A 144,179-nucleotide genomic window follows, 5' to 3' on the forward strand; every position below is an offset into this window, starting at 1 on the left:
ACCGTCTCTACTGTCATTGCTACTGATCAAATCCTCAGCAGTGTTGATAGCAGCACTTGATGTGGCGAATGGTGCCAACAGAAAAGTTACAACAAACAACTGAGAATCATATTCTAAAGTTTAGTAGGAGAATCAGGCAATAATGGACACAGCGTTTAAGAGAACCCTGCCTTAAAGGATAACCAAAGCACTGAGATATTGCAATGCATATGTAACACCGAGTTTTCACTCTTTATTTTCCTTCCTTCCTTCCTTCCTTCCTTCCTTCCTTCCTTCCTTCCTTCCTTCCTTCCTTCCTTCCTTCCTTTCTTTCTCTTTCTCTCTCTTTTTCTTTCCCTCCCTTCCTCCCTCCCTCCCTCCCTCCCTCCCTTCCTTCCTTCCTTCCTCATTTCTTCTTACTTTCTGGGTGCTTAGGACTTTCCCTGTCTCTGTGTTAAAGAATAACTCCTGTCACTAGTGGGGGAATTGTAATTGGTACTGAGGATCAAACAGGGTTTGGCCAATTACCTAAGACCAGCACACTCTACTATCCCCTGACTCCATTTATATTCTTTACGTACATTTTTCCTAACACTTCATCAGTGCTTTGCTATACTTCAAAGCCCTAAAGTTACTGGGGTACATTCAATAAAGACATTCACTTACCCCTTTGTCCTCTTGCCCATATGTGCTGCCCAATCGCATCTGTTGCTGCATCTCCCCTCTAGAGATGTGTACTGGTGCCTTCTCTAATTCTAGAGAAATCTGCATTCTCACCTGAACATGTTACTCTCTCTCTCTCTTTCTCTCTCTGTGTTTCTCACTCTTTCCTTTTACTTTCCCTCCTTCCTTAAAAACTTCAAATAAAAATATGCTTTTGTTTTACTGCTATCTACTCTGAAATTCCTTTCTACAGATAAGACAAGGCACCTCTCAGTCCTGGGTAAGACATAGGGCTGGCTTTGTTTTTCTGCAAAGAGCAAATTCTCGCTCCAGCCTGAGTCCACAGCTCCCCAAGAGATCGGGTGGTGGGATCAATTCCTATGTAAAGATGACCAAGTGGACATCAGGTGTGGCTTGACGGCCACTTCCCGGGACTGGCAGGACTCAAGGTCCGTGCAGTGCAGGGGTTCATCTCAGACTTTATCAGTTCTAGCCTTTCCAGCTAGTGCCTGGGTGGCAGAGGCAGATCTGAGAAAGTGGCAGTCTCTCTTCTCCGTGCTTCACATTGTGAGGACGAAATTGACGCCATGGCAGGCTGCAGCTAACATTAAGTTTTGACTAGGCCTAAGTTTCTTTCCCAGAAACTGAATGTGCAATTTCTGGCAAACTCTCAGTTGAGTAACCTGCCCAAAGAAGGAACTGCTAGATCATCTGACTGGTAATGAGGGGTCAACATTTCCCCCCTTTTTTTAGAACAACCACAAACTGACTAACTCTTATCAAATGGTACTGGAAACTATTGACTAATCGCTGGCCCCTGTTGCTTGGTCACTGATATCATAGTACTCGCTCAATCTTAAAACCTATATAAACTACTTGTGACTGAGAGTCAGGGTCCTTGTCAAGACTCCACTACCTTGGACGAGACTTAGGCCCTAGCTGGAGCTAGCATTAAAGTTCCTTTGCTTTTGCATTATTGTGTGTGGACTTGTTCTCTCTGCATCTGGGGATCTGAAATTCGGGCACAACATCATAAGTTACCCTTGGGAGTTCACAAACTTCAGACATGCACAAAAATATTTGAGGGCTCAATGTTTTCCCTGGATCCCAGTCCTAAAAACTCATTCCTGTCCTGGACTCTCAAAGCATGTTGTTGGACCAGTTAGCCTCTTTAGCAAGAAAGTCTAACTGAGTTAGTATGGGAGAAAAGTCATGACTTTACTCAAAGCCCCACACTTGTCTTCAACTAGGGAGCCACCCAGAAAATGTTAATAAAAATCAAGCAATTATGTTAGAGGTAGGGGTTAGAGGGGGTAGCGCCAGGGTGGTGTATTCAGTGAGTCCTTTCTGGAAGTGATTAAACAAAGTCTGTTTACATCTAACATGACTGCTTTTTCTGCCAGCCTCAATAGCAGTGTTATGAGTATTCAGGAATCACTCTGGGTGATGCTTGGCGACCAGTCAGGATGGATGATTCCATGTCTCAGTGCAAGGGTTTGAGGATATGGTGATGCTCAAGCCCTGGAGTACCTGGGACTACCCAGGCACCTGAGTTATATATGAGGGGCCATCAAAACCGTCCTCTGCAGTACCCAATGTTCTCCTGGGCTGTCCTGGAAGGTGCTGAGATTGAACTATAACCCCTCATGTGTCAAACCTTCACACAGACCCCGATGCTACATTCCTGGCCCTGGGCTATTTTTTTCTTTAAAGGAAACCTCCAAAATCTCTAATGATCAAAAAGATCGGGTCACATACAAGGACACAATGAAAGTAGCAGGGCTGGTATAATATCTAGGAAAACCTGAATCTCTCACTTGGACGTATATTACAATAAACAGAGAAATTGGAAAAGCAGTAACATCTCTAAGCATTGACATTCTGTCTGTTTCTATTTACCAAGTTCTGGAAAAGATGCAATGTTCTCCTGGTTCTGCGCTGACTCAGCGATTCAGGTCAAATCCTTTGTGCTGAGCATTCTGTAACTAAAATTCACTTAGTGAGAAGTTCTGGGCCATTTTTTAGACCACTGATCTTACTCTATCAACTTCGGTGCTACCGTTTTTTATATTATTAAAACACAACCGCTTGATTATTCAGTAAAATCATTTACAATTTCTCTGCCTTTAGCTGTGGTAAATCTGACAGCCCTCGATTCTGGGTGACAAGATGATTTTTAAAAATATAAATAAATATATATTACTAGTTATTATTTTACATTTATTGACCTAAATTTATTTTGCCTTGATAAAAGACTATTTCTTTATCATTTTTAAGTTTAGTCCACTCATAAGATAATTTGTACTATTTGTATAATAAAATTATATATATTTTGAAAAAGGAAATGATATCAAATTACCATTTTTACCATATTAGTGGCTGAAACAATTCAGAAAACAGTATAAATTTATAAAAGTCATTCTAATTCAACTATACTATTAAATACATTTGATATCTTAATTATACATATATTAAAATTCTTTTTTTTAACTGAATTTTGGTATCGATTTTTTTGGCTTCTTCATGGATATTAATGATGAACAAATACTAACATAAACTTTTTTTTTTTTACTTTTTAGTCATACCTGGTGATGCACAAGAGTTACTCCTCCTGGCTCTGCACTCAGGAATTACTCCTGGTGGTTCTCAGGTGACAATATGGAATGCTGAGAATCGAACCCGGGTTGGCCGTGTGCAAGGCAAATGCCCTACCCACTGTGCTATTACTTCCAGCCCCAACACAAACTTTTAATCGTTTAGAATTTATTAGGAAACAAATTAAGAACAAATTGTAATATAATTTTCTTAACTTCTAATAATTTCCAGAACTAAGTGGACATATCCCTGTTAAATATTTCTTTTTTTTTCTTTTTTAGTGAAACACAATGAGGTACAGTAGTAGACTTACAAATTTGTATGCTTTGGTTTCAGTTATACAATGATCTAGTACCCATCCCTCCACCAGTGCCCATTCTCCACCACCAATGATCCCAGCATCCCTCCCACCATCACTCCCATCCCCCCATCCCACTCTGCCTCTGTGGCAGGACATTACCTTTTGTTCTCTCTCCTTTTGGGTGCTGAGGTTTGCAAAAGAAGCATTGAGTGGCAATCATGTTCGGTCTATAGTCTACTTTCAGCATGCATTTGCCATCTTGGGAGGATCCTCCCAACACCCTTTATTTGGTGCTCCCTTCTCTATCTTAGCTGTCTTTTCCCCTAGCATATGCAACTGGCCCCCAAGCCATGGAGTAAACCTTCTGTTACTTATCTTGGCTATTCTTGGGTATTAGTCTCCTATTTTGTTACTTTATGTTTCCCACATGAATGCAATCTTTCTATCTCTGTCCCTCTCTTTCTGCTTCATTTCTCTCAGCAAGATACTTTCCATGTATTACCACTTGTATGTAAATTTTAGTCCAGTAAAAAAAAAAATGGACTAGAGCCATTACTGATTGGATTCCACGAGACATCAAAAGATCACGTGGACGCCCACCTATAAGATGGTCAGACTTCTTCGTCAAGACCCTAAATGATCGGTTTGAGGCTCTACATGTTCCTAAAACGAACAGATACCATTGGGCTACGCTAGCACGCAACCAGGATGAATGGAGACGTTACTGGCACCCACTCGAATAAATCGATGAATAACGGGGATTAAGTGATTAAGTGATTAATGATGTAAATTTTATGACTTCATCTTTTCTAACAGCTGCATAGTACTCCATTGCATAGATGTATCAAAGTTTCTTTAATAATCAGTCATCTGTTCTTGGACACTCAGGCTTTTTCTAGATTCTGGCTATTGTAAACAGTGCTGCAATGAACAAATAAGTGCAGATCACTTAGACTATACTTTTTTGTCTCTCTGGGATATATTCCCCGGAGTGGTTTTGCTGGGTCAAAAGGAAGCTCAATTTCTAATTTTTTGAGAATCGTTCATACCGTTTTCCAAAAGGGCTGAACCAGTCAGCATTCCCACCAGCAGTGAAAGAGGGTCTCTTTCTCGCCACATCTGTGCTAACACCGGTTGCTTTTGTTCTTTTGGATGTGGGCCAGTCTCTGTGGTGTGAGACAGTATCTCATTGCTGTTTTGATCTGCATCTCCCTGGTGATTAATGATGTAGAGCATTTTTTCATGTGCCTTTTGGTCATTCGGATTTCTTCTTTGAGAAAGTTTCTGTTCATTTTGTTGCCCCCTTTTTTATGGGGTTGGATGTTTTCTTCTTGTGGAGTTCAACCAGTACCTTGTATATCCTTGATATCAACCCCTTGTTGGATGTGTCTTCAGCAAATATCCTTTCCCATTCTGTAGACTGTCTTTGTATTTTGGTTACTGTTTTTTTTTTGATTTTGGGTCACACCTGAGGATGCAGAGGGGTCACTTCTGGCTCTGCACTTAGGAGTTACTCCTGGCAGTGCTCAGGGAACCATATGGGGTGCTGGAAATCAAACCCACGTCGGCTGTGTGCAAGGCAAACGCCCTACCCGCTGTGCTATCCCTCCAGTCCCTACTATTTCTTTTGAGGTGCAGAAACTTCTTTGATTAAGATAGTCCCATTTGTCTATCTCTGTTTTCACTTGCTTGGCCAGTGACTCCTTCTTTCTTTGAAGTAGCTTTGGAGAGGTTATTTCTTGCTTCCAGAAGTGTCTATCAAGACACACCTCTGCCATAAGCACCATCATAAGCACCATTCTGAGAGAGGTGGAGGCAATTCTCCTGGTTCACAGCCCCATTCAGTGGCCACCAGCTTGAGAAGGAACCTTGTTTAAATATAGAGATTTCCCTAGCTTCTATACTCGACAGATTGGGGATGTCTGGTCAACTCTCAAATCCCTTTTTTTCTTGATGTGCTACAAGTACCCTCAGGGTGGGCCTGCTTCCGTAGCATTTCATTAGGTTTTTCCTCTTTCTTTCCAATTCAGTGTGACACAAGATAAGACCACTGAATTAAAAATATTCTCCTTCTGACATGCTGAGATGTCGTGAGTACTGGTTTTCTTTTACACGATACACCAGCAAAGGAAGTTTGGTTGCTGAGAAAAGAATGAAAGCAGTTGCACAGGGAAGGGAGACCAGTGAGAAACAGCTACCATCTAGGTTCCATTTTTTTGGGGGGCCATACCCAGTGGGGCTCAGGGCTTACTCCTGGCTCTGTGCTCATGGATCACTTCTGGTGGGTCTTGGGGAAACATATTGATGTAGGTGGACCCGAAGTTTGGCTCACATTAGTCAGGAGGAGAAACAGTCACTTTCTACGGATCTGCCTCTACCACCTGGGATGCAGGGTTACTGTGATCTTGTCTCACTCTCAGAAAAGAATTTCAGAAGTAGACAAGCAGTGAAGTAAAACAGATTTTATTTGCAGGGCTTTTGAATTGAAGGAGAGAATGTGGGAGAGAGTGCAGAGTAAGAAAGACAGAGAAATGCGCTCAAGAGAAAACTCCTACACACATCCCAGTGTTAGATAGGAAAGCATAAAAGTACACATCTCAAGAGGGGAGATGCCAGTGACACATGGGCTCTGCCATGTGGGCAGAAGCTGCGCACAGGCTCGGGCAGCATCTGCCTCCCTGTTAAATGTTTCTATTTGTTTGTTTTATTCGACAATATCATTCTTTGTGCTCAATGTCATTTTTCATGTCATATTCAACTAAAGATTCTAAAATACAGATAAAAGAAGAACAATGTTAAATTTGTCATTACATCATTGGTTTGGTTTACTTTAAGTAGACTATACACCAAACATGTTTACCACTCAATGCCTCTCTTGCAAATCACAGGACCCAAAAGGAGTGAGAGAACAAAAGGGAATGCCCTGCCACAGAGGCAGGATGGGATGTGGGGGATATGGGTGGGAGGGATGCTGGCACCCATGGTAGTGAAGGATGGGCACTGATGGAGTGATGGGTACTTGATCATTGTATAACTAAAACCCAAGCACAAAAATTTTTAAGTCTATAAATGTACCTCATGGTGTTTCACTAATAAAAAATAAATAAATAAATAAATAAATCTATATTAGGAAGCATCTTCAAAAATCATGTCACATATTTTAGGGGCTGGAGCAATAGCACAGCATAGGGCATTTGCCTTGCACATGGCCGACCCGTGTTCAATTCCCAGCATCCCATATGGTTCCTCGAATAGTGCCAGGAGTAATTCCTGGGTGCATGATCCAGGAGTAACCCCTGTGCATCGCCGGGTGTGACCCAAAAAGCAAAAAAACAAAAAAAAATCATGTCACATATTTTAATTTACTATAACTTAAAATCAACCAGAAATGTAAAACAACATTAATATTTTATATAGTATAACACAATGAAATATAGTTTCTGTCCATCCAAAACAGTAGATTTCCTTTAATTTCTACTATATATCAATTCTAATAACTCCCAGAATGACAACCAACTGGGAGCTCTTTGGCTCTATTGTGGCAACATGGGAAGATGCCATCAATGACAACATTGACAACGAATACGATCGACTGGTTAAGCACCTCCATAATTGTGCAAGGAACGCCAATAGAAAGATAACCACAAAAAACTGCCTGTCTTCGAAACTCTTGAGCTTATTCGCCATTGTGGCTTGGCGCAAGCCTCAGGCAACAGCAAGTGAATGTCCAAGTTTGCAAAGTAGTGCAGAGAAGTGATCAAGGATGACCTCAAAGAGAGAAGAGCAGCAGTGCTGGTAGATGTGGCAGAAGCCAGGAAAAGCATTCGTAAAGCCCAACTGTCCTTCACCAACTGCAAGATCAAGATGATTACCCTCCGATATCCTGTTGGATCTATCACTTCTTCCAGAAGGGCAATGGAGAAGATTATTCATGACTTCTACTCAGATCTCTTTAATAGCCACATCCACCTGCCCACATAACAATTTTGACAGGATGGATATGTTATTCCCAAAGTTCTCCCTTCCGAAATCCGACACGCCATCTCATCGGTAAAGAAACAAAGAGCACCTGGCCCAGACAAGGTTAGACCTGAACACCTGAACAGCCTACCATCAGTACTCATCAATACACTGGCTCGGCTCTTCACACGCTACCTGTCTGAATGCAAGGTTCTGTCCCAGTGGAAAACCAGATGGACTGTGCTACTGTACAAGAAGGGAGACATCCACAACATTGGCAACTATCGCCCAATCTGCCTATTGTCTGTCATGTACAAGCTGTTCACTCGAGTCATTCTGAATAGGATTGGCAGAACACTAGATGAAGGACAACCATGCGAGCAAGTCGCATGAATTCAGCACCATTGACCATATCCACATGATAACCAAGCTCATTGAGGTTTCTCAGGAGTTCAAGATGCCGCTCTATCTAACGTTCATTAATTTAAAGAAGGCTTTGATTCTTTTGAGACGGAAGCAGTCATTGAAGCCCTAGCAAATCAGAGCTTTCAAACTCAATACATCAGGATCCTCCATGAGCTGTATTATGGATTCACTACCAGGATCTCACCATTCGACAAAGAAGTGATCATCCAAGTCAAGAGAGGGGTTCAGCAGGGTGATACTATTTCACCAAAACTCTTCAGTGCCATCCTCGAGAACATCATGGAACAACTGGAATAGGAAGGAATGGGAGTGAAGGTAAATGGTCGGCAAATACACCACCTCCGCTTTGCTGATGACATTGTTCTAATAACACCAAACATCAGCCAAGTGGCTCAAATGCTGGCGGACTTCAACCGTGAATGTGGAAAGGTCGGATTACAGATGAATCTCACAAAGACAATGTTCATGAGAATAAGTCTTTTTCCTGATGTTACATTTGCTCTCAATGGAACGACCATCTCCAAATGCAACGGTTATGTGTACTTAGGTTGAGAAGTCAACATGACGAATGACCTGGCACCTGAGTTGCACAGGAGGAAGAGAGCAGCTTGGAACGCCTTTAAGAGCATGAAAAATTAACTAAGAGGACAAAGAAGTTCCAGCTCCGAGCACATCTCTTCGATTCCACTTTTCTTCCTGCATTAACATATGCCTTGTCCCTATGAAAACAGGATGAGAAAGCTATTAGGGTCTCTCAAAGAGGAATCGAAAGAGCTATGATTGGAGTATCACACTTCACTCAAATAAGAGAAAGAATCTGGAGTTCTGACCTCCATCAGTGCTCAAGAATCAGGGACGCTGTCTCGTTTGCCAAGGTATCAAAAGCAGATGGGCTGGACACGTAATGAGATTTGGAGATGACCACTGGACTAGTGCCATTACCGACTGGATTCCACCAGACGTCAAAATATTGGGTGGCCACCCACCTACGAGATGGTCAAACTTTTCGTCAAGACCCTGAACCATTGGTTTGAGGCTCTTCTTGTTCCTAGAATGAGCAGATGCCACTGGGCTATGCTAGCACACAACAGGGATGAATGGAGACATTACTGGTGCCCGCTTGAGCAAATCGATGAGTAATGGGATATCAAGTGATCAAGTGATAAATTCTAATCAAATTGTGACATGTACCTCTGGGAATCAGTCTTCCAGTGAATGCTCTAATCATTCATGCATAACACATTCTTCCTGAAAATATCCTCTCTCTCTCTCTCTCTCTCTCTCCCTGTGAAAATCATTTCTTTTAACTCTGCAAGTTACTTTGAAGACATGAATCCATCACCTTCCAACCTCCTAGCTGAGTATTGAATAACCCCATTTTTCATCCCACTGCCATATATCTGAACCATTGCTCATCAAGAAACACTGAGGCTGAATCTTTATAATAAATACAAGTTCACTGAAACAGATATCATTCAATATTTGAGTACAGAAATGACTGAATGTTGCTCCTATCTAATCTGTTCTGCAGCTACCAGACACGGGACTGTGGTGATTATCTCTAACACATATGGCCACAGATGTTCATAGGTCACACATGCAGCATAACCCACACAAAGCCACCCACATGAACCATAGATTTATAGCCATATGGCAAATTTATTAGGAAGGGCAATGATTAAGTAGATGCTGAAGGAAACATCTATGTGTACTAGCAAACAGGTTGCAGAAATAGGAAGAAGATTCTTATGTCTAGGAAGAAGATGCTAGAGCTCTGTCTTTGAGGGAAGTTTGAAAGAAAAGTGGAAGCAAGATTTAAATACTACTGATACCTAAAGATGTCTACTTCACATATCCCAAGTCACTGACTGCCAGAAATAACAAGGCCAGTCCTTCTCTGTTTTTCTCTGAACATGAAAGGTTATCCTAGCAGCAACCCAGTTCTCAGAGAAGAGGGAACCTGTGGCTTTTCCACCCGCCACATGACTTCAAGAGGTTAATGGAATGTGCCAGGGAGAACTGCAACACGTCTCTTAACTTTTTGGAGTTGCATTTTTCTTATTTCAGATGAAAACAGCACTATATTTAAAAGGGTAGAAAGGCCTTTTGCTGATGCAGTCTTTCAAACTCAACTTTAAATTTTTCCACAAATTAAATTCACTTTTTTTTTTTTGCTTTTTGGGTCACACCCAGCATTGCACAGGGGTTACTCCTGGACTATGCACTCAGGAATTACTCCTAGACATAAGTGGTGCTCAGGGGACCATATGGAATGCTGGGAATTGAATTCGGGTTGGCCTCATGCAAGGCAAACACACTAACCACAGTGCTGTTGCTCCAGCCCCTTAAATTCACTTTCTAACCACCTCGTTTTCAAGCATTATTCTCATGGATGAATTTTACCACTGACACCTGTTTTGCATTTTATATTTAACTGGAATTAAATTGTCTCAAAAGTGAAAGAAAAAGAAAAACTGGTTGTTTCTTTTTTATGGCAGCAATATAATAGACTAAATGCCACTTGTCTAAAATGCTCTCTGGTTCTGTTGTCCCACTAAATACATTGAAGGTAAAACCACAACAGTTCTTTAACAGGGAAAATAAGAATTGTGCACTTTGTATTATTTGACATGGACATGACATTATGTGCTCAGAATAAGTTTGCGAACTGAATATTCTAAAAGAGGTTTATTTTAATGATTAAGTTTTCCTTCAAAGTATATCTTTGTTGTTTGAATAATGTAACTGCTAATATTGGAAACCACAGTTTTTTTTCAGTAAAGAAAACTCAGCTATTGTACAAGTACAGAGAAGCAGACTCCATTAACCTTTCTGTGTTTGGAAATCAGACTGATTTATTGTGCAATTTCAATTAGCTTGTCAAATAAATGTACTGGTGCTACATTTTTTTCCTTTGGTTTAGTTTAGGGAAACAAATTGTGCCAAGATCTAAATGAGCATATTTTCCCCCCTCTTGGAGAATTATCAGGCATTACATACATACACAATGTTGAAAACTATATTTTTAAAAAACCAAGTACAGGGTGAATAATGTACATGGCTAATGGTTTTTAAACTCAATGTATCTTTGCTGTAATAAGGGGTTTCATCAATGCACTTATTGTTGAATATAGATGGTGACTCGTGTTTGTATTAAATAAAAAAATGATTGATTTTTGATTCACCTACCTCAATAATGTATTTTATGGTTAGATCTAAAATTTTCAACCCTCCAAAACTAGAGAAATATAAAAGTGAAATTATTAATATATACAAGTACAGTAATAGGATAATTATTAATTTTACAAGGGGAGGACCATCAGTAGATTCTTTGATTTTTCAAATGATCACAAGATATTAAATGGCCATTTAAGCAGGTTTCTTGTTATATAGAGACATGTTTTTATCTTCTCTATTGATTAATAGCACTGTAGCACTGTCCTCCCATTGTTCATCGATTTGCTCGAGCGGTCACCAGCAACATCTCCATTGTGAAACTTGCTGTTACTGTTTTTGGCATATTGAATACGCCATGGGGAACTTGCCAGGTTCTGTTATGTTGGAAGCATACTCTCGATAGCTTGCTGGGCTCTCTGAGAGGAATTGGAGGAATCGAACCCAGGTTGGCTGCATGTAAAGCAAACGCCCTACCCGCTGTACTATTGCTCCAGGCCCTACTGATTAATATAAAACAAAAATATATATAGATTATTCATGTTTATTTTTAATAAGTTTGAAGCTTATCTAGCTAATACTTTCAGTTACCTATTTGACTATTTGAATTATATAATTTATTTAGGGCGATCGCCTTACAAGCGGCCAACATGGCTGACGCGAGTTCGATTCCTCCGCCCCTCTCGGAGAGCCCGGCAAGCTACCGAGAGTATTCGATATGCCAGACACAGTAACAAAAAGTCTCCAATGGAGACGTTACTGGGCCCGCTCGAGCAAATCGATGATCAACGGAAGGGCCTTTACCTTTTACCTTACCTTATTAGAATGTAAGAAAGAAATTCTAAGTTAAATAAATTTAAGTAAGAAAAATGAAAATTATTTACTATTTTTCAAGATACATTTCATAAAGCTACATCTTTTCGAACATGTTTCACATATCATAAAAAATAATGTGATTGAGCATTAATGCTTAGAATGTATGGGAAAGTGGATATTTTAATAGACAAAAATTCAATTTAGAGTTTAAAAACTAACATCTTTACATTTCTGTTACAAATTCATACTTCCAAAATTTTATGAAGTAGGGCACTTCATCAAAAAGACTCAGAGATAATTCTGAGCATATTAATAATTTGCTTTATAGCTTTATTGTTTGGGCATTACATTCCAATCTATTACCTTTGACACAATGAAATTCTTGTGTACAGTCTCATCTAGTAATTTGAACTAGCATTATAGAAAATCTATCCTATTCACTTCCTAATTCTATAGAACAAAAAATTTTAGAACTGAATTGTATTCGTAATATATGCTATAAAAATGGTATAGAAATTATTAGCATAAAGTTTATGCATTGATAACAGTATATTCATAGTTTAACATTTTCAAAATTTTGTAGCATTTTTAAAAGATAACAAATACAGAGGTCCATACATAATTATACATATGTGTGTATATATTTGCAAAAGATTTGCCACTGTGCCATAGAATTATGTTTAATAGTGTAATATAGATTTGTAAATTTTCTTGTGAATAAAGTTCCACAGAAAAAAATTTTAAGGAATAACATTATTTGATTTCACTTCTGAAAACAGTTATAACACATATTGCATTCTTAATTTAGTAATTTATTATTGCAAGAAAGGTTTATAATTGCAAAAATAATGTCACGACTTTCATTGTCCACAAAGCACAGCCTTAAGAGACAGCTAAAAAGCTATCATTTTTATAGGGTGTACTTCTTGAAGTAATTGCATTGTAGCAAATCTTTGTTCATCGATTTGCTTGAGAGGGCACAGGTAACATCTCCATTATGAGACTGTTTTTGGCATATTGAATACACCACTGGGAGCTTGCTGGCTCTGCCATAGGGGTGTGATACTCTCAGTAGCTTGCCAGGCTCTCTGAGAGGAATGGAGGAATTGAACCCGGGTCAGCCGCATGCAAGGCAAACACCCTACCTGCTGTGCTATCGCTCCAGCCCAAGTAAAAAAAACTGAATTAGAGAAAATGTAATAGTATTATTGTTTGAGAAACCTGATCAATAAAGTCTGATTTTATGAACACTGAGGATAATCCAAGAAATTTAAAAAATAAACTATATATGGTTGACTTTACATAAATATAAATAAAAGGGTAAATATTTTATAGTTTAACTAAAAGCTTCCATAGATCAAATATAATGCATTAACACTCCCATATGTTTATATCTTGAATGACAGGTATCTTAGAGTAGTATTTTTAGTCAAACACCAGGCAAAAGAAAAATTCAAGAGATTTATATCAGCTGAGAGGAGGGTAAGAGGTCAGAATTTATTTTCATGAAGCCAATTGAAACTCATATGCTGTGATAAAACAAGAGAGACATGAAGCATAAAGAGATTTAATATTGAATACTCTCTAGTATTGGAATTTTATATCAGTACAGGCCCAGTTGGATATGAATCACAGAGTGCAGCTCCCAGGTTTCCAAAGCACTGCATAGGAGAACTTTTTTCCAAAATGTAATCAGTATTTTATACATATATATGTGTAAATATCATATATATACACATACATATATATATTATGGAGCAAATAGTCTTCTTTAACTTAACCTAGATGAAGATATCAAAAAGCATTAATTCTCTATTTCCCATCCAGTGTAAAATAGAATTTCAACCCTTCTTTTCTTCCCCCTCCCCTTGGCAGAAAAGACCAAGCACCTGAAACGTGTTTACTAAATCACTGTATCACTGTCATCCCCTTGTTCGTTGATTTATTTGAGTGGGTGCCAGTAACATCTTCATTTGTCCAAGCTCTGATATTTTAGCAGTCTCTTCTTACACATCTTTCCCAATGATTGGAGGCTCTTTCAGGGTCAGTGTAATGAGACCTGTTATAATTACTGGTTTTGGCATACCAAATATACCATGGGGAGCTGGCTAGGCTCTGCTCGTGCGGGCAAGATACTCTTGGTAGCTTGCCAGGCTCTCCTAGAGATGTATATTTTATATATATATATATATATATATATATATATTACATATATGTAGGAAGTGTATTACAATGTATTGTGCATTTTCAAAGCATCCACATTGTCTGGAAAGCAGCCTGGAGCATGGCAGTGGTTGAGTAGTGGAAGTTGGCTGCTGGCTGCAGGGGTTGCATTCCTTAGGGCAGGGAGGGCACTCACCCGACTCCGTCTGGGGCGCCCAGAGTGAAAACAGTGAAGTCCAGTGGCATGGCTATGGGAGCCTCATTTTATACTCTGGGAGGAGCAGCCATGTTTTTTTTTTCACTAAATATTAAAATAAAATCCATGTTTAGAGCTATAGAAAAAAGTTAGGTCATAGAAAAAAGTTAGGGTTGGGGCTTTGGGAGGAGGAGAATGAGGTTCTTGCCTTGCACACAGCCCAGCCAGGTTCAATCCCTGTCACTGTTGATGGTCCCTGATCCTGCCAGCACTGATTGCTGAGCACAGAGTCAGCATGCATCACCACCAGGTGTGATCCTCTTCCCAAAACCAAAGAAACAAAAAGGGGTTGTCAAGCATGGGATTCTGGTTTCCCCATCCGCAAGGCAGACTGAAACATGAACTCAAATAATGCAAAAGCAGTAGGAGTTTTATTCCAGTATACGGGGGTCAACTATCTCACCCACAGAATGGTCACTTGATAGCGATCCCTACTTCAGGCAGCAAGCAGTTTATAGAGGGTTTGAATACTTAAGCAGTACATACCTTATTGTTTCAGAAGGAAATCTTACTTAGCTATCAAACAAAGGTGTTTTGGCAAATGTCTAGGGTAACAGTAGTCAGGCAATAGTTAAACAGTATTTTCTACTAGCAGTTTATGGTTACATATGCTACTCATTCTTTTTAGGGTTAACAAAAGGCAATTTCCGGAGCACTGTGAGAATTGATTAATTGAGCCCACTTGCTGAGCCCAGGAACTTTCCTAGGTGGGTTCATGTTGGCTAGTTACTCATTGTTTTATTGCTAGGAATCCAAATCTGTTTCAGTTCCAGGAACTGAACCTGAAGCATACTTGATTTTTCTCATTTCTGCCATCTGTCATGGCGTCAGTTTCACCCTTACAGGGTCTGAATTGGAAATGACCATAAAATTATCAGTAAGTCATTTCAATCCTATACACAAAAACAAAAATCTTTTTTTCTTTCTTTCAAGTGTCTTTGTAATTCCAGGAACAAACTACAATTTTTTTTACTATAACTAATAAAACCCTCAGCTTCCTCCTCTGTCTACTAAAAGTTATACTAAATGTCTTAAATTTAAAATATGAGCAATCTTTTTTGCTATGTAAACTTTAAACAGAAGGGAAGCCTATATTCTGACAAATGAAGTATGACCCGTGCATGAAGTGTAGCTGCCTTATTTATTTTAATAAATTTGATCCTTCATATTATTTTTGAACTGTCAATAATGGCTCTATGATAGATACTAAATAATAAGAAGTTCATGGAATCAGCTTTATGATAGCTTGTGTTAAAACCCATTTAATAGAAACAAGACTTAGATCATTTGCACCCACTTAGAAGCTCAAATGAAAAGATAGTGTGAATTTATTTTTTATCTCTATATGCAAAAGTTTCTGGGCCACTTGCTCTGAAGGACTTGAATGAAAGGAATTCTGTGCTAGGATAAGCTCCGGGCAATAAAACATGTGTCTTGTATGTGCTAGATTGTAGGTTTGATTCTTAGTACTACATTCCTCCATTCAGAGAGTTTCAATTTATAGAACTTTGAAATTTTTTTATTAATAGATTTTTAATTTGCTATTGTACTACATGTTTTTGTGAAACTCTGACTCCAAAAATAGGCCTTTATAAATGATACCATTTTCCAATATTTAGATTCTACTTATATGCATACAAGATTTCCTCTTTGTCATTAAGCAGAAATCAAAGATTTTTAAAACTCGACTTGCATTATCAAGGAGATGCATGGGAAGACGGTATTTAAATTAGGATATAATGACATTTTTTGCTGTTATAAACAGTGAAGATTGAAGAACATATTTTTGAAAGTAATCGCATAAGAGCAAAAAACACAATGAGAATTTAAACCAAGTTATGAAGGAGCCAGGTGGGATTATGTCATGATTCCATTTCAGGTGATTAAATGGTTTAACACTTTCGATACTAGACCTCTAAGCATTTTCTGCTGGTCTGAAGAAGTGAGACTTAATAGAGACTTACTTTTATAACATTTTTCAAAGTTTTAGAGCTCATTCTAAAATTTGAATTAAATATATTATATACTTCCTTCTTATAGAAAGCTAAAGCATCAAGAATCATGAACCATTTCTAGTTCTGAGCAATAGTGATTACTCTATTGGAAATTTTTGACACTATTATATTCTGTCTCTTTTTCTCTGACTTATTCTTCACAACTCATACACGTACCTGACGAGGTATTCCATATCTGTGTTGTTTTTGTTTTTACTACTTAAGTATTTTTATTATTTTTGTCAAAGGCAGTGATACCACTAATTAATAAATTTAGAAAGTCAGCTCTAGAATTATGTATATGACCAGAAAATTATATTCAAACCTCAAAAACATAATGAAGGAAAAATAATGTGCAGAAACAAAGTGTCATATTGTTATTACCTCAATCAAAACTGTTGTTCCTCAGAAAATCCTGGAACCTTTCCTTCCCTCAAGGCCCTGCCTGAAAATTATGATTTGTCTGAGCTGCTGGTCTCATATATGCCACTTCAGTGCTCAAAAATCCAAATCAAATCTATGCCAGTAATTCAGATGCTTTTGCAATGAGCCAAACTTCTATTTGGATGGCTTTATTTCTGATTCACCTTTTTCACTTCAAAAGCAGAGTTTCATATCATACAAAGTTGGTTATTTGGTCTATCACAATTTTTTCAGAAAAGGAAATAAAAATTATTCAACACTTTCTTGGAAATCTACCTCCGTTAAGAGAACAAAAACAACAAATGATCCATGCTCCATTGGGCCAGAGCAATAGTACAGTGGGTACGGCTTTTACCTTTCATGTGGCGGACCTGGGTTCAATCTCTGGTGTCCCATACAGTCTCCCAAGCATCGCCAGGAGTAATTCCTGAGTGTAAAGCCAGGAGTAATCCTTGAGCGTCTCTGGGTGTTACCCAAAAAGAAAAATTAAAAAAAAAAAATGACCCAATTACACTGAAGTCTACTACTACCCCTCTGGATTTTTCTAGCCCTCACGTCTCCAATTGAGGTCTCACCAACTTTGGGAAATACTCAATTGTTTCATTATGCAGCTTTGGCTTTAAAAAGAAAAGATGCATTGCATTTTGCACATTTTGATATTTCTTAGTATAATTTTGTTAAGCTAATACAATTTTGTATTGTGAAATGTATTTAGCTAAAGTATATAAAACTATCCTGATGTTTCATTAGTAAAATTCATTACAAATTATAGAAAACTCTACCTTTCATTTTCATTAATTTTTAAATTGGTTTGTTTGGGGGACAGACCCAGCTATGCTCAGGACTTACTGCTGACTCTGAGCTCAAGGATAAATCCTGGTAGTTCCTGGGGGATTATATGGAGTGCCAAATGATCAAACACTGGTTGGACTCCTGAAAAGCAAAGCATATAATACCTGCTGTACTATCTCTCTGGCCTCGTTTATTTTGAGGGAACAACCATAGTTTTTTCAATAATAGATTCTGTGTCTCCAGATTCTTTTCTATGAAACACCATAACTTACAAATGAAGAGAGTATTTATTTTGCATTAACATATAGCTTCCCTAAAATTGATGATATTAAGACCACCTCAACGATTGTGTCAACCTGTGATCTAAGTAGTATAACATATTATAGTGAGGAATTGGGACAGATGTTGTTAGATAACAAAACAGATGCTAAATGATTCTCTTTTTACAAGGCATTTATATAAGAGAAACAAAATTAAATGTCAAAATGATAGAACTACTCTGAGTTCAGAGATATGAACCTCCCCAAACTCATTAAACTGGAAACAAGAGCCAGAACAGGTGTTTTTGTAAGTGGAAACTTATATGTGGTAAAAACATATTTTTACTAATATGTTTATGATAGTCTTGGATTTGCCATTTGCCCATTTTCATCTTCAAAAAATTCAACAGAGATATGTTGATAAGGGCTATTTTATCATGTCTATCAATGTGTGAATTCAAATGAATACAATTTTAACATCACACAACTTAAATGGAACAAAAGATGTGCCTTTGCATTAAGCAATCAGAAAAAAAATAGCTGTCAAAAGAAGAAAGAAATGCACTGTCGCTTGAAACATTTTACAACTTCCTGAAATTAGTCAAATATATAATTTTAACTATGAGATTTGAACAACAGCTTTAGAGGAAACTGTATACATGCAAATTTATGCCTCTGATATGAGAATAATATATAAATTACTACTATGGATGATGATAAACAAATAGCTGAATCTGGTTTGTTATCTAGTTCGTTTTTTTTTTTGGAAATTCTCATAACTATAGTTAGCAATAGATTAACTTTTCCCCATATATGCAGTATGAGACAGATGACAGATGAAAATGAGTTCTTTGTATGAATAGACATGGAAAACTAATAATTAATGATATGTGATCACAGCTATGTTTTAGCTCTTGAAGTGATATATTCTCTCATTTATTTTCTTTGATTTGGTCTGGAGGTCATACCTTATCTTGCTCAGGGTTTACTCCTGGATTTGAGCTAAGGGATCATTCCTAGCAGTGCTCAGGAGACCAAATGTGGTGCTGAGGATTAAACCTGGGTCAGCAGCATTAAAGGCAATCAACTTATCCACTGTACTCTTTGGCCTTTAACAAGCTTCCTAAACAGAGATTAAGTAAATAGCTAAAAGATGCTGCTTAATTACACTCTTAAATGCAGGATGTAAAATTAGAATGACTTTGACTTAGGTCAATTGTTTCTAAGTTAGTCATTAAAAACATAAACATTTACTGAATTAATCATAAACCTATATTTATTTCATTTACTGTATCAATAATGTGCCTGAATTTGTCTTCATTTAAATTGAATAATGATTTTAAATAAGTAAGGCTTTAAAATAAATAATTTTATATTGCCTATTTTAAGTATTTGAGTAAATGGTAAGGAAACTTACTTGATTTAAAAGTCTATATCTATGTTCCCAAAAGAATCATTAACTTTGGACTAAAATTTGCATTAATGACAATCTGGTAAAAGTTGTTGCCAAATCAAAATGTTATTAAAATGTATATCTCACTTGTTATCATTTACCACAAATGCATACTGATTACAGAGAGGGTATTATTATTTAAAAAAATACTTCCTGTCAGTAGGCTATTTGGAGCCCTCATTAGACAAGAATTTGAATATAGATGAACTAAGTATATTTTCTATTTTTTAAATGATACTTGTGATTGCCAGATTGGAGATAGACACTATTCTAATAATATAACTGAATTAATTAATTTCCTAAATATTTATTAAATTCTGACACTGTATATGTCATTGCTATGGAGCTAGAAAAACACTGGAAAATGAAGTTACATTCCTAGATGCCGATAATTTAGTAGAGAGTGGGAATTGCCTTGTGGCTGATGGGTGTGCATCCTTAGGACATTTATGCTATAAATCTCATGTAAAATTAAAGTAAAATGAACAAATATAAAACAAATCTGTTCAGGAATGCACACTATGATGCTTCTTCAACTGTATTGTAAATTGCTTCTTCATAAAAATTGTTCATTTTTTTCTTATGATTTCTTTCGCACAGAGAAATTATTAACAGATTTTTTTTAAAACGATGCTATTTGCAGGTGTTTAACAGGGAGGACATGGCACTAAATACAGTCTCTATGAAGCTATGCACTTTGATATACATAGGTATATGAATGTATATAACTATATAAATTAGGCCTAAATACTAGTATAAGGATGGAAGGAAATGAACCACTAGAGCAGTAGGAGAGCCAGCAATGTGCTTTTCTAGCATGTGGCTGACCAGGGTTCAATATCTGGTACACCATGTTGCTTCTCCGAGCCCTCCAAAAGTGATCCCTGAGCATAGTGCCAGTTGTAAGTCTTGAGCACTTCTGACAGTGGCTTAAAAAAAATGAAAATGGAAAATATGGTTCTACCCAGTTAGGAAAGCAGCAAACTAAAAATCTTGAGGCAAGGATGCATTAAGTTAAAAGGTTTTAGACAGTGTAAATTTGATTTAGTAGACACAGGAGGAAGCTGAATATTTTTGTAAGAGTTTTATTAGTTGAATAGGAAATTTGTAGCGGACTGGAGCAATAGCGCAGCTAGTAGAGCATTTACCTTGCACGCGGCCGACCCAGGTTCGATTCCCAGGATCCCATATGGTCCCCGGAGCACCGCCAGGAGTAATTCCTGAGTGGATAAGCCAGGAGTAACCCCTGTGCATTGACAGGTGTGACTGAAAAATAAAAGAAAAAAGAATGAAAAAATTTTAGTTCATTCTTGGAATTACAGAAAATCTTCAAATTAAAAGAAATGTTGCTTTTGTTTTTGACTAAAATTATTTACTGATAATTTTATGGTATTTTCATTTCATATCATTTGATTTCTGCCATTAATTTGACTGTTGAGAATGCAGTTTCTGTAAAAGAGCCTACTACATTATTATGAGACACAGTGATTAGCAGAGCAGTAAAATAAAAATAAAAAAAGAAAAATTATTTCCTTTTGAGGACTTTTCTCAGCTGCTTTTAGTTTTGGTGTACGAAAACTTTTAGGGCTTATGGCAAACTCTTGTCTAAAGACTTAGCTGAGAGAGCTATTAATTGTGACATGGAACAGAAGCCTCATACTCAATTCAATATGGCAGGTAACCCATAAAATGACTGTGAGGAACAGGCCCAAAATGACCACCAGAATTAATCTAGTTTAGCTTAACAGGAACCCACATTACAAAATAACTGTTTTTTCTGCCCCTGAGCAAGGAATTCAGATACAGGTGCCCTGAGTTGCAAGTCACGAGAAGAGTGTGGGGGGACGGGGGGTCCAGACCAGATAACCAGATGTCTCTCACAAGACCCATGTCACAGGACCCAGGACTGCCCTAAAAACCAGGACTTTCCTAAACAATGACGCAAATGCTGATCTTTAAACTATAGGCTAAGGAGTGATGTGCTTTAAAATGGATTGGTCAGCAAAGTGTGGGTTGTTACAAATCTATTGTCTATGAAATGCACGGGCTCTGCTGTAACGGCCAAGGAGAGCCTATATAAGATCTCCTTTGAAGAAGCTTGGGGTCTTTACCCAACCTGCCGGACCTGCATGTCTGTGTAGGCGATTGGACCCTGAGTAGCCAGTCTTAAAATAAACCCTGCTTGCTGTTTGCAGTCTCTGGAGTCTCTGTGTGGTTAGAGAGAGATCTCGATCCACGCCCTAACAATAACAATAGAATTCACGATCACGATCACGACCATCCTGTTATTCGTCGATTGCCTTGACCAGGCCCCAGTAACATCTCCTTCGTCCTAGCCCTGAGATTTTTCAAAAAATGCCATATTCAAGGCTCTTTCAGAGTTCAGAGAATGAGACCCTTCATTGTTACTGGTATTTGGCATATTGGGTATGCCACGGGGAGTTTGCCAGACTCTGCCATGTGGGCAGGTTACATTCGGTAGCTTGCCAGTTTGTCCAAAGTAGGAATGAGATGATAAGATGTCGCTTCTGGGAGCTGGGTTTTATTGTCTCTGGGTCTTGGTCATTGGTTGATGGGATTACACGGCGCCAGGGGGCCAGTTGGTGGGTGTGACGCCCGCCTACTGGAATTTGGAGGATCTGGGTGGAGGATGCTCAGACCCGATTCAAGTAGGCTTGGAGATCTCAGCCCCGGGACCCGCGTGCCCTTGTTCCCCTGCCGGTACCTTCATGTGTGTGGAGAGTGGTCTCAGCACGGTGGTGGCTGGTTCTGGAGGAACAATAGAATTAAAAACTGTAAAAGGGACTTTAGTGATTTTATAACCCTGATAGTTATATTTATTTTTTTTATTTGTTTTGTAAAAGGGATCTTTATTTATTTATTTATTTATTTATTTATTTGCTTTTTCGGCCACACCCAGTGATGCGCAGTGGTTACTCCTGGTTCTTGCACTAAGGGGTTACTCCTGGCCGTGCTGGGGGACCTTATGGGATGCTGGGAATTGAACCTGTGTCTGGCCGACTCAGCTGACCCAGGATCAATTCCTCTGCCCCTCTCAGAGAGCCCGGCAAGCTACCAAGAGTATCTCACCCTCACGGCAAAGCCTGACAAGTTCCCCATGATGTATTTGATATGCCAAACAGTAACAACAAGCCTCACAATGGGGCTTTACATTACAGGGCATTACAGGGCCTGCTCGAGCAAACTGATGAACAACAGGGTGACAGTGACAGTGACAGTGATTTTTTACCCCAAGCACATTTATATTTCAGGTTACAAAGTAGACTATGGGAAAGATAGATTCAGACTCATGGGTTTATTTGAATTGTTTTGCTTTGTTTGGGAGTCACACCTAGCAGTGTTCAGGGCATACCCCTAGCTCAACACTTTGAGACTGCTCCCAGCAGTTTTTGACTGAATGGGGCACAGGGAATTGAACCTGAGTTTGACTGCATACAGAGCAGGTACCCTACTTGCTGTAGTATCATTTTCCCAGTCCTAATGGTTTTATGTATTAAGCAGTAGATATTAATGTTTGTTCCTAAAATCTAACTCTTAAAAGCCTCTCACACTTTCCTGACATGACAATGAAGCATGCTGCTTTCTAATCTAATCCACAAATTAATTGTATCTTTGGCAGTCTATACTAATAAATGATAAGAACCACCCATTGTAACTCTTAAAATTGTTCTAACATCAAAGTTATACTGTCACTGTCCTCCCATTGTTCATCAATTTGCTCAAGCGGGCCCAGTAACTTCTCCATTGTAACACTTTTTACTGTGTTTGGCATATCAAATACAATACGGGGAGCTTCTGCTGTGTAGGCGGCATATGTGTGAAGTAGCTTGCCAGGCTCTCTGAGAGAGGCAGAGGAATCGAACCTGGGTCAGCCAGGTTGGCCATATGCAAGGCAAACAGCCTACCTGCTGTGCTATCACTCCAACCTGAAGTTATACTAAAGGTAGAAAATACAGTCAAAATGAAATAAATTAAACTCAGTATCCATAGTGACTCCCTAAAGCAGAACTTTAAGTAAATAAATCAATAGTAGCACTCAAAATAAGGAGTTTTAAAAGCAAATGGGCTTTCTGATTCACCTCGTTAGGGTCAAAGCATTGCCATTTACCCACACAAATTTGTTGGAATACACTTGCAGAGTAAGATTCAGAGTGGCTTTATAACACAAGTCAGAGCACAGAAGCACCCATTTGCATGATTAAGTGTGTGTATATATATACATATGCAAATATGTAAAAATAAACAATATAAGTTATTTTGCCTTTTGTATGCCAAGAAACTTTTCAGAATTGTGAAATCACTTGGATATAAACAGTGCATTTAGAGTTGATAATATAATATTGGGGTCAAGGCTCATGTCTGCAGGTGACTGACCCCAGTTTGATCCCCAGAACCATCTAGTCTGTCTAGCTTTGCTGGGTACAGCCCATGAGGCACCTCTACCACTAAGTGTGGACCTGAATCTTCCAAATACCTCTGGGCTGCCTCAGGAACTCCTCAGCACATCATGTAGAACCAATGTAAAACCAATTTAGTTTTTCAAGAATTGCTAGGAAGACTCCTTGGGTCTCTGAAATGAGAAAAACCTCTGCCTTTGCCTCCCAAATAAAATTCTTTTTAAGGCAAATTATAGTTATAGTAATGTTACCTGACACCATGGTAGTAATACTAAGATTGCAGAAAAGGATCTCAGATCTTTTGGTTTTAAATCATAAATAAAGAATTCTCTACATAAGCTAAAAATTCATAATTTGGTAATGCCACATTGTTGGAATACAAGGAGCTTAGGTTTATCAGGTTACACCCATCACAGTGCTCCCGAGTCACTTCCATTCCTTTGTTTGTCTGTAACCACTTCTTTGTGCTCTCTTCCCCAAACAATTTGTAAGGTTCGATCCTTCTAGGACACTGAATTTGTACTGTAAGTTAATATTGCCTTTCTCCTCTCCTTATGTCTTTTGAATAGTTTACTTTAATGCAATGTCCTTTTTGTATAGATACAGGAAGACAATTAATATTATGCTTTATAACTTAGGATTTAATTGGCTTTGAATAGTATTCACTCCTGGACATCTGCTTTCAGAACTTAAGCCTCAGTTGCCCTCACTTCCAAGCACCCTAAAGACAGGGTCCCAACGAGGGACTGGATGGAACCAGGGAAAGCTGGTAAGTTACGTGCTACCCTGGCATCAAGATAGGCCAGGCCAAGGTGCCACGACTCTTAACTATAGGTTAAGAGTTTGATCATAGGCAAATGCTGTCATGATACAAAAGTAATGATGAGACTAGGACCCTGCTAGGAATAGGAAAGACTATCTGGCCTGAGCACTATAGTCTGAGGTCGAGATGGCCCTAGGAGAGCAATTCTATAAGCTTAAGGTATTTCTTACTGTATCCATACAAAATGATTTATATTATGTATGCTTATATGTTTGTTGGACAAGGAGAGGAGGAACACACCCAGGGGATTCTGTTCTAGGGTGATTGATCTGCTAATGAGAATCTGCCCTAGGATTGGCTTTCCCATGTGTCCTGACTAGTTTGGATGAGGCTAAACATTTCTAATATTTCTACCCTTCAAACTGCCTTCAGTAAATAATTTCAGTATATTGTAAGAGGTGGTTTTCCTTTTCTCACAGATCTCAGGTGCTAGCCAGTCCTGATCTTTTTGAGACATAGATTCCAGGCTCAAGGCAGGCTAGTCTTTGGGATGCAAATTTTCCTGGATATAGTTGTCTGGAGAAATTCATTTTTATCAATCATTTGGTACCCATATTCCTCAAATATTCAGGCTATGTGGCAGGCCACATACTTTATTTGGATTACAGATTTCCTTATACTGAAGTGAAGGAAGGAGATATTTTACTCATTGGCACTGTTACACAAACTCTTAAAACTGTGCACTGCCTGCACAAATAAGAAGTTTCTCATACCCTTCTAAGGAGTACAACCGGGCCTCAGACATGATATTTATACTCTCTGACCTCCCATAACCATTCTGGTCTTTAAAAAAACCTGACATCCACACCAGCATCCTGAGCCCCAGAATGCATAACTATCATTAGCCCCAATCTACTCACCTACTCACTCACTCACTCACTCACTCACTCACTCACTCACTCACTCAGGTTTAAACACAAATATGCCTGGATATTTCTGGAATTCTGACATGGTCATTAAAAATCATCAGTCCTGTTGTAGGAGCAGTTATTCAATACTGCAAATAAAAAGGTTCACTGGGCAACTGTTAAAAACCTTCAGAAGAAATCATGAAGGACTGACTGAGAAAGAGAGAAAAAATGATAGTTATATTTCTGAATTTCTGGCTACATTGCAAGAACTTCTAAAGGTTTTGCTTTGTGAACATCATGTCATGACTTTCTAACAAGAGTACTATCACACAGACATTGATACTACTTATTTTTTTTGTAGGTAAATAAAAGGAGAGCATAGGAAATTGAATTATACTAGTTTCCTAAGTAGGAAATGAGTCAAGTTGTTCCAACTATATAGATTATGAAGTCTGAACAAACACACAAATGTGAACATTCAAGATGCATGAAAATAGTAAGATGTCAAAATTACTATTTAATATACAAGCAGATAATGATATAAAGACAGTAATCAACATTTTTAAGAGCATCTATTCCCACCATTAATGTCCACAAAATAAAATTACATTACTAGTTGATATAGAAAATAACTCCTCTCTCCTTTGTGAGACACATCCATCTTTCAGATATTAAATCTGTGGATTACTAAAAATCCTAATTTTTTTAATTCAATGAAATTATAAACTCTTTAAAATTAATATACAGATTAAAACATTCATAGTTTGAAGATCATAATTGAGAATGTGATTATTTTACCCCAAAATCAATATTTTTTATAAATTTGACAAAAGGCATAGTCTACTTGAATATTACTAATGCTTAGTTCTAAGCCATATTACTAATGCTTAAAATTATAAATTATGCAGGCAGTTACTATCACTTTTGGAGACATCTTTTACTTTTTAAGCAATAAATACTCATATCAAATAGTGAATGTACTTTTCATGAATTATCTTTTTAAACAAACATATGCCTTACTAAATATTCAAATTTTATTTAAAAATAGAATTATCTAAAGGAAACAAGTGGACTATGAGAGAAAAAGGAGTCCATTAAGTAATCACTATAACATAACAAATATCCAAACATTCTCTTGAATATAGGCTCTCTCAAATCTAAGCAAATCTGATGTGATCCAACATATATTTATCTTTGCTGACATTATGTATGTTTCACTATAATTTTCTTGTCTGGTGTACATGATGATAGTACTTTTGGAATAAAACTTTGAAGGCTTAATTATGGGTAACTACAGAAATACAAACTAAATGCATTAAAATATCATTTTTAAAAGGTGGGACAATCTCTATGGTTGTGAAAACCTTATCTATGTACAATTTTAATTCCTGCCTCCAACTTGCTTTTATAACCATTATCTTTTCACTCATTTGTTGATTCTTGCATTTGTTTCTCTCTTTTTGAGTGTCATTTATGTTTCTGAAATGTGCTTGATGCTGACAATATAGTGTAATGAAAGGGACCATGTCACAGACTTCATTAACATGGAAGGTCCAGGAGCCACTGGATATTATTTTCTCTATTTAAAAATGAACAACTTTGACAAGTATTAGAAGCTCTTTAAATCAATATGTGACATGTTTTAATAACTGTCTATATGCATTTACTCTATCATATAATAATATTAAATACATCTCTGTACAGAGAAAATTCAATCATTATTATCCTCCCAAACTCGGTAGGGGATATATTTTGATAGAATTGGGGGAAATATCCAAAGAACCTTGATACAGAGAAACATTCTCTGGGAATGTAGATATGGCAAGTCATTGATATTAAAGGAGTAAACAATAAACCAACCTCCACAAGGAGTGTGAGAATCCATCGGTGGGATGCAATTTATCTTCTTCGGGCTTCTGACTAGACTGAGTGATACAAAGAAAGCTGCAAAGGACAGTGGCCCAGATGGACAGTAATTGAGTGTCACTTACTGTAAACTGGTTGGAACTATTGCCTTGCATGCCCTTAACCTGGGCTGTGATTCTCCGTATTCATATGGTTCCCCGGGAACTGCCAGAAATGATTCCTGAGGGTAATGCCAATAAAAAAACCAAGAATCACCATGTGTCTTTCCCCAACCACATCCCCAGTCAAATGAAGTGTTTATGAGCTAACCAGAATTATCACTTCAAAGTAATGAGAGAAAGCACTGTAACACTGTCCTCCTGTTGTTCATTGATTTGCTCCAGTGGGCCCAGTAATGTCTCCAGTGTGAGACTTTGTTGTTACTATGTTTGGCTTATTGAATACATCACGTGTAGCTTGGCAGGCTTTGCTGTGCGGGGGAGATACTCTAGGTAGCTTGGCAGCAGAGAGGAGCAGAGGAAACAAACTCAGGTCGGCTGGGCTGTCCGCGTGCAAGGCAAACTGCTGTTCTATCGCTCCAGCCCATGAGAGAAAAATATAAAATAAATTAAAAATGATGCACTTGATGGGGCTGGAGAGATAGCACAGCAGGTAGGGTGTTTGCCTTGCACACGGCTGACTGGGGTTTGACTCCCAGCATCCCATATGGTCTCCTAATCACCTCCAGGAGTGACCCCTGTGCATCGCTGGGTGTGACCCAAAAAGAAAAAAAAGATGATGCACATGAGTCCTTTTTTTTAAAAGGAATAAATTGGAACCTGCATTGTGTCAAACAGACTCCATATCATCTCTAACCATTTACATAGACTGAATTATTCAGCATGAAATTTACCTATGCAGGAAATACCAAAAACACAGGGCAGCTGTTTTGACAGATGATCTAATATGAACAAGAATCCCTAAACTTATTTGGCCTAACGTCCCTTTTGAGAGAAGGACTCATTCAGAAGTCTTGGAACATGGAACTTCTTTAAGCGACAAGACATTCCAACCTCAGTTACACCCATGTCTGCTACTCCTGAGTTCCTGGATGATTCCAGCATTTCCAGAGAGAGCAGCAGCACCTGCTTAGAAAAAAACATTCTGCCTGTACTTGCTCCCTACTATCCAGAATAGAAAAAAAAAATTAAGTGCCAGTCCAAAAGTTTGATAGTAGCAAAGCAACCCTATGTTTTCCATGGTGGCAAAGAACTTTGGTAAGGACGGGAAGCAGCAACAGTTCCGGAGGGACAGAAGTTCCTGTGAAAGTCAGCACTCCCAGAGTGCTACAGAATAAAAGCACTGTTTCCATTATGGAACTATGAAGGTAACTGTGACTGAGAAGAGTACAGAGACTGATGGAGAGACACTATTTTTAGCAAGGGATCGGAACAATAGTACAGCGGGTGAGGGTTTGCCCTGTGCGCAGCCTACTGTTGTTGTATGCATGGCATCTCATGTAGTTCCCAAGGACCACTAGGAGTGACCCCTGAATGTCGAGGCAGGAATAAGGGGCGGCACCAAAACCAAACAAACACTGCACTGTCCTCCCATTGTTGTTCATCAGTTTGCTCAAGCAGGCACCAGTAACTTCTCCATTGTGAGACTTGTTGTTACTGTTTTTGGCATATCGAATACACCACAGGGAGCTTTCCAGTAGGCGGGATACTCTCGGTAGCTTTCCTGGCTCTTGGAGAGGGACGGAGGAATCAACCCAAGTTGGCCATGCATAAGGCAAATTCCCTACCCACTGTGCTACCTACCACTCCAGCCATTGTGAACTACTGTGTAACTTTTTTAAAAATTTAATTTAAAAAATAGTATAGTATCAAAATACTTTATTTTGATTTTCATGGGGAGGGGAATGGAGCCAACCGTGTACAGGACTTACTTCTGGCTCTGCCCTCATGGGTCACTCCAGAAAGGTTTGAGGGACCAAAAGCTGTGCTGTCAAAAATAATTCCTGAAAATAATGATTAGCAACTTGCTTTAAATGTGCAAAACTAAACATTTGAATCTAAGAGTGCATATTTGCGTTATAAAACTATTTTTAAGATGCAAACTTTGATTATTACAAAGTTCAAAATGGCCACTTTTGACAAGAGAGTGATAATTGTAATTAAGTGGTCACGATAAAATCTGCGTAGGATAAAAGGTGAACTAAAAAAGTCTAGTCAAGGATTTCAGGGATAGAGGTATAAAATGGGAAGATTAACTATTAGAGTGATATAACTATGCGTTTCCGCAGAAAGTGAAATTAGCAGGGCCTTTGACCATGGATGGTTTAGTGGTCAATCAACTGCCTCCAATTAGTAATTTTTGTGTATAACTTTTAAAGAAATAAAAATGAGTGGCCAGAGAATATGTAGAGGGTTTAAGGCACTAGTCTTGTGTATAGCCAACCCCAGTTTGGTCCCCAGTATTGTATACAATTTCTTGAGAACTGCTAGGAGTGAACCTTAAGCATAACACCAGGAGTAGGTTCAGGGTGTAATCTAAGATCACCCTCTAACCTCCAATGAAAATAAATTTTTTCTATAGGTCAGTTTTCATTCTATTCCTCAAGTGTCAAGTATAGATTCCCTATACTCAACTAAACTAAAAAAAAAGTTTATAAACAAAAATTTACAAAATAATGTAGCACTGTAGAACTGTCCTCCCATTGTTCATCAATTTGCTTGAGCGGGCACCAGTAACTTCTTCATTGTGAGACTTGTTGTTACTGTTTTTGGCATATCAAATACACCACAGGGAGCTTGCCAGGTTTTGCCATGTGGGCAAGATACTTTCGATAGCTTGCCCAGCTTTCCGAGCAAGGCGGAAGAATCAAACCCAGGTCGGCCATGTGCAAAGCAAATGCCCTACCCACTGTGCTATTGCTCCAGCCCTACAAAATAATAATTAAAAAACTAAATCTCTACCAAACCCTGAAATCATTAAAAGTTAAAATAATTTTAATTACTTTTCATTAAAGACAGCTGGAATGATAGCACAGAGAGTAGAACACTTGCCTTGCATGTAGCTGACCTGGGTTCGATTCCTCCATCCCTCTTGGAGAGCCTGACAAGCTACCAAGAGTATCCCACCTGCACAGCAGGACCTGGAAAGTTCCCTGTGGCATATTTGATATGCCAAAAACAGTAACAAGTCTTACAATGGAGACATTACTGGTGCCTGCTCGAGCAAAATGATGAACAACAGCAGGACAGTGCTACAGTGCTACTTTTTATTAAAAGCACAGTGATACACAAAATTGTGCATTATATGGTTGTTTCAAGCATTTAGAGTTCCATAGCCACCAGTGTGACCTTACCGACACCAATAGACTGTTTCTCAACCCCAATCTGCCCTCTTAGACACGTAACACATCTGCTTTGTATTCTTTTTTCCAACCAACTTTAAAAATGACAAATAGAATGACAAGAAAACACAGCCACTTTATAATTTCTATATGATTTTGAGCTATGTAAATAGGAAAATTAATACCATTTAATACAATAAAATATAATACCAATTCTCATTTATATATAAAAATTTCAACTCTGTAATCTAAAGTATATTATATGAAACTTTATTTCATATTTGGCTCTCATTACGGTAATAATCATGTCTCACATGTTGGGTGAAAATAAAAATGATTTTTAAGTGCTTTTGAGGAGGGATGTTGTGCCATATCCTGAGGTATGAGGGGGTGTGCTACTGGTTCTGGTTATCTATTCGTGTAGGTAGCACTGTAGCACTGTCCTCCCATTGTTCGTTGATTTGTTCGAGCAGGCCCAGTTACGTCTCTATTGGGAGACTTGTTGTTACTGTGTTTGGCATATCGAATATGCCATGGGTAGCTTTCCAGGCTTTGCCGTGCGGGCAAGATACTCTCGGAAGCTTGCTGGGATCTCTGAGAAGGGGCAGTGGAATTGATCCTGGGTCAGTCGAGTCAGCTGCGTGCAAGGCAAACACCCTACCCACTGTGCTATCTCTCCAGCCTGTGTAGGTGATAAATGAACATCTCAATAAGAAAATATGGAAGATTTTGAGTATGGCAGATTCAATTTATGGGGTAAAAGTGATTCTACTGATACCTTATCTGCCTAATTATAATTATATAAGTCACTTTCCTGAGAAGCTTGGCCAATCTTCCATTTTGACATATATTGCATATCCATTCACCACATTCATGCAATTCTCTTCACTAGTAACAAGGATGGGAGTTTCATTGCCTAGCAATGTTTCATATGAAATAAATTCATTGTTTTCTGGTTCTTTCAATATGACACTGCCTCGTATTTGAAAGGAGGCTTCATACATTCTTTTATCATCTGAGAGTCTGGAATTTCTCTTTAAAGAGAGATGGGGAAAGAGAAAATAAAGATAGGTTTATTTAGTTTCTGAAAGTTTAGTAATGTTGAACTTAAAATTGTTCTTTTAAGTTATATGGATGCTATAGTTATTTAACTGTGTGGTAGAGACCAAGTTAAATATGAACACTGTGAGTGTGCATCAAGGTATGCATGTGCGTGTATGTGTGTATGTGTGTGTGTTCGTGTGTAAATATGCATGTGCAAGTGTGTGAATGTGTGTGTGTTTATCTAGAAAAAGAAACAAGAGTGAAGAGTTAAAACTGAGTGGTCAACATCTTAATCTAATCAACACATGAGTCAAATAGTCAACATATTTAAGTCAAATGATAAAATCATATCATTTTAAAAATTATAAAATGGGATAGTTCAAGTATGAAAGAGAGAGCAATATTTAGAGAGATTCAATTGTAGTTGGTATATTTGAAGAAGACAGGTGAAGCAATAAGTTTGGCTTGAAATAAATGACCCAGAGCAATGTGCCTCAACCTTTCCACGGTCTCTCCTTACAACTTCCTTTACTTCCTTTGCGCCCTACTGGTTGGTCCCTACTCTTGTGCCACACCCTCGTCTTAGAATACCTGGGTTGGGCATAAATGGAAATTTATGGTCCTTTTTTGAGAAATAAAGTCCATAGTAACTTGCAAAAAAACCTAGGATTTAATGTAGATGCAGATATTGCGACTCTTTGAAGGCCATTATAAATTATAAAACATCACTTTTAAAAGAAAATTAAAGATCATTAAATAGTCCTGAGTACTGATGTGGCATGATCAAATATTTTTGCTGCTTAGGTTAGTGAGGTTCAGCCCATATGAAACTTAAATTTGAGCTTTCTTTTCTCTCCCCCCCTTTTCAAAGTAATAAAGCTAATGTTGATAGACTGTCTTCATCTGTCATATATTTCAGAGTTTTCACAGTGGAAGGAAACTATTTGCCTAAGCACATGCTCTTCTTAGGGTATAATATTGGCATAATTTTGGCTCATTTAGAGATAACCATGAAAGGTCTTTTTATGCTTCAGTCTTCTAATGGAGTTTCCTGTCTCTATTATACCTCCTTTACACCTTGCTTTCTTCCTCTGACCACTTTGGCAGTATTCTAATCCTGACATAGATGTTAATGAGAGTAATGCTTCTGAATTTTCACCCTACACAAGGAATTCCAGCTTAAAATCTTCTTTGTAAAACATTCAACTGACATTGTAAGTGTCTAACAAGATTTCTAAGTTGTTTATATTGAAAAGAAAATACATAGAAGTAGAGAAACTTGTTATATATCATTCCCTCTCAGTCTTGCACAAATTTTGATATCTTGGATCTGACTGAAAGTAGACTAAGTGATAAAATATGCAAAAATCTAGATAATTTTAATTAATTTCAAATATCTATATCAGAGCAAGATAAGTATTAATTATAGCTCTGAAATTTTAAAGAAAGGGACATAAGGAATAAAAATTTGTTTAATGAGCTACAAAAGACTACAGAAAAAGCAGATTTTGACATAGTTTATGTCATTTTAATTTAACCTGCGATTTATATATTCAGCCACAAAAATACTAGAAGTAATTGTATATATGATCTGAGATCTGGGTCTAGTTCTATAATAGTGATATATGTTTAGAATGATCTAGGTTTTATTGTGTAATATATAATGCATCACATGTTATATTTTAATATCAGAGGTGATTGATATTGCAAAACAGTATAGTTGAGAAAGTAGAAAGCCAAACACTCAGTCCTGAATTTTTCCAATCAAAAGAGGTAAAAGGAGGGAAATAATATTGAGACATTAAAATAAGTTGCCTTTGGAAGAAGAGTGAGTCTAATGAATTAAATGAATAAAGTGCATGGTTGAGATAAAACTGATGACTTCTGTTAAGGTCAGTTGAGAAGATAATAATGAAGAGGACAAATAATTGACCATTAGCTATTAGTAAGTGATGATCACTCGGCAACATTATCAGGAATAATTTTGGTAAGGAGATATTGATAAAAAACCTGTACAGTCTGGTAAGAAGAAAACCAAGGAAAATAAATAATGAACAGTAAGTAATTGAGAAATAAAGTCAAACAAGTGAGTTTGCAAGATGGCAATAGAATGATAGGCTGCATTTGATAAAGAGAACAGAGGATTCATTGGTGCTGTAGCTACACAGAAATGATTCCTGGGCACAGAGGCCTTGGGACATAAGAAGAAAAATCTAAGTTATGAGTGGAAGAAAAGAAGTCAAGGAATAATAGATGATAGCACAGAATACATGGAGACAGGGATGAGAAAATAGATAATGGAATAATAGAGGCTTATAGAAATGCTTGAATTATTAAATAATAAACAATGCTACTTGCTGTGAATAAATATAAGAAGATTCAGTATATTGGTAGCTTGAATAGAAAGCATAGAGAAATAAATATAAATGCTGTAAGGTAGTTATTTTTACATTCTACAGGCTTGCAAATTATATTCATCTTTGTGGGTTACTATCTTTTCTACAAGATAATTCATATCAATAAAACTGGTAGATATAGATGATCTTCTTATGTAATCACTTGATAAGAAAATTGATTGTTTATCATCATAATTTAGAAAGGATAAAAAGATCTTTCACTTCCCCTACAAGCTTTCTTTTTAATCTTATTTTATGCCTGAGGAAAAGTATTGCATTGATTTCCCCAAGAAAATTGCTTACACAGAAGTATGATGACAACTCTTCTGGCATTCCTTAGATCAATGATAACTAATAAACAGTGCCTGTGTCTCTTTGAATTATTTGTTTACAAGCCACAGACACATATCAGGCTATCTTTACTGAAATAAAGTAATTTATTGGAAAGCTATGGGATAGTCCGTAGAATCAAAGCAAAAGCTACAGTAAGCAATTCTTGAACAAGACTGAAATAAGAGAAACACTATAGGATTTAGAAATCAATAGTCTCTTTATAAAGCAAAGACAGAATGGATTAACCTAAATGAATGACTCTACTCACTCATATCTTTTATAGAAATCATGAAGAAAGTGAAGCACTTGTTCATTCTTCCCCTTCTGCTCAAGGCCATGACAATTCAGCAATGTGTTAGTTCAAAGGATGTGAGGGTTCAAAACAATGATGTAAGTAAATGACTACATTAAAAAATGGAATTCAGCTATACCCATTTTTATGTATACCTATTACATGTTATGATAAAGTTATTGAGGGCAGATTAATATATCCTCTGAAATTTAATGTTCTAAATGTTTTCTTTATGTCAGAAAGCAAGGAATAATCACACTGAAAAATTAATCATCGGAATGTTTGAGAACGGGAATTGTGATTTGGATCAATAAGGGGTAGCCTTGGTTGTGCTCCATCAAAGTTGGATATAGAAGGGATTAAAGTGTCTTTTAGGAGAATGATCTACATCCAGAGATTCTGGGTAGGATTTTGTGTTCTGTTTTGTTTTGATTGTTTTATTTAAGATTTTGGATTAGTTGACAGGATTCTTTGCGTAAAATACTGTAACAATGCAATAGACTCTTGTAGCAATGGTAGATAAATGTGTTTAATTTAAAGTAGGTTCTATAATCTATGTAGTCTGCTTTTCTCATGCTCTTTTCTCAGAGGCAATGTATTAATCTTAGGTAAATGACAATTCACTCAAATTTAATATAAGTGGTTTTCACTGTTCTGGGGCCACATCAGAAAGTACTCAGTGATACTTCTGACTCTGTGCCCAGGAATATCTCCTGGTAGGGCCAGTAGACTATATGGAGTGCTAGAATCAAACCAGTTGGTCATGTGCTAGGCAAGGACTCTACTTACTGTACTATTTCTCTAGGACCAATTCACTCAATTTTAAAAACAGTTTATCCAAATGGGATATTTTGTTTACTTCATCTCTCTAATCAATTTCTACATATTGAAATTTATTGGATCAATTTTATTATATAACTTTAGAGTCTACAGACTAGTCCAAATTCCTGAATACAAGTTTAAGAACTGTTTTACTGACAATAAATTTAGAAAATTTATTCATTTGCTAGTATTTATGGCACATCGATGAATAGGTTGAAGTACTTGTGAGAATATATGATGCTATTATTTTCTCATTTCAGTAATAGTAACATTTGTTATTTGTTACCAACTGAATCACATCTTTCAAACCTTACAGTACAATATTATTGCTAAATAATAGCAACCTAAATTTATTTTAAATTAGGTTGTGTTTAATTTTAGTCTCATTAACCATATCAAGATCACTAAGGCAATATCATTCATATGTTTTATATAATTGGCAATCACAAACTTAGTATACCATAGTTTTTTAAGTTTACTCATTTAACAAATGTATTAAACTGTGTACCAGGAAAGAATAAAATAAAAAATGGTAGAGAATAGATGCAACAAAACTAACAAGACAAATGTTAAGAAAACAAACAAAAAGAACAAATGAATAAAGACAACCGTTTCATTTGTTGAAAGAAGAGATTGACCAAAAATGATCAGTGGTATTAGTTTTTGTAATTTAGATATCTTGTAAAAGGCAAATGTTTCTCGAAAAAAAAACTATGCATTTACAGACTAAAAAAAAAAAAACCTAAACATTCTCTCAGTCTCATCCCAATTAATTATTTAAGTGTTATGGAACATTTTCACTTCTAATTTGTTTCATTTAAGTTTTATAGAGCAATTTTACTCTATATGGTTTTCTTTGAGTTGTATGTTTTGGGGTCTACTATGCTTAGTATTTTTAGTGTAATATTTTATCATGTCATTTATTAATAGAAGTATGAAACTCTATTGTATGTTGAGTTTGTTGTCAACAAACTCAACATACACTTAATGTTCATTATAAAAAGGACATAACTTAAAAGTAGCTAAAGCAATTTGTTGTATGTTTAAGTATGTTGTCTACGTACACACTTGTTTCCATATATCTCAGTTTTCTGGATGTTCTTTTCTCTTGTTTTATCTCATTAAATTTTCTCTTTTTACTCCTTGTTCTTTTGTTTTCCTCCACCCTCATCACTGTTTCTTTCACCTTTTATTTTAAAAAAAGCTCTGATGTGAGAGAAAGACATCTTTTCAACTCATTCTTCATCTAAGTTGTGACATGTGCCTTCAAACGACACTAGATTGTTGCAGTGAAATAATCTGCCGAGAAGATGAAAAATCACATTTTCTACTGCCACTGCTTATGATTATGGCATGGGCAAAATCATTTTTTGGGAGCTGGTGTATAAAGTAAACTATACACAGACAAGGTCATTTTTATTTTGATATCATAGCACAGACCAGGGAAGACTTAACTCTTTAGGTGTTCCTTGTAAATGTACTTCTTTTAGGGTTCCAGCCACTCCTCTTTGATGAATGATGGCAAAGGTAAATTTACTTCTTCCATTTAAAAGTTACTGCCTCAGGGTCAATAATTTAAGCTCTCCCACTGGACTATTTATAGGTTCAAAATGATCAAACATTTTCTTGCTGAAAATCAATTGTGTGTGTGTCCCATTAGCCTCATGTTTTATTTATATAAGAACTACTAGCTGTATAGTTGGATTATTTTTCAGTAAAATGATGTTGCTACATACAAGAAGTAGACTGCCATATATGATCAAAATGATTGACTCAATGATTCATTCTTTGACATATGATTTTGTTGATTCTTTGAAATTGTTGAAATTTGTATAAAATTAGGTAACACATAAGATCAGCAGTAGAGTTATCAGAATCCCTGAAGAGAAGAGTTTTGAAAGTGAAGTAGATATTTTTCTAAAAGAAAATAATTTCTTTTTTTTCTCCTCCAAAGGAAAAAAAAATTCTAATTTACTTCTACCCAATGTTGTCAGTTGCTTTTTAAAACCATGTTTTTGGTTTATTTTTTAAGAAAGCATCATATTTTATTAAAACATTTGTACCACTGTAGCACTGTCCTTCCATTGTTCACCTATTTGCTGTAGTGGATACCAGTAAGGTCTCCATTGTGAGACTTGTTATTATTTTTGGCATATCGAATACACCACAGGGAGCTTGTCAGGCTTTGCCATGTAGACAGGATACTCTGAATAGTTTGCCGGGCTCTCCGAGAGGGACGGAGGAAGTGAACACCGGTAGGCCGCATGCTAGGCAAATGCCCTACCCATGTTGCTATCGCTTAAGCCCATTAAAACATTTAATCTAAAAAATTAAATATGATAATCAAATTATACAGTTGAGGTGAATACTCATAAAGTGCCTTACTTTACTCTGTTTCTCTCTTGAGACATACTATCTGAGTAAGATTGTTTACATGTTTCTGGTACTAAAAATCTGGGAATGAATTGTTTAGTGCACAATAATTTGATCTCAACTTATCTATTATTAGTATAGTCATTGTTAATGATCCTTTTCTTTCTATCTCCTTCTATTACTATTGGTATAATGTTTGACTGAACAAAGTTCTCAGTTCTGTGAAAGTTTATACAGTTTTCAGGTTCTACTTTCTTAAAAAATAAATTAACTTTCCTTAAAAATCATACTATATCACTCCCCACAGTACTGGTGTGCCCAAGGTTTTTGACCCTTGCTTCTTCCAATAAAGATCATTCTTTAAAAATAAGTATTGCAATGCTTTGTATCTACATAAGCAGATAACTTTGTAGCATAATATTTTTAAGTCTTTGGAAATACAATATTGTTCTAATTAATATCTTACCTGTATAAGAAATTGCTTTAGCTACTTTTAAGTTATGTCCTTTTTATAATAAACATTAGACCCAAAAATGTAAAAAAAAATAGTACTTTCTTAAAAAAATAGAAAAAAATACAAAAATTATAGTGCCATTCAAAAGGAGTTCAAAGTTATGCTTTCCATAAATTTATCTTATTGACTCATATGATCCTCACTCATATTTATTAATTTATTATTTACCCACTGCTAAATGTTTTAAGCATGTTCTCATTGAATATTTATGAGAACTCAGAAATTATTATCATGTCATTAATACTTTTGAATGTGTCCAGAATCCTTCCCATCTTCCAACTTCTATCAATATAGGTTACTTGTATTCAAATCTTTCTTTAGTGTTCTCACTGTTTTTTGTTTATGGCCCTTTTCAGCATATTGCCAGTTAATGGAGAGCTTATTTTATTAAACGTATTTTATCAAAGTCCTCATCCAATTTTTCCAATAGCTTATTATTTTACCAAGGAAATTAGTTATCTCAATCAAATACAAAATCCCAAATGTGAAATAACTTCTGTATTTCTTTCTGAGTGCATCAATTCTACTTCCCTTAAAACCTTTTTGTAAAGAAGAATGGGGAGATTTATTATAGCAAACAGGGTACTTGCATTGCATAAGACTGAGCCCGGGTTAATTCTGAGTATCCTCTATGGATCCCTGTGAACTTCCATGAGTGATCCCTGGGTAGAGTCAGAATTTAGCCCTGTGTACCTCCTGGTGTGGACACAAAATAAATACAACTTGCTATAGGCTATAAATATCCTTATTGAAATTTTTGGTGAGTCCTCAAAGGGTCTCTGGCCATTATTACATTCATTAGGATTCTACCACTATTGTATCCATTGCCTCAGACACTTCTTAAGATATTCTTTTAATTTACTATCTTGTCTTGTGGCCTGAAAAAAAAAATGAAATAAACAAATAAAGCAAAATAACAAAACATGCCTATCTTGACAACCTCATGAAAATGTCAATATTGTAGTTCTATGTATTTTCAAATGTGATTTTGTTCTTATTTTTGTCAGTAACATATGGATTTAAAAGTTTTCATTTTAATGAATACCTTTCCCAAAAGTACCTAACTCAGTAAAAGCAGGGAGTTTGCTTTGTATGTAAAATAATGTTTAGTTTGACTTAGGTGCTCTTATGTTAATCAGATAAAATGAACATAGAAATAATACTATTCCAAGATGTGTGTATAAGTTTGGACATAGAAATACTATTTTTAGTTCTCAAATAAATAACTTACTTTAGTGCTTTTCTGTGCATGCTCTAAATAATTTACAAAAGCATGTATATACGAACATGGACATATATACATAACACACACATATTTACATATTTATGAGCTGGAGAGATAGTGACAGAAAACATAAATGATTTTTGGGAGTACCCTGTATCAATTTTTAGAAAAAGATTATCCTAGATATTTATTAAGATTGCCAAGAAACAAACAATAACCACAGTGTATTTTGGGGACCTATAATAAAATTTTTTATATTATCTTTGTTACTGCCGAGAGTATCTGGCCACAACGGCAAAGCCTGGCAAGCTACCCGTGACGTGTTTGATATGCCAAACACAGTAACAATTGTCACAATGGAGATGTTACTGGGCCCGCTCGAGCAAATCGATAAACAATGGGAGGACAGTGACAGATCTTTGTTATTTAGGACAATTTTATGAATCTTTATGTGTCATACACTCACTTTTATATAGAAAATAATACTAATAGCATTCAACAGAATTGGTTGATAAAAGTAAAATTACCAAAGTCTGACAGATAGATAATTAACATGTATCAAATATTTTAATAAATATGGATTTATTTAAATTTCTAGAACTTTGAGTAAATTGATCTATTTTTTAAAAATAGCTTTTTGTTGTAATTTTTGTTGTTTTATTAAAAATCTAATCTGTAATTATTACTGACCATGTGTTAGCTTCTTTTAGTCACTTAAATAATAAATAATGAGATAGTATAAAATAGTAGTTTCTTACAAAATGAGAACAACAAATGTTGAAATATACATATTCATTAAACTTCACCTCATATTATTTTTATATCTTTACAGGGCTGAAGCGATAGCACAGTGGTAGGGCTTTTGCCTTGCATCTACCGACCTGGGTTCGATTCTTCTGTCTCTCTCAGAGAGCTCGACAAGCTACTGAGAGTATCCCACCCATATGGCGAACCTGGCAAGCTCCCCGTGGCATATTCGATATGCCAAAAACAGTAACAAGTCTCACAATGGAGACATTACTGATGCCCACTTGAGCAAATCGATGAACAACGGGAGGACACTGCTACAGTGCTACCAAGGTTGTACCATAAAACATGAATGCCACTTTGTTTTCAGTATTTTTTAAAAATTAACAAACATTGTCTATTTTAGTCTTTAAACAAATTCTATAATTCCGTAAAATCAGGAATTAAATATTTTCCAAGTTTTATAGGAATCAATCTTATTTTCTGTAAGACAGTTGAACTACTATTTTCTTCATAAATATATGCATTTATATTTCTATCTATAGATAGAATAACTATCACTATCTTTCTGTTATCACTATGACCTCATTGTCATTATTAAATAAATCAGAAAAAATATTACAAATATTTTCTTACATGACTCTGGAGATTGTGAACTTCCTAATGTGAAGTTAGAAAACTGCAGAAACAGGAAAACTTCATGCTTTCGTTACAGGCTAAATTTGAAGGACTATAATCTATGTAGGTCAATATTATAAATTACAGTTCAAGACACATTCTTGGGTTGAATACACCTTTATCATAGTTGCTCTTTTGGTCTATGCATTTTATTCTTCAATTTACTATAGATTTTCTTCAATTAGTAAATGTCCACATATATTAAAATGAGATGTTCACAGCACATATTCTACACATTTGAATGTCAAGTATATTTATAAACACCTCCAGACAAATCTGAATGTTCATTCAATTGTAAAAAAACTTCATTGCTAAAGAAACAGGAGAAACAAAATTGACTTCTCAAACCAAATATATTTCACTTTGGGCAAGAGTACTGAAGGCCCGGCTAATTCATAAAGTTAATTATAAAAATATCTCCCGTTTTGGCACTTTAGATGTTGTGATGTTGAACTTGCTTTATAACTTCGCAACAGTCAAATCAGTTTTTATAATAGAAAGTAGAGTCTCCTGCCGCCACACCTAACTGTCTTCACCAGGGCCCTTAGGAGGGGGGCGAGTTGAGTTTCACTCCCCGCCCCGAGCAGAGCCCTGGAAGCTGAAGACCTCTAGAACCCACCACCGGAACCCAGCCACAGACATGCTCAAGACCACTCTCCACATGCACGAAGGAAACAGCAGAGAAACCCAGGTATACGGGACCTGGGACTGAGATCTCCAAGCCTGCTCGGATCAGGACTGGGCCTCCTCAACCCAGATCCCTCATTTTCCAGTAGCTAGGCAGTCACACCCAGAAACTGCCTCCTGCGCCATGTAATCCCATGAAGGGCCAAGTTCCAGAGACTATTAAACAAAGCTCTGGGAAGTGCGAGGCCTCACTCGTGGCTGCACGACCTCTTATAGTCTAGTTCTCGCTCTCAGAGAACCTGGCAAGCTACCGAGAGTATCCTGCCCAAACAGCAGAGCCTGGCAAGCTCCCTGTGGTGAATTCAATATGCCAAAAACATTAACAATAATGGGGTTCATTCCCCTGACCCTGAAAGAGCCTCCATGTGGCACCATTGGGAAGGACAAGTAAAGAGACACTGCTAAAATCTCAGGGCTAGGATGAATGAAGATGTTCCTGGCTACCACTCAAGCAAATTGAAGAACTACAGGATGAGAGTGATACAGTGATAATAGAAAATTAAATGGTTAAAAGTAGTAAATATTTTCACTAGTGCCCTAAACTTATTCATAATATTTGGGATGGAGGTTCACCCCTGAAGGAGATGAGAGCTTACTCCTGGTTCTGTGCTCATGGATACTCCTTGGGGCTCAGCTCAGGGGACACAAGGTGCCAGGAATCAAACCAAGGTTGGCCACTTGCAATGCAAGTACCCTGCCCACTGTACTACCATTCTACCCTAGATTCATAGTAATTCATAACATTCCTTTCATTTTGTGAGAAACCATTGCCTTTGTGTGAGTGAGATATGTGCAAGTCTTTTTGTATTTAATGGAAGACAATCCAGAATAGAATAACTTCCCTCCCATATGTTCTGACAATGTAACTGATTCTTGCAGTAAAAATCTAAAGGTCTGTATTTCTTCTTTTGAAACTAACAGGTAGGATTTTCATTGCAGTATATCCCATATAGTATGAATATGAGCTAATTTATATAAGGGATACTGACATGTTTGAAGAACATATTGTTAATGTAATCATCTAAGGATATGATGAGGTCAGGATTCGAAGATAGCTTATGGGAATCTCTAATTACTACTGGCATGAATCACCAAACATGTGAGAGAATAAAGCTGCTCGTGATTCCTCACAAATTCCAGAACTTGAGGCCTCTTTGATATCACTTGCGATAGTATTAAGCAGATGGGAGATTTTCCTGAATTACAGATAGATGTAACTGTAATCATAGTAAGATGATTATTTAAAATGAGACATTTGAGTAATTTGGTATTCACTTGCAAATAAACAGAGCCAATTATGAACTCTGATTATGATCAGAGTTTTGTACCCAAACCAAAACCTAATACTTGCAAAATTAACTTTGACCCTTGAGATTCTCGTTAATGAAGGCTGGATGCATTTTTAGACTAGTATTAATGAGCTGAAATAGCTTGGAGAAGTCTGTAGGTTTAAATTTAAAGGATATTAAAAGAGAATGGTGCAAGAAACAAGAATGAAGTACACCCGGGTCATATAATACCAGCAATTTTGGCGACATGCTTGTCTAGATTAATGGGCAAAATAAAAACATATCCAATTAACTTAACTGTCTTCTTATGTAGATCTCAGTTCAAATTGCTGAAGGTGCCACCTGGCATTTTTTCTCTGCTTTTAAAGAAAATATAAGAGAAAAGATATGAGTTTAAGAATGAATTGATAAATATTTCAGCAGTCAGAGGCTGTAGAATTCTGAACTGAAAATGCATCTTGTTGCCCGTTTTTCCAGATGGCAAATAATTATCTATTTAAAAACTACCTTCCAGGCAGATTAAATTCCTGGTAGAGTCACAAAATATTATAATAGGACCTTGAAATAGCTATGAAGAATCCCCATACAGTCTTTCAGGCAGGCATAAATCCTTCTAAAGATCAAAAGAGTGGCTCACAGGTCTTTCTACTAAACAAAGAATTTTCTGAAAGTCTTGAGAACTTTATCTCATATCAGTACCCTAAGTATGCCAACATGATAGGATTTTGATCTTAATATGTGTGAATGTGATTCTTATAACTGTGAGATGATTTATAAATTGACATATGGGAAGATTATGAAAGGACTCATTTTTTAGAACAACATGGATAGAATCTTAGGTATCTAATATATTATAAGTAATAGACATGATACATTGTAGGGAGAAGGGCAAATATCTGATAACCTCACTCATATGTCAGGTACAAGCAGAAAAACCAGGGACCAGGCAGAAAAAAAATGAAAACAGACGTTTTGGCTCTAACCATAAAACTGAGATTTATCAGAGGAGAAACGTGGAGTTAAAAGTGTGATAGGGGTTCAGTGGATTGTTGTAGTACTTTAGTGTTGGATGTTATGTGTTTATATTGTGCATATCCTTTTTATACATGCATCTAATATACTTCATTTTAATATATAATATAAAAATATATAATATAGTTAATGCTCTACAAATAGGCTGGCGTGATAGCACAGGACATTTGCCTTGCATGTGGCCGACCAGGGTTCGATTCCTCTGCCTCTCTCGGGGGACTGGAAAGCTACCAAGAATATCTCAACCACATGGCAAAAACCTGGCAAGCTACCCGTGGTGCATTCCATATGTCAAAAACAGTAACAAGTCACAATCGAGATGTAACTGGTGCCCGTTCAAGCAAATAGACAAACAACAGGAGGACAGTGCTACAGTGCTACAGTGCTCTACAAATATATCTTATATATCATATATCTTATGCACACATACACCCAAATATGGGCTGGAGCGATAGCACAATGGGTAGAGTGCTTGCCTTGCACACGGCCGACCTGAGTTCTATTCCTCCACCCCTCTTGGAGAGCCCAGCAAGCTACCAAGAGTATCTTGTCCACACGGCAAAGTCTGGCAAGCTCCCCATGCCTTATTCCACATGCCAAAAACAGTAACAACAAATCTCACAATTTATTGTGAGACATTACTGGTACCTGCTCCAGCAAATTGATGAACAATGGGAGGACAGTGCAACAGTGCTACAGTGATACATTTTAAAAGAAAATTAAGAGAAATAGTGCCAGAATACAGCTGATAGGGTGCTTGTCTTGCATACAGCTGACCCTGATTGAATTCTCAGCATCACACACAGTCTCCCAAGTCCTGAAATGAGCAACTACTGAGTGCAGAGCTGGAAGTAAGCCCTGAGCATTGCTGGATGTGGCCCCCAAACAAACAAACAACAAACAAGTGGGAAAAAAATCAAAATAGTATGAAGACATTTACATTAGCTTTTACTGATGAGAAATGGAAGTGATGAAATAATATTTTGATCCTAAAATTTATATATACACAAATAAATGGTATAGAAACACAGACATGCATGCACTACTTCTTGTTGAAATAGAAGGATAATTCAAATTGAGAGAAAGAAGGTTAGAAGGAGCAACTCTGGGAAACTATAACAAAGTCTAACTCAAAATTATAATGTATGCTCAAATTTATTCAGGATTAATATAGAAAAGTAATTTCTGTATACTTCCCAGTGTTCCAAATTTAAACTGAGAATATTTGTAACAATTTTCCAGCTTCCCAGTTGCATGTCAAGCATGTAGCAGAGTAGAGAAATACCATTTCTCTTCAGTTTACACATTGTGAGGAACACTAAACAATAATGGCCACCATAATATCTCCCATGTGCATGGTCTGATTACAGAATGGTATTAATGCTCTTTTTATAAAGAATAAAAGGTAAATTATGAACCAATATGTCCTTTAAGACTTTGCACCACACAGAGGCCCAGCTCTGGGCAACAAAGCTGAACGGCTCCAATTCCAACAGGTACAGCCCGCCCCCAAGGGCCTGGGTTCCTCTCTGGGCACGCGCAGCTAGAAACAGCCCCTAGACAGCCGGTTTTCAACCCCTGATCTGCGTGGGACGGGCACAGAGGCCCAGCTCTGGGCAACAAAGCTGAACGGCTCCAATTCCAACAGGTACAGCCCGCCCCCAAGGGCCTGGGTTCCTCTCTGGGCACGCGCAGCTAGAAACAGCCCCTAGACAGCCGGTTTTCAACCCCTGATCTGCGTGGGACAGGCACAGAGGCCCAGCTCTGGGCAACAAAGCTGAACGGCTCCAATTCCAACAGGTACAGCCCGCCCCCAAGGGCCTGGGTTCCTCTCTGGGCACGCGCAGCTAGAAACAGCCCCTAGACAGCCGGTTTTCAACCCCTGAACTGCGTGGGACGGGCACAGAGGCCCAGCTCTGGGCAACAAAGCTGAACGGCTCCAATTCCAAACAGGAGACATCCCCAACTCCTCGCACAGTGCCAGGGACTCTTTCCGGAGCCGCGGCCGCTAACGCGGCCGCGAAATATTTTCCCACTGCATATGCCATAGGAACCATAAGCTAACTTCTTAGATGGAAACTTCTCTAGTTTAGCTCAGCCACTAGAAACACAGTAGCCAATAACTCATAAGCCTATCTTAACTCACACTGCATATCAAGCAGAATAGTAACACTGAACGTGAAGGACTAAACCACACCTCTCACAATGGTAAAGCAACGCAAAAGCCCACCAAACATTCATATTGAAGAGTCTAGCCCAGATGACACCAACAGTACTGTAGTGTTAGACAACCTCTCTGACAAGGAATTCAGAAGGGAGCTACTTAGGATGCTTAGGGAATTAAAAGAAACAATGGAAACCAATGCCAATAGACGACAAGAGGATCTGAAGGCAGAAATGAGGAAAATGCAATCAGAAATGTCAGACCTGAAAAATCTCGTAGGCGAATTGAAAAGCTCAGTGGAAGGCCTCAGCAGCAGAGTAAGAGAGGCTGAGAACAGAATCAGTGAGCTCGAAGATGAAGTTCAGAGACTCTCCAGAAAAGAGCAGAAAATGGAAAAGAGACTCACAATTCGGGAGCAGATGGCAAGAGAAGATCGTGATGAAGCCAAGAGGGGTAACATAAGAATTATTGGAGTCCCAGAGGGACAGGAAGAAGACCTCGATGAAGAAGAAACTGTCAAAGACATCATTGCTACAACATTTCCAGAGCTGAAGAAAACTTGTGACCACATTCAGGAGGCCCGAAGGGTACCAGCTAGAAGAAATCCGAATAAAAATACCCCAAGACACATTCTGATCAAAATGACCAAAACCTTAGACAGAGACAAAATTCTGAAAGCAGCAAGATCGAAGAAAGAAATCTCTTACAAAGGAGCATCCTTAAAATTCACAGCTGATTTTTCTGATGAAACCCTCATGGCCCGAAAACAGTGGTGGGACATAGTAAAAAAAACTCAATGAAATAAATGCCTCCCCCAAAATACTTTTCCCAGCAAGACTCTCATTCATAATAGAAGGAACAACACACAGTTTCACAGACAAACAACAGCTCAGGAACTTCATAGACTCAAAACCATGGTTACAAGAACAACTAAATGGGCTACTTTAAGGCAAGAAAGGCCCCTCAAATACACCCAATTTTAACAGAACAATGGGACAAAATCCCATAACAATAATCTCTCTCAATGTCAATGGGCTAAACGCACCAATTAAAAGACATAGAGTGGCAGGATGGATTAGAAAATTGAACCCAACATTCTGCTGCCTGCAAGAAACGCATCTCAATAGTCAAAGCAAACACAGACTCAGAGTCAAAGGCTGGAAAACAATCCTACAGACAAACAGCTCCCATAAAAAAGCTGGGGTAGCCATCCTTATATCAGACCACATCGATTTCAGAGTGAGGAAGGTCATAAGAGACAGTGAAGGCCATTTCTTATTGATCAGAGGATCTGTACAACAGGAAGAACTTACAATAATAAATGTATATGCACCTAATGAGAGACCAGCAAAGTACTTAAAACAACTACTCATAGATTTGGAAAAAGACATCAATAGCAACACAATACTAGTGGGAGACTTCAACACTGCTTTGTCACCTCTTGATAGATCAACCAGACTCAAGCTTAGCAAGGACATACTTCATTTGAGGGAAACAATGGAAGAAAAGGAATTAGTAGATATATACAGGACACTTCATCCACAAAAAGCTGAATACACATTCTTCTCAAGCATACATGGAACATTCTCCAAGATAGACCACATGCTGAGCCACAAAACATGCCTCCATAAAATTAAGAAGGTAGAGATTGTATCAACAATCTTCTCAGACCATAATGCGCTGAAATTAGAAGTAAATCACACACAAAAACAGAAAACTAAATCAAACACCTGGAAATTAAACAGTGCACTATTGAACAACGAGTGGATTAGACAGGAAATCAAAGAGGAAATCAAAAGATTCCTAGAAACGAATGAAAATGAGAACACGAGTTACCAAAACTTATGGGACACAGCAAAGGCTGTGTTAAGAGGAAAGTTTATAGCTCTACAAGCATTCCTCAGGAAGGAGGAGCGAGCACACATAAGTAACCTAACCTCACAGCTTAAGAGCTTGGAGAAGGACCAAAAAAAGGAGCACAACCCGAACAGGAGAAAGGAAATAATAAAACTCAGAGCAGAGATTAACGAGATGGAAACCCAAAAAACAATCCGAAAGATCAATGAAACCAAAAGCTGGTTCTTCGAGAAAATTAACAAGATCGATAAGCCTCTAGCAAAACTCACAAAGAAAGGGAGAGAGAAAACCCTAATAAACCGAATCAGAAATGAAAAGGGGGTCATTACAACAGAAACCACAGAAATTCAGAGGATCCTCAGGGAGTACTTTGAGAAGCTTTATGCCACGGAACATCAAAACCTCGAGGAAATGGATAAATTCCTAGAATCCTACAGACTCCCAAGGCTGGACCAAGAAGACCTGGAATACCTGAACAGACCTATCACCATCAAGGAAATTGAAATGGTAATAAAAAGTCTCCCCAAGCACAAAAGTCCTGGCCCGGATGGATTCACTAGTGAATTCTTCCAAATCTTTAAAGAGGACTTACTCCCAATGCTCTTTAAGGTTTTCCACGAAATTGAAATATCAAAAACACTTCCAAACAGTTTCTACGAAGCAAATATCACACTGATACCAAAAGCAGACAGAGATACCACAAAGAAAGAGAATTACAGGCCGATATCCCTGATGAACACAGATGCAAAGATCCTCAACAAACTACTAGCAAATAGAATCCAACTACTCATTAAAAAGATCATACACCATGACCAAGTAGGATTCATCCCAGGGATGCAAGGATGGTTTAACATTCGGAAATCAATCAACATAATCCACCATATCAACAAAAGAAAAGATAAAAAGCATATGATCATATCAATAGATGCAGAGAAAGCATTTGATAAGATCCAGCACCCCTTAATGATGAAAACCCTAGCCAAAATGGGTATAGAGGGGACCTTCCTCAACATAATTAAAGCCATCTACCACAAGCCTACAGCAAGCATCATCCTCAATGGGGAAAAACTGAGAGCCTTCCCTCTAAGATCAGGGACGAGACAGGGATGCCCACTCTCTCCACTGCTGTTCAATATAGTACTGGAAGTACTTGCAATAGCGATTAGGCAGGAAAAAGATATTAAGGGCATTCAGGTAGGAAAGGAAGAAATCAAGCTCTCACTATTCGCAGATGATATGATACTCTACTTAGAGAACCCAATAACTTCCACCAAAAAACTCCTAGAAACAATAGACTCGTATAGTAAAGTTGCAAGTTATAAAATCAATACCCAAAAGTCCATGGCTTTCCTATACGCAAACAGTGAGAGAGAAGAAAGCAACATGAAAAAAACAATCCCATTCACAATTGTGCCCCAGAAAATCAAGTACCTAGGAATCAGCTTAACTAAGGAAGTAAAGGACCTGTACAAAGAAAACTACAAAACGCTACTTCAGGAAATAAAAGATGACATGAGGAAATGGAAAGATATCCCCTGCTCATGGGTCGGGAGACTTAACATTGTCAAAATGGCAATACTACCGAAAGCATTGTATAAATTCAATGAAATCCCTATAAGGATACCCATGACATTCTTCAAAGAAATGGAGCAAACACTCTTGAAATTTATATGGAACAATAAGCCCCCACGAATAGCTAAAGCAATTCTTGGGAAAAAGAAAATGGGAGGAATCAACCTCCCGAACTTCAAACTGTACTACAAAGCAGTAATAATTAAAACAGCATGGTACTGGAACAAAGGCAGAACTGCAGACCAATGGAACAGGGTTGAATACACTGACATCTCTCCTAAATCATATGCTCATCTAATCTTTGATAAAGGTGCAAGTAATGTGAAGTGGAGTAAGGAAAGCCTCTTTAATAAATTGTGTTGGCATCACTGGACGGCTACATGCAAAAAAATAGGCTCAGAACTCTGCCTAACACCATGTACAAAAGTAAGATCAAAATGGATTAAAGACCTCAACATCAGACCAGAAACCATAAGGTACATTGAAGATAAAGTTGGCAAAACCCTCCATGACATTGAAGCTAATGGTATCTTCAAAGATGCCACGCCACTGGCCGAGCAAGTGAAAACAGAGATAGATAAATGGGACTATCTTAAACTAAGAAGCTTCTGCACCTCCAAAGAAACAGTGACCAAAATACAAAGACAGTCTACAGAATGGGAAAGGATATTCACCGAATACACATCTGACAAGGGGTTGATATCCAGGATATACAAAATACTGGTTAAACTCCACAAGAAGAAAACATCCAACCCCATCCAAAAATGGGGCAATGAAATGAACAGAAACTTTCTCAAAGAAGAAATCCGAATGGCAAAAAAGCACATGAGAAAATGCTCTACATCATTAATCATCAGGGAGATGCAGATCAAAACCACAATGAGATACCATCTCACACCTCAGAGACTGGCCCACATTCAAAAGAACAAAAGCAACCGATGCTGGCGTGGATGTGGCGAGAAAGGGACACTCCTTCACTGTTGGTGGGAATGTCCACTGGTTCAGCCCTTCTGGAAAACAGTATGGACGATTCTCAAAAAATTAGAAATTGAGCTCCCATTTGACCCAGCAATACCACTCCTGGGAATATATCCCAGAGAGGCAAAAATGTATAGTCGAAGTGACATCTGCACTTGTTTGTTCATTGCAGCACTCTTTACAATAGCCAGAAACTGGAAGAAACCTGAATGCCCAAGAACAGATGACTGGTTAAAGAAACTTTGGTACATCTACACAATGGAGTACTATGTAGCTCTTAGAAAAGATGAAGTCATGAAATTTACATACAAGTGGTACAATATGGAAAGTATCATGCTAAGCGAAATGAGTCAGAAAGAGAGGGATAGACATAGAAAGATTGCATTCATCTGGGGGATATAAAGTAACAAAGTATGAGATTAATACCCAAGAATAGCTGAGATCAGCACCAGGAGGATTACTCCATAACTTAGAGGCCAGCCGGGTATCCTAGAGGAAAGGGCTGTTCAGATAGAGAAGGGAGCACCAAATAAAGGATGTTTGGAGGATCCTCCCAGGAGGGGAGATGCATGTCGAAAGTAGACTATGGACTGAACATGTTTGCCACTCAATGCCTCTTTTGCAGACCACAATACCCAAAAGGAGAGAGAGAACACAGGGGATTGCCCTGCCACAGAGACAGGGGGGATGGGGGGATGGGGGTGGGAGGGATATTATCCATGGTGGTGGAAAATGGGCACTGGTGGAGGGATGGGTATCTGATCATTGTATAATTGAAACCAAAGCACAAAAAATTGTAAATCTACAACTTTAAAAAAAATAAAATAAAATAAAGGGAAAAAAAACAACAACAAAAAAAAAAGACTTTGCACCATGACTAATGTCAAACCCAACATGACTTTTTTTCACGGTAGGTCATAAAAGTGAACAATGTTTACTATACTTTGGACACTTGCATTTTAGCAAGCACCAATAAATAAAGAATTAAAAGTTATGAACTGTCACACTGTGCTAGCATTTTCTCTCTCTTTTTATACACTCACACATATATATACACACACATATATATGTAGGGTGTTTGCCTTGCACTCAGCCAACATGGCCGACTGGAGTTCGATTCCTCCACCCCTCTTGGAGAGCCCAGCAAGCTACTGAGAGTATCTCGCCTGCATGGCAGAGCCTGGCAAGCTACCGTGATGTATTTGATATGTCAAACACAGTAACAACAAAGTCTCCAATGGAGACGTTACTGGGCCTGCTTGAGCAAATCGATGAACAACAGGAGGACAGTGACAGTGGCAATGACATATATATGTATGTATATATATATATATATATATATATATATATATAAATCTCATGTATGTCAATAGCTTTGTCTTAACATGTGTTGAGTTCCAGCCAGAGGGAAAACATGAAAAAGAAACTGCAGTGTGAATTGCGTCCAGAATCTCTTAGCAAGATTGTTTGAAAGACAATTAATTTAGTATAATAAATTTAAGGATATTCTTTTACACGGAAATGAATAAATAAGAATTCCAAGTTGCAAACAAAACACTGCACATGAGTTAATATTTACCCAAAAATGAAGGTGGAAAAATACAACTGCTTATAAGAAGTATTAAGTGATGAAACTTTCACGGTCATGTTTATCCTTAAGTATAGCTTTTTTTATGGTAATATAAAATATTTGTACAGGTGATTAAAAGCCACCATTGTAGAAAATGCTGCTGGGGAACAATGATTTGCATTATCATATGTGTTCTTATAGTTTATGTGAATTAATATTAATTAATAGGAATAGAAATAAGATATTTAAGATCAAACTAATAAACTGTTAAGAGACCTGTGATGTTATTCAAGAGATAGAGCACCTGAATAACCTCCATGAGGCTGATAATTCATGGCTAAGGGTAACATATAGTCATGAAGTTGCTGAGCTATATCTGACCCTAACCTGTAAGCACTAATGGGAATATCCCCACCCACACACAGAAGAGAAAATGACAAAACTGAGCAAGCAATTGACTTTTTAAATGGCTGTGACGTATATTATATATTAAACACATAGTATCCATCCCTATTTAAAATGGAACATGTAATTCTAGCAAAACAATTTCAGATTCATTAGGAATGATCCTGAAAAACTTAGAAAATCTGTAAATAAACAGAGAACATTAAACATTGATTCTGGAGAACCTTAAAAAATAAAATACGAATATCACATATTGTACTTTGTGTTAGTCAATTCTGTCTTTCAAATGGGAAAGCAAAACTTCAAAATCAACTTAAAAGAATTTAATATCTGTCTCCCAGAGACTCAGAAACAAATCTCGAAACCCAGTGGCTTTTGGCAGAAATGTGTCCGGATCCTGCAGTAAGTTACTGCCCCTGTTCCACCCCAGGGGGGAAAGGGTGTTGTCCGTCTGCCGGGTCCCCCTAGGCGGCTCGGTGGCCATCACCTCCAGAGGCCATTGGACAGTCAGGTTTGGACCCGCAGTGATGAGACATTTGGGGCCTCATGGGATGGGCATAGAGCCGATCCTGTCCTCCCCACCCCAAAGAGACCCCAAGTCATCTCCCACGAATGGCCTCTCTGGCTCCTGATCAAGCTGCTTAATGGCCATGATCCCAAAGACTCAGAAACAAATCTTGAAACCCAGTGGCTTTTGGCAGAAATGTGTCCAGACCCTGCAGTAGGTTACTGTCGCCATTCTATCCCAGGGGGGGAAGGGTGCTGTCCCTCCACCGACTCCCCCTAAGTGGCTCGGTGGCCAACATCCTCCAGAGGCCACTGGACAGTCAGGTCTGGGCCCTCAGTGATAAGAAACGTGGGGCTCGTGGGATGGGGGTGGAGCCGACCCTTTCCTTCTCATCCCAACGAGACTCTGAGTCGCCACCCATGAATGGCCTTTCTGGCTCCTGATCAAGCTGCTTAATAGCCATGATCCCAGAAATTCAGGAGCAAATCTCAGAACCCAGCAGGTTTTGGCATAAATCCTTCCAGATTTAAGTGTTAAAATTTTGGAATTTCAAAATCACGTGGCCACTACTAAAGCCCCGCAGCATCATATATTATTCATGACCAGCAATAGAAAACAAATTGTCTACAGTTGCCTTTTCAGCAGATCTGAGTGTTAGGGTAAAATCTCAAATAATAATGGTGGCTCTGGTGTCAAAATATTGAATGTGATCAAAGTAGAGAGAGAGAGTAATGTGGAAATCATCTGCCCCACAGGTAGGGTTAGTGTGTAAGACGGGGGTAGACTGGGATTGTTGGGGTGGAGAATGGGAACTGGTGAAGGTACGGGTGTTTCATTGTATGACCGAGACCTAGACCCGAAAGCTTTGTAACTGCTCTCACAGTGATTCAATAAATAAAATTACAAAAAATGAAAAAAAAAGTAAGGTGGAGTTCATACCCAATTCAATCAGCTAATCAGCGGCTGAATAAATAGCAGTACTCCTACATTAAAAAAAAGTTAATGTCCGTATTGGATGTTGTCAATTTATATTGTTCCCTAAATTGCCTTTATAGAAAATTTACATCATTTCAGAATCTAAATTCTAGTACACTTCAGTACTTCGAACTAATATTGCATTATTTCTGTGTCTGTGCTCCTTACTTGATCTCACAAAGTAATAAAGATTTGATTATCTGCCAATACTAACAGAACCTACAGAGAAACTCTAGCCCAGGGCTCTCCCCAAATTCCATATATCTGGCTGGCTGTTTGCATGTTCATATGGATGTTAAATATCAGTACAAGTCCAAATATCAACAATTGATACTCTTCTCATAAAAAAAACATCAAAGCCATATCACACTAACCTCTGTTGTTTTTCCCTCATATCAAATGCTGACATAATACGCTAATTTATAAATTTCTCAGAAGAAAATCATTGAAGTGATCAATTCTTTTTTCTTTCATTTTTCACATGTCATTTTGACTCAGGCAGATAGATAGGGAAAGGCCCTTATCCAACATGGCAATGTAATTCCTGCAAATAAATGAAATCAACAAGTCCTAAGGCAATTAGGATGCACCTTGTGGACACAGGAATTAAGTAAGACCTGAAAAGACCGTTAGCTGAGTCAGCACAGAGCAGAGAAGGCTGGATCACACTCACCAATAGCCCCCACACAGAAGCTACAGCTGGAACAAAGGTCAAGAAAGAAATTTCAATGAAGATGATTAAGTATTCCCAAGTGTACTCCCTTGGCAATCCCTCTAGCAACAGACTCTTAGATCAAATGCCCCACAGGGGGCAGCTTGGGGAAAATCCTATAAAAGAAATCTTAAACAAAAAAAAGTGCATTTTTTAATAATTGCATTATTTCTGTGTCTGTGCTAAGCACCTTATGTCCATGTGTTGTACTCAAGAGCATGTGGTTCCTGAGTACATGTGCCACCTCCTCTCTGAGATGTGCGTTTTCATCCTTTCATCTAATGCTGGGACCTGTGCTGGGACCCTCTTTGGTCTATCTTGGGTGTAATACTCTTGTTCTCTCTCTCTCTATCACCCCCCATCAGATGTTAGATGTGGAAATTCAACTAGAAGGATATTAGGAATAGCAATATGGTTTGTTTTGCTGGTAGTTTCCTAAGGAGGACTGGATACTACCTCCTCCTCCTCCTCTAATTTCTTTGCTTCCTGAGAAATACTAATGAGATGACTTGTCAAAGCAGATAATGAAACATCTAGATATATTGGAAAAAAACATCTCATGAATGTGAGTCTTTAGACAAAGTTACAAAGTGTTTTAGACTATCTAGCTCTAGAAAGCTAAGTGAAAGAGAATTCAAATATAATAGTAAGGGGAATATTATTCTGAGATTGTGTGGGGATAATCAAATCCACTCATAATTTAATTTTAACAGTCTCAAATGAACTCAATCATTATGTTTTTTTTTGAATCAAATAACATATATTTAAAACATTTTCAGTTTCATTGTATGTTATCACTTGTGGCTCCCTTGGCAATTGTAATTTATTTAATCATTGATTTTTATTGGATTTTTGTCTACTGGATCAGTTTGTTATTTGTCACTGTCACTGTCCTCCCTTTATTCATCGAATTTTTCAAGCGGGCCCAGTAATGTCTCCATTTTGAGACTCGTTGTTACTGTGTTTGGCATATGGAATACATCACGGGTAGCTTGCCAGGCTTTGTTGTGCAGGCAAGATGCTCTCAGTAGCTCGCTGGGCTTTTCTAGAGGGGCAGAGGAATCGAACCCGGTTCGGCAGGGCTGGCTGTGCCCAAGGCAAACACCCTACCACTGTGCTATCACTCCAGCCCATTTATTATTTGATCAAAACTAATTAGTTGCAAGATTATTACTTACCATATCATAAATGTTCAGAAACTCAAAATTTTTAAAACTATATTAATATGTGTTTGCTTTAATAAATTAGAATATTGTTCTATTGGTTAAACATTAATGACCTATAAAAGACTTCAGGAACAGATATTTCTTTGATGATAAATTTTCATTGAAACACTTTCCTTAATTATAAATATTCCTTTGATTGGCTTATCTAAAGACAAAGGGAGTGAATGATATGATAAAGTAATGAACATGTGTTATGTGCATAACAAATTACTTTTACAGAATAAAAAGTAAAATAGTCAACAGTTTAACATTCTATTAAAAGACCGTGTTTTTCCTCATAGCATACTTCATTCAGACACCTCATACAGAAGAAATAATATTGAACAATGGTTTGTTTTATAAATTATTAAATTAGAGAGGCATACTAAACAATTTATATTATAAATCTGAATATTTTAAAGCACTTAGTTCTAATTATGCAATTACTAAAATTTTTAAATCTATAATCAGACAATGCTTTTGATGCTCATACTGAATTGATATTCAGATGTCTGACTTTAATTTTTTTATTTGTTTCAAACACTTCTATTTGTATTGCCACATTCTAAAATATTAATAAAAAGCATTCATGTTATCTCAAAGATTTTTTTAGAAAAGAATAATGATAATGAAAAGTCATGTCACTAGTCATCACATTGTGTGTTCTAGAGAACTTTCAAGTCTGGTGCTTACACTTCAATTTTGCCTATTATTGTTAAGGATTAGAAAGTTAAAGTCATTCTAATTAAAATTAGAAAGTTAAAGTTAAAGAAAAATGTTAGAAAGTATCAGGATTAATTATTCATTAGTGAAAATGATATTTAGTCTTACAAACACACTTGATGTGTATGTTAACTTGTAAATAGTAGGTCTTGGTGATGGGATCCAGGTGGAAATTGATTAAATATGGGCTGGAGCGATAACACACTCTCTGGCCCACAGAGGTGGCCCTAGGGATTGATCCGTTGGTGCAAGGAGGGACCAACCAAATGGACACAAGACACAAGAGACAGAGTGCAGTTTAGAAACCGAGAGAAAAAGGGATAGAACTTTATTGAGGGCTACAGGCTGTTTATATAGGGTCTGGGTAGCCCAGTCAGGAACAGAAGCAATATAACCATACATGGTAAGGTCAGCAACAAGAGCTTTACCGAGCATTCAAGGTAAACATTTGTATATCAAAGGGTCCTAAGCTTTACATAGCATCCAAGGTAAACATTTGTACATGAAAGGGTCTTATGGCAGTAGATGCATCCTGAGCTTTACATTTGTATATCAAAGGGTCTTATAGTACTAGATGCATCCTGGAGGTCACTATAGATAAGGCCAGATAAGATAACTGTCAGCCTGATGTATGTGGCTATAGATCAGGCATCTGCTGAGGTCAGGAAGCCCTGGGAGACTGTCACAATGTCTGTCCCAATCAGTTCCTAACATGGGAACCACGGCCAGGATCTATGAGAGGGCTCTTGGCTTCCCACAGCACAGCAGTAGGGCGGCCGTCCCGGCAGAGCCAGGTTCAATTCCTCCACCCCTCTTGGAGAGCCTGGCAAGCTCTCAAGAGTATCTTGCCTGCATGGCAAAGTCTAGCAAGCTCCCCATGACGTATTCCATATGCCAAACACAGTAACAACAAGTCTCAAAATGAAGACGTTACTGGGCCCTCTTGAGCAACTCAATGAACAACGGGAGGACAGTGCTACAGTGCTACATACTACTGATTATCATATTCTATTGTTAATATATTTCATTTTATCCTATTAGCATCAGTAGTAGGGTGGGGCTCCTGATTAGAATCCCTTTGTCACCTGTGGTGGTGGGAGCAAGCAGAGAAGCTCTGTCTCTGGGTCCGCCGAGCCTGGAGTCCAAGGTCTCAGAGAGTTCCGCTTATCTTGTTCTGTGGGTCTTCAGTTGTGCATGAGTCTCGGCCAGAGCTGCCATGCGGGTCCGGAAAGCATCCTGGAGTGTGGCAACAGCTGGGTAGTAGAAGTAGTGTCAGGTCTCCCAAAGAAGAACAGAAAAAGCTATGCTTGGAATATCACGTTTCACTCAAATGAGAGAAAGAATCCGGAGTTCTGACATCCGTCGACGATCAAGAATCAGGGACGCTGTCTCATTTGCCAAGGTGTCGAAAATCAGATGGGCTGGTCACGTAATGAGATTTAAAGACGACCGCTGGACTAAAGTTGTTACCGACTGGATTCCACGGGATGTCAAAAGACCGCGTGGCCGCCCACCTACCAGATGGTCAGACTTCTTCGTCAAGATCATGAACGATCGGTTTGAGGCCCTTCATGTTCCCGGAGCGAACAGATGCCATTGGGCTACACTAGCACGCGACAGGGACAAATGGAGACATTACTGGCGCCCGCTCGAGCAAATCGACGACTAACGGGAAGTTAAGTGATTAAGTGATAAGCATCAGTAGTATACAAGCAGAAGGACCTTAATATGACACTTGAGTTTAAGTTCTGCTGCTCATACTTTGGGAAATATTTGAGATAAAGTTTCAATGAGGAAATAATTGAGAATATCTTTAAAAGTTTGCTACATTATTGCCACATTATCACAAGTCGCTGAAACAAATTTTTAATTGGAGTGTTAGGAAAATATAATTAAAAGAAAAGGCTTCCCTGAAATGAGAAAGTTTACCACAAAGGCCGAAGTGAGGAAAAACTATTTTACTATCAAAATTAAACAAATGATGAGTTATACAGCATAGGGGTTGCATTAATAGAGTGAATAAAAGAGGAAAAAGAATAAACGTTATGCAGATCCAAGTATATTTAACATGGTCCAAACTTACTGTCAGAGTGAACTAGTTTTACTAGTTTAAATTTTCAAACACTCAGAGTTTGCATTAAAATCCGTATTTGTGCATAGTAACCATCTATGAAAGCAAATTGACTTCATTAAAAGATTGGAAAAAATTAAGTTAATTTATTTTTATGATGGAAGGTAGTTTTGCAAGTTGGAATAAAACACCTGAAGAAGTTAGGCTCTTTCTCTGAGGAGATAGGTACTCTAATTTCTTTGACGATTACATCTCAAAAACTGGTTCCTGTGTACATGAGAAGGGTATATCTAGATTGTGAAGTAAACAATAGAGTCAATTGACTTTTTTTTAATATACTATTTTTTATTATTTGGGATATTTGTTTTTTGTCATTACTATTTTTGGTTGGCAGTCCACACCTGGCAGTGCTTAGGACTTACTCTTGGCTGTGTACTCAGGGATCACTCATGGTGGTGCTCTGGGGACCATATGTGAAGCTGGAACTGAATCCAGCTTAGCTATATTCAAGATATAAATGCCTTACTTACTATTACTTACTACAATATTGTTCCAGCCTTATAATTCACTTTTTAAAGGATTTGCCGACATTTGAAAAATTTATTATAAACTTTTTAAAGTGAATGATTAGTAGTAGGCCATTCTCCTATTTACAATGATAATTTTTTCTTTCACTCTTATAATTTGATTTTACACTTGTAGAAACAATGAGACAAAGTCATTTTGAGTTCATGAAAGTTTAAAATCCTATTAATTAATAAAACTTTATAGTCTTGTAACATTAGATTAGAGCACTGCAACTATTAACAATGTAAGTAAAGTAAAGTAAAGGCCCTCCCGTTGATCATCGATTTGCTCGAGCGGGCCCAGTAACGTCTCCATTGGAGACTTTGTTGTTACTGTGTTTGGCATATCGAATAAGTCACGGGGAGCTTGCCAGGCCCTGCTGTGCGGGCGAGATACTCTCGGTAGTTTGCCGGGCTCTCCGAGAGGGGCGGAGGAATCGATCTCGGGTTGGCCATGTTGACTGCATGTAAGGAAAAAGCCCTACCGCTGTGCTATCACTCCAGCCCTATTAACAATGAAATTTGTATTTTGATCCTCGATATGCCTGTTTCTATTTTTACTCAAGATCTCACTCTTTCACCTTCTAAAAGTAATTTTCAGAAATGATTCAGCAGTATTACATGCTGAATGGTTGTTTTTGATACAGTAGCTTTATTATATTAATTGCATTCACCTATTTAAACACATTTAATATTTTACTCTGACTTTAGTTTTGATGAGAGTTTTGAAAAAATGGAAATTCACGAATTGATAGCTGATTTTCGAGGAGAAGGGCACAGCTGATAGATAGTTCTCAGGGTTTCCTCTGGGATCACTCAAACCAGTGCTCTGGAAACCATACAAAATGCTGGGAATTAAACCCAGATCTGCCATACAAGACAAGAGCCTTGCCCTTTGTACTGTCTTTCTTTCCCTTTTCCCATTTATTTATTTATTTATTTATTTATTTTTGTATTCAATATGTCAAATAACATTTCATTGTTTAGATGTAGCACAATTGTTTCTATGAAACTAATGAAGAAAAACTTAATTTCTTTCAGGTTTGACAATTTTAAATAAAGTTTCTATAAATGTTTCTGCAAGGTTTGTCAAAAGACCTAAATTTTTAAATAATTTAACTGAATATGAAGACCATAGTATTTGGTTCTTTCAGCAAGAAAATGCTTAATCTAACAAGAATACACTATTTTTCCATATTGGCTGTACAATTTTGCATTCCAATCTGCAATGAATGAATATCTTGATTCTTCACATGTTCTCATGTCCTAGATTTGGATTTTAGCCATTCTAATGGATGCAAGTTGAAGTTGTGTTTCTCAACTAAGACTCAACACTGGTTATTTTAAAGAAAAATAAGGATTTGAAAGTGACATTTGGGAAATTTTGCTAATCAGTTGATTAATCATGGGATAGTTAACTCAGAAAATTTGGAGAAAGAGAGAAGACATTGGTATTACAGTCTATGATTGGATTTTATGTGGTTTAAGGAGAGTCAGGTCCTTGATGAGACTAAATTTGGTCATATAAATACTTTTAGCAAGGAATTAGGAAATTCAATTCTTGAGTTGTTTCATTATAAATGGGAAAATGGTAGCATAATAGTTTAGGGAAAGCTAAGAAGGTGAGTTTAAAAATTAAAAAAGTGTTTGTATTTTCTTTGTTTAAGCTTCTTATTTACCGTTGTCAGTTACAATCATTGAATAGATTCTGAATAACTTAAAGTGTTGAGTACATAAATAGCCACGTGAATAACTAGAGAACATTACAAATTATGCCAAGCATTTCAATAATAATTAAATATATTATTTTCCTAGCATAAATATTTCCAACTTGAAAATAATGGTTGTTCCCAAAATGACCTAATTGTTCTACTATAGAATTCTAATTACAAAGAGTATCTGAGGACATTTTTGTTAGCAATTTCTTTGAAATTAAAATGTGTAATGGCCCTATTTTTTCCATAGAGGTAAATTAAAAGTTCCCTAAGATTATATCATTTTTCTTTTTTTCTTTTGACATTCTAAAGTTTTGTGAAACAAATTTGTGTAGAAGTGACTACTTATTTGATATATGAGGGTAGTTAAGAATGTCAATATTAGTAGATAAGGGACAAACATGATTGATTCTCACTCTCTGTATTGCAAATCATAATACCCAGTAAGTAGAGAGAGAAAGAAGGAGATTGTCTGCCATAGAGGCAGGGGTAGGGGTGGGAGGGTGGGTGGGGAGGGATACGGGGGACACTGGTGTTGGAAAATGTACACTGGTGGAGGGACAGGTGTTTGATCATTGTATGACTGAAACTCACACATGAAAGTTTTGTAATAGTAGCTCATGATTGAATAAGAAAATAAGTAAATAAATAAACAATAAACAAAAGCATTTAACACCCCCCAAAAAACATATATTTTCTCATGTCTTATGTACTCTATTGTATTTTGCTCTTATTTTTTAATTTAAATTTAATTATCTTTAGATTTTATTCTTTTTTTAGTTTACTGGCTATATTTTATTTGCTCTCTCCATTGATTGTATTTTTTTATTATTTTGTATTTTTAGATGTAGCATCTTAATTTATTATGAAAAAAATTGTCAATATTGTGTGCCTCATTTCCTTAATATTAAAAAAAAGTTAATTGTGGAATAAATTATATCATGAGAACTAAATACTCTTAACTATAAGCAGTTCATTAAAAGATCTCCCTAACTTATCACTAACAATGGAAAAGGTACTGTAATTTGAAATATAGCCTGTAATTGACAAGTACTGATCATATGATCACTCTCAATTGGGTAAGGCTCAATATAATTCCTGGGCAGCATGCTGACCAAATTATTGCAAATACATATCTCTATTGCTTAATTATGGGTTTCTTTTTATTTTATGTACTGTTTCTGACTGGTTTAACTATGTTGGAAGAAACTATTCTGGTCCAGTGAGTCTGAATTGCTGGTCCTTCAAAATAATTTAAATTTGGATAATGTTTAGTCTGATTTTTAAAACATAAGTATAGAAAACTATGATAAATATTTAGTCTATTCTCATTCTGGTTTGCTGTTGAAGCAGTTAATCATATGAACAAAAGTCATCAATAGATAGAATGTGTTCTGCAATAGACAAAATGTTTCTAGAGAATGCTGAGTGCATATCCCCATAAAAAGAGTGTATCATTATGAAACTCATAATTGAGCCTGAGTACAAGTACACTAATATACTGAAATCATATATTAACATTCATTTCGAAAGCCTTGCATTTTAGAAAAAATCAAAACTCAAGCAGAAAAAATAACAATGATTTCCATAATGAGAAAAGAACATTTATTTTTATAAATATCATTTAATATTTACCTAAGCAGGTAAATAGGTTGCAATGAAAATGTTTGTGCCATTATTTATTTCTGAAAGCATTATTGTTCACAAATCAGATGAAATCAGTTCTGAATGTTAAATCAGCTGCAATATTTGAGAGTTAAGGTTTTCTTTGCCTATGAATAATAATGGTGACTTGGCCGTGTATCATGGTTTATTACTTCTTAATTACAATATTATATGGTAGAGTAAGCTTATAAACTTATTTTTAAAACCTGGTAATATTGATACTACATTTTGGTCAGGTAGCAGACCTTTTGTTTTTCAAGGTAGAAGCTGCTCTGATGGGAGCCGTTGTATAAAATCCATTCTCAAATAAGTGTGGTCAAGAGTCTCAAAGGAGCAACCAAAAGCAACCTGTGAGTCGAAGAGAGTGGATTAAACACTGTTCCATATGGACATCAGCCAAGGCCCAGTGGTGTGTGCATATTACAGGAACGGAGAGCTCGTTGCTATAGATATGTCCATGTCTTGTCTAAGATATTTTCCAAATGTGAAAACTATTGATATGTACAGCTATTTATTTTAAAGATAATAAAGTGTATTTTAAATTCAGTCAAATGATGATTTAAATTCAGTTAAACAGAGATTTAAAGCTTATCTGTTCTACACACACTGAAATGGATTCAGCAAATGCCACTGCTAATAACAGTGACGGCATATATGTGTGCTAAAATTTAGGGTTATACTGGCATTGCATGGTTCTAAGCCAGAATTTCTACTATCAGTAGGTTACCAAGGCCTGCTCTGTGTTTCTTTGATATTTATTTTAGCCATGTCTATTGTTCTCTATGCCAATTCTTTGATGAAAATTCCCATTTCCCAAGCTATCAAGTAAAATACTTCCCCTTTAAAAGTCAGATATATTTTCACAAGTAACATACAAGAAAATAGTTAACACTTTGATGTCATCATTGCTTTTTAAATTTCTCATGTTTCATAATTCTGTGTGTGTCAAATACAAACACTCGTACTGTTAAAATTTTTTTTAAATGATATCTATTTTTATACCAACTATATGGTGTTATTTCCCACATCATGATAGGATGACTTCATAGATAGATACATGGACACATACACAGATACATATAAATATACATAATTCTATTAATCTTGGTAACCATTCCACAATGTATATTCATATGAATATGTATAAATATTATTATAGTGTATATTTTACATATGTTTTCACTATTATGTATTTATTTGCTATTATGTATTACATATGTATTTGCTGAGACCACTCTCCACATGTCTGGACAAGCCTCATGCATGAAGGAACTGGCAGAGGAACCCAGGCATGCGGGTCCCGGGGATGAGATCTCCACGACTGCTCGGATTGGGACTGGGCCCTCTCCACCCAGATCCCCCATCTTCCAGAAGGTAGGTGTCACACCCACCACCTGCTGCCAGCTCCAGGTTGGTCCCATCAATGGCCAAGATGCAGAGACTATAAAACCCAGCTCCTGGAAGCACGTGGCCACAAATCAGCTGCACAACATCTTATTATCTCATTTTTCCTTTGAAGAACCAGCTGGCTATGGAAAGTATCCTGCCTGCACAGCAGAGTCTGGCAAACTTCCCGTGTTGTACTCAATATGCCAAATACCAGTAACAATGATGAGTCTCATTCTCCTAACCCTGAAAGAGCCTTGAATATGGCTCTTTTAAAATCTCAGGGCTAGGAAGAAGGAGACATTACTGGTGCCTGCTTGAGGCAATCGACGACCAACAGGATGATCATGATTATGATCATGATTTGCTATTATCAGTCAATAAAGTTAAATATTTAAAAATGCTTAAAGCATTATAAGATAGTGTTAAATGAATTAAAGTGGAGAAAGTTATTCTTAAAATCTAACGAATATGTAACAGGTAAATAAATTATCTGGTATTACATGTCAAATTAACCTGCACCATTGCAATAGAATATTTGTCAGCCTTGAATTATTTGATGAATGTGAAATGAGAAGAAAATTAGCCGTGATAAAAAAAATAAAATAGCAGGCCATTCTAGTTTAATCCCAATGTTACATAAACTCCCCAGCCTCTGAAATTTAATTTTTACCAATTATGTATGAAAAGTAAATATATATTACATAAAAATTAATATTTTCACTATTTCACTTACCATGTGTATGAATACATTAGAGGATCATTTTGTTTTAAAAGGAAAGCTTTCATATAGAAAGCTGGTATTTTGAAAATTTTTCTTAATTTTCAATATCAGAAAAATATTCTAATTTTTTTGTTTCTTTGGGGTTTACTATAACATTTATCCTGTAATGAATATTTTAATGACTCAAGACTCTAGTTTGGTCTTGGCTTGTAGAACCAAATTTCAAGTACATATTTAGTAACAGAAGCTTTTGGTGCCTAAATTCTTGCCCCCTCTCGTATATCCCTAGTTTTTCTTATACATTTGGCATTTCTCTTTCTGAAATTTTATTGATATTTTTCTATAAAAAAGCAACTTTTCCAATAACTGCAATGTCCCTTGTAGATGGGGTAAGTTAAGTGAACCGTATATGCATTACTACAAAAAGCAGAACAAGGATTAGCTGATTAGTAACCAGTCAGAGCTACTATTCTCTTTGCCCAACTTCAAGAAGTTAGACTTCTTTTTTGACAGTTCAGGGGCTGGAGCGATAGCACAGCGGTAGGGCATTTGCCTTGCATGCAGCCAACATGGCCGACCCGAGTTCAATTCCTCCGCCCCTCGGGAGAGCCTGGCAAGCTACCGAGAGTATCTCGCCCAGACGGCAGAGCCTGGCAAGCCACCCGTGATGTATTCGATATGCCAAACACAGTAACAACAAAATCTCCAGTGGAGACGTTACTGTGTTAACTCAGGGAAAGCAAAACCCTGTTCATACCATAGTTTCTAAATGTCCCTTCCAGGTGCCTGTTGAGTTCATAAGATGTAAAGTGTGTCTATTCTGCAGAAAGATGTCAAGACTGAACGAATAGTACCACTGAAGGCTGTGCTTATTCAATTCAACTTTTTAAGGTTCAACATCAGTCTTCTTGTTTATTTCTCTCTCCATTAATCTTGTGCCTTTTCTTTCTTTTCACTGATGGAGTTTCTTTTCCATTTTCCAGCATTTTTTAAACTATAAACACAGGATATTCTGATGCCCCAATATCAGCTTCTGAAAATGCTCTGTATTCCCTTGAAATTTCTTTCTAACTTTTTACGTTGTTACTTAACATATTATTTCATTCAATTGCTCTTAAGAGAAATCTTTATTCTCTCATTCTCATAGGAACAACACTGGGTTCAGAATTCCTCTGTTTCTGAGTTCCAAACTATTTCCCCTAAGTTATTGGAAATTTCACTTTTCTTTGATAATTGTGCAATCTTGGTAGTCTTTGTTTCATAGTTGTTCAATGTGTAATCATAATAATATGTATATCATCTTTAATCATTTAATACCATCTGATGTAAACTACAGACTATCTTATCAACATATCAAATGGCATCATATTCTAGATAAAAAAATATCATTATTCAGATGAGAGCAATAATACAGCAGGCAGGGCACTGATGTTGGATATGGATTAGAAGCCCAGAACTCCGTAGGGTTGCCTGAACCTACCAGTCTACCCCACACACACACCCCAAATAGAGCCAGAATACAGAAGGGGTTTGATGGCCCAGGAAAACTCAGATACAGGCTGAAAACTAAGGAAAGCTGAAACGTCAGGGAACCATTGAGGTACAGTCCAAAAGAGACCCAGCAGCAAATTAGGGAGATCATGCTCTAGACCGGTCATTGTGAGAGAAAAGAGTGATGTTGTCCACGGGTAAAAGAGAAATCTGGACATTTGGGGAGGGACTGAGGCCCATCACTTAAACTGTACAATAAACTCTAACCTAAAAATAAATGCATGCTCTTTCATTTGGGGCAACCCAGAGGGAGGCGGATAAATTTCCTTCCCTGCCTCAACTGAACCAGCCCCAGCAGCCTAACAACCCCAGAACTCAACCTCTGCCATACACATGGCCACTACCTAGATGCTCAGACGAACCTCACCCAATCACCCATGATTGAATCTATTTCTGAACATCTCATACTTAAAGCACCAATATACCAAGATTAGCACACCACATTTCACATTTCATAGGGTTTAAAGCAGAAGGTAACCAATCTTCTTAGGGGGAAGTATATTGAAGGAATACACACATATATACATATGCACACATATATACATATATATGCATATGCACATAAGACTCAACCTTTAACAACATGTTAGTCATCTCTTATAGGAGGGCTTAATGGCTTTGAGGGAGGGGATACAGCAATCTTCACACACATTTCTCTTAGAAACCTTTTTTGGATCATTTTTAGTAGATCATTAATTACAAGCAATATAAAATAAATAATTTGATTCTGCTCTAGGGTGCAGCATTTTGGTTTCAGGATAGAAACATTTGAAATATGGTGGTGGGAAGGTGTAATGGTGGTGGGAGTGGTGTTTGAATATTAAATGTAATCAAATAATGTGAAACATAGAATTATATATAACCCTTAATTGAAAATATTTTGCACTGGATGTATTTAATAAATGAATATATTTCTAACATATTTGCCTCAAAATGAACCTCATGTGTTCTTCAATAATTATACAATTTTAAAATTATTATATTTGGTTACTTAAAACCCTTTAGAAAGTAAAGTAAAATGGGCTGTGTGATCTTAGTAAGTTAATACATTTTACATTTTAACATTTTCACTATTTCTGGGTTGCATCAATGTAAACAAATGTGTGAATATACAATGTTAGGGTTAGAATGACTAAATATGAAAGAAGGACTTTATTGGCATGAAAGAAGTGCATGTTGAAAAGGATATCCACAGCAAAAGTTTCCAAGACAGGGAGTAATGTTTTGGTTTTGTACCAAGAAGAGCAAAGTTGACATTAGAAATGATAAACATTCTACTAGTTTTTGTGACATCTATGTATATTCATGAGAGGAAAGGTACACATACACAGTTGAGATATAAGCTGAAATTTTTTATTCTTTCATAAAAATGCTGTTGGTTAAACAAACACACCCAGATGTACGTTATTAAAGGGTATGCATGTGTCTAGCATGTCTTGGGAAATCTCTAGTAATTAAAATTTAATTGGATGAAAAACATGCCACTGTGATTGGAAATATTTGTGTTTAGCTAAGTACTAGAATCTAGGGTAAGACTGAAAAGATGATAGGATCATAATCAGACCATTATAGTGGAATATTGAGAACCTTTTGAGAATAAATGTAAGAAACCAAATACTGTTTCTAAAGAATATATTCCATAACCTACCCATAATTCCCAGACATTTTATATAACATTTTGTTTTGTTGTTGATATCAAAGTTAATTATTTTACTTAATCTGGAGTCAGGACATCTGTTATGCCACTTAGTTCTATTGATTGTAATATAAATTTCACAGCCTGAGTTATCTAAGTAATTGTTTGAGAGCATCATAATTAACAGAATATAAGAAATAAACAGCTTTCCCTCTTAACATTATTTCCAGAAGCTCTGGACAGACTGCTGTTTGACCTTCTTAAGTGAGCAGCTTGCTTTCAACACCCACAACCCATGTACATACATGATCACTTGGCTGTCAATACTTGTAACCATCTGTTATCATGGCAACATGCCTGCTCTCAAAATGGTATTCCAGTTTAGACCACAGCTGCCAACAAAATAAATTGGCAGCCTAAATTTCTGAAAATGTTTCCTCTTGTTCTCCAGAAAGTGAGACCACATTAACAGCCACATGGCTTCTTACCTCCATGCCACCTGTTCATTATTGTAGGCCAAAAATATCCAGGAAAAGGGGCCAATGGTGAAAACCTGATAAGGTGATGGGGCAACAAAGCGATATTTTAGATGCACTGTACTGTTTTTGAAAAAGTGAATGGATGTATTAAAAAAGTATTACAAATCTGGGTATACAATACTGTGTTCAAAGATCATTTTAAGGACAGTGATTTAAAAAATACAAGGTATTCAGCCTAAGATTATCTTTGTTTCATTTAGTGAGTGATTGCTAAAATCTGCATAAAATCACTAGACTTACGGAAATGCTGCTGCGTTTGTGTTTATACATTGATTCTGAATTGTGCCTCTATATCTATGTCCACCATATTTCTGTGGCAGAGTTTTGAAGAATATAGAAAAATATGAAATATGATTGACACAGAAGCAGCTAGATTGAAGTTCAGTGATTCTGTTTATTTAGCTTTATGAAAGATATTAGGTAATCTATTACCTCCAACACTTTCTTTAATTTCTTTTTGTTGTTTGTTTTAACCTGGAGGTACTGATGCTTACTCATAGCTCTATGCTCAGGAATCACTCTCTGGGGTGCTCAGGGGACCATACACATTGCCAGAAATAGAACCAGGATCCGATTCCTGGAAGATAAACATTTTAACCACTGTACTATTTCTCAGACCTGTCTCTCAATTTATCCTCTTCATTCTAGTAAAGGTCAAAATAGTAAGGGGTGGGGTAGGGGGGATGGTGTTGGGGGTGGGAGGGCTAATGGGATCATTGGTGGTGGAGAATGGGCACTGGTGGGTGGAGGGATGGTACTTGATCATTGTATAACTGAAACCCAAGCATGAAAGTTTGTAAGTCTACAACTGTACCTCATGGTGTTTCACTAATAGAAAAGAAAAGAAAAGAAAAGAAAAGAAAAGAAAAGAAAAGAAATTAAGGATATTGAGAAATGAACAAATGAACAAATGAACAAAATGCAGTCTCTGAAGGTAGTTACTTCATTCTCGGGTAAAAATTGTCAGTTTTAATTTTAACTGTAGTTAATGACAATATTGCTTTACTTATGATGTAAATAACATTCTTAATCATAAGCACTGCTTATTCTATCACCAGATTTACAAATGTGTCTTCATTTTCCATTTGTGGAATTTTATTTTTTAATAGTGATTATAATGAAATATTTCCTCTTTATCCTTTCTATGAGCTTGGTTTATCAGTTTACACATATGTGATAACATCTGCCTTGTTAAACAGAATAAATCTAATTTGACTTTGTCTAGGCTCATGTCTGACATTTACTTCCTCTCATAGAGAAACTTCATACAACTGTGGGGTCTCATGATGTCACTACTTTAGCACCTTGTTTCTTTCTCTTACTATTTCAATAATGATTTAAAGAGTTTGGTACAAAGGAAAGTTCCTTCTCACTCTTATTAGTTCTCTTCATTTTACAAATTAAATGCATGATCATCAGATGTACTAGTAGGAAAAGAGACCAAAGTTAATTAGATACATATATAACTCTATATAAATAATTTCTAGAATAAATAGGGCAGAGTGAGTATTTTGATTCTGAGCTAATAAATTGTCAAGGGTTTTGTGGTTTAAGACAATATTAGGCTGATCCACACCACAGGAGAAGGTGATTCATTTAACAAAATGCATGTCCTAGATGTTTTCCCTGTAACACTATTTTTTTTTTCTGCCGAAAAGTCATTTCTGTGTCAGGACTAATAATGCAGTGGGTAGACACTTTTCCTGCACATGGCTGACCTGCATTTTGATCTCCAGCTGAGCTGAGCCCCCCTAGTAGTGATCCCTGAATGGAAGAGCCAGAAGCAAAACCTGTGACCACGCCCCATCCCCCACCCCCCAAGTAAAAGAAAAGAAAATTTGTTTGGGGAGTTGATTCAAACATCTTCACTACTCTAGGTGCTTTAAACAATGCTACCAATTCCTCATGAAAGCAGGACCTTCCTTCACTTAGATCTATACGCCAAGGAGACACAGGATGGGAAAAAATCTTTTCTCGATATCTGGGGGAAGGACTATTTTTCAGTTTGTTCATGGTATCTGAACAAAACTGCTCATTAACATTTGCTGACATTTCAAAGTGCTCTTCCTCTTTTCATCTTCCTTAACCTCCCACCAACACTAAAACGGCCAAGAAATGTTTGGCTTGCTGGTCTTCCGAAGCCAGGAAACCAAGCAGTCTGACCTCAGTTCATAACCCAGCAGACACATATGCTTCTCACTGGCTATCCCCAGCCACCTGCCAATAAATATGTCTCATAAATGGTTTTATAAATAGTCAAATGGCTCTTGGCAGAAAAACGTTTCCCCGCCCTCTTTTGGCCCTGCCTACACAATCAGTCCTCTGATAAACTTCCTTAGTGATCAAGACCGTTTGTTCTCTGCTGCAAGCACTGAAATCGCATGTCTTAAGCAAGCCCATGATTCTGTAGCTCACAATATATATTTGTTTCCTGGGTTGATGGTATTATAAACATTTCCCCTCCTCTGAGTGCTAGATGAGTATGTTTATCTGTGATTGCTATTTTCCAGAACTGCCAGGAATGACGCCTATGTAGCTAATAGCACTGGGAGATGCGGTTCTGGGAGATCACCATATGGAAACTAACACTGTCCTCCCATTGTTCATCGATTTGCTCAAGAGGGCCTAGTAATGTCTCCATTGTGAGACTTGTTGTTACTGTGTTTGGCATATTGAATAAGTCACAGGTAGTTTGCCAGGCTTTGTCATGCAGCTGAGATACTCTCAGTAGCTTGCTGGGCTCTCTGAGAAGGAAGGAGGAATCGAACTGGACTCCAGCGGGCTGGCTGTGCACAAGGCAAATGCCCTACCACTGTGCTATCGCTCCAGCCCAACCATATGGAAATTTTCACTTATTTGGGTAGAGGTGGTGTTTGGGGTGGTGTTTGGGGCATACGAGGATTTCTGGAAGTATTGGGAATGACATAATGGTACTCAGGAGGTTACCAACGATAAAACTGACAGTATAAATGGAGTTCACACTGTGTAAGGAATCAAAGTCAGGGCCTTGTAGAAAAAAGCTATATATTCTCACCCTCTCTCAGCAAACCATCTCTCAGTCTCTCAGTTCTTCCCTTGCTTAATTCATACTTTATTTTCAGTTCTTTCTCTCCCTTAACTCAAAATTTATTTCTTTTAATTAAAACTTACTATCATTCCAGTCCTGGAGTGATAACAGAGTGGGTAGGGCATTTGCCTTGTACACGGCAAACCCGGGTTCCTCCGTCCCTCTCAGAGAGCCTGGCAAGCTACTGAGAGCACCCAACCCCCATGCAAGTCTGGCAAGCTCCCTGTGGCATATTCAATATGCCAAAAACAGTAACAAGTCTCACAATGGAGCCTTACTGGTGCCTGCTGGAGCAAATCAATGAACAATGGGAGGATAGTGCTACAGTGCTACAGTGCTAAAACTTACTATGTATTTCCTCTACAAGATACATTCTTTAGAGATTTTTATAGAGATTATGGGAGATTTGGTTTTATCCTCAGTCTAGGAGCACGTTATAAGCCAATTTAGGGTTTCAGTAAATACTTTAAAATAATATTAATATATTTTTATTCTAAGCAGAGTAATAAAGCTCAATTGAAGAAACTACAGGGAGAGTTTTTTTTAATGAATCAAAATGCAAATCGTTAAATAATCTACCATTCACTTAATAAAATATTAAATATGCAACTGAAAGTTCTTTCTGGGCCATTTCAGGTGATATACTTCAAACATTAAATTATAATTATGACAAAATATTTTGTATGAGCACACTGTCACATTATATGACTTTTTTATTATTTTTTCATCATCAGTTTTTTTTAAATTTTTTTATTAGTGAAACACCATGAGGTACAGTTATAGATTTACAATTTTTTTTGCTTGGGTTTCAGTTATACAATAATCAAGTACCCATCCCTGCACCAGCGCCCATCCTCCACCACCACGGGTCCCAGCATCCCTCCTGCCCCCCATCCCTCCCATCCTACCCTGCCTCTATGGCAGGGCATTCCACCTTGTTCTCTCTCTATTCTTTTGGGTCCTGTGTTTTGCAAGAAAGGCATTAGTCACCCATTTTGTTGCTTTATATTCCCAAGATGAATGCAATCTTTCTGTGTCTATCCCGCTCTTTTTGACTCATTTCGCTTAACATGATACTTTTCATGTAGTACCACTTGGATGTAAATGTCATGACTTCATCCTTTCTAACAGCGACATAGTACTCCATTGTGTAAATGTGCCAACGTTTCTTTAACCAGTCATCTGTTCTTGGGCACTCAGGTTTTTTGCAGATTCTGGCTATTGTAAAGAGTGCTGCAATGAACAAACAAGTGCAGATGTCACTTCGACTATACTTTTTTGCCTCTCTGGGATATATTCCCAGGAGTTGTATTGCTGGGTCAAATGGGAGATCAAATTCTAATTTTCTGAGAATCGTCCATACTGTTTTCCAAAAGGGTTGGACCAGTTGGCATTCCCACCAGCAGTGAAGGAGGGTCCCTTTCTCGCCACATCCGCGCCAGTACCAGTTGCTTTTGTTCTTGTGGATGTGGGCCAGTCTCTGTGGTGTGAAATGGTATCTCATTGTTGTTTTGATCTGCATCTCTCTGATGATTAGTGATATAGAGCATTTTCTCATGTGCATTTTTGCCATTCGGATTTCTTCTTTGGGAAAGTTTCTGTTCATTTCCTCGCCCCATTTTTTGATAGGGTTGGGTGCTTTCTTCTTGTGGAGTTCAACCAGTATCTTGTATATCCTTGATAGCAACTCCTTGTCGGATATGTATTTGGCGAATATCCTTTCCCATTCTGTAAAGCATCTTTGTATTTTGGTCATTGTTTCTTTTGAGGTGCAGAAGCTTCTTAGTTTAAGATAGTTCCATTTGTCTATCTCTGTTTTCACTTGCTTGGCCGGTGGCATGACATCTCTGAAGATACCATTAGCTTCAGTATCATGGAGGGTTTTTCCAACTTTGTCTTCAATGAACTTTATGTATTCTGGTCTGATGTTGAGGTCAAAATCCATTTTGATCTTACTTTTGTGCATGGTGCTAGGCAGAGTTCTGAGCCCACATTTTTGCATGTAGCCGTCCAGTTCTGCCAGCACAATTTATTAAAGAGACTTTCCCTGCTCCATTTCACTTTTCTTGCCCCCTTAATGAAGATTAGATGATCATATGCTTGGGAGGAGATGTCAGTATATTCAACTCTGTTCCATTGGTCTGCAGCTCTGCCTTTGTTCCAGTACCATGCTGTTTTAATTATTACTGCTTTGTAGCAGAGCTTGAAGTTAGGCATTTTCTTTTTCCCAAGAATTGCTTTAGCTATCGTGGGGGCTTATTTTTCCATATAAATTTCAGGAGTGTTTGCTCCATTTCTTTAAAGAATGTCATGGGTATCCTTATAGGGATCACATTGAATTTGTACGGTGCTTTGGGAAGTATTGCCATTTTGACAATGTTGATTCTCCCCATCCATGAGCAGGGGACATTTTTCCATTTCCTCGTGTCCTCTTTTATTTCCTAAAGTAGCTTTTTGTAGTTTTCTTTGTACGGGACCTTTACTTCCTTAGTTAAGGTGATTCCTAGGTACTTCATTTTCTGGGGCACAATTGTGAATGGGATTGTTTTCTTCATGTCACTTCTCTTTCACTATTTGCGTATAGAAAAGCCATGCATTTTTGGGTATTGATTTTATAGCCTGCCACTTTACTATACAAGTTTATTGTTTCTAGTAGTTTCTTGGTGGAGGTTATAGGGTTCTCTAAGTATAGTATCATATCATCTGTGAATAGTGAGAGCTTGATTTCTTCCTTCCCTACCTGGGTGTCCTTAATATCTTTTTCTTGCCTAATCACTATTGCAAGTACTTCCAGTACTATATTGAACAATAGTGGAGAGAGTGGGCATCCTTGTCTCATCCCTGATCTTAGGGGGAAGGCTCTCAGTTTTTCCCCATTGAAGATGATGTTTGGTATAGGTTTGTGGTAGATGGCTTTAACTATATTGAGGAAAGTTCCCTCTATCCCCATATGGTGAGGGTTTTCATCATAAATGGGTGCTAGATCTTGTCAAATGCTTTCTCTGCATCTATTGATATGATCATATGATTTTTATCTTTTCTTTTATTTATATAATGGATTATGTTGATTGATTTCCAAATATTAAACCATCCTTTCATCCCTGGGATGAATCCCACTTGGTCATGATGTATGATCTTTTTGATGAGTTGTTGAATTCTATTTGCTAATATTTTCTTGAGAATCTATGCATCTGTGTTCATCAGGGATATCGGCCTGTAGTTTTCTCTTCTTGTGGTGTCTTTGTTTCCTTTTGGTATTAGAGAGATATGGGCTTCATAGTATCTGTTTGGGAGAGTTTCTGATTTTTCAATTTCCTGGAGAATTGATCACCATTTTTGATATATTTTAAAATATTGTATTGTCTGGTTGTATCATATTTATAAAATATATATTTATTTTTGAAATATCATTTGACTTGCATATCGTCTTCTCCCTGACTGTTGTTCAGATAACTTAGAAAGCCAAATAGAGGGATATTTTATGACTTATTTTAAAAAACAAGTTGGTGAGCATGCAGTTATTAGATTAATTTTAAAACAAATAAATAGAAGGAAATTATTAATTGTCTGACTTGAAATATGTGGTTTCTTGAGTTGGTGCTATGGTATAAAAATTAAGACATATGCCTTCCCTGTGCTGATTTTGGTGGTTCAATCCTGGGTACCACATGGAACATAGTGTCTTAAGCCTGGAAGTTCCCCTCAACTACAGATGAAGCATTGGAGACCCCAAAGAACTGTTAGAGGGAATCTGAAAATTTCCAGACCTATAGAACTTAAGCACTTCCACAATATCAGGCCCTAGTATTGCACTTGATTGGTCCCTATGATCCCTAAGCACTGCCTGAAGTTCTCAAATTCAGAATGTGTAGCTTCTTCCATGAAATGTATAAGTAGAGTTCCATTGAATCACTCAAATTTCATGTTGATAATGATACACTTAGAATGCAAAGTTGATAATTTCAAATAACTTAAAATTGACATTAAAATTAGTATTCTGAAGTAATTTAAATTTAGTTGATTAGAAAAATTTTTGGTTTCTTTGTTTTGTTTGGGAGTGCTGCCAACAGATATTCTTGGCTTAGTCTTAGCTCTCTGCTCAGGGATTACTACTGGCCATGGTCCGGGGCCAATATGCAATGTTAAGTATTAAACCTGGATTTGCTGGGGGTGGGGGAAATGTAAGCTCCTGATATACTGAACTATCTCTCTGACCCTTCAGTAAGGAAATTAAAAAAAGAAAAACATAAAGTAGAGATGATTTTTATATCCAGGAACAATAATTACTTAGAAATTTGCATAAAGTTATTTTATTTAATATTTATGGTATGTGCAGGATAATGAAGATGAGAAAACTTTGTTTAAGTAATTAGGATAATTAACAATTGAGATTGACCTTAATTCTAATCAGTCACAGAATCAAAACCTACTCACTTAAAATTGTCCTCTATTAAAAAAAAAGATGATAAAATTAATCATTACTGACATAATTGACTAGTAAAATTCCTTATTAGGTAAAAATAAAAAACTTTTAAATTCAACAATTTCAACAAATTCCAGCTAACATATGCAAGAGTAATCTAGATTGACAAAAGACAGGTCAATTTTGGGTGAATAAGACATTCGCTATAGAAGAGACAAAGGTAATGTAATTATTTTAAAACTTATAAAGTACACTATTCATATAAGTAAGTAATTTTTTAAAAAAATATATCAGAGCCAGAGAAATATTTCAATGGGTAGAATGTTTGTCTTGCATGTGATTTACCCAAGTTCTATCCAAGGAACCCAATATGGTCCCTTGAACCCTAGCAGGAGTGATCTCTGAATGCAGAGCTTTGAGTAAGACTTGAACACTGTCAGTGTAGAAAAAATAAATAAATAAATAAAACAAGAAAAACACTTAAAAATATCAACAGAATAGGTACATTTTATATATCCATACATTTGATAAAATGTATTAGAAATAATGGTAGTATTATATAGCATGTCTTCATAAATTATAAAATAAAGAATGCAAAATGTATCCTATTATCTTGGCTTCAGTGATGTCTTGATAGATTTTCCTCCATTGGAAAATACATAAATAAATAAACAAATCAGCTTATATCAAACTAAAAACTTGTAAATTACTAAATAAACTATAAGTAAAGTAAAAATACATCCTGTAAAATGGGAGCAAATATTTGTCTATGATACATCTGACAAAGGGCTACTATCCAAATTATATAAAGAACTCATCAAATTCATGAGTTCAACTCATCCACTGCCATTACAACTCATCCATTAGTCCTGCTCTTCAGATTCAGGAGAAAAATCTGTGAGAAGATATAAATCAAGCAACAGAAATTCATGGACACAACAGCAAACCATCTAAAAACACTAGCGGTCCATCTGAAGTGAAGCAGGCAGAGTTTCAACTGTGTCAATTCCTGGCAGCTGCACCCACATAACACCACTGCCATTATGCCAAGACTAACTGCATGCCTTTACTAAGAATCTCTGTGGACTCATCCCAGTTCTACATTTCCTAAAGTTTCTGGACAGTGTGACTGGTCGACATCTCCAAATTCCACGGTACTGAAATTCCAGTATGATCACATCAAATTACAGGAGAAAGTAACAGAGAAGCCAACTGAATTCAAGAAACAAAAACAATAACATTAAAGGCTTGATTAACAACAAACTATAGTAAATCCTCAAAGATTTAACAACACCATGTTGAGAAATCATAACTTTTATACATTTTTGTTTTACTAAAATATTTTCAATTATTAATTTAGCCATTTGGTTGTAATAAGCAATATAAAAATATTTTGTGTCTCATAAGGGTATAGGAAAATTGGAATAATGGTGGAGAGAAAGTCACTCAGATGATGGGACTGGTGTCGGAAGCCCATAATATCTGTATTATGAACAACTTTGTAAACCATGGTATTTAAATGGACTGGAGCAATAGCACAGTGGTAGGGCGTTTGCCTTGCGCACAACCAGGCTGGTCGAGCTGGGTTCGATTTCCCCGTTCCTCTCAGAGAGCCTGGCAAACTACCAAGAGTATCTCACCTGCACAGCAAAGCCTGGCAAGCTACCCGTGATGTATTCAATATGCCAAACACAGTAACAACAAGTCTCAAAATGGAGATGTTACTGGGCCCACTTGAGCAAATTGTTGAACAACAGGAGGACAGTGTTTGTTTGACAGGTGTTTAAATAAAGTGAAAAAAAAAGAAAAATAAAGAAAAAAAACAAATGATAAATAGGGTGTAATGGACAAATAATATTTTCTCCAAAGAAGATTTACACTTGTCAACAATACCATGAAAAAAAATGCTTACTATAATTGATTACCAGAGAAATGGAAATAAAAACAGTAAGGAAGTATAATTTCACACTAGTGAAAATATCTTATACCAAAAAAGGATAGAAATAGTATGAGGTAATGGAATGTAATGAAAAACAATCTTCAGTTTTTATTAGTGAGTGTACAGATTGGTTTACTATATATAGAAATTTATATGAGGATTTATAAATTATTTTAGAAAGTGTTATGATATGTTAATGATAATTATCTTGCAGTTCAAGTCTTTGGTATATGTCCTTAGAATACAAAAAATATTTTGTTGAAATTATATACACATGACTATATCTATTACTGCACTATTCACATGATAAAATCTGAAAACAACATTGTATAATAAAAGAAGAGTGGTTCATGAGGATATGTTATAGTTCGCGATGAAACATTACTCAGCTGTTAAGAAATTTCATGCTATTGATTGCTTCCATACTGTTATAATAGCTGGGTATCATGCTGAAGTGAAATAAGTCAAGGAAGAGAGAAAATGTCATAATATTTATATATAATATTTAAAGAACAAAAGCAAAGGAATACACAATATCAGACAAAAAGAAACATTTATTCTGAAGGCAGAAATAAAGGGAGTGATGGTTTGTGGAAATGAACTTTCTAGGAAAAAATTGGTGGAGAGATATTGGCACTTTTGTGTTGGTTATAGAATGGTAACACTAAACCCTTTAAGTATACAAGATTTATACTCATGTAAAACACTTTTCTTAATCAAAAATATTTTTTAATACTACCAAGTACCTTTGTGGCAAGAGTTAAAATATTCTACAAACAGGTCACTTAGCTTTAACAAATTATTTTCTTGAATATTAATAATCATGATATTTTATATAGAATGAATAATGATGTAAATTTAATGGAAGCAATGAATTTTCTGCCTACGTTTTTGGAAAATTATAAAATTTTACATAGAAAGCTAAACTTGAATTATCAGTATTTTTTGTACTCAAATATAGAAACTGATTCATATTTCCCTTACTGAATAATGATTATATACATTTTAGACTTTGCATTTTTTCATGTACATGGGGAGACAAATTGAGTCAAATATATTCCAAATATTTTGGTATAATATCAATAGCTTTTTGTTTTATTTACTCTTATTTTTAAAATTCTAGACTTACAATTATAAATGAGCTTGGCATCTCACTGATTCATAACAGTCTAGTGCTGTAACCACCCAATTCTCTGATACTATGATCTGACTATGTATTACTTCATCCCAAAAAATGTCACTTTTCTGAGTGAGGTATGTTAAAAAATAAAAAAAATAAGTCATCTATTGCTCACAAAAAGTTTTTACATAGTTTACAATTAGCTTACAATTTTCTTAAAAGAAGCTACTTATATAATATTTCTTATAATCAAATAAATATAATATTTAGTATGAGATTACATAATGTAGATTTACAAAAAATATGACTTAGTAGTTTCTGAAAGATCACATTGTTTAACTAAAGTCATACTAAAGGCATCTTTAACGGTGGAACATCACTGACCAATCAAGTGAAAGCAAAATAAACAAATGGGACTATATTAAGCTAAGAAGCTTCTGTACTTCAAAAGAAACAGTGACCAAGATACAGTGACAGTTCACAGAATGGGAAAATATATTTAGCCAATTTCCAACAGATAAGGAGTTAATATCCAAGATATGTAAGGCACTAGCAGAACTTTAAAAGAAAAAAACTCCAACCCCATCAAAAAATAGGAAGAAGAAATGAACAGAAACTTTCTCAAAGAAGAAATGCAAATGGCCAAAAGGCACATGAAAAAAAATGTTCCACATCACCAATCATCAGAAAGATGCATATCAATACAATATTCAGATATCACCTTATTCCACAAAAACTGGCACACATTGAAAAGAACAAGAATGAGTACTGGTGAGGATGTGGAGAGAAAGGAATTCTCATCCACTGTTGGTGAGAAAGACAAGTGGTTTAGCCTTTTTGGAAAAAAAATATGGGTATTCCTCAGAAAACTAGAAATTGACCTTCCATATGACTCAGCAATACCACTGTTGGGAATATATCCCTAGGGCGAAAAAAATACACAACAGAAATGGCATCTGTACTTGTATGTTCATTGCAGCACTGTTCACAATAGCCAGAATTTGGAAACAATCTGAGAGCCCAAGAAAGATGACTGATTAAGAAAACAATGGTATTAAAAAAATGGTGTAGCTACAATGGAATACTATATAGCTGATAGAAAAAAAAAGAATTCATGAAACTCACTTATAAATGCAAATAACATGAAGAGAAAAGTGTCCCTTGTGGCCCCAGCTCTTTGTGGATCAAACACACTTCTGAACCCGAATAACGCATTCTTTATCCAAAAAGAAACACACCAAAAGCAATACCGATTAATATGTTAGGGATATTTTCTAAGTCTCTGAGTACCTTCTCATATCTCCCATCCTCTTCTTTCCTCTGCACAGTTTTCTTTTCTTTATACTAACACTGGAGTGATAGCACAGCAGTAGGGCATTTGCCTGGCACGCAGCCATCCCCAACAAGCCGGGTTCGATTCCTCCGCGCCTCTCGGAGAGCCCGACAAACTACCGATAGTATCTCACCCGCACAGCAAAGCCTGGCAAGCTACCCGTGACATATGCAATATGCCAAATGCCAAACACAGTAATAACAAGTCTCAAAATGGAGACGTTAGTGGGCCGCTCGAGAAAATCAATGAACAATGGGAGGACAGTGACATTGACATGTTATATCTGAACAATAAAATATGAACCAAGTTCTACTTTCATAAATTTTAAGGCAACCACTGCACTGGAGCAGATAATCTCATTGGGGGAAGGTGCCACTTCAGAATCTGCCTCAGAGTAGCCTACATTCCCTCAAATAGTTTGCCCCCATTTTTGTTCTACCCCCTTTTTCTTCTTCCACAGAAAATAACCAAAAAATATAGAGGTTCTCAGGTAGTCAGGAATTTTGCACGATTTCTATTCAATTGTCAAACACGAATCAAGTCTCTGGATACAATAATGGGCCCAGAGGAGCGGGGAGAGCTCCAGCTTCCAGGCCAGTGATATTCCTGAGCCATGTCCAGGCTATGCTGTAGCTGTACTCAGGGTCCACATCGCTGTCCTCTCAGCCCATGTACAGCCCTGCTAACTGCTCTTCCTTGCCATCCTGGCCTCAGTTCCTCCTAGACGTACCCTGTCTCTGGTCTGTTCTCATCTAAATGTGTGTGAGGTTATAGCAGGGTTCTTACCCAAGCAGCATTGAGCTGGGACTTTGAATCCTTCAGCTCATTGTTTTCTTCCCCTGCTTTGTCTGCTGTCTTTGAAGTAAAGTGGATGAGAGATATCAATTGTAAAAAACTCAAAGTGAGTTTAGAGGTTTCTGCTGATTTTCTCAATGTTTCATTTCAACCACTTTTTATTTTCCTATTCCTTTCTCTTGTTTGATAGGTCTTCATGTTAAGGCTAAATGCAATAAAATATGTTGTTGAAAATCTATTTCTTCAGAAAGGTCTTTCAATTTAGTTTTTTAAGTTCTACCACACTGGGAACATTTGGATTTCTCAGATTTGAATTCAGATGCAGGAGCTCTGCATCATGTTGCAGAGATTGTGCACCCAGAAATCTGCCTTCAGCATTAAGAGAATGCAGTGTTATCAGCTCTTAATGGAGACAAATCTGGAGGACTGGGGCACTTCCCCGCCCCCTCATAAAGGTTAAACTGAGATTAAAAAAAACTTGATTCCTTGATTTTTACAAAGTAGTCACTGGTCACGCTCAAGCAAATCGATGAACAATGGGAGGACAGTGCTACAGTTCAGTGCAGTTATTTTATCTTAGCTGTGTTTTACTTAGAGCTGTAGATAGTAAAGATTCCTGACTTGGTCTGGAGAAATGTTTTAAATCTAATCAAAGACTTAACCTCCCCACTTTTCTCCATTCATCCCTACTACTTTCTCCCTCCTCTTCCTTTTTTTTTCTATTATATTCTTTTTTTCTTTTGTCTTCTTCTTTTGGGAAAGTGCCCTCAGGAAATCTATAATTTCTACCCTGTCATATAATCTGTGGGTTTTTTTCTCCCTTTCTTCATCTAAATAATAGAACTATAGTAATTTAATTTGAGGAATAGTTGATGTGTTACTCAAAGTTGTTGGAAGAAATTGATTACCTAATAAACATAGAACGATGACTACATCAAAGTCTAGATAATTTATTGTTATATGTTTGCCTCGACATATATGTTAACTTCTCTCATAAAATGCAGTACATGATTAATAAAAATAAGGAGCACTATTCCACATGTTTAATTAAGCTACATAATTAAGCAAGTGGTAAGTTTCCAGTAAGCTTTAAGAATCATACTCACCTAAACTCAAAGTGATCTAAGTGACACTAAACATCAAAGTTCAGCTTCACAAGAAAGTCTGTTAAAACTTCTTGGGGGAGACCACTCTTCACATAGAAAGTGGGGGGATGCAGAAATAGTATAATGGGAAAAGCGGTTACCATGCACACTGTAGACCTGGGTTTTGGGTCCATATATGTTTATTCTCAGGGTTTGGTCCTGACTGAAACTGGATCAGTCACTGGAAGCAAACAAGGTACCATTGTAATATTGCTCTGACTCCTTCATTTCAATTTTAAGCCCAGTGGGCTCCCTTATTGCTTTCAATTAAATTAACCATACATTAAATATTATTTTTCCCTCAGTCTTTTGTAGTGTTATGCTTCTAGGAAAAATTTTTGCTGAACTGGAGCAAATGTCATGTGTGTGTGTTTGTGTGTGTATGCTGTATTTGTGTAAAATTTGTATACTTAAATCATGTATATACAAATTTGTATACTTAAATCATTTGAATGAAAAATTTCCTCTTCAGTATAGGCGTTATGTCTGGAAGGAAAATAAAAGGTGAAATCACAGAGTGATACACAAAGCTTATATTTGGGTGCTAGAGGGGTGTTGGGCTACATCTGATGGTCCTCAAGGCTTTTTCCTGATCAGCTGTCTAAAGACAATTACCCTACATGATGTACAATCACTCTGGCCCCAAGGACTTGACCACTAGTACTTAATTTATTACTAAAACTATTAAGCAAATAGAGAACCAAATTAAGATTGGGTTATGAATCAGGTGTACATTATATTATATTATACTATAGTATATAAATATTATTTCAAAACTTGACAGTATGTTGAAAATATTCTTGAGTGAAAAAAGTTTTAGAGGAAGGAAGGAAGGAAGGAAGGAAGGAAGGAAGGGAAAGAGATAAAGAGAAGACTAGCTAACACTCAGAGTGATGGCCAACATTAGGTCATCTTGGGAGGTCCCCCTTAATCCAAGCTCCCTGTCTACTTTATGTACACTGGGATCTCAGTGTGGTCACCCTAATATATCAGCAGTAGTCTGACTGCATATAGTTCTTACCTCCTCCCCTTCATCCAGGCATCAACCAGTAATGAAGTGGTGGGCTAGCATGATCTGGCACAGTCTGGGACCATCTGATGCACGTCAGTATCTCCTGAAACAGGTTAGCATAGACAACGCAGGTTGGTACCTCCACTTGGCAAGTTGTATGGATGAAACACTCTCATTAACTGTATATATCATGGTGTCCCACATCATTTTTAAAGTAAAATTTTTAAAAAGCAAATTAATATAAAAACAGTAATATGACTTATTTCACCTTCCAATCCAAAGGGTCCCAATTTCTGCATCCAGACCTTTCTGGATGACATTTCTTTGTTACCCACCTTTAGTTGTTTCACACTGACCTGTTTCAGAACTCTGTTCCTGCACATTCCCTTGGTCGGTCTTGCTGCACCATTTTTCTGTCTGGGTGCAGTCAGTTTGGATTTGTCTCTGAAGTCACCAAAAGGAATGGAGTGTGGGCACATGTTTGGAGATGAGGTCGGGAGTCAATACTGCAATGTGGAAGAGATTAATCGGGATGTCACAATCTGGTTTCCCTTTGTCTATTCTATGTGCAGGGATTTTTTGGTTTCTGGGAATTTCTCAAATGCCCCAACTGCACTAACTCTGTAGGAAATCTGAGTTTGAGCATCATTGGTGTTGAGAGTACACACCACAGTCTGCCAGCATTCAGGAGGGCACTGGACAATCCTCTCTAATTACAACCACAATTTCCTCTGCTAATCGATCTGCCAACTCAAACATGAGTGTACACTTTGTTGTCTTGTCCTAAAAAATATTTAAGAACAAAAACGCTCCTTTTTAGTATCAGGGCTTCCATTAACATGATATTCAAGAAACGTACTGCAATACACATAATGATCATAGTTTTCAAAAGATAGAGGACTCTCTCTCTTTAAAAAGGCCATTGTATTTAGCACTTTCTTAAACCAGTCCTGTTTAGTATAGGTTTGACCTACCTAGGACAAAGCAACAGCACACGGATGACTGGAGAACAAAGAGATTTTTTGCATTACAATGCAATGTAAATCAACTTAAAGAGTGCTTTCTGGCTATGATAGGGTTTCCTGTTACTCTCCTATCAATCTTGCATCTGTTACTAAACTCTGCTCACATCTTCCATCTTTCAGACATAAGAGAGTTTCAGTCACACATCCACTTACTATTTTTTCACACACTCTTCACTCAGTATTATCAACAAATATTTGGTTAGCACTAATAATTTAAAAACAGAGGCTAGAGAGATAGTACAATGGCAGGGCACTTGTCTTGCAAGCATTCAACCCAGGTTTGATTCCCAGCATCCCATATGGTTCTCAGAATCCTATAACAGGTGATCCGGGTGTGCAGAGCCAGGACTAAGAGCATCAGGTCTTACACCGAATGATGCTTTTCATATTGGTGCAAAATAAATTATGAGTAGGATTCAAAATTAAAAGTCAAATTGTAAATAAAATTCTTCTTGACAAATACAGTTGTCTCAACCTGTTCTTTCCCCAAGGGCATGGAATAAGTTCTACCCTTGCTTAGACATCTCTAAAAGGATTTTAGACTCCTATTGGATCAGAAATTCTGAACATTTATTTCCATATGGCATTACTTAAAACATGTGGTATTTAAGATTTACAGATAAAATCAAAGGTGCCTTGAGGGAGAAAGAAAGAAATTTCTTGATCTTTTTGGTGCCTACTAGTCTGCTTCTATGTCTCTAAAAAAACATTTAATGATGCTAATAAGTTGCTACTTTAAGGATGTGAGTCCAGCATCTTCCAGGCTGCAAGTTGTTGCCAATAAAGTTCTTTCTCAAACTCTCATTCTATTTCTTATTTCATTGACCAGAAAATTGACATTCAGGGCAGCAGCTTGACTATTATCTTAAAGATGTTTATCAGTCTTTGTGCCATGATTACTTATTCATCTCTGCTTGATTCTAATTATCTTCCCAAGTACATTTAGAAGGCAATGGGATTTTTTTCTCATACAATATTTTGATTAAATGTTCAGATAAATGTATTGATCAAAATTAAAAGTTTTCATTAACAAACACACACTTACATGCACATCTCTCTTTATATATATATGACTACTACAATTCTGGAAAATAACTATGTGTAATATATACAATATATTAGATATTAAACTGATATTAGATATAATCTCTGAAAAATAAGGTCTTGTTTTGAAAAATATTCATTAGTAAACACTAAATAACCGAGATATGAAAATCAAATAACATAGAATAATTTAAATAAAGATCTCCAAATATAGTGATTTCAATTCATTTTATAGTTCAAGTATTCCCAGATAGATCAAATATGTGGATTTATGCTAACCTTGACACAATGTGTATTTTAGATAGTGTCATGTGGCAATAAATGTTTATTCGGAATTTTAGATTAATCCGGATTTTAAAATCATGCTCAAATCTCCTGGAAAATGGATAACTAGTAATGACAAAGTAGATATAATTTAAAGTATATATGTAAGCAGGCTGGGATGAATGGGAATGTTACTGGCACCCGCTCGAGTAAATTGATGAACAACAGAATGATAGTGATACAGCGATACAGTGATACGTAAGCAACATTCAAGTAAAACTTAGTTTTGTTTCAATGCATATGGAAATTACATCAGAGCTTATTTCACATGACAAAGTCATTTTGATTTATATATAATTATAAGATAATAATCTTAACTAAATCCTCGTATCTGTTACTAAAAGTTCAGTAAAAGTAAAATGCAATAGCATTAATATGGATAATGTACCTTTAAGAAAATGTACAATAATTTTCAATATTTTCTATGACTCAACATGATATAGATTTCCCCATATGATAAGTCAATATATTTATTTTTAATTTTGAGATGTTTATGATAATTATGATCCAATAAGATTTCTTAATTTAGCTAATATTTTTTCTTCAGAAAATTATATAAATCTTTACTAGAAAATAGAAGACATATAATACTTGCACAGTTACAGTCAGACAGGTGTTCTCATTTATGTTATTTAATATTAATTGTTGCCATAAATGGCTCTAATTATAAAATTTTTGTCATATCTTAAAATAAATATATCCAAAATTAGAGCTTACAGTTTTTAATAAAGATACAGGTGAGGTACTATAGAAGGTAAAGCTTAGCTTTAGAAATAAGCAAAGTGACAATACTCCTTGGAGAATGAACTTAAACTACTAAAACTTACATGTGCCGGGAGATAGTTTAAAGAATGGGAATGCAGGAGTCCCAGGTTCACTCACTGGAGCTATATAGTCCCTCAAGCACCTTTAAATACACACCTCTACTCTCTGTCCTTTCAGAATAAATCAAAATCCACTTCCCTTGATGTACTCAGGGCTTGCAGGAACTTGAGGGGCTAAATATAGTGCTGGGTATTGAACCCAGGTCTACATTGTGCACGGTAACTGTCCACTGTGCTTTTCTGCATCTCCCAACTATCTCTGTGAAGAATAGTCTGCCCTAAGAATTCTAACCAGACTTCCCTGTGAAGCTGCACTTTGATGTTTGGTATAACTTATATGACTGAATATAGCTGAGTAAGATTCTTTAGGCTTAACAGAAACATACTCTTGCTTAACCATCTAGAATAATAAATGTGTGGATTACTGCTCATGATATTTATTAATCCTGTATTGTATTTTATGAGAGAAGTTAATGTATATGTCCAGGCAAACATTTAAGTATAGCTTACTGAGACTTTGATGTAGGAGTCATCCTACGTTTATTAAGTAATCAATTTTCTTCTAACAACTTTTAATAACTCACATCAACTATTGCTCAAATTAAATTATTATTGTTTTATTATTTAGATGAAGAAAATGAGGACCAGGAATATGGCTCAGTGGCAACATGTATGCCTTTTGCAAGCCCTTGGTTTTGACCCCCAACACAGCATGTCTTTCCAAGCACTACCAGTTATAAGCTGCACAACAAATAAATAAATATTATGAGCATATAAATGTTCTTCAACTTGTCCAAAGTCACAGTTCAAGGGTGAGAGAGAGCCCAATGGGCAAGGCTCTTCTTTGAATGTGCACAACTAGGAATAAGACAGGAATAAATCATGAACATTGCTTGAGTGGCCAAAGAAAAAAGTTACAGTTCAATATTGCTTTGTTAACAGAGTTTGGTATTGCAATGAGGACTCAATTGGGTTTGAAGATTTGTTCTAAAACAAAATTGAATCAAGTAATATATACAGTGAAAGAATTTGAAGTACTTGCATTTTTTATAACTTCTTTATCTTTCTCATACATTTTTTATTATGTATGCAAGTATACTGTAGCACTGACCTCCCATTGTTCATTGATTTGCTCAAGCATGCAAAAAATGTATCCATTGTGAGACTTGTTACTGTTTTTGGCAGATCCAGTATGTCAAGGTTAGCTTGCCAGACTTTGTAATGCGGGCACAATACTCTCGGTAGTTTGCCAGGCTCTCTGAGAGGAGTAGAGGAAACAAACTGAGGTGGCCCAGGTTATCTGTCAATATGTTTATGTATAACATCTATAGTGAAAGGCAAGGGCCCTACCTGCTGTGCTATTGCTGAAGAGAATAGCACAGCCACAGCGGTTAACCTGGCCGACCCGGGTTCGATTCCTTCGTCACTCTTGGAGAGCCCAGCAAGATACCGAGAGTATCTCGCATGCACGGCAAAGCCTGGCAAGCTACCCATGACATATTCGATCTGCCAAACACAGTAGCCACAAGTGTCACAATGGAGATGTTACTGAGCCCGCTCGAGCAAATCAATGAACAATGGGAGGACAGTATCAGTGACAGTGATGCAAATGTACATCTATATCTACTCTAGTGAGTCAATATGTTTATGTATAAATCTATAGTTTTCAAAATATTTAGTTAGTGACAAAGTGATAGAGTTCATTTCTTAAACAGGATGAGATTTGATTTGTGATTTATTGCTGATAGTTTAAAATTGAGACCAAAATAATTTTGTTGCACTATAGTTGAAAGCTCTTGCAGAACTGAAAAAGAAACCATTTTCTGATTCTTGCTTTTAAAAAGAGCAAACTACACATCAGAATCTATTTCTGGGAATAATTAACATAATTTGACTTTTAGACAAGATACTTGTCAAATTTTACTTTAATTGACATTGATGGTGGAATTTTATTGGAAAGTGTTGGAACACTCACATCAAAACAGTCTTTAGTATACAGGAGAGGTTCTGAAAAAATGATGAAAATTTATTATAGTCTTCAGCATTTACTCAAGAAGATATACGGAATAGTGAAAGAAAAAGAAACAATAACATCCATCAACTCCTCACAAAAAGACCCAAGCTCTTATGCCCATTAATATTGTCAATGTTACCATTGGGAAGGTACATCTGAAAAATTCTCTCAAAAATGTAATGTTATTACAAGTGGTACTACATGGAAAGTATGATAAGTGAAATGAGTCAGAAAGAGAGGGACAGACATATAAATATTGCATTCATCTGGGGAATATAAAGTAACAAAATAGGAGACTACCATCCAAGAATAGTCGAGATAAGTACCAGGAGGTTCACTCCATGGCTTGAAGGCCAGGCGCACATGCTAGCGGAAAAGGCAGCTCAGATAGAGAAGGGAGCACCAAGTAAAGGTTGTTGGAAGGATCCTCCCAGGATGGGGGATGCATGCTGAAAGTAGACTATAGACTGAACATGATTGCCTCTCAGTGCCTCTTTTGCAAACCTCAGTAACCAAAAGGAGAGAGAGAACAAAAGGGAATTCCCTGCCACAGAGGCGGGATGGGGTCGGTGGTTTGAGGGGGTAGGAGGGCTACTGGGATCATTGGTGTTGGAGAGTGGGCACTGGTGGAGGGATGGGTACTTGATCATTGTATAATTGAAACCTAAGCACGAACACTTGTAAGTCTACAAATTTACCTCATGGTGATTCACTAATAGAAATTTTTAAAAGTTAACGTTATGTGATATATGTATGTGTGTGTGTGTGTGTGTATATATATATATATATATATATAGCAATTGATTTTTCTAAAGTCTGATTGAACTTAGCTCAATACTATTTTTCTTTTTTATTTGCAAACTTCAACTTAAGTAGCCATGACTATTGTTCTCTAATCATTTGACCATATTCTGCTCGTGAGTAGAACTAATACTTAAGTAATGGCTTATTTTTTTTCTTTTTGGGTCATATCAGGGACGCACAGGGTTTACTCCTGGCTCTGCACTCAGGAATTACTCCTGGCAGTGCTTAGGGGACCATATGAGTTTCTGGGAATCAAACCTGGGTCGACCACGAGCAAGGCAAATGCCATACCACTGTGCTATCACTCCAGCTCCAATAATGGAGATTTTTTAGTGTTATCACTATAAATTCTGAAATGTTAATTGACTAGAGGCCAGTGATCAAATTGAAGAGAGGTTGAGAAGAATGAAAACTGTGAGGTTTAAGGAGCACATTTCACACGAGGTGTGCTTACCTATTCTGACACTTATGATGACCTACTATATTATTTGCAGGACCAAATGCCACTCTGTACAATCAGACTGTCCTATTTTATCTTATTGAAGGCCACAAAAGATAGTAAAGACATACACACAGTTGGAAAGTTTGTCATCATATCTCTTCAAAGTTTTAGTAAATAAGTCTGAACCTCAAGGTACAGAAGATGAATAATTTGCAAAAACAAAACTATTGATGTCAAGTTATAAAAGTCTTAAAATTCCCTCTGTGGATGAGGAATGACGGCATCCGGTTGATGTGATATATCACAATTCAACACAATTAATTTATATTTTAAGTTTGTCACTTGCAAATTCTTCGACCTTATAGCAATGTGTACAACAAATTATATCTCTGGCTTATAAGTAGTCCAACTCCAACGTAAACCAAGCATAAAATATATTTGAAAGTATTAAATAAATTTATATCTGCAAGGAAAGATATAAAAATCCATGTGCTTATTTTGTTTGATTTGTTTCTAGGAGTATCGGTAAGTTTCGGGACATGACAATGTAATGCGTCCTCTTGGTCATCATTTATAGTTCATGTTCTTTCTGTCTTTCTTTGTCTTAGTTAACTTCATATTTATCTACTGTCTAATTGTCTAGTTCTACTCTGAATATCTGTACAAGGCTATCAATATGATTTTTGCTTAATTTATTTTTGTTAACACTTTCAAAAAGAAGAGAATTATGTTTTTTATGTTTTTTACTGCACCACTTGATTCCAATTTTGAAAAAATTCTTAGATGCATTCATATAGTTTTATGGTCTTATATGACTATGGTACTTAAGGAAGTAGTAACACAAATCTTCAATTCAACAAGGGATGAAAAATTAATGCCATTATAAAAAGTTTCTCTTTCAGATGTTCTTGACACATTGATACTTTTTTTGTTTCAGTCTTTCAAAGTCACTAGTAAGTGAATATCTTGTCAATTTCCATTTCTTTTCATGCTCTCTCTTTTGGGTCCTACACCTGGCGTTGCCACAACTGGCATTGCTTCCTTTGGCTCTATGCTTGGGGATCATTCCTGGAGGTTCTCAAGGACAACATGCAGTCTGTGGATAGAACCCAGGCCACCCACATACACGGTGAGTTCTCCCCACCCTATTTTCTCTCTGGCCTCTCTTTAATTTCTTTACTTTAATCTGAAGTGTTAGCAGGGTATCTGTTGAAGATGGCCACCTTCAAATGTCTTATCTTCCAAAGATGTGGGGATTGGGAGAATAATTTTGATGGCCTTAAACTACAGAATATAACTTCACTTTCAGCATAATGACAATGTTTGGCTTCCACTTACTGTCCCAAACATTGCCATTAGTTATGTAGTACTTTCATTTTGCTTTTCTTGATGTCGTATTTTTACTAGTAATAGTCCACACAGCATGGGTAATGTACTTTCCTTGCAGACACCCAACCCGGATTTGAGACCTGGAATCGAATATGGTTCCTGTTGACCTGTCAGGAATGATTCCTGAATGAAGGTGCAGGAGTTAAACCATGAGTATAAGCAGAAGTTTCCCCCCAAACAAATCAAACTAAAATAAAAGCAACACAAATAAACAAAGTATTGGGAACAAGATAAAAAAATGATTCTTCTTACAAGGTACTCTTTTAAGTCTTTATAAATAATGTTCAAAAACACATAAAAATGTATAGAGCCTCCCACTTTCTTGCCTAGGGCTCTGATAATTTTCCTTCTATTACTATTTGTCCAAGGGGACTCATCATCTACACTTGAGTGTAGTATACTCTTGCTGTCGGGCAAAATTGACTTGTAGTTTTATGCCTGCAAGCAAAAAATGGTTTTCATACTATAAAGGAACATAAAAGCAAATTGAACAAATACAAACATGATAGTGATATCTGTATCCAAACCCCAAATATATAATTTTTAGCCCTCTACAGACTTAAAGTTCGCCAACTTATAAAATAAACAGTTCAGTTATTCATTATGTAATGACTACAACTTCAGTTTTCTCTGCTAGGCAACTAAAAACTTTGTAAGTATTTATGTGCTAGTAATCTACTCCATTCCAATGTGTGCTGCTCTTACCCTTATTTTATGGATTATACAGATTTATATAACTTTACATAAATTTATATATTATGTAGATTTATATAATTCTGAGATTTATATAACTTGTCAAAATCACATAGCGATAAGAGAAAAAACTAATGGAGGGTGCGGGATCCCGGAGGAAAAAGAAAAAAGAAAAAACAGGTTCCAAAAAGATCACCCGCAAGTTCCAGATGGAGTAGGTGCCGCATCCCACCTCCCCCAGATGGAACCCCGGTGACCAGAAGCCTCTACAAACACAGCTCGAGTATGCGGGAACGAGGACTTTATCTCAAAACCGCGCGGCCGCGTAAGCGGCCGCGCGACATCTATATACAAAGTGATCAATAAGAAGTAAACCACCCAATCTTTCTCCCTGAAAGTCAGAGTTAAGTTTGGAGCAAGGCCACAGCCCCAGAAACACAAGGACTTAATGCAGAACCCAGCAGCTTAGAGCAGAAAAGTGAAAGGACTATGCGTTAATCCAGGCCATCAAGTCTGCCGGAGGGGAAAGGGTGTTGCCCCATTCGCCCTCTCTTCTCTGGAAAGAAGGATGGCGGCCACATGGGAGCCTTGTGGACAGCAGGTATGAGCCGGGGGTGTGGGGGCGACTAAAACCTCATGGGAAGGGGGGCGTTCCGGTCCGTCCTTCACGCCCTACCGAGGTCACCAGCTGCCCCCCACGAGCGGCTCTCCAGCACGGCCACAGCCCCAGAAGCACAAGGGCTTAATGCAGAACCCAGCAGCTTGGAGCAGAAAAGTGAGCGGACTATGCGTTGACCCAGGCCATCAAGTCTGCCGGAGGGGAAAGGGTGTTGCCCCATTCGCCCTCTCCTCTCTGGAAAGAAAGATGGCGGCCACATGGGAGCCTTGTGGACAGCAGGTATGAGCCGGGAGTGTGGGGGCGACTAAAACCTCATGGGAAGGGGGGCGTTCCGGTCCGTCCTTCACGCCCTACCGAGGTCACCAGTTGCCCCCCACGAGCGGCTCTCCAGCACGGCCACAGCCCCAGAAGCACAAGGGCTTAATGCAGAACCCAGCAGCTTGGAGCAGAAAAGTGAAAGGACTATGCGTTAATCCAGGCCATCAAGTCTGCCCAGAGGGGAAAGGGTGTTGCTCCCTTCCGCCCTCCTCCCTCTGGAAAGAAAGATGGCGGCCACATGGGAGCCTTGCGGACAGCAGGTATGAGCCGGGGATGTGGGGGCGACTAAAAACTCATGGGAAGGGGGGCGTTCCGGTCCGTCCTTCACGCCCTACCGAGGTCACCAGTCGCCCCCCACAAGCGGCTCTCCAGCTCAGCCACGGCCCCAGAAGCACAAGGACTTAATGCAGAACCCAGCAGCTTGGAGCAGAAAAGTGAGCGGACTATGCGTTGACCCAGGCCATCAAGTCTGCCGGAGGGGAAAGGGTGTTGCCCCATTCGCCCTCTCCTCTCTGGAAAGAAAGATGGCGGCCACATGGGAGCCTTGTGGACAGCAGGTATGAGCCGGGAGTGTGGGGGCGACTAAAACCTCATGGGAAGGGGGGCGTTCCGGTCCGTCCTTCACGCCCTACCGAGGTCACCAGTTGCCCCCCACGAGCGGCTCTCCAGCACGGCCACAGCCCCAGAAGCACAAGGGCTTAATGCAGAACCCAGCAGCTTGGAGCAGAAAAGTGAAAGGACTATGCGTTAATCCAGGCAATCATTTCTGCCCAGAGGGGAAAGGGTGTTGCTCCCTTCCGCCCTCCTCCCTCTGGAAAGAAAGATGGCGGCCACATGGGAGCCTTGTGGACAACAGGTATGAGCCGGGGGTGTGGGGGCGACTAAAACCTCATGGGAAGGGGGGCGTTCCGGTCCGTCCTTCACGCCCTACCGAGGTCACCAGTCGCCCCCCACGAGCGGCTCTCCAGCACAGCCACGGCCCCAGAAGCACAAGGACTTAATGCAGAACCCAGCAGCTTGGAGCAGAAAAGTGAATGGACTATGCGTTGACCCAGGCCATGAAGTCTGCCGGAGGGGAAAGGGTGTTGCCCCATTCGCCCTCTCCTCTCTGGAAAGAAAGATGGCGGCCACATGGGAGCCTTTTGGATAGCAGGTATGAGCCGGGAGTGTGGGGGCGACTAAAACCTCATGGGAAGGGGGGCGTTCCGGTCCGGCCTTCACGCCCTACCGAGGTCACCAGTTGCCCCCCACGAGCGGCTCTCCAGCACAGCCACGGCCCCAGAAGCACAAGGACTTAATGCAGAACCCAGCAGCTTGGAGCAGAAAAGTGAATGGACTATGCGTTGACCCAGGCCATCAAGTCTGCCGGAGGGGAAAGGGTGTTGCCCCATTCGCCCTCTCCTCTCTGGAAAGAAAGATGGCGGCCACATGGGAGCCTTGTGGACAGCAGGTATGAGCCGAGGGAGTGGGGGTGACTAAAACCTCATGGGTCGGGGGGCGTTCTGGTCCGTCCTTCACGCCCTACCGAGGCCACAAGTCGCCCCCCGCGAGCGGCTCTCCAGCACGGCCATGGCCCCAGAAGCACAAGGACTTAATGCAGAACCCAGCAGCTTGGAGCAGAAAAGTGAACGGACTATGCGTTGATCCAGCCCATCAAGTCTGCCGGAGGGGAAAGGGTGTTGCCCCATTCGCCCTCTCCTCTCTGGAAAGAAAGATGGCGGCCACATGGGTGCCTTGTGGACAGCAGGTATGAGCCGGGAGTGTGGGGGCGACTAAAACCTCATGGGAAGGGGGGCATTTCGCTCCGCCCTTCACGCCCTACCGAGGCCACCGGTTGCCCCCCGCGAGCGGCTCTCCAGCACGGCCAAGACTCCAGAACACAGAAACCAGTTTCTTAACTATCTGACTTTCAGTAGAAATACTTCCAGGGTCAATAGGTAAAATAGCAGAAATCCAAAACCAACATTTAATTCTTTAACCCAGCTGTAGAAAGCAAATCACTTCACAATGCTTTTTCAGCATGTCTGATCTGGGGGGGGGGGGGGGTAAACTCTAAATAATAGTGGTGAATCTTTTATTGAAACAATGAATCTAATCAAAGCAGATAGAGTGTTAACTAGAATTCATCTGCCTCACAGGGACGGGGAGGGGTGGGGGGTGGGGTTTTATTGGGGTTCTTCATGGTAAAAAATAAGTATTGGTAAAGGGAAATGTGTTTGATATTTGCATTACTGAGACATAAACCTGAAAGCTTTGTAACCTTTCCCACAGTGATTCAATAAATAAATTTTAAAAAAAAAAATCACATAGCATGTTAGTGTTGGAAATAAGATTCTTGGTTAGGCTTGTAATCACAAACTCCTTTTCATGAATAAAAATGTCAATTATGTTTTTAGCATTTTTATTAAATATGTTTAATTGGGGGCTGGGCCTATAGTAACTATGACCCCTTGACCACTGCCAGGACTAAGAACAGAGCAAGGGGTAAAATCTGAGGAATGCCAATTTGTTCCCAAAACAAAAACAATAGTTTAGTTGATGAAATTATTACATATAGCATAATTTAAGGGCGGATACAAATTAGTAAATGTTGAAATATATTGAATGACAGATAGGGTTAATCTCTGAGACTTTATTTTGTCATGAATATTTAGAATAAAAATGAATTTGAACAGCTAGATGCATTACCTGTTCATCTCTCAATATTGTAAAAAAATAATTAGACATGGATCATATTTATATGTATATTAATCTATTGAAAATTTATGGAGCAAAAGAAGAATTCTTGGGCTCCTGGGTATAATATGAAAAGGAAAATGAACTATAAGTTAAAATATCAAATATATCAGGCTGAAATTCTTCTCCCTTAACCAGAAAACAATGTCTTTAAGATTTTATTTATTTTGCTACAAATTAAAACCTATAGATGTACTCCTGTTAGTAAAAATTATGAAACAACAGTTATTCATGGCAACATAGGACAAATATTATGATTCTTCTTAGAGTTAATTTGTTTTGGGGAAGAGTATTTTAATGTATAACCTTTTCTACTTTATTTTGAGTTAAATTTATAAGTGTCTTTTCAACCTTTGGGGAAATAAACCATAGATTGAAAGATAAAATCACTAGCAAATTAACTGATTTCTAATTTGGAAGCAAATGGAAAGGTCTATAGTGAAATATATTTGTAAGAATTGTAGATAAAGCCACTGATTACAAAACAGTCTAATTAAAATCTGCCTAATAAAATTGCAACTTCAGGCAGTGCTGAACCTTGGCAAATATTTATTCATTAGAATCATGACAAGGTCTTCTGTGAAGGCTAGCACATCTAGTGTTTCCCATTGCTTCCAGGAAAGCAAATCTCATTTGATTTCCTTCAACTCCTGATCTCTTTATAATAAAGGATTTTATCAAATATATGATTTTCATAGTATGAGAGATCTAGGCATGTATATGCATCTACGCTTATATGCATGGATACAGAAAAAATAAAATATGATTTAAAATAATAGAAATAACATGAAGAAAAGCATTGAATCTGTTGTTTGCATTTTCTACTGTTACTGTTAATTTCTCCAGACTGCACAATGTTTTGAAATATGTCTTTGTCCTTTGAAATCACTGTTATTTTAGGCACAGTTTTTAGGCACAGATTTAAGGAAGGGAAACAGACTCTGCCTGGAGGCTGTGATACTGGAATGTTGTTCACATGAAATTCTACCATTAACAGTATTGTAAATCCTGGTGCCTAAAATTTCTAAAGGGAACTGGGTTCTGGAGAAATAGTACAGCAGGCAGAGTGCTCGCAAACAGGGTGTTTGCCTGGCTATCAATCACCAGAGTTCCGGCCGACCTGAGTTCGACCTTCGGAATCCCATATGGGCCCTGAGCACTGCCAGGAGTAATTACTGAGTGCAGAGCCAGTAGTAACCCCTGAGCATCGCTGGGTATGGCCCAAAGGGAAAAAAAATTAACCAGAGTTCAATGCATCATACCTATACGGTCCCCCAAATCCTGAATACAGCTAGCACTGTAGCAGTGTCCTCCCGTTGTTTATCGATTTTTTTCGAGTGGGCCCAGTATCGTCTCCATTGTGAGACTTGTTACTGTGTTGGCCTATCGAATACATCACGGGTAGCATGCCAGGCTTTGCCGTGTGGGAGAGATACTCTCAGTAGCTTGCCAGGCTCTCCGAGAGGGGCAGAGGAACTGAACTCGGGTTGGCCGAGTGGGCCACACGCAAGGCAAACGCCCTACCTGCTGTGCTATTGCTCTAGCCCCAAACAAACAAACAAACAAACAAACATGATAAAAATAAGTCAATGTGGGGCTTGAGGGATAGTACAGCAGGTAGGGTACTTGCCTTGCAAGCAACCAACCTGGGTTTGATTCCCAGCATTCCATATGGTCCCCTGAACACCACCAGGAGTAATTCCTGAGTGTATGAGCCAGGAGTAACCCAAAAGTACATCACTGGGTGTGACCCAAAAAGCAAAAATAAATAAATAAATAAATAAATAAAATGTGATTATAAATAAAATTTTGCTAAACAATGATCAAGAGAAGACATTATATACCAAACTTTATTAGATCTGCATGGGGGCTAAGTGTATATTCAAGTGATTGGCTAAGGCAAAGTATTAGGCTTCTATGATTAATTCCGCTCTTTTTGTTGTTGTTGTTGTTGTTGTTGTTGTTGTTGTTATTGTTGCTGCTGCTGCTACTTTGTTATTTTAAGGGCTAACAGCATTGACGAGGATAAAAAGAATTTAAGAATATCTCATCGCTCTGATCCCTTTCTCCTTTGCCACTGCAATAAATTAGATCCGGAATACAATTTGGAGGATCAAAGCTCCTTCTAAAATAAAATTAGTAGACTTTACATCTACCTGTGCCAGGGCTGTTCAACATTACCAGAATGTGCTAACTCTGAAAGTTTATAGAAATAGGATAAAATATTTATGTGCTGACTATATTACACTAGGGGCATTAATTCTTAGTTGTTAAATATTTAACTACTTGGAGAGCTTAGTGTGAGGACACTTAATTATGCCTTTTTATTGTGCTTTAGTCATAATATATTATTTTAAAAGAGGAAAAAAACTTGGGTAAAGTGTGTGATGGAGTGTACTATTTTGTTCGTATGCATAGAATTTAAATTAGTTGTTTATACTCATGATGATGTTTGAATTATATAATTTGTTACATTTGGCATGCATGTGATTTCTAAACTAGATTAAATTTCTACTCATATCTATTAGAAATTAATTTACAGATATTCTAAATCCACTACTCACTGAGCCACACTTATAGTACATACACAAATACCGTTTGGATAAAATGCCTATTGAATGCTATTTTAAAATGATTTAAGCATTTCTGATAAAATTATCACCTAGAATTTAATTTCACGTGTTACCTAAAATTCTATATCCCTAAGTATCTGAATTAAATTTAAAAAATCAGCTCTGATAGTGTCAGGAATTTTATATGAATTTTCATTTGGACTTGGAAAAGAAAAAGCATTTTGATTCTTACTTTTCCATCTTTAAATTAATATTTTTAGTGTCCTCATAACTCATTTTATTTTAGAAGGAAGTTTGATCTTTTAAATATTATAAAATCTCATATAATTTTTATGAAACTTTTATGAAAGTTTTCATTTACAGACTAATTTACAGACTGATATGCAATTCTTGACAAGTAAATACCAGTTTTATGTCTTTCAAACAATCGTCAAAAAATCTTATCGATGAAGAATATAGTTAGATTTTTTTAGTATATTTGTAAATATCTTAATATAAATCTACGTGTAGTATTAATGAAAGATTTAGTAATACAGAGGATGTTGGTTGTATCACTTCTTAAAACACTTCTATTCAAACCTCCCAAGTATTTAACAACTGAAAAGATTAGTTAAACTGATGAAGTCTTTTTTTTTTTTAATCACTGTGGGAAAAGTTACAAAGCTTTCAGGTTTAAGTTTCGGTCATACAATGATCAAACACATTTCCCTTCACCAGTACTTATTTTTCACCACCAAGAACTCCAATATACCCCCCTCCTGCCCCTCCCAATGTCTGTGAGGCAGATGAATTCTAACTAACACTCTATCTACTTTGATTAGATTCATTGTTTTGACAAAAGATGCACCATTATTGTTTAGAGTTTACACCCCGAAATCAAACCTTCTGAAAAGGAATTGTGGAATAATTTGTTTTCTACATCTGGTTACAAAAACCAAATGGTGTCGCGCGGCCAAAATTGCGGCCACGCGATTTTGGATTTCTGATATTTTACTTACTAAACCTAGAAATATTTCTTCTGAGAGATAATTATGAGATTGGTTTCTGTGGCTCTGGAGCCATGACCATTTCGGAGAACCTCATGGGGGGCAACTTGTGACCTCAGTAGGGTGTGAAGGACAAGCCGGGAATACCCCCCTTCCTGTGAGGTTTCAGTTGCCCCGTCACCACCGGCTCATACCTGGCTTTCCAAAAAGCTCCGAGACGGCCGCCATCTTGCTGTCCAGGGGGAAAAAGGCGGAAGGGAGCAACACCCTTTCCCTCCCGAGCAGGCATGGTGCTGTGGATTAACGCATAGTCCATTAACTTTTCTTGATGAAGTCATTATTCCTTAAAAGTCCCGAAATTTTGATAGTAAGACAATTTTTCTTAAAAGCCCTTAATGTACTACACCAAAATTATCACATTGTTTCCAGTACTGCAATTTTAAGTTGTATTGGTTTGTAAATATTTTAAAAATAAATGTGCCATTCTATTGTATGATATCTTCTATGGACACAATAAGATTTTTCAATATTTTTGTTCTGGTTCTAATAACTTATTTTTCTCATTCCCCAAACATTTTTGACTATTCTTAAAAATATATATTTCCTTTATAAGCCATAAAGTGCACCCCCCAATAAACAATTCAAAGAAAGTTACAGTTTTTATATGACTATTATCATAGTCTTCCTCTGAAGGACTTCTTAGAATAAAATTTGGTTCCATGTGCTTTGTTACATTTTGAACCTAATGACTTTGAACAATTTCAAAAAAAGTTACAGTTTTTATATGACTATTATCATAGTCTTCCTCTGAAGGACTTCTTAAAATAAAATTTGCTTCCATGTTCTTTGTTACATTTTGAACCCAATGACTTTCATAGAACAGAGGGTAGGGCTTTTGCCTTCCACATGGCCCACCCGACCAACCCAGGTTCGATTCCTTTGCTCCTCTAGGAGAGCTCAGCAAGCTACCGAGAGTATCTAGCCCTACAGCAAAGCCTGAAAAGGTACCCATGATGTATTCAATATGCCAAATACAGTACCAACAAAGTCTCACACTGGAGATATTACTGGGCCCACTCAAGCAAAATCGATGAAAAACAGGAGGATAGTGACAGTGACAGTAACAGAGTTTCATAGGGTTCCTTCCTCACCATCTTTCCTACCTCTCTTGAGTTTCATTATTATGATTCTTAGTTGCATAGGTAGAATCCTTCAGCATAATAGCAGCCTAAAAGACTTGAACCGATCTTTCCAGGGTCAACATAGTGAAAATTTTAATGTTAAGGAGCAGTTAGAATTAAAATCAAAATGTGGTTCTGATTGTTTGTTCTCATGGGTGTTGTCTTTTAATGAATAAGTGCATTTTCACTCACAGTAAGAAAGCCTCATAATTAGGTTGTGGCAGACCCAGATCAAATCAGAATTTTATTTTAATCTGCTAAACATAAAAATATTATGATTCCAAGAAAGTCATAAAAATTATCCTCATCCACAATAGTTTCTTCATTTTCATAGAGAAATTTTCATCATCTTTTAGTAATTCTGCAAAGTCCTGTTTTGCCATAAGTTCTGCAATTTCTCATTCTCACTTCTTTTTATGACATAACTGTAGTCTATAATACTGGCCCAAAGTTTTTTCTGTGAATTCTTCAGAACCATGGATCATTAGGACAAACCTCACACAAGTGGCAATAGCACAGAGTAATCTCAGACAAAGTTCCCATGAACAAGCCAAAGAGTTTGCCCAAGTTGATGGAAGAGCATTTCAAAAAACTGAGAACAGGTAGGAAGACATCAGGCACTCATAAATTCCACGTGATTATTTTTACTGACCTTGTGAGTATACATGCGAAGAGGGTCAAATATTTCCTTATATGGGAATATACTCAACAATTTTGACACATCATTTTGACCAAATTTCTATAAAGTTCTGCTTTCTTCAAAAGGGAGAACACTTATTATAGGATCTTATTATTATTCTGTTCTGTTTTTGGACCACACCTTGGAGTGTATGGTCAGGACTCACTGCTGGTTCTGCTCCAGGAATCACACCTTAAGGGGCTCAGGGGACCATAGAAGTTGCCTGGAATCTAACCCAGATTAGATCATGCAAGACAAACACATTACCCCTTGTACTATCTGGCTCCTATGAAAGATATTTCTAAGATTTTTAAAAAATTTCTTAGAATTTTTATTGCCATAACATTTTCTTAGGTAACATGGTAACACTGTCATTCCATTGTTCATTGATTTGCTTGAGTGGGCACCAGTAATGTCTTCATTTCTTACATACTGAAAAATTTAAAACTTTGATACATATTTTGATGAACAATCAACACCATGTCATCAAAATTCCACAATGCAAATCACTATCACTATCACCCAATTGTTCTTCAATTCGCTCTAGCGGGCCTAGTAATGTCTCCATTTGTCCCTGTCACATGGAAGTGTAGCCCGATGACATATTGGGGGCTCCTTCAGGGTCAGGGGAATGAGGACCATTCATTGTTACTAGTTTTGACATATCGAGTTTGCCACAGGTAGCTTGTCAGGCTCTGCCCTACAGGCAGTATACTCTTGGTAGCTTGCCAGGCTCTCCAAGATGAATGGAGACTTTGGGGCAGCCTCTAATCACCTTTACAGGTGTTCCTAGTCAGGCATATAGGTGGGTATGATACTCTCAGTAGCCTGCTGGGTTCTCTGAGAGTGAGAATTAAAGAATAAGAGGTCACACTTCTGGGAGCTTGGTTTTTTTTTTATTAAATTTTTTTAATAGTGAAACATCATGAGGTACAGTTGCAGACTTACACATTTTTGTGCTTGGGTTTCAATTACACAATGATCAAACACCCATCCCTCCACCAGTGCATATTTCCCACCACCATGGATCCCAGTATCCCTCCCACCCCCCATCCCCCCCATCCCACGCTGTCTCTGTGGCAGGGAATTCCCCTCTGTTCTCTCTCTCCTTTTGGGTGTTGTGGTTTGCAAAAGAGACATTGAGTGGTATTCATGTTTGGTCTATAGTCTACTTTCAGCATGCTTCTCCAATCCTGGGAGGATCCTCCCAACACCTTTATTTGGTGTTCTCCTCTTTATCTGAGCTCTCTTTTCCCCTAGTATGTGTGGTTGGCCTCCAGTTCATAGAGTAAAATTCCTGGTACTAATCTCGGCCATTCTTGGGTGTTAGTTTCCTATTTTGTTACTTTATGTTCCCCAGATGACTCAGAAAGAAAGGGATAGACATACAAAGATTGCATTCATCTGGGAGCTTGGTTTTAGAGTCTCTGGATCTTGGCCATTGATGTGGTTACACGCAGTTGCTGGTTGTAACTGTCTAGTTACTTGAAAGTGGGGGAGCTGGGTGGAGGAAGCCCAGTCCCAAACCGAGCAGGCTTGGAGATCTCAGCCCCGGATCCCACACACCTGAGTTCCTCTGCCGGTTCCTCATCCAAGCATGTGGAGAGTGGTCTCAGCATGAATTTGAATGAGTCCCGGAGGTCTTCAGCTGTTGGGGCTCTGCTCGGGGTGAAGAGGGAAACTTAAACCGCCATCCTCCAAGGGGCCCCGGTGAGGACAGCCAGACACAGGGGCAATATAAAACCAAGCTCCCAGAAGAGAACAAGGCAGAGTCTCCTGCCCCTGCACCTGGCAATACAAATAAAAGGTAATAAATTTTTATGTCTCTATGTAGGTCAATTTAATTCATATTAAACATTTTATAAAAGATTGAAATAATATGAATGCATTTCTAAGTTCTAAATATCATGGAGATAAAATTACTTTATTTTCACATCAGCACATAATATTAATCACTATGCAAACCTGCTCATGGGGGCAAACTTCAAAAAACTACAAAATATGTATTTCAGTGATTTTTTTATATTTTATTTCACTTAGTTGATCACATTTTTGCATCTCTTTTATATATCAAAAAATTAAAAATATAACAAAAATAGATTTTACAATAATAAATTTGCATTTGTAGATTCAATTTATTTAGTATCAAGATAATTTAGAAATGTCATTTTATCAGTATTTCTTTAGTCACCAGCAAATATGTACAAAGTATCTCTTGCAGTACATTTATATTTTTGTTCTAGTCATCTTAGAGTATAAAATATTTTGAAATAAATACTGTTAAATTTAAAGAAAATCTTTTTCTGTGTTTTGAACCTAGTATACTACTATTAAAATTACAATTTAAAGAATAAGTTTGATAATAAAAGTGTAACCACTTTATGATTATGAAGATTTAAAAATGAATTTATTTTAAAAGTCTGACATGAATTAATTTTTGATCATAGTCAATAAAAAATTTTATTCTAGACTTAGATGCATTTCTTAATAAAATGTCATTGCCTTATGCTTATGGATTTATTATTACATATCTATTTTCAAAGCTTTAACAAAGAACTATACATTCGGACATGAAAATAACTTTTATAACTTTTTATTTTTGTGGTATTTGATCCACAACCAGCAGTGTTCAGAGCTTATTCCTGGCTCTGTTCTCAGGGATCAATACTGGTGGTCTCAGAGGACCATAAAAGGTGCCAGGAGGATTGGCCTGTTGTGAGCTGCACACAAGATAAGTCCCTCACCAACTCTAATCTCTCTTTCAAGCTCCTAATTATTTATAAAACCTAAAACACTAACAGATAATGCAAATTGCTATCAACATAATGAAGACTCCTAACAAAAATCATTTTCCTTGTATAGTTTTTAAATGGTATTATTATTATTGAGGTCATATAGTTTATAATAGTATTGTTTACGGTTTTGGTGTATAAGTTACTGCACTTCCCATAAAGACCTTCCACTGCTGTCTTTATGTCACTTCCAGTGCCCTTAGCTTTCAGCTATCTCTGCTCCCCTGCCTGGTAACATGAGCTTTCTGTAAAGGAGTCAAGGGCTGATTTTCACTCCCCATGTTTTTGTTTCTTTTTATACTAGATGTGAATAGAGATCATCAGACACACATCTTTCTCCCTCTGATTTATTTCACTGAGAACCTTCTAATAAATCTAAGTTGCATCAAAAGTCAAGCTGTTTTCTTTTGTTAGATCGGAGTGGTATTCCAATAAGTATATAAACCACAATTTCTTTATTCACACACATTTTTATATTGACATTTGGATTGTTTCCACTTCTTGGGTCTTATAAATAGAGCTGCAATGAATATACATATGCATATACTTGAGTTATGTTTTCTGAGTTCTTGGGATAGATGCCAAAGAAAGCAATCACTGGATTAAATAAGACTGTAATACTGTTCCATTTTTAGTTTATGAGATCTGACCGTACTTCACGAAGGATAAATCCTAAGACATTCCCACCAACAGTTCATGAGGGACCCTTTATGCCCACAATGTTTGTTTCTGTTTTTTATTTTTTTTTTTGGTATATCCTCATTGGTTTGAGAATTACTACATCATTATTGTTTTGATTTGCATTCCCCTGATAAAAAGAGAATTTTCAGGCTGAAGAGATACCTCAGTGTGCTTACAATACCACATGGTTCCCTGTGGACCAAGTTTGAGAATAGCTCTGAATACAGAACTAGGAGTAGTCCCTGAGCACCACTGGATATATATTTTCAACTAAAACATTATAATAAGTCATTGGCATGCCATAATTGATGAAATGTCTGTTCAGCTCCTTTCCCCATTTTGAAGTTGTTTTTTTTTCTTTTATTTTTGGGAGGGGGACTGTTTGTTTTTAATGTTCTTGAGTTTTATGATTGCTGTATAATTTGAATGAAAGATCCTTGATAGACATATGAATTTTTCCTACTAATCAATAGAAAACTTTTTATTTTGCTTGTTGTTATTTCTGAAATTTTAGTTTATAAGAGTATATTTAATTTTTTTTCTTATTTTGGTAAAAGCCATGTAACTTAGAAAACCCAAATGTTCTATCTCTATGAGCTTCTTGTACTGGAAAATATTTAAAAGATGCCTGTCTGAGAAAAGGTCATACATTATATACTTGATTTTTTTTATACTGAAGCCCTCAGTAAATATCTAATATAGTCATTCACATTTGTAAGTTTTGCTGGAGCGATAGCACAGCAGGTAAGGAGTTTGCCTTGTACGCAGCTGACCTGGGTTTGATTCTTCCGCCCCTCTCAGAGAGTCTGGCAAGCTACTGATAGCATCCCGCCCGCACAGCAGAGACTGGCAAGCTACCCGTGTCATATTCGATATACCAAAACCAATAACAACAAGTCTCACAATGGAAACATTACTGGTGTCCACTTGAGCAAATCGATGAACAATGCTAGGACAGTGCTACAGTGATACTATAACACACCATTTTAATGGTTTTTAGGTCAAACTCCTGGCTCTGCACTTGGAATATTCTCTGGTAGGCTTGGGGCACCAAATAGGGTCTTGGGGATCAAAAACAGATCTCTCACATGTAAAGCTACCATCCAAGCTTCACTATCACTTCAGGACCCTATAAAGCAATTTTAATAATGTTAAAAATAGAGAAGAAAAATGTTATAAAATTTTAAAAAGTATATTTACTTACACATTTAAAATAAAATTCTAAGCGATAGCACAGCGGTAGGGCATTTGTCTTGCACACAGCCAGCCTGGCAGAGCTGGGTTTGATTCCTCCGCCCCTCTTGGAGAGCCCTGCAAGCTACCAAGAGTATCTCGCCCGCAGGGCAAAGCCTGGCAAGCTACCTGTGATGTATATTCCAAACACAGTAACAACAAGTCGCAAAATGGAGACATTACTAGGCCAGCTCGAGCAAATTGATGAACAACGGGAGGACAGTGTTTGTTTGTTTTAATTCGACCATATTTTATCTAAGTTTAAGAAAAATTAGTCAACACAAACATAAGGGTATCTTTGCTTCTTCTTCCAAATATATTTCTAAAGAACATATTCATACATGTCCTACCATTTTTCACCTTAACTTAATTGCTCTGATGTTTAATTCAAACTTGTATATATGCATATACATATATATAATTTTAAAAGCAAAATCATTTCAAGGCTTTGAAAACATCGCACAGCGGTAGGGCGTTTGCCTTGCATGCAGCCAACATGGCCGACCCGAGTTCGATTCCTCCGCCCCTCTCGGAGAGCCCAGCAAGCTACCGAGAGTATCTCGCCCACACGGCAGAGCCTGGCAAGCTCCCTGTGACGTATTCGATATGCCAAACACAGTAACAACAAAGTCTCCAATGGAGACGTTACTGGGCCCGCTCGAGCAAATCGACGATCAATGGGAGGGCCTTTTTTAATGACAGTTAAAATAATTCAGAATTCTATTCCAAAACTATAAATAGAAATTAACTATATTTTGCTTGAGCCCTTTTATACTTTAAATGAATGACAATTTTATATGATTATAAAATAATACCTAAATTCAAGAAAACAGAAAAAATTTAAGCCATGACATTCGATTATAAATTGATGGACATAGAGAGTATATGCTAAATGAAATAAGTCAAAATGAAAAGAACAGACATAGAATGACAGCACTCATTTGTGAAATATTAAAAAACAAACAATATATAGTATCAGACTAACACCCAAGGACAGTAGAAACATGGGTCAGTGTAGGATGACATTACTTTGTCCTTTCTCCCTTTCTCCACAAGGAGCTTAGGTTTATCAGGTTACATTCATCACAGGGCTTCCAAGTCACTCCCATTCCTTGGTTTATCTGTAACCACTTCTCTATGCTCTCTTCCCCAACCAGTTAATCAGCTTTTTCCCCCTAATTAGTATCTGTTCATTTGTAAGGTCAGATCCTTCTAGGACACTGAAATTGTATAGTAAGTTAATATGCCTTTCTCCTCTCCTTATGTCTTTTGAATAGTTTGCTTTAAAGCAATGCCCTTTTTGTATAGATACAGGAAAACTGTTAACATTATGCTTTGTGACTTAGGATTTAATTGGCTTTGAATATTATTCACTCCCGGGCATCTGCTTTCTCAACTTAAGCCTCAATTGCCCTTAGTTCCTAACACCCCAAAAGCAGGGTCCTGACGAGGGATTGAATGGACCCAGGGCAAGTGGTTAGCTACCCTGGCATCAAAATGGGCCAGACCAAAGTGCCATATTCTTAACTATAAGTTAAGAGCTTGATCATAGACAAATGCTGTCATGATCCAAAAGTAACGATGAGAGTAGGACCCTGCTACAGGTAGGAATGACTATCTGGCCTGAGCATTGTAGTCTGAGATAGAGATGGCCCTGGGAGGGCAATTCTATAAGTTTAAGATATTTCTTACTGTATCCATAAAATGATTTATACTATATATGTTTATGTGTTTGTTGGACAAGGAGAGGAGAAACACACCCATGAGATTCCACTCTAGGGTGGGTCGTACTGCTGAGAGAATATCTGTCCTAGAAGCTGCTTTTCCCAAGGGAAAGAATTCTACGCCTATTGATTGTGATCGCACCTATGTGTGATTGTTACCCAAGCCCTCATGTTTTGGGATTTTACTAGACTGTAAGAGTGGGCTGGGAGACCAGAATCAGAAATGAGACTTCAGAGAAGGAGGATGAAAGGGGATAGAGAAGGAGAATGAAGTAGCATGGGGGAGGACAAAGCAGGAGGAGAATCAGAGGAGAATGGAGATGGAAACGGAATAAACTGCAACTAAAACCAACCAGTCTGGCCCTTGATCCTTCCCTTGCCTCCTCATCATCATTGAAGTCCCCGGTGTAGGGGCCAAACATGGGCTCCGGGAGAGACAGAACCACCTCTGCTCCTGTCGTTTTTGAGTTTACAAAGGTCAGGATGAATGGTCTATGGTTAGAAGCCTACCTCAATTGCTAGAGGAGTAGGAGAGAGGGCACTTGGGATAGAGAAGGGATCATTATGACAATGCAGTTTGGAAGGGAATGCTCTGGATTGAAAATATATCCTGTAAAGTAACAAAGTATGAGATTAATACCCAAGAATAGCTGAGATCAGCACCAGGAGGATTACTCCATAACTTAGAGGCCAGCCGGGTATCCTAGAGGAAAGGGCTGTTCAGATAGAGAAGGGAGCACCAAATAAAGGATGTTTGGAGGATCCTCCCAGGAGGGGAGATGCATGTCGAAAGTAGACTATGGACTGAACATGTTTGCCACTCAATGCCTCTTTTGCAGACCACAACACCCAAAAGGAGAGAGAGAACACAGGGGATTGCCCTGCCACAGAGACAGGGGGGATGGGGGGATGGGGGTGGGAGGGATATTATCCATGGTGGTGGAAAATGGGCACTGGTGGAGGGGTGGGTATCTGATCATTGTATAATTGAAACCAAAGCACAAAAAATTGTAAATCTACAACTTAAAAAAAAATAAAATAAAGGGAAAAAAAAAAAGAAAATATATCCTGAAAGTGGGCAAAGGCCAAATATAATGGACTCTCGGCATCTGTGTTACAAACCATAATGCCCAAAAAGAGGGAGAAAGAGACAGATGCCCAAAAAGAGGGAGAAAGAGAGAGAGAAAGAGAGAAGACAGAGAGAGAGAGAGAAGTGCCTGTCATTGAGGCAGCTGGGATGAGGGGTTGCAGGGAGGGACCCTTGGGTTATTGGTGGTAGAAAATGTACACTGGTGGAAGGATAAGTGTTGGAACATTGTATGACTACAACTCAATCATGAAAGCTTTGTAACTATATCTCACTGTGACATGATGATTTAAAGTAAAGTGAAGGCCCTCCCGTTGATCATCGATTTGCTCGAGCGGGCCCAGTAACGTCTCCATTGGAGACTTTGTTGTTACTGTGTCTGGCATATCGAATACGTCACGGGGAGCTTGCCAGGCTCTGCCATGCGGGTGAGATACTCTCGGTAGCTTTCCGGGCTCTCCAAAAGGGGCGGAGGAATCGAACTCGGGTTGGCCATGTTGGCTGCGTGCAAGGCAAACGCCCTACCACTGTGCTATCTAAAAACAAATAAATTAATATAAAAATAAAGATTTTTTTAAAAAATAAAGCCATAAAGAGTGGGAGAGGCAGTGAGTGGATATTTCAGTGAGTTTCTGCTTTTCAACAAAACAGTTAAATCTCATTTGCTACTTTTTAAAGACAGTCCCTTCAAAAATAGTGTGAGAAACAGTAATTTGTTGTAACATAACTGACCATTGCCTGGTAGTCCCTTTCTTTGATGGCTATAATTTTATCTTATGGTCACCATTTCACTTTCCATTTATACCTGGAAGTCTTCTAAATTGGAGACCCTGTAATTCAAAATAAAGTATGGTGATTTTTATTCTTGACTTCAATGTCTTTGCTTTTTAAAAAAATAAGGATAATTTATTTAAAATAATTTAATTATTTACTTTAAAAAAGTTTATCATAAATAATTTATTATTTATTTTAATGATTAAATATCTTAAATAATTGCATATATAGATATATAAAACTTTCTCATCACTTATATACCTTCTTTGAATAATAATGTTATTGAGGATGTTAATCAAATTTCTTTTATAATCACTAGGGCATGAACCACTTCCAGTCTCAAAAATGTCCTTTTTATGTCTCTGTGGAACTCAGCACGACTGGAAAATGATTAAAATTGTCCCACTGAGGCACTACCTGAGTAACTGTAAGTCTATTTGCTTTAGTCAGACAAATCCCTGGACTTGCTCTGTGCAGAGCTATTACCTTCTATGCTTCAAAGTTATGACCCTTTGAGTTTTTAATAATTCCCTCTCTTAACTTCATTATTCAGAAAAATGTATAGCTTGTACTACTAAAGAAATAAAGAAATATTTGTGATTTTCTATTCTATGAGCACACATTATGTTCACATTCATTTCTTAAAACAGCAAATTCATAAAGACAATAACTTTCTAGGGAGCAAACTCCTATTCCTCTCACCATGAGCCATGAACACTCACCATGAATCACTTTCTGTGAGAGGAAAAAAAAATGTACTGTCCTTTGAAGTTATTCATTATAGTTTCTTCTTCTCCATCAGATTTTACAAACAATACCTTTGCTTGCATGTAATATCCTTTTTTTTCCTTAAAGTATAATAGCTTTCTAAAGTAAGCTTTCTCCTATACTTGAAACTATTTTTTTACTTGACATGATATTATTTTATAAATGAGTCCAACATTTAAAGGAAAATAAATTACTTAGTAGTACATTTGAGGAAACATAATTTGATATTTGCAGTCTGATAGGAAATCCTATGGTTATCACATAAAGGTCCATTCTTTCCTATCAGCTTTCAGAACTGTGATTTTAGTTCTGCAGCTATATTCCTATTTTGGGCATATCATCAAAATGCCATCTATCTTTCAGTAATACTTTCAGTAATTACCTTTCAGTATTCCTTCATCTAGAAAAGCTGTATGAGTACTTTTGTTCATCAAGATGTAGCCAACACTTTGGGGCTCTTTTTTTCATAGAATTCTGTTCTTTTGAGCAGGGGGAATAGTACAGGGGGTACAGTACTTGCCTTGCATTCCCAGCCAGGGTTCACTCCCTCCCCTTGCCCATAACTCATATGGTCCCCAGAGCCCATCAGGACTAACCTCTGAGTGTCCAGAAGGAAGTCCTGCACACCACTGGGTATTCACTCCTCAAGATAGGGTTTGTTCTTCTGTTGAAAGTGTAAATCATATGAGGAAAGATACTCCTGCATCATTAAATTTCTTTCCCTACTGTTGGTTATGGGCTGGAGTGATAGCACAGCAGGTAGGGTGTTTGCCTTGCACACAGCCAACATGGCCGACCCGAGTTCAATTCCTCCACCCCTCTCAGAGAGCCTGGCAAGCTTCCGAGAGTATCTCGCCTACATGGCAAAGTCTGACAAGCTACCCGTGACATATTCAATATGCTGGACACAGTAACAAGTGTCACATGGAGACAATACTGGGCCCGCTCGAGCAAATCGATGAACAACGGGAGGACAGTGACAGTGGCTGTTGGTTACATAGTGGGTAGTAAAATGCTCAGATCTGCTTCAGCTACCCAGCAAGGGTTCATGCTCAGGATAGTATTGGGTCTGAAAGATGAGAAGAGAATACTTCACCCTGTTGTTCCAGCTGAAACGAATTATCTGCATTGTTCCACTGAAGTAATAAGATTTCTGTGTCTGGCTCTGTTGCTTGTCACTTCTCGAACCTAAAGGACCCATTCCCCATAAGGTTGATAAGTGAGTACTGTTGGCCATGATCCAAATCTGATACTGAGAAGATTCAGTAAATTCCTTTGATAGATACATACAAAAATAAATAGTTTCATTGTATAAGTCATCTGTATCAAGTATTTGCCGAAAAAATACTTCTATTAAAATATTAAAAAAACTAGAGTATTTAATTCTTAGAGTCAACTACAGAATGTAAATATATATCAATTAGAAATATTTAGGATATAAATTTTGTCTATAATTTGTCCATGATTAAAGAGGTCATATTCAAGCACAATTAGACTAGTGTGATCTTAATAACAATATTGCACTTTGTTTTATTCTTCTAATAATACTTAAGTCTAAAATTACTTTGACTTCTTTGTTTTATAAAATCAATGCTAAATAACTTGCATCATTATTTTTATATTTTAAGACACAATTAATTTCATACATTTTAGTTAACACCAATTCCCATGAATGTATGTAAAAATGCTATTCTGTTCCCATTTTTGTAGAAAAGAATAATAGAGGAGTTAGGTGTGGCTCAAGTCATACAACTCCACCTCAGCATCTTCCGGACCCTGAGTTCATGTCCATCCATAGCCCCCATGGCAATGCTGAAAGTCACATGGTTTAACTCTGAAAACCCCAAAAATGATCTTCAGAAAAAAATAAAATAAAAATTAATATCTGGGCTTAAGATAGAAGAAAAATCTTAAGATATAAGTTAATTTTTGTATGAATTAATAAAGAGTAGCTATATGGTTGCTTTCAGAAAAAGCAAGATAATTTTTACAGAAAAGCTTATCTGAGACTTTGAACCGTATCATCTGTAAAATAACATAAAAAAGAGACTAGAAAATGTGAAAGTCCTTATTTATATCACAATTTACTAATACAATTTTGTCTATCAAAATAATAAGTAGAAATAAATTTAAATGAATTACATAGTCTCTTATCCTTTATATCTGTATATAATTTTTATAACGTTTTCCTTTCATTTTTCATACCATTCACAGTTTTTTGAGTAAAAAAACCGTTTTTCTCTTTTTGAGTCTAGCTGATGATTTGCCAGTTATATTTCTCTTGCAAAGATATAGTTTTTTTTTTACTTATGTTCTGATTTATCTTTTTGTTTTTATTTAATTTTTTATCCACAAACATTTCTATTATTCCCATTCTTCTAATTATTTTGAATTCCATTTGTTGTGCTTTTTAAGTTTCTTAAGATAATCAGATTGAGGACTTTTCTCTGTTATTTACTAAGGGAACCTGGTAGAGTTTCTGAAGGACATTCTCACAAGAATGTTGGGCCCCCAGATTGAACTATTTTATTTGATAGTCAAAAATATTGTTTGCTTTTTGAAATTATAATTTATGGCTGGAATCTAAAGTGGTAAAAAGCTGATTGGTATAGTATGACATGTTGTGTTTCAAATAAAGTTATTCCCCTTGTAAGAAACTCAGAAAAACTCTCTATTCTTTTGTGCCCCATCCTACTTTTAAAGCTTAAGATGATAAAGACTCAACATTATCCTCAACAACTTCTTGGACTTTTTTGGTGTCGAGAAGACGTAAGTCAGTGACTGCAGTATCAATATCTTTGTCTTGCCCAAAATAACAGGGAAAGAACATTATCTGGGGTTGGTTTGTTTACTTGCTTGCTCTGATTTTGTTAGGGGCTCACTCAGTTAGTCTTTCAAACTAGTTAGTGTAGTTCAGATTTTATTCTCCATTTTAGTACTATACATGTGTTGAAATAAATATGTTTGACTTTAAAATTGGAGAGATTGTAAAGCAAATACATTTCACACATGCTTTTGTAAATGTAACAAAATATATTTTTGTTTTTCTCATATATAAACTGTACTATCCTAGAGCCTTCGAAGTACAATGAATATGTGTATTGTTTTTATACTTTTAGGATTCTAAGAAAATTCTGTGGAGTAAGATAGATACTTTATTATTGTAATATCATATTTATATTGTTAATATTTCTGCCATTCTTATTTAAGCCTGCAAGGACAATTGCATTTATAGAATCAGTATAATAGAAAAAAATACAACATTTTAACTATGCCATTAGCTATTGATACAAATAGCATATTTTAATTTTCATATGATTATACATGAACAATTATAGCTAGTTAAGAATAAGAAGATATGTCAGAATTAGTTTTAAGAGACATTTATATGTGTTATCATGCAATTCATGTATGAAATGAATGGAGCACTAGAAAAATAGACTGTGCCAGCCAAACTCTTAATTACATCAAAGTTTTTAAGGTAGGTTTTGGTGTTTTGTTAAATGCCTCTTTACTAAAACCAAACAATGGCACTACTATGTCTTAAAATATTATCTTCATGCAGCAAAACCATTCCTATTTTATTTTATAAGGGGGATTAAAAATAAATTGATCTTAAATAAGACAAATCTATAAACATATTTAAGAGAGGTAGACTTGGTTACAATTGAGTCAGGAAAGAAAGTATATCATGACCATTTATTCTGCATTTTGTCATTTTATTTTGTATGGAATTTTTTATATATCATGAAATAATAATGTTGCATGAAGTGATATATCAGTTGTTTGGAGGCACAGAGACCAGACACACGAGAGGAATGTAGAAAGCACAGAGGGTCAAGGCATCAATCTGGCTCATGAACAAGAGCGAATGCCAGAGGCTTCCTTGTATTCTGTTTTTTTTATCAGTTACATCCTAATGACTTCATCACAGAGAAAGGATAACCAACAAGAGTACAACAGTTCCAGGATAAGCATTTGTCAAAGGAACATCAGGGTATACATTGTCTTGTCAGAACTATGTTGTCAAAGCTATGCTGTAATGATTAAACTATCAGAGGAACATATAGAGCTGGACATGTAGGCTCTACTGATCACGTTCCCCATATTCTTGTGGTCAGTAACACAAAAAGCAAAGAGAAGGCTCATACTGATACTTGAAGTTCAAATCAGATTAAGGATGTGTAAGAGAGGGAGAAACTGCTGCTTTGTAGTGTGAAGATAACATATGACCAGGTGGGTATATGAGGGCATGCTCTACTTTTCCAGATCATCCAGAGTCACAAATTTTATCTTGCCGCTTAACTCAAAGTGAGGCCTCAGTTCTGCTTTCTGTTTGCACGGCAGTGTCCAAAGGCAGTGTAAACAGAAAGCATGTTCTGGCTTAGCACAAACATAATAAATTAGACATTTCTTGAATTGTAGTTCTTACATACATGTTATTGTCTGAAAATAAACTCTAAGGCAAGTGAGTTGGTGAGTAATTTTGAAAATGAATTTGTCTCTTCTACTCTTTCGAGTGGAGAGGTGGAACATTTTTAGTTTATTTTAGGATCAGAGTATCAGTTAGACAACAACATTTAACCTTAAGGCTCTATACACAAAAAGATACTTTCTCTCACAATATTCTGAGCTAAAGATCAAGATTCAGAAGGTGAACAGAAGCACGCCAAACAGAATCAAGACCACGACGACTGCAGTGGCAAAAAAAAGTGAAATAAGATAAATTCAACAGGAGTCTAAGTGTAGTAGCTTCAGTTTTGTAATGAGATTACATTCATGCTTCAGTGATACAGCAATTATATCCTCCATCATCTTTACACCATTGTGAAAATACTCCCATGATGTTCTTAGTTGATCACCAATGAAGTATGATATATTCCACCATCCCAGATCACATTACACTATCATTTTTATAAAAATCTAAACAAGAGAGGATATTTTTGTAAAAATATTGTCTGTCTTCTAATGGCTATATATTTTTTTACATTGCTTTTTTCACTGAGGCTCAGTTCTTGAGAAAATCTAGTATTAACATTTTATTTTTAAGTTTTAGACAATTTCCATACACGGTACAATGTACAACTTTTATTTTAGTCTTCATTAATTCTATATTCATATTGATTTATATGCATCTATTTCCAGGAAATTATAAGATTTTGTATTGAGCAAAAAACAAATAGTCTAAAACATACACATATATAACTACACTTACTGCATCACTATTGCTAAAACCTGGGATAAGCCCAATTGCTCAAACACACATTCATAAGTAAAGAATTTTTGTTATATATATACAATGTACTACCTTGCCAGAAGAAAAGTTAGGCTCTTTGATACCACGTGGATGAAACTAAAGGATGTCATGCTCAATAAAAAAATATAGAAAAAGAAAGGCAAACCCAGCGCAAGTTCAATTATATGTGATATATAAAGAAATAACTCAAGAGGACTGAACAATGCTCCACTAGAACAAATTTAAAGAGTTATGACAGCTAAAATTCAGGGCTAGAACAGAAAGTGTCTAATATAGTGTGATAGACGGATATAGATACTTCATGGTGGGTGTGGTTGGGTAATACTGTACACCCTGATAAAATATATAAATTGTTATCCTCTTGTGAAAGCAATGTTAAATCAATTATAAATAAAATGTTTAGAGCAAGGAAGATAGCTTAAAGTGGCATATAACAAGCCTTTCTAGTCTGAACCCTGAGTTCGATGACCAACATTATAGAGCCCATGGAGTCCCATGGGGTGTGGCCCTCTTAACCACTGATCAGTACCAGGTATGGCCCTAATGGCCTTTAGTTTTGCAGTGGAGGTCATGGTGGACACTGTTGCTTGGGTTAGCAATACCTTATCAATTCAATAAAGAGTCAGGGAGTACACACTTAGACCTACCATTGTGGAAGGCACTAGGCTCGGTGAGCCTGTTGAGATCCCTGTAGTCGTTAGAAAGCTAATGCCAAAAGCTAGAATTTAGCGGAAGTTAACTAATATGCTAAGAAATTGAGATACGTGAACTCTTATGCTTCATAGTGTGCAGTCATACACATGTGAAATTTACAAGTTTTTTGAGCATTTTAAATTTATTTTGTTTTTACTTTTTGGGTCATACCTGGCAATGCTCAGGGGTTCTGCTGACTCTGCACTCAGGAATTACTCCTAGTGGTGCTTGGGGGGTGATATGAGATGCTGGGAATCGAAGCCTGATTGGCCACAGGCAAGGCAAACGGCCTACCCACTGTACTAGCACTCCAGCCCAAAATTTAGTTTTTTGATAATTTTTCAGCATATCTGTAATAAGCATTTGCCTTCAAGGTTTGTGTTTATGCAAATACACACACAAAACCATAATTATTTGTAAACATCAACATTAAGGATATCACATAAAAATTGCACACATTGTTTAGTCTTTTGAAAAGTTCTTTGCTACTTTTAATTTATCCAAACATGGGTTAAATAAAAATAACTGAAATAATAAAGTCCTAATTTTAAATCAAAGTAATTCTGAAGCAAAGACAAGGGTCTTTTTGATATTTTACTTTGTTACTATGATCATCAATAACATTTCATCCATAGTGAAAGAAATGTTACTAATTATGTCTGGAAATTATCCACTTGTTGAGTTTGCTAACATTTTTATAGAATTGCCAAGGATAATTTCTTCTCCCTTCCTGTGATCCCTGTATACCACTTTCTCAAACCTAAATGTAGACAAATAAAGCAAAACAATACTAAGAACATACTATTTGCTTGTTTTCAATTGCTTATCACTTGTAATGGAAGATTTAGAATTCTCCATAAAAATATAAATTTCTCTATCTAAAATATGCTTTTATAATATGTACATTATAATATATGATTATTATATTTTTATATCATCACTTTTGTCACATGTTTTATATATTTGATGCAAATGCAAACACACACATTCTGTTGTCCTTGGCAAAAGTTCCTAATGAAACTAAACGTTCTACCTATTTGTTTGCTGGGAGAGAGCAGGTCTTTTTCTTCCTTCCTCTCTCTCATCTCATGCAATTCCTGGATCTGGATTGATAGTGACAGTATGTTCCTTTTCTTGTTTAGGTCAGGAAGTATACTGACTAGATTCACTTTACAAAGCTTCATTATAACCTCCTTTTCTACTCTTCTGCCACAGAGCTCAGAGAAAGTCTCCAAAGATGATTAGAAAATAATGGATTGGACTTTCAAAGTGATTCTGTGTTATAATCTGATTAGCATAGATACAGAGGTCCTGATTCATCTAGTCTTGTAAAAGGAATTTAGCTAATATATTGAAATAAAAATGTGATCATGAATGTAAGTGCTCCGGCTCCAACAATGAATATTTCATAGGATTGCAAAGTTAAAAATAAATTGAACAGAACTAGTCCTTTGAATCTCTTTTCTGTTACCACCCAGAATTATTTTTGACTAAAGTGTTAACTATTATTTAAAAAGGAAGTTTTTATAGAAATTTGATACAGTATGAAAAAAATAAGAAATTCTGTGATATTCAAACTCTTTGGAAATTTGAAACTCTATTATTATTGAAATAAAGAAGTAAAGGTCCAGAGAGTTAGTATCATAGTTAAGGAACACTTCTTCCGACGGGCTAACCCAGGTTTGATTCCCAGCATCTAATATTGTTCCCTGACCACTACCAGGAGTGATTCCTAATTGCATAACCAGAAGTAACCACTAAGCATCAAGTGTGGCCCAAAATTTAATAATAATAATAAAAAATAAAGTAAGCAATAGGGCTTTGTTTTCATTACAGACCTTTGAAGGGGAATACAGAAAGTTTTTGAAGTCTTCTACCCAAGTCAAAACAACCACCTCTGGCATCAATAGGATATGAACCCATATTTTGTTTATTTTCTCTTCTATTTCTGACCATAAGACTGTGCTAGTTTCCAAATGAAAAATTGAGCAGTTTTCACAACTGCATTGCTTCTTTGACACAACCTAGGAAAAAATAAAGAGAAGTTATTAACAGTAAGAAGGAAATGAAACTAGTTTAATGACAGAGCAGCTGCTTTGTGAGCATGAGGTCTCCGGTTCTGTCTCTGAGGCTGGTCCATATGCCACAATTTTTGCAGGAGGGCACTTGGGATACCTGACCTGGTGATACATTGTGACCTCTGGTACATCACATCAAGTTTATGTGATCCACAGTCATTGTAACAAGAACAACAGCAAAAGTAAGTGAAGGGGCTCATAAATACTAACCAAATTAATATTATTTAAATGGAAGATTATGGCTTGAGGATGTCGAATCTTGGACAAGGTGCTTGCCTTCTATGAAATCCATTCAAGTTTTATCTTTGACACCCCATAGACTTTCATGAGCACCACCAGATGATATCCCTGAGCACAGAGTCAGACGTAAGCTATGAGTACCAACCAACATGTCCCAATTCATCCCTCAAAATTTCAATGGTAAATTTGCAGAGAAATTGAAATTTCCACCACTTATCCCCACCTCCACTTTTTTTTTTAGTTGTCTGCACATAATTAAGCTCTGCAAACAATCCCCATTCTAAATCTCTCTTAAGGGAAATTTAAATTAAGGAATTGAGTTGGTAGTGTATCTCTAAGAATCATCAAGTTATTATGTTATCTAAGAATACCACGGTTGAATCTACATAGACCTGAATGATCTATCTCTGTTGAAATGTGGACATGGTGAAAAAATTCAATTCTGGGAGTAGTCCTATACTCCATCCACATAGCCTGCTGGCAAGACACAGGTGAGGGGAAAGATTACTAATATTATTAATTATATGATTATTAATTATTATTAATATTATATGTTATATAATAATCTGATATCTCCAAGCTGGCTCATTTCAGGACTGGGCCTCCTCCACCCAGATCCCCCATCTTCCAGTAGTTAGACAGTTACACCCACCAACTGCCATGTAACCCCATCAATGGCTAAGATCCAGAGACTATAAAACCAAGCTCCTGGAAGAGACAATAGACCACTTTTTGTCTAGTTCTCAGCCTCAGAGAACTCGCCAGGCTACCAAGAGTATCCTGCCTGCATATATGACTGACAGGGAACACCTGTACAGGTTACTGGAGGCTTCCCCAAAAGCCTCCACCCCTCTCAGAGAGCCCAGTAGCTAGTGAGGATATCCCTCCCACACGGCGGAGCCTGGAAAGTTACCCGTGGTATACTCAGTATGCCAAAAACAGTAAAAATTATGGTTCTCATTCCCTGACCCTGAAAGAGCCCCCAATATGCCATCCTGGGCATTCTGTACAGTCCCTTTAGCACCACCAGGAGTGATTCTTGAGCATCACTGGGTGTGGCCCCCTAAACAACAACCAACAAAAAACCCAAACAATCGTATGCTTTTATACTTCCTGAAATCTCTGATTCTATAGAAGTATTACATACCGTGACTGGGAATTAAAGTTTTTCAATTCATTCTCCTAGTGATTATTTTAAATTAATTGTACACATGTTATAGACCTTTAATTGTAGTGTTATAAAATAGGAGGTAAGTAACTTATTCTAATATCACAATTATTTATTTCTCTTCTGCTTAAATGATGAAAAAAATCAGATATTAGCACATGTCATGATTCAAAGATAATGATGTTTTGAGGCAAAGCGTAATTAAAATGAAATAAATGCATGTTGAAAACCATTTTTTTTATTACTTATATGTATCGGGGCTGGAGTGATAGCATATCAGGTAGGGTGTTTGTCTTGCATGTGGCCGACCCGGGATCAATTCCTCTGTCCCTCTCGGAGAGCCTGGCAGGCTGCCAAGAGTATCCCACCGGCATGGCAGAGTCTGGCAAGCTCCCCGTGGTATAATCAATATGCCAAAAACAGTAACAAGAAGTCTCACAATGCAGATGTTACTTGTGCCTGCTTGAGCAAATCGGTGAACAAGGAGAGGACAGTGCTACAGTGATATTTACTTTTCATATTTCATTCTTTTTTGCACGTATTTTCTGATAAAGTATATTGAATCATTAGTAGTGCCAGACAGAGGTCTAAATCAAGCCGGCCCTGTGCAAGGAAAGTATACTACCTGCTGTACCATTGCTCTGGTCCCTCTCTTTACATATATTTTACTCTACATAAATAATTTGTCATTTTTATAGGAATACATTATTTTCTTAGATCATTTTTCAGACAAAGTGGTAGCATCAACTTGCAAGAATTTGCTTAGAAATACCGAAAGCAGATTCATCACAGGAAGTAAATGAAAGATCTCTGAAGATAAATTGAATTATTAATATAGCATCAAAACCCATGTCCACTTGGAAAGTAGTACATGATCTTATTTGGAAATACCCACTTTACGTTTCTAAATAGTTCTCCAATATGTTGTTCCTAAAATCAAGACTTGGTGTTCAAATCACTGGAGAGAAGACAACACTTATACCACTTGTTATCCCATTGCTCATCAATTTGCTCGAGTGGACAGCAGTAAGTAACATCTCCATTCGTCCCTGTCGGGCGCTAGTGTAGCCCAATGGCATCTGCTCACTCCAGGAACACAAAATGAGCCCTACTATTGTTACTGTTTTTGTCATATAGAACACGCCATGGGGAGCTTGCCAGGCTCTGCCGTGTGGTCAGGATACTCTCGATAGCTTGCCAGGCTCTCTGAGAGGGTTGGAAGAATCAAACCCGGGTCAGCCACGTGCAAGCCAAACACCCTACCCGCTGTGGTATCGCTCGACCTGCTGTGCTATCACTTTTTATATCTTTCTCTATGCTTGATAGAGAAACATATCAAGAGCATTAAGAAAGATGGTAAGAAAGATAGTCCAAAGGGTAAATCACTTGTCTTGTATGTGTCAGACCCTGGTTGGATACCCAACACCACAGGTGTTCCCTAAAAATCCTAGAAATGATCACTAATACAGTGCCTGAGTCAGCCTGAACACCACCAGGTGTGGCTCCCCAAGTAAACCCAGAAAAAGAAAAGAAGGTCAAGATGATGTAAATAAAGGTAGTGTGATGCAAATATTACACATGGGGCAATGATGAAAAGACTAGAATCCACAATAAAGTCAAAAAGGATTCTTGCCCCCAACTTTCCAAAGTTAAACCTTACTAATATCTAGATTTATAATTTTTTTCCAGAACAAAGAACAAATTTCTTCTGTGTTTAGCCTAATGAGTGACCAGCAGTAAATTCCAGAAACTTAATACAGCAAGAGAACATAGTTAGCAAAGTGATGGTTATCATTGAAATTTAAACAGCTTGTGTGTGTGTGGGTGTGTGTGTGTATGTGTTGGGAGGGGGTTGTGTGTGTGTTGGGAGGGGGTTGTGTGTGTGTTGTGTCGTTTTTAGTGATTAACTTCCATTCTTTCTGAGGAAAAAGTATACCTTGGCTTTTTAGTTTTAGAAATACTTCAGTATTATCTTGTATTTTTGATTGTACTTGAATTAATGCAGTTAATTGTGTAGAAGTCTCTACTTATTTTTCTTCGTTTGGGGGCCACATCTTGCAGTGCTCAGGGCTTACTCTGACTCTTCACACAAGCTTCATTCCTGGAGGTGTTCAGGGGAAATTATTGGGTGCTAGCAATCAAACTCAAAGTTATCTGCATGCAAGGCAAGTGCCCTACATGCTCTACTATCTCTCAGGCCCCCTCTATTTAGAAATATGTATCATATGTATTTCTCTTAGGTAACCAACAGAGAATGGAATCAGGCTCATGGGTTAAATGTCAAGATTAAGCAAATGTGTGTAGATTTATTTCTGTTTCATTTCCTTATGTGCTTTTATCTATGTTTATATGTATATGCTGATTTATTTATTTTATTATTAACCACAGGAGTCAATATAATCTTGGCAGAGAGATAGTATAAGGATAAATTTGCTCATCTTGCGTGCAGCCAGCTCAAGTTTGATCCCCATGTCACATGGTCCCCTGTGTACTCCCAGAAGTGGCTTTGGAGCACAGAAGCATGAATAGCCCCTGGATCATAACAAGGTGTGACTCAACCCTCCCCCACCACCACCACCATCACAAAAAAAAAAGAAATAAACAAATATGTATAAAATTTATTCTTTATATATTTCATTTCCTTACCAAATTTGATATTAAAGTGCATCACTTTAAATTGTTTAAAATATTTTTCATTTTAGTGCTGGGGAGATAGTACAGTGGGTAGGGGTGCTTGCCTTGAGAGCAGTCAACACACTTTCTTTCAATGCTCGGTACAGTATATGGCACTTCTAGAACCTGAAGGAGTGATCCCTAAACACAGAGTTAGTGGTAAGCCCTGATCACAACCAGATATGACCCATACATTTTAAACAGATCAATAAGGTTGGCACACATAGAAAATAACAAATACAATTTCCAATAATTTATTTTTTAATTTTCCTTTGGATTGACTATGAAGATGAAATTTATTTTTATCTTTATTGAAAATTATGGGCCAGAGTGATACCACAGCAGGTAGGGAGTTTGCCTTGCACACGGCTGACCTGGGTTTGATTCATCCGCCCCCTCGGACAACCGGGCAAGCTACCGAGAGTATTCTGCCAGAACAGCAAAGCCTGGCAAGCAATCCGTGACATATTCGATATGTCAAAAACAGTAACAACAAAGTCTCTAATCCACATGTCTTAAGCTAGTTTTCTAATCCACATGTCTTAAACTAGAATGTCTCATTTAGTTATATATTAGGAAGTAGAATTTTCCATCATATTGTGGTATAGAATTTAAGTTTTTCATAGGTGTCTATTACCATACCTAGATATTTATGTTCTAACCACAGATTGTAGAGTTATGTTTACTTGGATTATTAAAATCAAGGCATGAGGCTTCTTGAGAACTTCTCTTCATTATGAGATTTTAGTTATTAGTAAGGTAAAATTTGATGGCAATTATTAAATTTTAGGATAATAAAACCAAAGAAAAATCTGAACTGAATGATTACACATCAGGTATTTCTTAGCATTTAATCAATAACATAAAATAGTTGTTAGATCTTTTTAGGCATTTGAAGCATTGTGTCAGTTCAGTTAATGTTTTCTTTGCGGATAATTGCACTCAATTAAAATACCTGACTGTTAGAATGCATAAAAAAGTATCTATAAATTTATAAAGTATTTATAAGTAAGCATTTATGATATGGGACATTTCATACACATTGAAATATTATATTTATACATTAAATAGTGAACTTATTTTGGTACTGCAGTGAATGAAACAAATTCATGTTAATGTTTTTATAAAGATATTTTCTATGCATAGCTATTTTATCTGTAAATTCAGAAGTCACTAAGTACTTATAAATTAAAATAAATTAGATCAGCATTTCCATCTATCATTCATCTATACGACAATACTTTAGGTTAGCCAAAGATATATCTAATTGTATGTAATTCCAAAGAATTTTAAGTATTTGAGTCTTACATCCCTTCAGTTCAACTTAGTATCTTCAGAAATATTAACTTACCATGATTTTATAAATATTAGAGCCTATATATGTATGTATACATACATACATATAAGAGCTCGGCAAGCTACGGAGAGTATCTCGCCCACACGGCAGAACCTGGCAAGCTCCCCGTGACGTATTCGATATGCCAGACACAGTAACAACAAATTCTCCAATGGAGACGTTACTGGGCCCGCTCGAGCAAATCGACGAACAACGGGAGGGCCTTTACCTTTACCTTTATATATATATATATATATATATATATATATTATGTATTTACTAGAGCTAGGCGTTTTCCTAAAGCTGTGCCATAACAGAGCCCAGAGTTCTAGAATCTAACATGTTGTAATCTAACATGTCATCACATTTTGGGGGAGGAGTGAGAGCAAATCTGATGGTGCTCAGGGAACAGTCCTCACTCTGTGGCTCTATACTAGGTGATCATTCCTGGTGGTGTGTCATTCCTGGTGGTGTGCAGGGGACCATATGCACTGCTAGGGATCAAGGCCAAGGAAAACACCCAGCATGTGTGTTAATAAAATGTGGGGGAGTGCTTGTCGAGTATGATGGAGGGAACAGTGCCACCAAGCGTGTTGGTGATCAGTCACCATTTATTCTAATCTCCGTTCCATGGTCTATTTAAACTCCCCACGTGCCTATTCCAGTATCACTCTGTTCCCCTTTCCAGTCTCCCACCATGGGTATTCTGATTCCCTCATCCCTCGTCTCACAAACTTAGTTAAGAGCCGAACCTCCAAGATTGCACAATCAACATATGAAAATCCTTCCGGAAAGCTCTTCTAAGACAAAGATGTCTCTCCTAGGAGATCTGCTTAAGGGCAGAATTTCAGTAAGGACATATTTCTCCTTTCCTTAGTCCATATACATTTAAAAAATCATCTTAAATTTACAACTTAATAATCTCTCTAGTCATTTTGTATAGACACAGTAAGAGATAAATTAAGCTTAAAGGATGACTCTCCTGGGAACATCTTTCTATGGATCCCAGATTACTGTCCTTAGGCCAGATTATTACTCCCTAACCCCAACAGGTTACTTGTCCAGCATGACAGAGTTTGTCCATGGCTGTGCTCTCAATTTATTGTAAATTCTATGCCAGGGTAGCTTACAGCTTGCCTTGGGTTCATCCAGTTCTTTTGTCAGGACCCTGCTCTGGGGATGCTAGGAATTAAGGACAAATGAGGTTCAAGTAAGTAAATATGACAGATGCCCAGGAATAAATATTATTCAGAGACAATGAACTCCCAAGTTACAAAAGCATAGCGTTAACTATCTTCCTGTATCTATACAAAAAGAACATTGCTCTAAAATAAACTACGCAAAAGATATAAAAGAAAGAGTAAAGCAATATTTTACTTACAAATACAAAATAAAGAGTCCTTAGAAGAATCTGACCTTACAAGTCACAGCGTCTGATTTGGGGATATAAGTGATTAACAGGTAGGGGAAGCAGAGCAAAGAGGACACGCTAAAGATAAACACAGAGGAATGGGACTGTCTCGGGAGCATTGTGATGGGTGTATAAATAAATCTAAGCTTGCTGCAGCAAGGGAAAAAAGGATGGAGGAGAAAGAAAAAAATTGTTATGTTACACTAGTATAGCAGTACTCTTTCGCTGACCTCTTCAATACATGTTTATCTTATTTTTATGCTTTTGTTGCTTTACATAACATAATTTATATGTTAATTTTCATATGCACATATGTTTGAACTCATCACCACAAAGCGTCTGCTATCATACCACTATCACAAAACTTTTCTCATTCCTACATCATTTTTTCTTAAATATTTTTGACAAGTTTATATAACTGTAGTAAAAATTACTGAGTAATATTTTGTTAATGTTGAAAAATATAATCACAAAGCTGTAGTCATGACACAAAATATGTAATCGATTCTATGGAATTACCATGCCCCTATGTTGGACTTCATATCCTCTACTCCAAGCCCTTAATCTGAAATGCATTTCTAACTTTATTTTAGTCTGTTATAGAAATTCATATCAATAAATTAATCAAAATATAATCTGAGTCTGTGTTTGTCATATTTTGGAGTTTCTAATTATACGTATTATGTGTATGTATTTAATGTATCACTGTAGCACTGTCCACTGTCCTCTTGTTGTTCATCGATTTGCTCAATTTGCAGTAACATCTCCATTGTGAAAATTGTTTTTGGCATATCTAATATGTCACGGGGAGCTTGCCAGGTTCTGCTGTGCAGGTTGGATACTCTCGGTCACTTGCCGAGCTCCCCAAGAGGTACAGAGGAATCAAACCCAGGTCAGCCATGTGCAAGGCAAATGCCCTACTCACTGTGCTATTGCTCCAGCCCATATTTAATGCCTGAACTATAAAGTTTATCCTTTCTATTGCTGAGTAATATTTCACTGCATAGTACAAAAAGTTTCTAAGTAAAAGTTCAATAATTTAGAATGCAAAACAATTGAACATAGAAGGAAATTACAATAAGCAAAATAATTTGTTCAGTAGAATTGGCAATGGGAATAATGAAATTTATTGTTAAAATAGAGAATAGAGTTAATAATTCAATTTTTATATTTCTGGGGCAATAATCCCATTGTTAAAATAATGAGTACCAAAACAAATATAATAGCAAAAACAGATCTAGAACAGTTTCAACAAAGAATAGATAAGGGAAGGGAAGGAGAACTGAAAGTTTAACAAACTCCATGACTGTTTTTTATGGAGTAGGGGGAAGGGAAACATATAGTCTTAATGTGTACCTGAAGCGTTTCAGCTGGCCATATTTGTTTAAGGACATATCTAGAGAAATGTTTAAAAATTCTCATAACCAAGTCAAAGAATTTATCAACATAGAATCTCTGAAAGTGGAACCCTGGTTATTCTCATGTGCAATGAAGTTTGAAAAATGCAGAAGGACAAAATGAGTGGAAAATGGAAAATGGGGTGGAAGAAGTAGAGGTGGAAAAGAGGGATTAGTGATGGGGTTAAGGACTATAATCATGGTAGCTTTTTCTCCTCATTTATCTAAGATTCACTTTGACACATATTGTTTGTAGTTACTTATTACTAGGATGATACTGTACAAATAGTAGTACTCTTCATGCAAAAAGTAAAAGAAAATTTCTCTTAAAGAAGTGAAACTGGAATAACAATATATAGTAACATATGTATATATCACTATTCCATTTAGTAATATATTTAGTAATATAAATGTATTCTTTATATATGTAACAAAACAAAATATAAATTTAAAGAGGTTAAGACTATATAAATAGTACTAATTGATTTTTCTACTTAATCTTGTTTGATGCAAACAGAGCAGAATTTAAAAAGAGAAATCTATTGTAAATACACAGAATTATATGTTGTTAAGAATACTAAAATACGTTACCCTACTCAATGAAAATGCACTATTTAAATAAAACATTTTTAATTTAAAAATATAAAGAAAATTTTAAAAATTAAGAAATGTATGCCTACGAGCATATACATTGCATTCAGCATTTCCTCACTATTCTATTTGATCTTGTGGTTGTTGTTTGCAATTCTACTGCTATAGCATAGTTTGATCCTCCTTGAGAATACTGTGTCTGGCAGTAGTTATGAGAGTAGAGTTATAAGGTGGACAGAGTTAATGGATGTCACAAGCTTTAAATGTGTGCTTTGGGAGTAGATGAACAAAGATAATATGATAAATCACAGAATGTAAGAAGGACATAAGTCATATTTTGTATCATTCTGATTATAAGTTTGAGAAATATGATTAATATTGTTACATTATTTTTAGAAAAAGTATAATGGTGGTTAATAATAAGACATTTCAAACAATCTTAAGGGAACACAATAGGCGAAGATTAAAATGCTTTAAGTTTTAAAATATTTTTAAAATATTTATTAAAATATTTTTGCAATAAAAGAATAGTAATTCCAATAAGAGTAAATCTAACACATAAACACCTACTTAAGATCTAACTGACCCAGTAGAAAATGCAATGTAGTAATTTATATTTAATAAAAATATAAAAAATTAAATAGCAAGAAGTATTATTTATGTTTGTAGGTTCATTAAGAAATATCACTAGACTTTTCTGTTGTTGTTGACTCATAAGAAATGAGTATGGTATATGGGAGAAAAGAGAATGCATCAGAGAGATTTATAGTGGCTTAAGAATGCCAGGAGAATAAAATACTGGACAAGGAACACTGGAGAATGAATATCTTCTTTCAAAAAAAGTTATAATCACTTTCTATTAATGTCAGTATAATGAAATAAAGGATATTCAATACCCAGTGATGTAACAGCAATGAAAGCAATATTCTAACATAAGTTAGAATATTCTAATAGGAATATTCTAACACGAGAAAAATTCACATACACTGTTGTAAAAATGGAAAATTATATTCAGTATATGTGAGGATTTTTCTTACTGTGAATAAAAATAGACCATAATTTTATCTGTGATTATTGTTTTATATATATATATATATAGATCCCCAATATACTGTGCTTATAGGCATTCATTAACAATCGAAAACATAATTATTTTCAAACTAATCTATATGTATGGTAAATATATCCTTTCTATATTTGGTAAGATGAAACAAAATTGAAGCCATTTTCTTTCAAGTGTCTTTTACTATATTAATGGAAGTTGTAGGGTTTGATATATCATAATTTGGACCACAAACTCTTTAGGAACCAACCTGTAGGTGCTACCTTAAAAACTTTAAAAATATATTTTTAAAAAATAAAAACCGTTTTAAAAAGACTTAACAACCAAAGCCTTCATTAAATTCTTATAGAAGATAACTAAAATATCCCATAAGTCCACATATTTCTGAGGCCAACAATTTCACTAATGAGAAGCCATTTCTAAATTTCATTTTATAAATTAGTAGGTCATTGAAGCTGATCATAAAAAAGATAGATGAAGCACTCCTCAGTTAGCTTCCAGAAAGAGACATTTAATTACATGCTAGCTGACCACCCCTGGAGTATGAATTCCTGAATAAGGGAAATATTTCATCTAGGTTGTAGATCAAATTAAGACATTATACCACATTGCGAGTGCTGAAAAATTCCAAATTACTGATATCTTAACACGGAACCTCTGGTTTCTGGACTGTTACTGGTAACTAGTGACATGTCACTTCTTCCTATTGGTCATTCAAATTAATATCTATAATAAATCATGTCATATATTATCACATTCTTCTTTTCAAGTGTACCTGTATGAATTAGCTCTTAAAGAGAGACTCGTTACTCAGAAATCAAGTATCAGAAAAGATGCCTGTTTTCTCACCTGGTATTCAGTTTAATAGCTTATGTAATAAACTGAATCTTGGACCACTCTTTCTCTTGTAGCATTACTCCAGATGATTAGATCTATAAATAATACAATTCAAAAACTGATTCTAGATCTAGTTTTATGTGGAGCATAAAACATTTGAAATATGGGGCTGGAGCAATAGCACAGCGAGTAGGGCATTTGCCTTGCACGCGGCCAACCCGGGTTTGATTCCCAGCATCCCATATGGTCCCCTGAGCATCGCCAGGGGTGATTCCTGAGTGCAGAGCCAGGAGGAACCCCTGTGCATCGCCGGGTGACCCAAAAAGAAAAAAAAATTTGAAATATCTTTCTTTTAGAGTCTTTTCCTTCTGTGATTCAATATTACTCACAAAGTTCTCCACTGGTAATTAGTTCCAAAAGCTGAAGTATGTATTTAAAACTTCCTGTAATTATTTTCAAAATCTATATGTTTATAATAGATCCTCCCTACTAAAACTCATTAACTATGTAAAAGATGTTTACAAATGAATGCTTCCACTTTTCAAAAGGTTTTACATTTTATTTATGCAGATGTCTTTTTAAAAATTCTTTTCACACAAATCAGTATTTACACCTCTTTGTTTATCATATTCTGCTTCAACGCTGCATGCTGCATTATGTTTATAATGAAATAAGTCCTATTTTTTACCATACTTAAAGGAAATTTAACAAAATAAGTTAGGAAGGGTTAGCTGATTTCTGCCATATCTGAAAATTGTTTAAAATCATCCTTTTAAGTCCCATACTTAAATTTTTTTGTTAATATATACTGGAGTACTGATTTTCAAAAATTAAAAAGGCATAGAATATATTAATTTCCTTCCCACATAAATGATTAAAATTTAACATATGTGCACAAATTCAGATAAATTTCCTCATGAATTCATTTTCAAGGAGGTGTGGATTTTTCATGCATACATACATACCTACACATAAGTTAGGTGTTAGTTTGTTAAATATATAGTTATATATGCAAAAACAAAACCCATTAAAGTGATGTTATTGTCTTTAGTACTGTATCTATTATCTGTACTTTTTCACATCAAAAATTTCCATAAGGATTGACATTTTCATAGTTCCTTACTAAAAAACAAATTTCACTTTAACTAAATGCTAATAATACATACTTCAAAAAATCCTGCATTGAGGCCCAAATGACAATACAGCAAGTAGGACTCTTGCCTTGATTGCAGCTGAACCCATTTGATACCTGATCCCCAGCACCACTAAGGTCCCCAAAAACCTGTCAGGAGTGATACCTGAACACAGAGGCAAGAATAAACCCTGAGCACTGCCAGGTGTAGCCCAACCTCCTACCCTACCAAAAACAAAAGGAAAAAAATATTTTGATCATAATAAAAATATAATTTATCAAAATCTTACTTTGTGCTACAGAAAAAATATTAAGTAAATTCTCCATATGAATTCTTATACAAATATTATAAAGAATTTGCTAATCTTATGAATAATTACACATAGAAGCATACAAAGCTCATATTTTTTATAATTGAAGAAATGAGTTTCTCCCAAATAGTTCAATTCATATATCTAACAACCAGGCTATGTGTTTAAAGCAATTGATTTTACACTGATGATTTTGAATTCTTTCTTTGGATTATTACACTATAAACTATGAATGATTTTCAGTGCCTAACAACATACAGAGAGATATGTATGCATTTTAGACTTGATCTGTTATTTTCCAAATATCAAAGTCATGATTATGAAGCTTGAGATTTCAATACATTTGCTGTGATGAGACCTTTAGTGTGAGAGAAGAGTTCAAATGTAGTCATTTTTGATCTTTAATTAATTTGCTGTGTTAGCAAGTTTTACAGGAGTTTTAAACTATCTCTTAAAAAGAAATAATTAACCTTATTAGCAAGTTATATTATGTAATCCCGAAACCAGAAAAAAAAACATAAGTTTGTACATAAAAATGTGTGAGAAAAGAAGCACGTTGTTTAAAAGAACTGTGACAGATGCTATTTCTACCTTACTTGAAATGAAATCATATGCAGGTAGCATATCTCCAGGCTGACTCCATCTAAAGACCATATCTGATCATGCAGATTCTTGAGGACTGTGTTTAGTTGCTGGAAAGTGAGCAAAGTTGGGCTTTCTTTACTGGATTTAAAAATAAATGGATGTGCTAAAAGCAACCCCTCCCCCTTAAAATAATAAAGTGTTTTAACATTAAAATTAACAATTATAAAATATCTTGCTTTTTATATTTACTCACTTGAAAAATATTTGATTCTCAGAGTAAAAATTTAAAGAAAACTGGTTAAAATTAGTTCTGCTTAGATATTTCTCTTAGAAGTACTGCATTTATACAGAAAGTAATGGCAAATGGTAATTTCACCTCCTACCCTATGAGATTTTAGTCTAGCTATCAAATCAACTCAGAAAAAATATTAGGAGAAATAAAATAAAAGTAATTGTCTACATATGAAAAAACCCACAAAAATATAAATTCTTAAGAAAAAAAAAAACATGTTTTGTATCCTAAGTCAGTAAATGATTTAAGCACCAGGTGAGGACGGTTGTGAAGGAAATGGGGGAAGGGGTGACCCGGACAGAAACCATCTGCATTATAATTCAATATTTTCCATGCAATATAGAGAGGCTTCTCCAATAGAAAAGTTATTTCTGAATATAACTCTCAGTGTGGATGATATCTGTAATCTGGATCGGTGCTGCCTAGAGTGGATCATGCAACTCCACCCCTACCCCTCGGTTGTGGGCAGGGGACTGACCCAGGCGATCTGTAACAGCCTCAGTACAATTTAGAGCCACCTTCTGTCTGGAAGCTTAAGATGATGCAGGCAAGGCAGAAGTGGTGGCTGATCTCTGTGTTCATTTGCGACTCCCAGGTTGTTCAATATATTCAGGAATGAAGCTACTAAATAAAATAAAGATGTCACAGTTGGAAAGTAGAAAATTTTATTTGAAAGAAAAAGAGAAAAGAAAAGGAGCTCCCCAAGCTGGAGGGAACTTAGTAAAGGAATAAGATAACTATGTCTCTTTTTGTGAGATTTTTATAGAAAAACTGTTTTTGTGCGTGTGTTATAGAGAATGCACGGAATGTACAGAGTGGTGGGGCTGGTTTGTCTTTCTAGTCATCTACCTTGGGTATTTCTCATTATCTTAGTCTTGTAACTCCTAGTTCTGGGTCAGAAGAGTAAGGTCCAGGGGAACTCCAGGAATGTTAAAGATAGGGCCTTAGGGATGAAGTATGGTCTGTCATTTGGGAGAAATGGAACTGCTGGTGAGAAGAAACTGTGGACTTCCATCTTGTTGGCAAGGGGAAACTGAGGCTCCCTCTTTCAAAGATAGATTTTCCAAAGAAGAACTTAGAGATTTGTTTTTAAATCGAGGCAGAAGGCCAAATAAATTTGGGAACCTCTATAGATAGAGATTGGTAACGATGTTGCTTGAAGCCCAAAACACCTTTTTGAATTTGCATGTGTTTTTTTCTTTCAATTAGCCTTCATGTCAAACAGTCTACATGCCTGGTGACACATCTTGTGAGGCCTGTCTGTCAACAGAGTATGAAAAATGCAAAATTCATACTTGCCTATGGAAAAATGTCAAACCCACAACAATGTCCTAGTCAACAAGAAAATTATTTACTTCCCTAAAGACTCACCAATATCTTTTGTAAATCTTTTCCCATTCACACTCTCTTTCAGTCAAAGATAAATCAATATTGAGCTGGAGAGATAGCTCAGTGGGTCAATTGCAAGCTTTGTATAAGCGAAGCTAGGGTTTGAACTCCCCCTCATCCTTCACTCCACACTACATAGACCCCCTAGAGTAGGTCTGGAATAGTCTTTAAGTACTGTCAGATATGGCCAAATCAACAACAGATATTTACGTTTTATTTCCACTCGCTGATAAGCAATTCTGTTTATTTTAAATTCAGTTTGCCATTTATAAATACTATGGATATTCAACATTTATTATTTTTGTATAATCTGGTGTGTTTTCATTGGACTTTTAGCTCTTGTTGAAACTGCTAAGACAGAATATTCACATTTTGAGTTTGAGTCCACATTGTAAATTACTCTGTACTAATTCCTAGAGTGCAGGAGAATTTTAGTTACTTCGTATGTAATCAATGCCAAATTTTCGTAAAGATAACCTATTCTTTAATTTTATCTGTTCTAATAGTTATGTGAGTTATTTCTGTATAGTACTTAAACATGTTTTAGAAATAAATTTTGATGTAGAATACTTTTTTATGCTTCCTATCAATTTCCTATGCCAAACGCAGTAACAAGTCTCACAATGGGCCCGCTCGAGCAAATAAATGAACAACGGGAGGACAGTGGACAGTGGATATTTATGCTTTATTGTTTTAAGTACGTAGGGCAAAAAAAAGGACCTTTAATAAAATAATGAATGCTTACTAACATATCCATAATTGGTTCTTTGTTATCAGTATATATTAAATGTAAATTGGATATACATATTGCATGTTATTTTTAAAAAATATATTGGAGTTATAATGCTATTTAAGTATCCTTACAAATCATGGTGCATGATTATATTTTTCTTTGTTGCTATTTGGAGGCCACATGAGACTGTACTCTATATTTAGTTCTGACTCTGTGCTCAGGGATGCTTTCTGGTGTTTGGGGAAACTAAATGTGGTTCCAGGATAGTACTCAGTATATACTTTACAGAGTGTCATTGATACACATTCACCTATTAAATTATAAAGTAGTTTACCTTGGGGTAGGATAAGGATGATTCAATTATTTTACTTAAACCATATCAACCCTAGCTATTATTAATTTTTACATTTTTTTCCCAACTGATTCAATATAAGCCTCACGCTGGCTTACATTTTCTTTCCTTTGCCTTCCCTGTGTAAGTTTTCTACCATTGAAACATTTTCTAGTTTGGCTTTTTAAAATATATAATAACTCTGTCTGAACACTGGGTGTTGGCTATTATAATTCTGTAGGTGGAAAATATAAAAGACCAAATAATGAAAGATAAGATAACTATGCCTATGACAACTACATAATAATATGGATAAATTATTTGCAACCTAAAGACAGCTGCGGCATTAAAAATAAAAAAAAACACTTGTGTGTTCCTAATCAATAACTTTCTCTTTTTTTCTTTAATATAGTCAATTTTAGCATTGCCTTGACACCCTGGATCCCTACTGAGTTACATCTTGCTGGCAATTCTACCCCCTGCATCCCAACTCAAGAGGAACAACACACAAGCTTTCAATAGGCTAATCAAAGCCACTTCCATGCTCTCTAGGAGGGCAAATTAAGTTGATTATTTTCATTGCTCAAATGCAAATGCTGTTGTACTAAAACCTCAAGATACACAATGCATAGGTCTTTTAGAGTTGGCATTTTAATAACCTCTTGTGGAAAAACACACACCTTATATTTGAATTCACGCCTAATTGTAGTTATAATATTTTAGTGTAACATTATTAATAAAAACAGGTATGCTATAAAACTACCCCATGAATTTTATAGGTAGGATCTATTTGAAATTTTTAAATAATTCCTCTTATTTCTCATAAGAATTGTCATCACATAAGAGTGGAAGAATCCATAGGAAACACTTTTAAATGGAAATGTTTCAGGAGAGGCAACATGGAAAATTACTATAAGAAATAAAAAAGAGTATTTCATGAGCCTAAGAAAACCAAAAAAGGCCTTAGACCTTGTGGTTACCAACTTCCTGACAAAGGGGCCTTTTGGAAAAATCAGTTCTAGTTTATTACCCTTGATCCTATTTCACTTTTCTCCTCATTAGACACAAAATAGATATTAATTTCCATGTCCCTTGATGAATAATAAAATAATGAAACTGCATGAGTGAAAGGATGAATTTAGTTTTTTTTTCTCTCTCTTTCTCTCTCACCCCCTCTCTCTCTCTCTCTCACTCTCTCTCACTCTCTTCAGAAAATTCCATCACACTAGAACGGAACTTGGCTGTGTTAAAAGGCTAGTACATTATCCACTGTACTATTGCTTCAGCACCAACAATTTCTTTATTCTTTCTTTATTCCTATGTACACTTGTATTAGTTTTCCTTGTATTTTTTCTCCAACAAAGACAAATTACTTCATTTTGGTTATATGGAATTTTTGTGTGCAGTGACTTAGATTGAGTCTCCTGACTTAATTCATTCCTTTAGAATGAGCCCCGATATTTTGTTTTATTTGGGGTGTGGGGGAAAGTGCAGGAGATGGCCAAGGACACTCATTTTCACATCAGTATTGGCCCCAATAAGAGTTCAAATTAACAATCATTTTCCAATCGAAATTCTACAGCAACTCCGACTTGGTGCATCAGAGGTTAATTTTTAAATTGAGTCTTTTAAATCTTATAAGGCCTTAATCAACCTGGGCTTCAAATGTCAAGGTAGTATGTATTTTGACATCTATGGATGAGTTATCATTCAATATGCATATATATTTGAATATGAATAATTGTATTGTATCCTCTAATAAACATACTACTGCTACATAATAATGAGTATGCTTACAATTGAACATATGGTATGAATACTTTGGGTAAATTGATTACTAAACTTATGTATTTAATTCTGAATTCATAATCATAAGTTTGTTAAAAAGTTATCTAGTAACAAAGTTTAGATACTCTTTATTATGCATTATCTGTTATGATTCTGAGCAAGTATAATCTCTACATCTTTAAATTTGTCTGTAAATAGATCATTATTAAATGATTGTAAGTCTGAATATGTCACTCCTAAATATGTTTCTCCAGCATAAAAATTATTTTTAACTGATTACATTAAGAAACAACAGATGTAAAGGGAAACAAAACATATGTTTCTTCTTTCTAATTGAAAATTCCATTTATCAGACGCGCCGCCCGCCGAGCGAGCCCCGCTGGAGGAGATCGCAGACCCCAGGCCCCAGGGCGCGTCCAGCTCCGGACCGGTGCGCACAGCAGCCCACTGGCCCCCCCCATCCAGGTGGGTTGGAGGACCCCAGCGGAGCCCCGCCCCTGAACCCAGACATGCCACCCAGACTGCGCCGCCCACCGAGAGAGCGAGCCCCGCTGGAGGAGAGCGGGGATCCCAAGATCCTGGGAGGGAGTGGCCTGGGACTGGCTAGGGGCGTGGCCTCTAAGAAGGGGTCGTGCCCTCCTAAAAGTGGGCGTGGCCTGCTTCCGGGCGGGCAGCTGCAGGTATATCACTCACTCCAAGCAACTTGGACCTTCATCCTTTCATCCTTTTCATCAACTTGTTACCTAATACCAACCAAAATTTCTCACCTCTTCTACTACAATTCAACAAAATCCCACTCGCCTACTCCATTTCCAACAAAAGTTCTGTTTGAAAATAGCTATACAAGCTCAGTAGTAAATAGTAACTCCTCCAAAAGTTTCACTCAATGTCAGTTATGAAACAAAGAATAACGCCTGATCGAGAAGAAGTTCAGACTCAGAAAGGTAGAAGAGGCGCATCTAGCAGCAACAAAGCTGAACGGCTCCTGGCAGTCTCTCCTCACTCAACTAGAACAGTAGCAGCGAGTGTGAAGGACCAAACCACACTGGTCACAATGGTAAAGCAACACAAAAGCCCACCAAACTTTCTTATTCACGAGGCTAGCCCAGACGACACCAACAGTACTATAGCGTTAGACAACCTCTCTGACAAGAAATTCAGAATGGAGCTACTCAGGATGCTTAGGGAACTAAAAGAAACAATGGAAACCAATGCCAATAAAAGACAAGAGGATTTGAAGGTAGAAATGAGGAAAATGCAATCGGAAATGTCGGACCTGAAAAATCTGGTAGCCGAATTGAAAACCACAGTGGAAGGCCCCAGCAGCAGAGTAACAGCGGCTGAGAACAGAATCAGTGAGCTCGAAGATCAAGTTCAGAGTCTTGTCAGAAAACAGCAGAAAATGGAAAAGAGACTCACAGTTCGAGAACATATGGCAAGAGAAGATCGTGACGAAGCCAACAGGGGTAACATAAGAATTATTGGAGTCCCAGAGGGACGGGAAGAAAACCTTGATGAAGAAGAAACTGTCAAAGAAATCATTGCTATAACGTTTCCAGAGCTGAAGAAAACTTGTGACCACATCCAGGAGGCCCGAAGGGTACCGGCTAGAAGAAATCCGAATAAAAATACCCCAAGACACATCCTCATCAAAATGACCAAAACTTTAGACAGAGAAAAAATTCTGAAAGCAGCAAGATCGAAGAAAGAAATCTCTTACAAAGGAGCATCCTTAAAATTCACAGCTGATTTTTCTGATGAAAACCTCAGGGCCCGAAAACAGTGGTGGGACATAGTGAAAAAACTCAATGAAATAAATGCTTCTCCAAAAATACTTTACCCAGCGAGACTCTCATTCATAATAGAAGGAACAACACACAGTTTCACAGACAAACAACAGCTCAGGAACTTCATAGACTCAAAACCATGGTTACAAGTACAACTAAATGGGCTACTATAAGGCAAAACAGGCCTCTCAAATACACCAAATTTCAACAGAACAATGGGACAAAATCCCATAACAATAATCTCTCTCAATGTCAATGGGCTAAACGCACCAATTAAAAGACATAGAGTGGCAGGATGGATTAGAAAATTGAACCCAACATTCTGTTGCCTGCAAGAAACACATCTCAATAGTAAAAGCAAACACAGACTCAGAGTCAAAGGCTGGAAAACAATCCTACAGGCAAACAGCTCCCAGAAAAAAGCTGGAGTAGCTATCCTAATATCAGACCACATCGATTTCAGAGTGAAGAAGGTCATAAGAGAGAGTGAAGGCCATTTCCTATTGACCAAAGAATCTGTACAACAGGAAGAACTTACAATAATAAATGTATATGCACCTAATGAGAGACCAGCAAAGTACTTAAAACAATTACTCATAGATTTGGAAAAAGACATTGATAGCAACACAATACTAGTGGGAGACTTCAACACCGCTTTGTCACCTCTTGATAGATCAACCAAACTCAAGCTTAGCAAGGACATACTTCATCTGAGGGAAACAATGGAAGAAAGGGGCTTAGTAGATATATACAGAACACTTCATCCACAAAAAGCTCAATACACATTCTTCTCAAGCGTACATGGAATGTTCTCCAAGATAGACCACATGCTGAGCCACAAAACATGCCTCCAGAAAATTAAGAAGATAGAGATTATATCAACAATCTTCTCAGACCATAATGCGCTGGAATTAGAAGTGAATCACACACAAAACAGAAAACTAAATTAAATACATGGAAATTAAACAGTGCGCTATTAAACAACGTGTGGCTTAGACAGGAAATTAAAGAGGAAATCAAAAGATTCCTAGAAATGAATGAAAATAAGGACACGAGTTACCAGAACTTATGGGACACAGCAAAAGCGGTCTTAAAAGGAAAGTTTATAGCTCTACAAGCATTCCTCAGAAAGGAGGAGCGAGCCCACATAAATAAACTAACCTCACAGCTTAAGAACTTGGAGAAGGACCAACAAAAGGAGCACAACCCTAACAGGAGGAAGGAAATAATAAAACTCAGAGCAGAGATTAACGAGATGGAAACCCAGAAAACAATCCGAAAGATCAATGAAACCAAGAGCTGGTTCTTTGAGAAAATTAACAAGATTGATAAGCCTCTAGCAAAACTCACAAAGAAAGGGAGAGAGAAAACCCTAATAAACCGAATCAGAAATGAAAAGGGGGTCATTACAACAGAAACTCCAGAAATTCAAAGGATCCTCAGGGAGTACTTTGAAAAGCTTTATGCCACGGAACATCAAAACCTCGAGGAAATGGATAAATTCCTAGACTCCTTCAGACTCCCAAGGCTGAACCAAGAAGACCTGGAATACCTGAACAGACCTATCACCATCAAGGAAATTGAAATGGTAATAAAAAGTCTCCCCAAGCACAAAAGCCCTGGCCCGGATGGATTCACTAGTGAATTCTTCCAAATCTTTAAAGAAGACTTACTCCCAATCCTCTTTAAGCTTTTCAATGAAATTGAAATATCAAATACACTTCCGAACAGTTTCTACGAAGCAAATATCACACTGATACCAAAAGCTGACAGAGATAACACAAAGAAAGAGAACTACAGGCCGATATCCCTGATGAACACAGATGCAAAGATCCTCAACAAACTACTAGCAAATAGAATCCAACTATTTATCAAAACGATCATACACCATAACCAAGTAGGATTCATCCCAGGGATGCAAGGATGGTTCAACATTCGGAAATCAATCAACATAATCCATCATATCAACAAAAAAAAAGATAAAAAGCATATGATCATATCAATAGATGCAGAGAAAGCATTTGACAAGATCCAGCACCCCTTTATGATGAAAACCCTAGCCAAATGGGTATAGAGGGGACTTTCCTCAACATAGTTAAAGCCATCTACCACAAGCCAACAGCAAGCATCATTCTCAATGGGGAAAAACTGAGAGCCTTCCCTCTAAGATCAGGGATGAGACAAGGATGCCCACTCTCTCCACTATTGTTAAATATAGTACTGGAAGTACTTGCAATAGCAATTAGGCAAGAAAAAGATATTAAGGGCATTCAGGTAGAAAAGGAAGAAATCAAGCTCTCACTATTTGCAGATGATATGATACTATACTTAGAGAACCCAATAACCTCCACCAAAAAACTCCTAGAAACAATAGACTTGTATAGTAGAGTTGCAGGTTATAAAATCAATACCCAAATGTCCATGGCTTTCCTATACGCAAACAGTGAGAGGGAGGAAAGCTATATGAAAAAATCAATCCCGTTCACAATTGTGTCCCAGAAAATCAAGTACCTAGGAATCAGCTTAACTAAGGAAGTAAAGGACCTGTACAAAGAAAACTACAAAACGCCACTTCAGGAAATAAAACAGGACATGAGGAAATGGAAAGACATCCCCTGCTCATGGGTCGGGAGACTTAATATTGTCAAAATGGCAATACTACCAAAAGCACTGTACAAATTCAATGCAATTCCTATAAGGATACCCATGACATTCTTCAAAGAAATGGAGCAAACACTCCTGAAATTTATATGGAACAATAAACCCCCACGAATAGCTAAAGCAATTCTTGGGAAAAAGAAAATGGGAGGAATCAACCTCCCTAACTTCAAACTTCACTACAAAGCAGTAATAATCAAAACAGCATAGTACTGGAACAAAGGCAGAACTGCAGACTAATGGAACAGAGTTGAATACACTGACATCTCCCCTCAATCATATGATCATCTAATATTAGATAAAGGTGCAAGAAATGTGAAGTGGAGTAAGGAAAGCCTCTCTAACAAATTGTGCTGGCATCACTGGATGACTACATGCAAAAAAAAAGGCTCAGAACTCTGCCTAACACCATGTACAAAGGTAAGATCAAAATGGATTAAAGACCTCAACATCAGACCAGAAACCATAAGGTACATTGAAGACAAAGTTGGCAAAACCCTCCATGACATTGAGGCTAATGGTTTCTTCAAAGATGCCACGTCACTGGCTGAGCAAGTGAAAACAGTGATAGATAAATGGGACTATCTTAAACTAAGAAGCTTCTGTACCTCCAAAGTAACAGTGACCAAAATACAAAGACAGTCTACAGAATGGGAAAGAATATTCGCCGAATACACATCTGACAAGGGGTTGATATCAAGGATATACAAAATACTGGTTGAACTCCACAAGAAGAAAACATCCAACCCCATCCAAAAATGGGGCAATGAAATGAACAGAAACTTTCTCAAAGAAGAAATCCGAATGGCAAAAAAGCACATGAGAAAATGCTCTACATCATTAATCATCAGGGAGATGCAGATCAAAACCACAATGAGATACCATCTCACACCTCAGAGACTGGCCCACATTCAAAAGAACAAAAGCAACCGTTGCCGGCGCGGATGTGACAAGAAAGGGACACTCCTTCACTGTTGGTGGGAATGCTGACTGGTTCAGCCCTTTTGGAAAACAGTATGGACGTTCCTCAAAAAATTAGAAATTGAGCTCCCATTTGACCCAGCGATACCACTCCTGGGAATATATCCCAGAGAGACAAAAATGTGTAGCCGAAGTGACATCTGCACTCGTTTGTTCATTGCAGCACTCTTTACAGTAGCCAGAAACTGGACGAGACCTGAGTGCCCAAGAACAGATGACTGGTTAAAGAAACTTTGGTACATCTACACAATGGAGTACTATGTAGCTCTTAGAAAAGATGAAGTCATGAACTTTACATACAAGTGGTACAATATGGAAAGTATCATGCTAAGCGAAATGAGTCAGAAAGAGAGGGATAGACATAGAAAGATTGCATTCATCTGGGGGATATAAAATAACAAAATATGAGATTAATACCCAAGAATAGCTGAGAGCAACACCAGGAGAATTACTCCATAACTTAGAGGCCAGCCAGGTATTCTAGGGGAAAGGACAATTCAGATAGAAAGGGGAACACCAAGTGGAGGGTGTTTGGAGGATCCTCCCAGGAGGGGAGATGCAGGTTGAAAGTAGACTGGACTGAACATGTTCGCCACTCAATGCCTCTTTTGCTGATCACAACACCCAAAAGGAGAGAGAGAACAAAAGGGAATGCCCTGCCACAGTATCAGGGGGGGATGGGGGGATGGGGGGATGGGGGGGAGGGATATTATCCTGGTGGTGGAAAATGGGCACTGGTGGAGGGATGGGTATTTGATCGTGGTATGACCGAGATCCAAGCACAAAAATTTGTAAATCTACAACTGTACCTCATGGTGTTTCACTAATAATAAAAAAATTGCATTTATAAAAAAATTGCATTTATAAAAAAATTATATTTATAAAGGGAATTTTCATTAGAAAGGTATCAGACTCAATCATAAGAGTGGTTTAAAAATAGATAAGTCACTGATTCAACATCTTTCTATCAACCTTAGCCCTGTTTATCATCATGACATAGTCATCGTCCCAAAGAAGATAGCATGTAGAAAACAAGAAGTTTAGTAGGAGGGCCTTAAAAGGTCCATTAAATCAGGATGAGTTTTATGGAAAAAAGAAATTTTAGCAAAAGACACTAAATGTTTATGAATAGAATTCCTAGAAATTTAATACAACCAGGTCTCAATGACCTAAATATAAAGACATCTAACAGTATCAATAGCACAAAGCTCCATCTCTGTTTGACTGCACATCACCGCTCTCTTCCTTGCAAGTTGGGTTCTCTTCCCGTGCTGGTTTGTCTGTGCATAAGTGAAGTGACTATGAAAGTGCTTAAATGTATCTCTTCAGACAGTATCTAAGTTGGCATACATCCTCTGGGCATGCAGTCTAGGGGTGGAAATTGTGGACGGATCTCTCATTTCCAAAGGGAAACTCCAGAGAAAGCAAGAAACCAGATTCTTGCTCCATTATGCAATGATGTGCTCAACTTTCTTGCTGGACCTCGGTGACTTCGCCTTTCACCTGACTATACACATGTCTAATGTGTTCTCACTCCCCAGTGAGGACAAAGACTGCTGCAATTCTGTGTGTCTGGGTTATTTCTTTATACAACCATAAAGAAATGAGAACTGAGTAATTTGGAGATTGTGCTTCTTCGAACAATAACAATCCCTTCGCTTTAGCAAAATAAAGGTAAAAGGTAAAGGCCCTCCCGTTGATCGTCGATTTTGCTCGAGCGGGCCCAGTAACGTCTCCATTGGAGACTTTGTTGTTACTGTGTTTGGCATATCCAATACTCTCAGTAGCTTGCCGGGCTCTCCGAGAGGGGCAGAGGAATCGAACTCGGGTTGGCCGTGTTGGCCGCTTGTAAGGTGAACGCCCTACCGCTGGCCTTTAGCAAAATATGGTTTGTAAATCTCAGTTTGGAGTGCCCCCTTAAATTTGTTATTATGAATTTACCTAAGCTAAATAATATACATGCTTCTAAACTTGTTTTTCACTTGATATTCTGTCTTTAGCTAAAGAGTACCAGACAAGAACTTAGGAGGCTAAGAAGAAAAATATTTTCTCCTTTAACATATTGAATCACTTGGAAAAAATATTCTGGATATTGATTTTATTTTTTCCAATTGTATATATGCACTCCAGAAATTATTTGCTCCCAAAGTTCTGCCTTTTATTTCATTGATGTTAAACAAGCAATAACTAAATAATTTTAATATAAAAATTGTGCAGAATATCTTGGCCAAGTTTAAGAAAAGGATATCTTTGGGAAAGTACCAGAATCTTATCATATTAATTCTACTGGGAAATGGTCAAGACTTCAATAAATATCTGAAATAATATGTGTAGGTTCTTAATAGTCTGTTGATGTGATAGCTTTTCTTGGATGCTACTCAAAATAATAAAAGTATTGTTAACATTAGACATTTTTGTTAATTCACTATAATTACTAATGTTAGGTCTTTAAACAGTTATATAGTCATCTATTGATTGTTTCTCTAAAAAACATCTTTTGCTGAAAAAAGAATTGAGTAAACTTTGTGGAATTTAAAAAGGAAAGTCTATAAGGAAAACTATTGTTGGTGAGAGTTGGGGTGAGGTTTGCAATTAGTGCTTAGGAGTCTCTGGGGCTATTCTAGGTTAATCCCTTTAAATGGGGCACATAGTTGAACATGAGAAGTTCAGGATGCAGTGCTGTTTTGGGTCCTGTGCTGTCAGGGACTACTAGAACCTCCAGCTTTGTTTGGGTCATCCAAGAAGAGTCATCTCTGGAAGAGTTCTGCCAGATTCAGGCATTATTCCAGCCATATAAGGAAAACTGTTTCAAGATATTGATAGAAATTTTACATGGAAAACAGCATCTTTAAATTTTTTCTGTTAAAAAAAATGAACCCAAAATGGAGTGCCTTATTTCAAGCACACCTCCAAACCAAGTTATAATATCCAATTTAGTTACACTTTGAAAACTTACCAGGAGTGGCCTGGGGTAGGTAATCTGCATATGAAACTCTGACTTCTTTTGTGAAAGTGATCTTGTCCAAAATAGTATTTTCATTTATTAAAACGTATCTTGTCCCAGACACTTTCTGGTTATAAAACTATTTCCTTTGTAGAACTCTTCCTAGCATACTTCTATTAACTAAATATGATACTTCCTAATAAAGCAAATTAGTTTTTTAATTTACTTAATAGACTAGTTTTTAACACCTGTTCCGGTAGTGCAACTTAATAAGTTTTCAAATAAACCCATGAAAGAATATAAATTGATGCTGAAATTACTTGAAACTGATGATATAATATTTGAAGTAAGGTGCAAATAATTTGTTGTCATAATAAACTAGCCAGTGATAAATGAAAAGTAGACATGACTGAGAATTATATGAAATCACTATAAATAAGAATAGTGGAAAAT

This window comes from Sorex fumeus, unplaced genomic scaffold (genome assembly GCF_029834395.1).
Source record: "Sorex fumeus unplaced genomic scaffold, SorFum_2.1 ptg000265l, whole genome shotgun sequence".
Taxonomy (NCBI): Eukaryota; Metazoa; Chordata; class Mammalia; order Eulipotyphla; family Soricidae; genus Sorex; species Sorex fumeus.